Genomic DNA, 128,159 nt, shown 5'->3' on the forward strand with positions numbered 1-128,159 from the left:
GTGGAAATGACAGTTAGAGATGAAAACAGAAAAGAAGTTTAAGGGGTTGACATGATGCACTGGGTGACCCTCTTGTGATAGAAGAACAAGACTGACGTGAACAGAACGTTTTGAAAGAAATAACACTTACCCCCATCAGAGACCGCCTGGGTCTGCAAGAGCAAATAAACAATCAGTCTAGCATGAAATCAATGGAGGCCTGTAGAGTCACAGTCATGAATTAACGCATCACAGGAAAACGTTTTAACAGCTGCATGGTTTTTTTCTGAGCTGTACACTCACACAGGAAATGGGTGTGTTTGACGTTAAAAAATAAAATCATTAGGAGACATGACATGTCATTGTCATGGAAACAATGTGGAGACACAATTACAAAATGCAGATTTTCTCAGCGGCTCATCATGCAGTCGCTTTTCTTCTTAAACACACGATTTGACAAGCCATCTAAATAAAGACACCATAAATATTTTATTACTATTATTAAGATAATTATAATATCTCCAAACTATAACTACATATATATATATATTTATTTATTATTTTTTTTACGTAAGACTTAGTGCACTTCTAGGGAGAGTTTCCCCCAAAAATATAGCTAAATGCACATATATTTACATGGCTATCTAAAGGAGCACAATTTTAAATAAAGCTAATTGCTACACTACAGACTTAAATGACTTTGTCCCTGGAGGATCACTGGTTTAAAGTTAAAAACATTTTGATGGATTTGTTTCTTGCAAACACACAACTTCTCATTTGACAAGATTTTAAATGATGGACGGGAGTTGTGTGGATTAATTGAGGTTTATCATGGTGTTTTTATCAGCTGTTTAGACTCTCATTCTGACGGCACCCATTCGTTGCAGAGGATCCAATAGTGAGCAAGTGATGCTACATTTCTCTAAATCTGTTCCCATGAACAAACTTTTACCTAAAAGAAAACATTGTTGAATATTTAGTTTCATGTTTACTTGTGTGCATTAGGCAGACACTTGTCCTAAACAATTAACATTGCATTCAAGCGATGCATCTTATCAGGTTACGCATTCCCCTGGAACTGAACCAATGACCTAATTCCAATTTATGAATCATCTTTGCCTCTGAAGACATCCCTAGACTAACGCTGCTATATCAGATTCAGCTGAACTTCAGGGGACAACTTTGTCCCCAAATCAAACACACACAGGCCAATTTGCAAATGCAAAGTCTCCTATGACTGTTGTTGGAAAACTGTCCCAAGACCAAACAACCAGAAGAAAACAACTGTGATCAATAAACAGAAACATATTTGAGACTCCTCAAATCAAACCGCTCACTTATGTCTGTAAATATTAATTGATTTAAATTTAATATAAAGCTATACAGAAGATTAAAACACATGACACATAACACATAACACGCACACTTTCACGCACCCATTCAACTGAACCAATCAGTGAAGCTGAATCTCTGATCTGGAGAAAAACCATCAGTAGGCCTGAACCAGACTTACCATCTGACCCGCTGGCACTGCCAGAGTGTTCATTCTCTTGGACATGGCCACATCAGTGTAGGGTCGACTGTGCCCACACCAAAGTCGTCGCTCTAAACTTGTTTCCCTAAAGAGCTACGCTGCTGCACTTTTTACAGCGCTGTCATTTCCTGTTTCAAAGGGAAGTCTTACCATAGCAACACACCACAAGAGGAACTGTGGTTACTCTGACTAAACCTTTTTTTTTTATGTAAGCAACCCTTTGTGTGGTATGAGAACTACGTTAAGGCCCATCCACCCCTGCGCTTATCCACTTAAAGTGGTTTATTGCTATTTCACTTTTTAAATGTTAATTAGTGTGTAATGTTGCTGTTTGAGCATAAATAATATCTGCAAAGTTACGAACCTGAAAGTTCATGGCAGAAAATTATGGCAGTTTAATGCCTACAAAAACAGCTGTTTGGGACTACAACGAGTTACTTCCTGGGTTCGTGACATCACAAACCCAGATAAACCCTGCCCTCGGGAAAAGGCAGCAAAGGGGGCAAGTCCATGCTGTGCTGCTTTAGAGAAGAGGAAGAGAAAACTAGAGGTGCAATTAAAAATCTGTTCACATATCAATCTCGATTCTGTTTTCTAATGATTCTAATGGATTCACAAGTTTCAAAATCAATGTTCTAAAGCAGCAGTTCTTAACCCTCTGGGGACGGATTGGGCGGTACCGCCCAAAATGGCATACTTTTACAAATGTGTAGTTATCTCAAAAACTATTAATGCTAGAGAGATGCGGTTTTTTTTGCCGTCTTCCTCAGATTCCGCTGAAAACAGCGGTGTCCAGTTTGTATATTAAACACTTCCCTTATTGCGCAATACCACTGCGTAAACAGGCCAATGAAAAGATTGTGCTAAGCAGATTTAACAAGCAACAGCCAATGGAAAAATTGCCGCTGGGAGGAGTCTTTTTCTAACCCAATCAGAGGAAGGTTATGTCTTCTAGCGATTCAGAGGACTCTGTAGCTCTGCTGTAGCCTTGTAAAAGCTGGCTGGACGAAAGTAAAAGACATATAATCAATAAGCGTTCAGAGAATCAGCATCAGGGTGGAGAAAGCAGAACGCGATCGGAGTATTAGCGAGCACAAAGAGCTAAATTCGAGCGATCGGAGAATCAGCATCACGTGGAGAAAGCAGAAAGCAATCGGAGTGTTAGCGAGCACAAAGAGATAAATTCGAGAGAGATACAGCATTATTACAGAATTGTTTTATCAAAATGGCAAGCAGTAAAAGATTTACGGCAGAACAAACTCTGGAACAATTACTGGAAAGGCCTGGAGAGGCCTTGCTTTGCTCACTGGCATGCCTAGGACTGTTTTTTAAAAAAGTTAATTATTGAATTGTTCTTTACACATTTGATTAAACAATAACACATTTCTGTCAAGCAAAGAGTTTGAAAAAATATATTTTCTTTGTTCAAAAACTGTTCTATATTGTGTGTTTTTCAGTAATAAATGAAAAAAATCTAATTTTCGTTTTTGAAATTCTCTAGTTTATTGTAAAATTTTTCACTCATACTTCCTTTGTATAAACATATTGCATGCATGCATATGGTAGCTTAGGGTCTTCTGAATCCATAGATACCAAACACAGGGTGTGTCATCTCCTTTACATATGATTTATAAGCCCAAATATAAAAATAGAGAAAACAGACCAAAAAGGGCTTAGTCCCCCAAAAAAAAAAAAAAAACGCCTAGGACTGTTTGTAAATAAAGTTAATTATTTAATTGTTCTTTACACATTTGATTGAACATTAACCCATTTCTGTCAAGCAAAGAGTTTGAAAAATATATTTTTGGGTCAAAAACTTTTAACTATTGTTGTGTGAGGTAGGATTTTCAGTAATAAATGACAAAAATCTAATTTTCGTCTTTGAAATTCTCTAGTTTATTGTACAATTTTTCACTCATACTTCCTTTATAGACATATTGCATGCATGCTTATGGTAGCTTACGGTCTTCTGAATCCATTGATACCAAATACATGGTGGTCCATCCTCATTACATATGGTTTATAAGCCGAAATGTAAAAATAGAGAAAACGGACCAAAAAGGGCTTAGTCCCCTAAGGGTTAATATGTGATCCTGATCTGCATCTCTCTCTCAATCAGCTCAGCTCCAGCAAAGAACTGTTACAATTATGCAATTATTTTTAAATAGCTAGGAGAAGCATTAAACATGGACGCCCGTGCAGTTGCCGTTCTGTATTAAAGCTTTAATCAGGATAAAACTGTATATTACTATTATAAGTATCTATTTCTGGGGGAGGGGCTTCATAAAAGAAGGAAATGATCAGCCTGTTTCTTTCTCGGAGAACGGACAGAGCAGTATGGAATCAAGCAATTTTTTTTTTTTTTTTTACGAAGCATTAACAAAATGTTGCACTCCATAAACACAATCAAGCCTAGAAGAAGAAAAAAAAAATCACTGAACAGTAAAACCACCAGTTTCTTGGTTCCTACACAGTATAACAACAGGCCTGAAAACTTGCACAATGAAAACTCTAGGTCCTTTCATTTGGACATAAATCAAAAATATTTCATACTGTGATGTCACGTGCAGTTAATCAGAGCAGAAAGATCTCTCTGGCCAGCCGAGAGAAGCTTTGGCTTAAACCTCTAATCGCCACCATTATACCTGCAGTCGAGAACACAAGAGACGGCGTGCGTTTGATGCGCCTCAACTTTACGCATTTTAGGCCGCGAGAGTGAGCTTCGCGTCAGCGTCAGACTCGCGAGAGTATTCAATTACAGTGAAAGCGCTTGCACAGCGACTCCAAAGACACATAATTCTTTACAAAGACAACTATAAATATGTTTTTAGAAGTTGGACAGTTATAAGCCTGTTTTGAAGTTTTGAAGTCTTCCGAGTTTGTTAACTCGGTAAGTGGCATATAAATGGTAAACAATAACAACAAAAAACAATCATTCATCCTTTCAGTCATTGGAACATGCTCTTTTTAAATATATAGCCTTTATTAGGCCACACCACACTTTCATCAAAACTGAATAATTAAACACAAGTTTAATTGGGTAAATCTTCTACACATTTTTTATGTTTCATATTATGTTAAAACGCTTTAGGTTTTGTGTGTGTGTGTGTGTTTGTTTGTTTGTTTGTTTGTTTTAGTTTTTTGTGAATTCATACTTATTTTGTCTATCAAAAGTGTGCTGTCACTTTAAATGAGCGTGATCGGTGCAGAAATTAAATTAAATTAAAATAGCAAATTCTGGATCAAAATAATGCAGAAAGTGCATACAGTGTCTCCCCCTGCCGGCTGCAGAAGGCTACATGAGGTTATTATTATAATTATTTTAATACAAGATCTTTATATGGGCATATTTTTTACAGTGCTTGCTAAAAACTATTTTTTAAAGCATTTTGTTATTTAGCTGCTTAGATCGTGGTATAAAATTTCTGAAATATGATACTGTGTTTATTTAGCCTACAGTGAAACATGACATTTCCTCTGTGAGGCGCCATTTAATTAACATTAAGGTAATTGTGGTGATTAAAATGTGTTCTTTGGCCTTCTCGGTTGATTTACATGAGCTGTACACAGCAGTGTGCTTTAAACAGAAAAACAAACCAACAAACAGAAATGATTTATTGCAGTTCATAGCATGACAATGATTAATGCCTTTAGTGTGTTTAGGGCATTTGATGGCAGTCTTTCTATCAGGTTTGTTATTTCTTTATACAGTTGTAAAAGTAAAAAACGTTTAAGAGGTTTTATGTATATTACTTTATGCATATTATGTTGATTCTGAGAACAAATGCCTAGCATAACTTTTTTAATTACAATATAATATTTTCTAGATTAGTACACAACTTGTATTCTATGGCGTAAATAGAGGTCTGTAAATTTAATCATATCTTTAATTTTATTACACATGGTTTTGAAACGAACTAAATTTACATGTCAAATGAAACACGGATATCCAGACAGTTTATGTCATATATTCAACAGCTCTAGAGTCCTGCGTGCATCACTTTAAGCAAAATAGTCAGAGGCCTGAGGCAATTTGCATGATTATATGTGTGTATATCTGAGTGTAAATATGTCCATGAACAGAGCTCTTCTGTCAGAGACACTCACTCCTTCACATCTGAAACACACAACCTTAAAACATCAGGTAAAAGACTATATTTTATTAGCATTAGTTATTTTTCTATAAAAGAGAGAATGTGTGTGTCATTTGGGACTCTGTTTTAATGCCATTTGTAATAAAGCTATAAATGAACACATCTTTACTTTTATAGAAGTTCCTATACATTGTAAAAATGATCCTTTGTTGTAAATTTAATTAAATATAAATGTCAATATCTTGTATATAGAGATTGGGTATGTTTTACAAAAAAATACTACTAATATACTGAATACTACTAAATACCAAATACTAATAATACCACAATGCACTTTTAATTCAATGGCACTTGCGGCTTCTTTGTAACTGATTGTGGAATTTATACATTATCATTCTGTGAGAAAAATGTTAAATTGTTAAAGTAAATCATACACTATTTATATGTTCTTAGTTTCTTAAAAATGGGGAAATATGATAGAATTAAGTAAGAGCAGATGTCAAATGACATAAAACTCCCATCATATTTCTGTCTTGATTTTGAATTTTTGTATCATCCTTGTCTCATGTCAGGACAATCGATCATGAGAGGGTTTAGCAGAACTCTGCTCATCTCCGTCTGTCTTCATCTCTGTGAGTATTTCAATATGCTCTGCTCTCAAGCTAAGACACTTCAGCTTTATTAATTATAGTTTTATACTGTACAGTACTTTACACAATGACAAGATGAAAGAATTGTTTCATGTCGGAAAAAATGAAACCTAACCTGAAGTCTGCTATCGCTCAGTCAGTGAGAGGCATTTATTGTCTGTTTTCATTTTCATTTTAGTGAAAGTTTTAGTCATTTTGTAGTTGCTGTCTTTTTTTGTCATTTTATTCGTTCATATATATATATATATATATATATATATATATATATATATATATATATATATATATATATATTTTTTTTTTTTTTTTTTTTTTTTTTTTTAATTTTTTTTTTTTTTAATTTTTTTTTTTTACAAAATGTCAATATATTTTTATTCATTTTTTTAAACTATAAACTTAGTATTTTAGAGAAGTGCCTTGTTTTATTTTTCCAGGTTTTTTTACATTTTATTTTTAGTTGAGATTTATTTCATTTCAAGTAATGAATATGCTTTTAGTGGTTTTAGTTTCAGTTATAATTAATAATAATGACAATGGTGAGGGATTAAAAGTTATCTTACACGAGGATGGAACATTTAACCATGTTTTGAACCATGAACAGTGTCGGGAAGGTTACTTTGGAAATGTAATAGGTTACAGATTACAAGTTACCTTATTTAAAATGTAATAGTAGTGTAACTTTTTCAATTACTTTATTGAAGTAATGTATTACTTTTGGTTACTTTTTGATTACTTTTCAAAATGTCTAATGAATGTATATTTTCAACTGTTTAACCTTACAGTAGCGCTCAAAACTGTTAGACTTTCACCATCCTTCATCACTTGAATTAAGATGAGCAAATTTGAACACATCCACCACAAAATCAGACTTTAGTACTGCCTTTTACTGTGAGATTGATCTGAAGTTCAATGCAGATTTCAAATCATAACTTTTTTTTTTACTGGTACTGTTATCGAAACCAAAATTTTGCATAACATGAAACACTGCATCTAACAATAATTGGGGGAAAATATTTAATTAAAAAATAATAATAAATACAAGCATATACATCAACTCAGATACGGTTATCTAATAAGCATAAATCCTTTCTGTGTACTAAACTCCTGAAATAATGGTGTTTTTTTTTTAAACATATTGTCTCTTTGTATATGATATGATGATAGTTTCTCAGAATAAGTCAAATGCTCATGAAGTGTTTGTGTGTTCATGTACATTTAAACACTGCTAGCATCAGTAGGCCTATGTAAATCAAACCACATTTCTGTGCCATTAATTTCCATGAGAGGTGGACTACCTGGGAAAAATATTTTGGGCTGGGAAAGCTCATACAAACAAATTCTGAAACATGGACAAATTTTGTTTGAATGGACGTGACATTAAAAAAAAAAGGTTTAAATCTTTAAGTTGGGGACATCCAAAATAATTAAAAGTTCTTTCCTGAACTACACCTTCACTTCCATTTTTCTTTTCAGTCTATTTATTTTGCCCTGATATCTACAGTATTTCACTCATGACTTTAATGCTCAAGATTTAACAAAACTATACTTTCTAAATTGCACACGTCAAAGTAAGTACATATCTAACAATATCTTTATAGAAAAATCCTAATACATGAGTAATGTTTATCCCTTACAATAATTGCCCACGCTTTTATTATAGTAAAAAGTACAGTAACCAGGTTTTTTTTTTTTTTTTTTTGCAAATGGATTACCATTTGTATTTGTATTTATTTACCATTTGTACCCGTAGATCTATGATAATTTTCAAGTGCAAATTCTTAGGCTTACAAAGATTTTGGGAAACTCAGCCCAGACTGTGTTTCCGCATCGCAGAAATGTATTAATTATAGGGCTGTACTTCTCAGAGTAGTCAGTGCAATTTGGGAAAGAAATCAATTAAATCTGTATGTGGATGTGTGTAAATATTCATATGTAATCCCCTTTGTAATCGTTAACATTTTCATAAGTAACTGCAATTTAATTACACATTTTTTCTTAGTAACTGTAACTGATTAAAGTTGTATTTATTTTGTAATTAAATTAACTTAAAGTAACTAGTTACTCCCCAACACGGACCATGAATTATATGAAATAACTACAAAAGGAACTGACTAACTGTATACACATCAATCACAGACATCACCAACACATGCTTGTGCCATTGTTTTCCCACCAAAATAATGTCACTTCCTGGAAGATAATATCAGAAATAAAAGTGTCTCAGGATATTGTCAGTAAGAACCTGTCATTTTTTATTTTACGATAAAAGACAAGTAAGAAGAGGTAATCAAGAAAGATTGAAATTAAATGATCAGTTCTTCAGGTTATGGAAGTTCACCCCATGATAAAAGAATAAATACATGATCTTCATTTGAAAATTTTGTGAGGTCAAAACTTTGTCCAGTATATTTTATCGTCTTTTTCTCTCTCAGTAGGTGAAGGCATTGGACAACCTAAAGCATGTGATCAGTCTACGTGTTTGTGTGATGATGAACCTATAGGTAGAAATATGTCAAATGTATTCTGCATTTCACAATTATCACTTTTCCTCAAAGTTCTGAGATGTAAACACAGAATAAAAAATTTAAAAAAAAAACAAGAATTGCAAGATATAAACTAAAAATTGCATGAGAAAAAAAGTTAGAATTGCGAGATATAAATTCTGAATTCATACTCTTTTCCTTAAATTCTTAATTTCCTTAGAATCTCACACATTTCAGTTTTTTGTTTCTACCAAAGGATAAAAATAAAAAAGGTATTTCTCTTTTTTAAATTAAAATGTTCACAATTTCAAATTTATTTCAAAGTTTGTCACGCAATAAAAAAAACAAACAAAAAAACAACAACAACACATAATTCAGACATTTTTCTTATAACTGACTTTATATCTCACAAGTCTGCATTGTGAGGTAAAAAGTAGCAATAACCTTTTTAATATTTCTATCCTATAACAGAAACAAGCTTCCATACTAATCAGGAATTTCAGAAAATATAAAAATACAAAATAAATCATCAGAGAAAAATATTCAGCTTATGAGAATGCATTAAATCTTTTCCAATTCTCCTTTCCCCAGAAGTTCTGCAGAACTGCACGATAAAAGGTACACCTGCTGTGCATTAATGCCTGAAACACTGATCAAATCAGTGCTGTCAGAGATTAAGGAAATGACTTCATATGTCAAACATCATTTGTAAAACGATGAACTGTATAATGACCTTTGATCCTTTGCTCTCCTTCCCAGATTTTAATGTGACCATCTGCCCCTTCTACACCTCAGTTGAAAAGGATTCGGACTTGACTTTGACCTGCATTCATAATGTTCCCAACGCCTCCATCAGCTGGCTAGAGGACGATGTGTTACAGCAAGTAGAAGATAATACAAAAACATTTCATATCAAGCGCATTAAGAAAACCTCAGTCATCAGCTGCAACGTTAGTAGCATGTGTGGGAGCTTCAACTCTACGATAACAATTTATGTAAAAGGTGATTGTACTGCTCAGTATTTCTGACTGACTCTTTCTGTGAACCATTTGGTATAACATAGTAATATAGTAAATGTAGTAAAATAAAAAAAAATAGGATGGGTGGACAATCTTTCTATCGTCACACTTGTTTTTATTCTGCTGTCAGATGGTGATTTTATGCTGGTTTTACTGATCTGTGTTGGAGCAGCAGCTGCTCTCCTCATGCTGTTTGCACTAGTCATGAAGATCAAGCTCAAGAAAGGACAAGGTACATTTATCTCCTTCTGCAAATAAACAGACGCACGTTGTCTTACTGTGTTTCATAACATCACTCTCTCCTCTCTCAGCTCGGAGTCAGGCCAGGAAGAGACAAAGACAGCAGAACCTGCAGAACTTCGACAGCACCGTGAACACCGTCAGCAGCTACTACTGAAAGAGAGAGCGTTTCTGCCGCTGAAGCTCCTGAATCAGAGCCCTTTCAGTTCTACTCTCAAAAACCATTAGACCCACATTCATGTTTCTGACTTGCATACATTTCCATCCATTTGGATTTCAGTTTAACATAAACTAATCATTTAATTTTCAACATGAACTCTATGGAGTTTTTTAAACTTGCTTTAGTTATGTCTGTTTGATAAATGATTTGGTGTGAAGTTGACTCGTTGGCCAGAGGGCTTTGGAATGAAATGGCTTGTTTTTTTACAGGATCTCATCGGATCTCTTAACAGTAATTTACCAGTAAAGACTGTCTGTGTGAAAGGTGCCTTTGTGTTATGGCACCTTTTTTAGTCAGTTCTTTGACATATGGGTGATTCTTGGCTGATTTTTGTAAATTAGTTTTAGTATTTTCAGAGAGATGTGAGAGAATATATTTATTTATTTGTTTATTTTGAGAGAAATCACAAATGAGAACATCTTTATTGTTCCTTTTCATTGCAATGAAATTAAATAGAGAGCGAATTGTGACTCTTGTTTACAGTATTGCTTTTGCTGGTGTTATCCTAAAAGAAAGACTCCAGTATCTCACATCTTTACAATAATTTCAAGATTTGAGAAGATACAAAAACTTGCATTAAAAAATAAGAAATCTCAACATCACCTCAATCAACTTTTTCCATCAAACTTTCCCAATATCAAATAATCTAATCTGTACATATTAAATTTTTCTTGCATGTCACAATTTTGACACGTTTGTTTGTTCATGGGAACAGGTTTGGAGAAATGTGGCATTACATCACTTGTTCATCAATGGATCCTCTGCAGTAAATGGGTGCCGTCAGAATGAGAGTCCAAACGGCTGATAAAAACATCACAATGCAAGTGATTTACACAATCCAGTCCATCAGTTAACATATTCTAAAATAAACGGCTGTAAGTGTGTTTGTAATAACTTCCAGCATTATGATGTTTTTTTTTTTTTTACTTTAAACTGTCGCTTCTAGCTAAAATGAGTCCATAATCCAAATGAACACTTCCTTCAGTGGAAAAGTTCATCTCCTGTTGTCTCTCACATCAAAATCCCCCAACATACGGCTGTTTGTGAACTGTTTGACCTGTTTTAGCATGTAATTGGTCCTTGAACTGTGCATATTTCTCTCCTGATTCAGATATACTGTATATTGATTAATATTTTAGCTTGATGTAACAGTTTGAAGTTAAAATCATCATAATTATGGATTTATTTCTTACAAACGCAACTTTTCAAGATGTCAATTGATGGACTGGAGTCATGTGGATTACTTGTGGATTATTGTGTTGTTTTTATCAGCTGTTTGGACTCACAGTCTGACGGCACCCATTCACTGCAGAGGATCCATTGCTGAGCAACTGATATGATGCTACATTTCTCATCATTTAGCAAAACTCTCTACATATTGGATGACTTGAGTCAATTTTCAGCAAATTTCCATTTTTGTCTGAACTATACCTTTAACCTAGTAACAGTACTAAGTTAGCAGGGTTAGTAAGTCACTGTGATTCCCTTCAGCATCTACAGCTGGAGATAATTCGGGTAAAGTCTCAGTGGGGGTGGCGAGGTGAGAGACACTAATTCTTTCTTTTCTAATCCTCCATTCTGCAAGTCTTCTACACTCACTGACAGAGTCCAACACAAGCTAACAATTTTAGCTCTCTTTCACACTAACAACAACTGAAGATGAGAGAGGAATTGTCCGCAGTGGTTATCGTGATTTAATTATATGTTCATAAACCTGCATTGACAACAGAAGAATGTAAGAGAACCGGGCCGGGACAGAAGTCGAGATGGGGGAAGCTCCAAAGGTATGTTTGTGTCTTTCTCTGTAGTAGTAGTATGACCACAGTACATTTGAGCTGTGAGTAAATGAGTAATCTCTGCTATAATTTACACCAGATTACATAAGGAGGTTTTGGAAGAAGAATGCATTAACTTAATGGATATGCAAATGTAATTTCATTTGGATTCAGCATCTGCCAAATAAACATAAACATAGCATCTTCAATAATCTGGATAAATTCTGTCACTTTAGGTTTGAGTTCTTCTTGTCTATGTTCTGGGATGATTAGCATTGTCTTATAAAAAGAAAGGGGCCTAAGCAATCAGCGCTGGGTCACGTGACCCAGATAAATCTCATTACTGTAAGCCTTAACCACATGAATGAGACCTGGCAGACCAGGGTTACCCTGAGAAGCTCTGTCTGATTACAGTGCAAGAGTCACCAATTTGACTGCTATACTTTAAACTGCAGCTTTTTCTTAAATGCATAGTGCTAGAGTAATATTAATCTGTTTACCCCAGAATGAGGCTTAATCAGTGCTTGAGAAAATACCCCTGCATGCTTGTCTCCTTACTGCTTCGATGTAGAAAATGATGACCATTTTTATGAGGCAATGTTGCATTTTATATAATTTTTTTATTGGGCAAGAATCATTATTACTCATAAGGGTAAGGATTTAAATTAAAACAGTCTTGCTTTGTCATAACTGAAACATGTATAGTTTATATTAAATTTTAGAATTTTTCTTTTTTTCATCTTTTATTTCATGTTTTAGTAAAACATAACTCCTGTTTGTTGTTTGTTGTATTCTGTTCATTTTTACACACACACACACACACACACACACATATATATATATATATATATATATATATATATATAGGTCTATATATGAACCTATATATATATATATATATATATATATATATATATATATATATATATATATATATATATATATATATATATATATGAACTCGGTATGCTTGAATAATGCAGGTCTTTGTGCGTTTTAGGGTTTGCTCTCTGTGATGCAGAAGCTGAAGGGATCCACAGAGCTGGAGCTCAGGATAGTTCTGTTGGGTCTGGACAATGCTGGTAAAACCACATTGCTCAAGTGTCTCGCCTCGGAGGATGTGAACACCATCACACCAACACAGGTGAGTCTAAATACACACCAAACCAGCCCTGCTGAAAACCACATAACCTACATAACCCAGCAGGTTTAGGCTTGTGGAGATCTTCTGGTTGAGTTTGCAGCTTATCCTGGCCAAGAAATTCACTTAGACAAGAAGAAACTGTCTGACTGACATAAAGTTTCGAACAGAACCTCATAAAAATGAATGATCCGGATCACTTCTTAAAAACAAAGGTTCAAAAAGGTTTTTGATTTGCAAAGTATACAAGTTATATTGGGTGACGCTGACCAGTAACATGTCTTCAGGGCTTTAACATCAAAAGCGTGGCCTCTCACGGGATGAAACTGAACGTGTGGGACATCGGAGGACAGAGAAAGATCCGTCCTTTCTGGAAGAAATACCTGGAAAACACAGATTTATTGGTGAGAAGTGACTGCATTCAGAAAGAATGCACAATAATACGAAACAAATGCCAATGTTTGCTAACTAACAAGTTTGTTGGTTCATCTGTAGGTTTATGTCATAGACAGCGCTGACAAGAAGCGCTTTGAGGAAACAGGATTGGTAAGGCAGGAAATCATATGCAAATACAATTCCTAAAATGTTCCCACAGGTCATATGCTGTTTGTTACTTGTATGTTAGCGGTACAGGGTACATCATATTGGGGTCCAAAAGTCTGATACTTTACTCAAAATCTGTTCAAACCTGCACATAAGCATACAATTTAAGGATTTTGTACATTTAATTAATTAAAAGTTGAATCTATCTTTCTATCTAACTATATGTCTATCTGTGTAATTGCCCACTCAGTGTTCCTGTCACGAAACTATGTAAATAAAACAGCCTAGCAACAACATCTCACCCACTGTCACCCACATTTGCTTCAGGAAATTTAATATACTCAAATTAGAAGACAGAATAGCAGCATTTGACTACAGACTTTTGGAGGCCACTGGATATAGTGTGACTTATATTTGAATGACCGTGTTACATGTGTGTCTGTAGGAGCTGTCAGAGCTGACGGATGAGGAAAACCTCGCAGGCGTTCCCATCCTCATCTTTGCGAACAAGCAGGATCTGGGTACTGCGTCTCCGGCCAGCGAGATCGCCGAGGGGTTGAACCTGCACACGTACAGAGACCGAGTCTGGCAGATCCAGGCCTGTTCGGCGGTCACAGGAGAGGGTGTACAGGTGAGGGGCAGCAGGGGGCGCTAATGGGTCAGATGATATAACCAACTAACTACCAGAAAACAAGTAGCACTGTACTTATTATATTATAGCAGTCTGCAGGCACCGTCTAAACCTCCCTACATCTTCTCTGTGTATTTTCAGGATGGTATGAATTGGATTTGTAACAACCTCGTCAAAAAGAAATGAACCTTTCTGCACAAGTGTATGACATCTCCTGCGCGATAACCACATGATTTACATGTAATCAGTACAATAAGCTCAAAAGGCTCCAACGGTGTTCGCATTTTCCTTTAAATCCACTGTTTCTATGTTTTATTGTAAAAGAGTAATTGATTAAATTTTTTGAACATTTGCCTTTAGTGTCATTAGTTTTAGTATGCCATACATTTCAGATTTCACGATTAGCCTACTGAGGGTAGGCTACGAACTTCAAAATGACTAGAAAACAATTAGAAATGGGATGCATTCTACAGACAGACGTCTCTCACAAACAGTAACCGCAATCTGTTTTGTTTGGGTTTGAAGATAAATCTTGGCTAATGTATTACACTGTACTTTTGAACTGCCTGTTGATAATTAGAGGATATCATCACAGATTTGTTGTCTGTTTTGTTTTATTAGATTAGCAAATTAATAAAAAAAAAAAAAAATACACATCAAAGTAACTTATTACATTTATATTGTCTTCGAAACAGAACAATTAATAAAGTGTTTATATTTGTCACATATTTGACCCATCATATTCTATGGATATAGTTCTCTATAGTTCATATAGTTTTGTCATTATGGATAAAAAATAGTCGGTGACAGAAAAATTGAGTTAAAGAAATAATTAAATTAAAGCACTAAGTGAAAATAGAGATGGATTCTATTTTGTTTAGAATATTCTATTTATTTATGTTAAAATAGCAGGATTTTCTGCTATTTATAGCAATTATCTGCACCACAGTATTGTTGTACATCATAAAACAGTATGCAATAAAAACCTATTGTGTGTAATTTTTTTTATTTCAATTCAAATTATTAAATGGATGCCAGCTTATTGGGACAATACACCCTAACCCTACCTTTTACTTTATTTTCAACTTTTTGATTATTTCCTTCATGTTTACTGAAAATAAATGCTTTTCAGATGTGATTTGCAATTTGAAAAGGGAGGAAAAAAGTTAACAAAAAGTTGGATTCAAACCCTGGTAAATCGTGTCAAAAAGATCACTTCTGCCATGTTGACTAGCCCAATCAAACGTTGGTGGGCGGAGTTAGTGTAGATAACCTCTGCCAACAAGAAAGGCTATTTGCACTTAGTGTAAATAAATAAAGGAAAGGAAATGCAGTATATTTGTCATCATTTCACGTCACCCTCATGTTGTTGCAGACCTGTATGACTATTTTTCTTCAGTGGATTACAAAGGAATTTATCCAAGATTAAGTATCTCAAGCAAATGTGTACTTCTTCTTTTTATTTATTTATTTATTTTGACTCAGTATGTTACAGGTTTCTTTCTTTCCATCCAGCAGATGGCAGCAGAAAAATCGGTAATGAACACAGAAATCAGCAGGTGTCTTTCAATCAGCAGACAAAGTGCTATAATTATGCACTTTGCATGACAACAAAGCTCTCCAGCCGTTGACAGACACTGACACATGTGCCGTATTTAACCCATCTGCCTTTTCAGATGACACCAAAACACAGATGATGAAGAAAAAATACAAATTATAATCGGTCATGATCTATCTATCTATCTATCTATCTATCTATCTATCTATCTATCTATCTATCTATCTATCTATCTATCTATCTATCTATCTATCTATCTATCTATCTATCTATCTATCTATCTGTCTGTCTGTCTGTCTGTCTGTCTGTCTGTCTGTCTGTCTGTCTGTCTGTCTGTCTGTCCATCCGTCCATCCTTCTGTCTATCCATCTATCCCATAAACCCATAAACACTCACTCCTGCATCTCATCTCAACATAATTGAATGGACATGCTCCATGAGCTCTAATAACAATAACAGACTCATTCTTATGTTAATTTCTAATCTATCTGTACCCATCTCTGTTGAGATGGCATGTCGCTGATGTCACGTTAAAGCTCTCCTCCACTCAGTGAACGTCTCTATGGCAACATCGCCTGCCTCTCCTCCCTCCTCTCTCTCCATCCTTTCTTAATTTCTTTGTTTCTTCCGTCCTGTTGCATGGAAGCGTTCAGTGAGCACCTTCTGTAAGGCAAACACAAGTGGACTGATCTCCATAGAGGTCAGACAGGAACACTTTTCTACAGATAAGAGCGGACAGCAGTCTCATTCGACTGGGTGAGTCTCTTTAATTCTGCCTCCTGTCAAACTTTTAGTTATGAGAGAGCCTCTGGAGACCAGGAAACAAGATTATGCATCATTTCTTAGAAATAGGCTACAATACATGCAGATTTTTGACTGAGCCATTCATTTGGGTGCCAGTAGTCCAACCTTGAATCAAAATTGACATTTTCCAACCAATTGACTAAATGTCATGTGCTGGGAAGTATGGTATAGATTATATTAAAGAACATATTCTATGTAGAAATAAATAGATAATTTGAACTTCCTGTTTATCAAGAAGAACTGGAAAATCGATGTTTTCAATAATAAGAAATATTCCTTGAGCATCAAATCAGAATATTAGAAAGTTTTCTGAAGGATCATGTGACACTGAAGACTGGAGTAAAGATACTGAAAATTCAGCTTTGCATCACAGGAATAAATTACATTTTACATTATATTCAAATAGAAAACAGTTGTTTACATTGTTATAATATTCACAATATTGCATTTTTAACTGTATTTTGTATCAAGTAAATGCAGCTTTGGTGAGTAGAAGATAAAAACATAAAAAAACCGGTCTTCATCTCTACAGCAGGTAACTGATAATAACTTACCCATAATTCCCCTCGCCATCATGAGTGTGGCACACTTCAGCTCGGAGGCGTCGGTCTACAGCAGTGAGAATGTGACGTCTGCGGTGACCCCGACATTCAGCCCTGGGTCTCCATCTGAAGACACATACACACACGTTCACACTATCCTCATAGTCATCATCTTCTGCATCGTCTGCTTCCTGCTCTTGGTGGCGTTCTTCTACGCCTTCTGCCTCCACTGCACGCTGCAGACGCCACCCAAAGACGGGCGGCAGACCTCCGGCTGCAGTCTGGACAGAGAGGACACCACCTTCAGGTGCAGTTCCTCCAGCCCCCCACTGGGAAACACCATCTGAGAAAGACTCCAGATCCTGCTGGAGAAGACATCCTGCTCAATCACTAGTGTTTTTTTGTTTATTTGTTTTAGGAATATGAGCATTTATTAACTCATTTAGTATTTTAAAATAATAATAATAATAATAATAATAATAATAATAATAATAATAATAATAATAATAATACATATAAAAAAGAAAAGAAAACACTATCGCGGTTCTTAAGTTGGTTATATATACAGTATATATATATATATATATATATGTGTGTGTGTGTGTGTGTGTGTGTGTGTGTGTGTGTGTGTGTGTGTGTGTGTGTGTGTGTGTGTGTGTGTGTGTGTGTGTGTGTGTGTGTGCATTTTAAATAAATGCTGTTCATTTCAACTTTATATTCATTAACAAATCCTGTAATAAAATGTATCACAGCTTCTACAAAATATTAATCAGCACAACTATTTTCAACACTGATAATAATCAGTAATGTCAGCATATCAGAATGATTTCTGAAGGATTTTGTGACGTCTCCTGTGCTGCGCAAATCACTCCGCCCATGTAGCCACTCCGCCCAAGTACCATTAGCTGTGCTCCTACGCCTAGTGAGAATATAGTTCCCAGTATTTATACGATTAAAAATGGCCTCTGTCTCATATAGCCTTGTTATTTGTACACGCTGTGACTATACAGATCACAACATGTAAATAGGAAAATGTTTGCATTATTTTGTCACTTATTGGGATTACTATGCTAACAGTATCCATTTACATCCAGTCTTTGTGCTAAGCTAGGCTAGCGGTGGGTGCGTCAAATAACACTTACAGAACGCACAGAAATGAAAAAGGTATGTATGGACTTATCTAACTCTGGGGGATACTGTGAATAAGCTAAAGTCCCAAAAAGTCGGAGTGTTCCTTTAAATGACGTCATGACGCAGTTCCATCTTCTTATTCTACTACTGTTTTATGGCAGTTTTGGCAAATCAGCGTAAAGCTGCGTTACCACTACCTGCTGATCTGGAGTGTGGAGTGAGCATAGATTTGGAAGACAGACACAAATGTAGTTCCGTCGGATAACGATGGCACTTTAACCACGAAGCCAAAGCATTATTTCTAGAGTCTTCATCCACACTGAAATGTCCAAGACATTACATTCGCCTGAACACGCATGTTTAAACCTCACTGAAATGATACAGACATGAGTTTCATGATAGGTAAAAAATAAAAATAAAAATCGATAGCCCAAATGCACTGTAGGTCGCTTTGGATAAAAGTGTCTGCTAAATGAATAAATTTAATTTTCAATTTTAATTTCATTTACATTTACATTACATTTATTCATTTAGCTGACGCTTTTATCCAAAGCGACTTACAATTGCTATATATGTCAGAGGTCGCACGCCTCTGGAGCAACTAGGGGTTAAGTGTCTTGCTCAGGGACACATTGGTGTCTCACAGTGGATTCGAAACCGGGTCTCCCACACCACAGACGTGTGCCTAATCCATAATGCAAATGTTGATTATGTATCTAGTCAGAAAGAATCATGAGCAGAAACATTTTTATCTTGGGTGTGTAATTTCTGTCTCCATGCCAAAAATGGGAGGTGACTGATAAGGGGTTAAATAAACCAAAAACGTATAAAAGTTACAAACCCCAAACTTATACACTTTTAACATCATTCAGACAGGTTGATAATAAAGCTTTATCACTTTATATGCAACCTCTATTCTACTGGGTCTCATAAGACAAACTGAGATGATTATTTTCAGCATAAATAATATAATGCAGCATAAGTGTTGTGTGAAATTATTGAACCTACTTGTGATCTACTGAAATATAATGAACAACGGTGATTAAATGAGTCACGCTGTCTCTCCTGCTTTATTTCACATCACTTTGAGGACCAAGTTAGGCAGTACAGAAAGCAAAAAACACAGACACAGAGAAACACACATCGAAAATTTCAGACCGGCCAAAAAGAGATCTGATGAGTCTTGTGTCTAAACGGTATAATGCAGTAAGCAAGATCTCAGTGTTGGTGAATGCAATTTGCAAGTTTTAAAAGATCACTAACTGTGGTATATAAATTTATGCTATTTTTCTGCTTTTCTATCCGTGACCATTTAAAGCTGATAGTAACTCTCATATAATGCACATACAGTATGAAAGCAGTCAGGAATGTATAGCACCACCTACATACAACATGCTATGGGTGATATTCCCCTTACAGGAATTACATCATGCAACTGTAGAGCCCCATTGCTAAAAGGAACCATTTAGACAACTTTACAGCTCAATTCTCTGTACAGAAGAATTACTATACAATAAGTGCTTTAACAAGACCATTATACATGCATTATATCTGTTATATAACATATATGTATTTGTTTTTACAAGCTGAGAGGAAAGTTCATATGATTTCCTGTGTCACGGGTGATTTTGGCAGCTGAAGTGGAGAAACCTGAACATTTCATTCTTAATGAATTCAATGACTCTAACAGCAAATTTGCCGTCAGGAGCACAAACTAAATACTGAATGAGTCTTATGAACTTAAACATGTTCAGGTCATATTTTACCCCAATTAAAAAAAAAAAAAAGCAAAACCATTTAAAAGTTTGAGGTCAGTAAGATTTATTTATTGATTTATTTATATTGTTTTCTTAAAAAAAAGAAAAGAAAAGAAAAAAAAACATTAAAGGGACACATTAAATTGATTAAAACTGACATTTGTAACCTTTCTATTCAGTCTTAGCACAAAGGCTTTTAAAAAAAATTATAATTTAAAGCATTTTCTAATATTAAAAATGTATTTTAAATTGTTACAACAGTTCACAATATTACTGATGTTTTTTTGGGTTAAATGCAGCTTTGGTTAGCAAAATAGACATTCAAAAACATTTACATTGCTATTTTTATACATCATGGTAGTATTTGTTGCACTGCTGAATTTATGCTGATTTTACTTTTTTTAAATCATTGTTTCCATAAAGAATGATTTGAATTACTGAATTAGAATCTGGTGGAATGTGCATAACTGCCAAACAAATAATGCAATGAATTAATGAATCAATGAAAGAATAATAATAATAATAATAATAATAATGATAATGATAATGATAATGATAATAATAATAATAATAATAATAATAATAATAATAATAATAATAATAATAATAATAATAATAATAATAAAAAGAATAAATAGGTATTATTTTCTCCATGCAAAACATTATTTTATTTTTCCTTTTGATTTTGGGATGAAATATGACCCTGTCATTCATTAAAAAAGAATAAATAAAGTTATCCATCAATATAAATATATCCATCAAACCAGCAAAAGGGATCAAAGATTTCTAAAGCTTTAGCCTGAATAAAGCTGAATACAGATGAGAAGCCAACACAATAAGCACATTTTAGTTTAATAATACATCTAATCTATTTACAAGACAATCCAGTGAATCCAATTTACAGAATTCATTGGGAAACATATTCGGATCAATAGCCATATGATGGAGTATAATACCCATAAAAGGCTGAAACAGTTGTAAATGCTTTTAAAAAGAAATCAATTTTGTTCATTGATTAATTCATTGATTCTCCATGGCAGAAGCCTTGTGGGACCGTATCACCATGAAGACCGTAGTGAGGCATCCTGTGACCTACGACCCCAGCGACCACCATCCCAGAGTGAATTCCTAAGAGAAACATGACAGTGATCAAATGTTAGTCATAATAAAATATCAGTACAAAGACCTTGTCAAACGGCCATTTTCCAAAACCTAATGAGCGATTTGAAAGAAAACAAGACTTGTATTTAGCAAAGGACACATGAAATTGATTGAAAGTGACAGTGCAGACATTAATATTGCTACAAAATTCATCACAGTCATCCGTCTTTTTCATCTCATAGTCCAACATTTTCATGCTTTTCTCTACTTTACTGGATTTATTTTGCTGCTGCAGGGGAGAAAGAGAAAAACAAAGATAAAGAGAGGTAATAAGAGAAGGACAGGTCCTTAATATTTGTTGTTAAGGATGCTTGTATAGTGGAACACTAAAGAAACCAAATTAAATAGAAATCAGGTCTTCAAAGCTTTCACACTGAGTTTATTTTCCCAAGTGTAAGTTTTCTTCATCTTTTGGATGTTGTTATACTTCAGGGTCCATTTCGAAGTGGTTTGAAGTGAAATAAAATATAAAACAATATAAAAATATTTTATTTCAGCCAGTTGCCAAGTCGATTTTAGTTTGATATATTCTAAAATCACTAAAATGTAATTAAAAACAGAAATAAAAGTTAATAAAAACTGTATCCACCTTTTTCTTCAATGCGGAAGTAAGCCTATGGGTGAGAATTCCGGGTCATTAGCTGCTATCGGTAATTAACGAGGAGAATAACAATGTGCAGTAAACGGTAGAACTTGTTTGCATGACAAACCAATGTGTTCATAATTAAGATAATACATTCAAATAATATGATAAGCCGCAACAACTTTCAATAACAAGCAGCAAAACAAACTGTTTTGTTCAGCTTAAAATAGCTCGACGGAGTGAACACAGATGAGACCAGAAGCCAGACCCATACAATTCATTTTTATGTCAAGAAAAAGGTGGATCGACACACCTATCTACTACATGCAAATGTGCAATGATGACTGCTATTTGAGTTACATACAAGTCCAAATTCTTTCTCAGACCCCCACAATGCAAGAGTGATTCAAATGAAGCAAACTGAGCCAATGAGACTGATCTGGATTTCTGTTAAACCCCTTACTAGAAACCCCCCTTTTTTGGCATGGAGACCGAAATTACATACCCAAAATAAAAAGGTTTCTGCTCATGATTCGTTCTGACTAGATACATAATCAACCTTTGTTCCCAAAGCTGACACTTTAAAGTTTACTGTTCAGGAATCAGAATCACTCAGACTGTTATGATAATAGACATATATAAGCTCAAACATAAAAACAAAAATGAAAATATTAAAAACATATGTTTTAAATGTATTTTAAAAATTGTTGATGTAGGAAATGAGTTTGAAAACACAGTGTAGCTAAGGCCACAAGTCTTCCAAAACTTCGTAAAAAAAATCATAATCGAATCTGTAAAACTGTGAATTTTATTAAATATTTTCTAAGGCCATGTCATGTGTGTTTTTAGAGAAGGCTAATCAGATTGATTTATGGCCCTTGTCATCCCTGTAAGATCTCACATGTAAACTCTTCTGTGTATTTTGTATGCATGTTGGCTTTGCAAAACTCCCCGATTCATGATTGTAAACGAGTCTTTCACACCTCCGCCAGGTATGACACATTATCCGCATTATTCTTTTGTTTTTATTCCACCTTTATTAGCATTGATTGTGGTTTTTCAGGCTTTACAAAGACACAAAGCAGCGATCTCACTTCAGTCTCTCTTTGCATTTAGCCCTTATTTATCAAAAGTCTTACTATAAAGATACAACAAAACATTTTCTTACGACCTTACGTGAATTATTGAGACAAAAATGCATTATGAAGAAGAAAAGCACCTGCTATTAGTAGCACTGGAGCTAACGTTAGCATCAAGCTACATCAGACAATTTATGAAATTATTGGTACACCTTTACTCAAAACTCACTTTAAACCCCGATCGAGTGTTTATAATAACTTTCTTTAGCGATCAGGGGTGGAATTTGGTCGTTTACTGTTGTAAAAATATATTATTTGTAGCCTTTTTCATCGCTGCACAAGTTAGCATTTCCCATGTACATTTTCAATTTTTTTTTTATAAAAAAGCCCCAGATCTCAAGAAAATATCATACCAAGCTTTACTATCGTAATCGCGGGTTTATTATTCGGATGTTTCGTGTGTACAGAGGTGTTTCAGTGTTGTTTTGGCCAGATAACTACCAGGAAGTGTGCAGGAAGCATGTGACACGATGTGGCGGTGTCCGGTTATGACACTCTAAGATTGACATTGGGAAGGCCCAATCAGAGTCTGAGTGACACACAGCACAAGCTGACACCACTGCACGCACACACAGATCACTGGGAGAAGCTGTTTATCATCAGATCGCGTAAAAACATGGAAAATGAATAGAAATTACGATTCTGTCTGAAGAAATATGAAGTAAACATCAGTAAATATATCCATATCTCCGCAGATATGCATCTTTGGTCTATAAATCCTTATTGACGCTGTTCTATGTGTCTATGTGAACACAAATAAACCGCTGCTGACGTGACTGAATATGAGTGAGTGGTGAATTTCTATTCAAAATGTGGCATAATACGGATTTATTATTGTGCACTTCTGACATAAATGACTAAATATCTGTCACTGCAACAATTTTTTTTTCAAAATATTGGTCAAATATCGAAACTAAAGTCTTTAAACTTTCAATTGATGCACAGTTTGTCCAGATCAAGTAAGACAGTGATGTTTAACGTGCTGTGAAAGTGAAACAATAATAAACTGGGGCCGTCGGCGATGTTTGCACGTAAAGGGGTTTTAATAAGGCCTCTTGAAAGTCAAACTCATTCTACTGCTGCTCTCTTTTTGTGTCAAATGGAATAAAGAAAGTCATACGGTCTGAAACAACATTAATGTTAGTAAATGACAACAGAATTCGAATTTTTGGGAACTATTCCTTTAAATCACCTTTTTTCTTTTTTTCCTACACAACTATCTGTTACCTGAAGGTGTGTAATGATGATTGTTATTTGATTTACATATAAGTCAAAAGTGAGAAGTGAAAACTGACTGATCTTTATAATCATCCATATAATTGACTGAAAGGCCATCAGCTCCACATCCACGTCTGCTGAGCGACTGGCATTCTTATAATCATCTCAGAATCATCTCATGAAACCACATTAGATCCAGCTGTAGATCGGAGATCTTCAGTGAATGCAGGAACTCTGCACTCTGTTGTGAAGGTTCCTCTCTCGTTTCACCGGCTCCTCAGTTATGATCTCAAACAGGTTGTTGGGATGAGAGATGATCGGTCACAGAATCCACTGATTCATTTATTGACTGATTTTCTTCAATATAAATATTTAAATGTGATACAGCACTCTTTTAGGGATTGCTTTAGAGATTGGCATGGCTACTGATTGGTTTATTATATGATTTATTAAATTATGTGCATAAGCAAAGCCTAACTGGCACGTCTTCTTCAACAATTAAAAAAAAATACATATATATATAAAACTATGAATTAAAATTATATTTATTATCTATATATACACACACACATACATACATAAAATAATATAATTAAATATTTATTTAAATATTAATTGTAATTTAAATATGAATATATAAAATATTATACAGTTAATATATATATATATATATATATATATATATATATATATATATATATATATATATACATATATACATACACATATACACATATATACATATATATATATATATATATGTATATATATATATATATATATATATATATATATATATATATATATATGTATATATATATATATATATATATATATATATATATATATATATGTATATATATATATATGTATATATATATATATATATATATACATATGTATATATATATATACATATATATATATATATATATATATATGTATATATATATATATATATATATATATATATATATATATATATATATATATATAGTCCCAACAAGGCACTGTCTGAGGGTGAGGAAGATTCAGTCTCCTTGCGCCCTTCAGAAATTTAATGACAAAGTCGTTCCTGCCTATTGAGTGGCCGGCGATGACCTGGATTAAAGTTTTTTACACAATTTTACAATTGTATATTGTACAATTGTAAAAGTGACATAATGTGTGACAATGTCAATGTAATCATGTTAAACAGCTTATAGTTAAGTGTTGGACACTTGTTCTTTACAAAAAATAGGAATCTAGGGTAAAAGGGTAAAACTTACCATGATTCTGAATGATTAACATACATTGAATATCATTTAAACGTTTAGGGTCAGTAGATTTATTTTATTTTATTTTTATTTATTAATATTTATTTTTAAAGAAATGAATACTTTTACTTAGCAAAGACGCTTTCAATTTATCAAAATCAAGGTACAGTTAACACATTTATGATCAGTGCTGGCTAGTAACTGATTACTTAATCAGATTCCAAAAATTAAGATGTAATTAGAGTTTTTTTATGGACTGAATATTATTCATACACTGGCCATTGTGTCAAAATTGTTCATAATTTATTGATTCTGTAAGTCTGGAAGAAAATATTTCAAACCTGGAAGAATTTAAGTGTGTAATGTCATTGTGTTCATGTTTATTATGGGTTGTTCATAGAATGCATGGATTCCCAAATGTTGCTAGCAGCCAAACCCCTTAAAATAAAATACTACTGAAATATCTCTGAGGACATATTATAAGGAAGTATTAATATTTCTAATAATTTAACAACACGTTCATATTATGGTCACATTAACATGCAGGTAAACAAATATGTATATTCAAGTGTTTAAATGGTTTTATCAGCTCACTATTCACTCTCTACCAACTAGTAATTTTTAATGCAATTTATGATGCTGATATAAAAATATTTATACATTTCTTTCCCTTTGTTTTTTTATAATAATGTGATATGTTTAATGTTTAATCGAAATACATCCCCTAAAATGAGTAATCTAGATTACATTAACTAGTTTTCATCATACTGTAATCAGTAAAAGACTATTTGTAGTCTTTTAAGTAATTTACTCAGCTCTGATTATAATGTACAACAGATTTTTTTTTTTTTTCATTTGCAGTTCTTTTGAAAATTCATGTTTAACATCATAGAAATAAACTACATTTAAGAGATCATAATCATAAATAATAAATACGGTTTGTGGCAATGAAAAAAAAGCACCTTTTCATATCCACTTGCTTCACATGTTTCTGGTGTTGATTCAAAATGAGAAGAGGAACTGACAGCATTATGTAGTTTCCTGCCAAATGAGAAGAAAGTTTTGGTCAGGTTCACATACACACACAGAAACACACACACAACATCCGTACACCCCCGCGCCTCTCGATTACATCTGCTTCTTCTGACAGTTGTGACGAATGGCCAGTGGTAAAAAAATAAATAAAAAAAAAACACAGATTAGTCATTGTAAATACTGAGTTTTCCAATCTTCAGAAAGAAGTGGTTTTCCAGCGTCCTCAGGGATTCTTATATAAGGTGATTGTGTACCTGTCGACAGTATGACGGACATCAATCCAAGCAGCTTTAGAGAAGGAACAGAAGAAACTTTGCAGCTTCACCATGAAGGCATCTGTGTGTTTTGCGTTTGCAGTGGTTTGTTGGTTCGCAGCGCAGGCAGAGGAGTCACCGAAGTACCTCATCCTCAAAAAAGTTATGAATGAACTCAACAGGATCAACAATGGATTGGAAACGGTAAGTTGACTTCTGAAGATCTACGGATGGCACATTATTTTTACACATTTTAAGTGAAACATACCACTGCTTTTTCTTTTGTTTTTGTTTTTAAATTAAGGTCAAAAGCACAACTTTGAACTCACCCACCATCAATGATTTAGAGGTAAGGAAAATTGTTCTTCTCTTCATCTTTATTACATTCAGTATCCTATCTGGATGCCCTCGGTGGTCTAATATGACCACATACATATAGGCATGTTTCTGTATAACTCAGTGAAACAGATTTTGCAAACACGCTGGTGCATATTAATGTTTGCAGTTTATAGAGCATCAAAGGTTTCTATTTACAATGTGTTTTTGCTGTGCTGAGCAATGTAGCCAATCACAGACATATCTGTTGATTTCTTAAACACATTGGGTAATCATAGCGGTTTAAGATATTCAGAATCCATTCACGCTCCATTTTGCTCAGTGCCGAGTACAAGCTTGCTAATCATCTCATTTTAACAAAGTGTAGACACAAGATAAATAAGAGATTTATTGTGCAGTGTAGACAACTTTATTGATTAGTAAAGAAGTTAGTGAGATTGTAATGAACCAAGATGATTGACCGCTTTTTAATGATTATAAATGGAGTTTGCAAATAAGATACTGATTTTGAACAATAGTTCAATAAACAAGAAGTTAAAGGGGTCATATGATGTTGCTAAAAAGAAATGTTATTATGCGGTTTAAGGTAAAAAAAAAAATGTAATTATTTTCCACATAACTTATATAAAGAATATCTCTTTGGATTTGAGACTTTAGTCTTTGCAACTTAACAGATCTTCTTTAGGCACCAAGAGCTTGTAACACTCCAAAAAATAAAAAATAAATAAAACTTGAAATCGCATCATATGACCCCTTTAATATTAACTGATTTACAATTAAGGAGCACTTACTGTTTGATTTTGACTGACTCTATTTTGTTCTCTTTAGTGTGAGCTGGTCCTCACATCTGTGCCAGTGATGGTATTAGTGGAGCTGAACACTGCTGATTGGCTGATTGACTGGGAAAAAGAGGGAGTGGTTCCCACTATTGCTTCTAGTCTCCAGCCCTTTGCCAGCCACTCGTCCTTCTCCAGAGCCCCCACCATACCTCCTCACTTGGACTTTTACAGTGCAAGAATGCACTTTTCCAGGGGTGGGGTGTACTGCAACAAGTATGCTCTGATTTGGTTTCATTTTCATTGTTTTCAGTTCCTATTTTGTCTTCCTTCTGCCAGTATACACTGTACAGTTTTGGGTTGTACCAGATGAAAAACGATCAACATGAACCAATCACTGTGGCTCCTAAACGGTGGTCTTGCTATGTCATACTATGAGAGAGGTTCACAGACGGCCATTGTTACAGTCTTGTGACCAAAGATAATTTTCTGGCAGTGTCAGAAATTTAGGATGATCATTTATGACTTAACGCCTACTGACTATCCAATAAAAATGCGACATGAAATAATGTATTGATCAATGCGACATAGTGCTAAAGCAAATGCCATGGAGGCAGAAAGAGCTAAAAGGAATGTGGGATTCCAATAAGTAACGTATTGTCCTCCACCTCTGTTTTCAGAAAACATAAACCCCAGAAAGTATGATTCCCGTTGCTCTATTAGTTTACCACTAGCACATGCTGATGCTGTTTATTATTCTATAGCCTACATTGCTGTTATGATGCTTTTGTTATTTTTCAGTCAATATTAAATTACTGAAAAAAAAAAAACTATGAGTTTCACTTTGTGGTGTATTTTTTAGGTAAATTTATAAAAAATTAAAGTAAATGCATTTTTTTAATCAAAAATGTAATCAAATTGCAATTGAAAATTTGTTGATACTTATTTAATTTACTGAAAGTTTTTAGTTAAGAAATGTTTTCAATTTGACAAAGGATGACATTTAATAGGTTATTAAACAATGTGTTTACAATGTTATTACAAAGATAAAAAAATAAAATAAAAATACTTCTGCAAATTAGTCAAAAGTTAGTCATTTAGTCAAATATCACCTTATAAGGGTAATGTTAATGTTACAATTTTAATATAAAGCATTTGAACAAAAGATATCAAAAGATAATGTAAAGGAAATTAAATGTATAGTGTGCAATCAAATGTCACAAATCTCAATGCCAACTCATATAGTTTCTGAGATCCTTCAAACTCTACTGAGACTAAATGATCTGAGCCTTTTGGGATGCATTTAAGACAGATGAATCTTATAGATGGATCCTAACCAGGACTGAGCGACGATCTCCAATGACAACAAACACAAATAAATGCAACATACAGAATGGTCCACATTCAAAACTGGCATGGGGTTTTTGTTATAGGGGTCAGCGAGGGTGTGTCAGGGACTAAATGCTTTGCCACATTTAGCTCCTGTCGTTTGGCTAAATTAGCAGCGATGATGTCATCGGGCAGGGGCTGAGATGAGTCTTTAGAAACCAGCTTCACGCTGCTGTGCTCTCACACAGATCAGCCAACACACCGAACATCATCTCCTCCAGCACACTCAGGTAAGCCAGAAACTTATTTGTCAGGCTATGTGTGTGTGTGTGTGTCTGGTCATTTAATCTGCACAGCAGCTGTGTAAATGCAGAGGGTGTCCAATCAGTGTCAAATAACAGCAGAATAATTTAATTGCTCCAAAAAAAAAAAAAAAAAAAAAAAAAAAAAACAGTAACTCCAGTCAAAAGATTTTGTCATGATGCATTCATTATTTCAGTCATTTCACACCTAGTCACATATTATGACAAATTAACTCATTATTACAGTTTTGTCCTGCATGTCATTTTTTATTGTATTATTTTATATATTATATTATATTATTGACTGTTAGCTATTAAATTAAATCAACACGTCATACTTTATGCAATACTATATTTTAAGTGGTATTAATTTAAATAAAATTGTATATATATTTCTTATTATAATATAATTATGTTTTATTATTTTATCAAAATAATATTATACAAATATATACTGAATGTTTCATTCCAAAACATTACTCGTACAAAACTGAAGCAGATATAATATATATAATTATTAATATTGGTAGTAGTTTTAATAATAACAATTATTATTATTATTATTACTACGCAGCATTGCTTAAATATATAATACAACTATTACTTTTATGATTTTTATCATAAGCAGAATTTAAATCGTGTGATGTAACGTGATGTGATGTGTGTGCAGACCAAGAGGATGCAGACAGCACATCAGAGTCTCACCAAACAGAGAAAGCAGCAGACCATGATCCTGAGCAGAGAAGCACAGGGAGGTAACACACACACACACACACACACAAACCAGTTTCCATGTTTTCTGGAAAAATAATAATAAAATTATATATATATATATATATTTAAAATTAAAATTAAATTAAATTTATGCATTTAGCAGACGCTTTTATCCAAAGCGACTTACAGTGCATTCAGGCTATCAATTATATATATATATTAATAACTTACTGGTATTACTATTATTGTGGGGATATTTGGTAGGAAATTCCAGATGAACACACACACACTACAAAGATACTTAGATGAAGCCCTACAGAGACACACACATTCCTACACAATGACATAACATCATAAAAAGTAATCAGAGCTATCATATGGTGATTGTGGATGGACTTAGATATGAGAGGCGGTGCAGTTGATTGACAGGAGCAGAACAGATCAAAGCAGATTCCTCCTCAGTCACTTGAGTGATTTAAACAGAGGGAAATCTCCACATCCAACATTCCTGAAACTATCCCAACACTTAAGAGGAAACATTTGCCTCCGTGTGTTTGTTTGTGATTTTCCGTTGACGTAAGCCATGGTGAGTCTGATCTGGCATCACGGCAACTCCAGCTCAGCTGAATCCGACTCTGGAGATGGGATTTTATAAGAATAAGCCACGGGCCGCTGCTAGCATGAGCCCTGGCAGGAATGCCCTTTCTGAAAATGACACTTTAGGGCGAGTCCATTTCTCCAAGGGTTCCACATTACTGCAGTCTAATAATAATCATCACTGTTGCCCGTATAACACAACAGAACCCAGGAGCAACAACACTGCAAGAGATCAGATCAGTCAAAAGAGTGACCCAAAAAAAAGTATTCGGACGGACAGTAAAAACCCACTCAGAAATGTCTCTAATAAAATATCAATCCAGATCTTTATCCATAAGAGGCCACCACCTAATTCATACTAACCCTAAAGTTGAATGATGTGCATTCAAGGACTAAAGCAACCGTATGTGTGTGAGAAGGTCTGAACCTTGGGAAGAAGATCAGCATACCGAGAGATGTGATGATGGAGGAGCTGAACCTGAACACCAACAGAGGATCCATCATGTTCCAGGAGCGCCAGAGGAGAGTGGAGAGATACACGCTGGAGAACTCAGCAGAGGCTCCCACCATCACATACGTAAGACGCCCTGTTTAAAAAACAAAAACACATTTAAAGCACATCTCTTCTCAACAACACACAGGATTTGATGAATCATTCATGTCCGGAGCATAAAGAGTCATGCACCACAGTCTAATACCAGTGTTATTATCATTAACTAATACAAAAACATGAAAAAAATAATGATAAAATTTAAAAATGTAACATTTCATTTCAGCTGTAGTTTTTATTTACGTGTCATTTAAGCTGAAGTACTAAAATAACTCATAGCTTACATTTAATTTCCATTTCAAAATATTAATAACAACTATAATATAATCAATTAAGCGAAATAAAATCACATGTGAAAATTCAACCCTGATCTCACGGCAATTCGTACATTTTTCACAAGGTGGCTTATTTCTTAGGAATTCGTATGACCACTCTCGTACAAATTCATAAGATTGTTGCCAAATCGTACGTATTTTACGAGTTGCACAATTCGTATGAATTTGTACGAATGACCTACACCTAACCCCGTCCCAAAACCTAACCGTCACTGGGGTTTAGACAAATCGTATTAAATCGTACGAGTGAGGTCGTACAAATTCGCACGAATAAGCCACCTCGTAAAATACGTACGAATTGGCAGTGAGATAGCGTTGAAAAATTTTATTTAAAAATATAAGCTTTCAACTAGTGGATAAGAGCAACTTTTCTCATTTTATAGTTTAAAAAAGTAATAAAATGACAAAAACTTCTCTCTCTCTCTCTCTCGCTCTCTAAAATAGTACTAATAAAAATACATAAAAATTAAATCTGATTCATAAATTAATAAAAAACAGGTATCATTGATATACTATTAAGCTGATGATACACGGGGCAACTTTTTGGGCAATGTTGCTGTCAACAGGCAACTAGTTGAGACACAGGGTCCACGACCGATCTCAAGTATCCAGATATAATTGGTGCCCATTCTCAATGGGAAAGTGCCCAAGCGACATTGCTCAAAAAGTTGCCCCGTGTATCATCAGCCTAATAGTATTTCAATGATACTAAAGTAACACTGTTTAATACTTTGGTCAATCATGACTATGAACTACAGAATAAAAAAAGAAACTCACAGGCTAATATAGAACAAATATAAGAAGATCGATGAGAGACAGCGAGGCCACGAGGCGGTTTGGGTTACATAAATCCCCAGAATATAGACTGGATTTACTGCAGGAACCCATTTGACGAGGTAATGAAACCCGTCTCACATTCTCCTGCTGGGCATCCTTTATGTGAAGGGCTTTCACCAGTGAAATACTCTCCAGTGCAATGTTACAGATCAGAAAAGACAGATGTGACTTCAGGTTAAAGGCCATGCATTCATGCATTCAAAACTGCTCCATCTTAAACGTCTTCCATCAGAACAACATGGATCAGAATCAAATCCTGAACCAGAACCACATGATGACAGACCTGCAGGGAGGGAAAGAAAACCTGCTGTATCCAGTGGCCGGTAAACACAGCCTCGTCACCTCCCTGAAGAACACAGTGGCCAAGAAAGGAAGCCCAAATGTGCTGGCACCAGGTACAGACACTTTGACCAATGCTTAATTATTAATTGCCCAAAACATCATATTTATTGAAATTTCTCACATATGTGGTTCATTGATTCTCATTATATCATACAGATTTAATGCAAACCTGAAATCCAAAGTAGCCTCTTAAATTGGACTAGGAACAATAAGCTACCACCTAGCAACCACATGGAATGAACCAAAAACGTTCATCTCGTTAATATCACTAATATATATTTTTTAAACTTTAAAACAAGGTAAATGTATTTGAGAACAGTACTGTTAATGCGAACTTCAACTATTGACAACATGAGATTACTATACATGCATAAAGGAAAATCTAAGAATTAAAACATTCTTAATCTTAAATACTGTATTGTATATATATAATACTAAAATACATAATGAAGATTGTATTTAATAAAATATAAAAATAACAAAAGAATATGCAAAATACTTTAATATGCATTTAACATGCAATTAAAATTCACAATATAATTTACAAACATGAAACAAATTAAAAATGTATCTTGCTTCAATAACTGTTTAGATATTATAACGAAACTGATCGTTAAGCAAATGATTTTCGCAGTGCATAGAAACACGAGTGTATTTCTGAACACAAGGAACATGCTTGTATGTATTTCTGCTATCTTTTAGAGCAGCACTCTTCTTCACTCATCTGATGATCTGTTATCATTAGCTCGTCGTTACGCTTAATTAACTCAATCTAATGTTCTTTCTCCATCTGTGGAGCCCTTAATAAACATCCATCTCCTGTTTCCATTTCCTTATCTGCCCGTGGCCCCTGAAGGGACTGGTCTGAATGTTCGCTAATGCGAATGCGTGCTGTTCCTGAGCAAACTCTATGAGCTAAACGCCGTAGCATGCTAGAATGCGCTTCAGGACAGCAAAGCTCCCTCTATAATTGGCCTGTGAATCACCAAGCACCATCATATCCTTTTAGGCTACTCTGGACCGCTGAGAGAGATCCCTCGAGAGAAATTCAACGCCACGGTGATCCCGAAGTCTTATTGTTCACCGTGGCAGGAAGCCCTGGGAGAAAACGAAGAGCTGCGGTCTTCACTCAACACTCAGATAGCAGAACCAGAGAAACTCCCGCCGGCGAACTACAGGTGCTTTAACAGGTAAGACCTTTCCAGGAATGTCTGTCCACTCAGCGCCGGCGGCCATATTTGCCTTTAATGTGGAAATTCTGAAACCTCAGAAAAAAAAAACATTTAAATTCCATATTTCAACTCAGAAACCAAATCTGACATTAAGCTTTTCTTTATTCTCTCAACCGTTCTGACACCAGCTGCAATGACGCAATGACTTTACCAATTAACCATTGGCTCTTTTATTTAGAAGGTGGGACTAACTCCGCCATATTGCTCAATGCACTTTCTCCCATTCATATGTAACACGAGCTGGCATCTTTACATCAATCTTCAGTGTCACATGAAACATTTCTCATGATTATCAATGTTTTCTTTAAAAGATCACTGTGACCTTTAAAGCATGGCAAATACAAATGACTTGTAAATGACGAGTTCTTCTTTAAAAGCGTTATAGCTGGTGCCTTGGTTTTTAAGTGAACTTGTGCAAAAGACTGCTCCAGCTGAATGTGAATGAATTTTTTCCCCACTCAGTTCCTGTTAATTTTGTACATAATACACACGAGATGGTCAATGAATAGATTACCTACCCCTAAAATTAAATGGAAATTAGAGATTAATTTTGTTTTTCATAGCTCTAACACTAAACATAACCTTAAAATCTAATAAGATCATAAGAATGTTGTTAATGACCAATAAAGATGTTCCAGCAACCTTCGGATTAAAAACCTTCATTCTGATTGCTAAACGAAAACGAAAGTTGCATCAAACGGTTCATAGATGCATCACAATAACGTGACACAATATACCGCAGCCCATGTAGGGTTAGGCCATCTGAGAAGGTTTGGGATTCCCCTGTAACGGTTTCTTTATTTGGGAGGGATTAAGTCTTTATTCTCTGTGGTACCAGAAAACTGAGGCAAAACATGATATGAGCCTTGAGGGTCACCAAGAGGTTTTGGCACATTAGCTCCATGCGTGCTGATGGTGTGCCTTAAATAGACCCGTCAAGACTAATCCACACTATCAAATTATGAAGTCCACTTAAGAGAGCTGCAATGTTTCCACTGCGTCTTCCCATTTGAAACCGGATCCACAGAGGAGCGAATGACTGAGGAACTATTTAAACACACCGCCGACTTCTCCTGTCATGAACCTCAGAGCCTCAAGACACACTGCGTATACAGAAGATCAGATTACTGAGATACAAAATAAAATTGCGTCACCATGTGAAGTCAAATCCAGAAGCAAATATTTTGAGTTTGCAGGACTGGGTCCACTAAGTGACTTATAGTTTTGAAACTAAACAAAATTACTTGCAGTTTCTTCGGTGTTTGCTTCATGCAGCTTTATTCTAGGCAAGTTACTGGTATTGAACACCCACTTTACACCAAGTTCTTACAGAATCAAGGTTATTATTGTAAACCAAAATGATTAAAAACACTCTTTATTGATTGTAATAAAGTAAAATAAATATTATTTGAAAAATCTAAATGAATTTTGAAATGTTACATTGGAAACGAAATGAAATAAGATAAGGATCAAAATTCATAATTGTAATAAAATACTAATTGTAAACAAAACCTGAAATTTAACTAAAACTGAAATTAAACCTAAATAGAAATATATTAGTAATAAAAAAAGAACACAAAAACAAAAAAATTAAAAATTACAAAAAAGGGGGAAATAGTGAAAATATTAAAACTAATTTAAAATATCAATTAAAACTATAATAACAAATTATAATAAATATTTATATTACAACAACACTGCATTAAATACTCATAAATATTCCACATTATGGAGGGGAATGGTTTGTGAATGCCATTTCATGTAGATTTTCTGAGAGAGCACTTGTAGATTTAGTTCCACTCTTCGTGTGTTTTTTTGTTTTTTAGAGCCGCGGTGCCATTTGGAGGTCCTGTGCGCAGTCAGAGGGTGATTCCTGTTATTGGGTTTGAAGCTCTGGAGACTCCAAGTCTTTCTAGCATGACCTTGGCCACCATGTCCAAACGACGCAACTTCAACAGAGCCCCGCGGGGATGGGGTGTGGGATACTCGCCCGAGTCAAATGACCTGTGAGCTCGGCGCTGATCCACACCTGTAACATTAGAGGAAAAGACTGTGGCAACGTAAAGACCTGTGCTTTGCACTTTCAGGCCATCCCATTATGTTCCCTGCAGTTGAAAGGCCAGAGGAGAGCAGCTGTAAGTTTAGATTTACAATCGAAAACCAAAATTAAACATCAGGATAAAGATGATGTTAGCTTAGTGCTGGATGAAAGGAGTCTCAGTTGCTCTCCTAAATCATATAGTTCAACCAAAAATGACAATGACAAAGAGAATGGGTGCCGTCAGAATCCAAACAGCTGATAAAAACATCTCAATAATCCACAAGCAATCTATACTTGACTCCAGTCCATCAATTAACTAACCTCTTGTGAAGTGAAAAGCTGTGTGTTTGTGAGAAACAAATGACTCTCGTTCTGATGGCACCCATTCACTGCTCAGGATCCATTGGTGAGCATGTGGTGTAATGCTACATTTCTCCAAATATGATCTTGGATGGCCCTGAGGGTGAGTATTTTTTCAGCAAATTTTTGGATGAACTATTCCTTTAACACAGCTAAACAATCAGAAATCAGTCTACATCTTATAATTTTTCATAATAAACCCTGGCATTTCATAATTGTAGACATTTTATATGCAAATGAAAGTTTTTCGCGGTCGTGTTTCAAAGTGTGTGCAGGGGCCCCTAAAATGTATTTAGACACTTTAAGCATATGGAAAATGTGCGTTTGATATTGCACAGATGACTAAATATCAAATATCTACTGTTTTCACCGAACTCTTTCTGTCAAATGTTCTTCTTGTAAAATGTGTTGTGTATCTTTCTTAAAATAAATGGCACCTGCTTTGATATTTTCTATCAAATGCAAAAGTGTCCAAATACTTTTTGGGCCGCGGTGTTTCTTAAAACTAGAGAAGACGGTTCATTTAATGATGGCTAGTTTAATGCCCACAAAAGAAAATGGTAACAGTAGCCTCTTTCAATAAAGAAGTACTTGTTATTTTTGAATTCTTTTTTTCATGTTACAACAGAAAAGCACTGAACTGACAGTTCATTTTATAACTACTTCAGAATGAAAAACACAGAAATATCAGAAAATATGAAAATCAAATCAAATCAATAAATAAAATAAATTACTTTCAAGAGAAGACAGTGGCTATGCATGTATTTCATAAAAATAAAACATTTTTGAACGTGGTTGCATCCTTTTAATAGACACTACATTTAAGTATGTTAAATCACTAGATGTAAGTGAATGGTGTGGGTTGGTGAATCTCACAAAAACTGTACAAAAACATTTCAAATTAAGCAACTGAATAAAATGAACCCTATTTTAGCACCATAAAGATATGCACAAATTAAGCATTCATTATCATATTGTCAGCAATCTACTGTAATACAACAACTAACTCATTATGCTTATTTTAAAGAGAAAAAAAATTACTTTTTGCATAACTGTAATTACAATTTGGGGGAGAATGGGTTACATTTTTCATCTCAAACTGCAAAAAGTCCTAAACGGTGCTTTTTTTTCAATGTAAACTCAAGTTAGTGTGAGATTCATTGTCTCAACAAAAAGCCCACATATTCAGCACAATGATGTTTTAAACAAGTCGGCTTATGATAATGAGGAGGCAGAGTGTGTGTCTGGCGTAAAATAGGTCTACTTTATAACAAGGGCCTATTTTTTGGTAAGCTGTGTCTGTATCTAAGATGTGACTAAAGAGTGGTGATGTGGCACTGCACTTACAATAGAAACCCCAATCACATGACCATGCCGTAGTGTACCCGTCAATCACTCTGTACCATGACATCACCTTCATAGATCAATAACCCCCAGCAATGAGAGAATCTTTACTAGTCCACATGAGGGTCAGTCAATTGCTGTGGCGAATGGCAGCATGCGCACCCATGCGCTGGGGATCCTGGGAAGGATAATGGATGTGGCCTGGAGGTCTCAAAGCCATCGGGGGAGGTGGAGGAGGGCCCATGGGGTGGAACATGGGAGCTCCAAAACCTGAAACCACAAGCAGACAGTATTTATGTATAGTATAAGAGTTTGAATGAGCTTCTAATTATTATTTTTTTATTTCTAATTTTATTTGAGGTTTTAGTTATTTGTCATTTAGTTATTATGTTTAGTTCTTTTGTCATTTGTATTAGTTCTTCTTTAGCTTGCTTTTATTTTAGTGTTTAATAACCGAAATGTAATTTTTTTTTTTTTCAGTTAAATTTTAGTTTTAATAATTTTGTTATGTGCTGTTGACATTTTTATTCATTTTTTATATTTTTATTTGACCTTAGTTCTTTTAATATATGTAATATGAATACATATAATAACATTTAAAATTAATATTATAAATGTATTTTTATTTTTTTAGATTAAGATTTAGTAATTATGTGCTTTTGTCATACTTATTTTAACTCTATTTAGCTTTTAATAACTGAATAAATGGAAAAGTATTTATATTTTAGTTTTAAATGGTAAATGGTAAAATATGGTAATTTTATCATATTTTATCAAATATGGTAATTTTATCATATTTTGCCATTTTTATTAATATTTTGTAACATTTCTATTTAGCTGTAATTAATTTTTATTTCAGCTTTAGTCAAACCACCAGCTGAAACACTAGAGACATGCATGGCTGAGTGGAGACCAGGTGCACCTGGTGGCGGTGGGTTTGGGAGACCAGGTGGAGGTGGCAGACTGATGTTCATGAGCGCAGGAGAGCTGATGGGGTCCAGGTTAAAGTAGTTAGCAGGTGCTTCCTCCTCCAGAGCAGGGGGTGGCGGTAGAGCTGCAATATACACATAATATAATCAGGTAATAGTTTCTATGAAGCCAATATTTATATACATTATAAGGGTATTCTTAAGGCATTATAATGAATGTGTAATGTACAACAAAAAAATAATAATAATGTTGTATCATCTCATGATCAGAATCGGAAAGAGTTTTATTGCTAAGTATGCTTGCGCATACAAGGAATTTGTTTTTGTGACATAAGCTTCCAGTACACAGAGACAACACACTGATAAAAAAAAAAAAAAAATGCAGTCTGGTGCAGTCTTAACAACCTGGAGCTGAACACTCTCAAAACAGTGGAGATGATCGTGGACTTTAGGAGAAACCCCCCTGCACTTTCCCCACTCACCATCATGAACAGCACTGTGACTGCAGTGGAGTCATTCAGATTCCTGGGAGCCACCATCTCTCAGGACCTAAGGTGGGACAATCACTGACTCCATTGTGAAAAAGGCCCAACAAAGGTTGTACTTCCTTCGCCAGCTGAGGAAGTTTTTTTTTTTTTACATATCTTCAACAGATCTCTGGAGTTGTGTGAAGTGCCTTACTGCTTCAAACGTGTCACATCACCCCCGTTCCAAAGAAACCCAAGATAACAGGACTTAACGACTATAGACCTGTGGCTCTAACGTATGTCATCATGAAGTTGTTTGAAAAACTGGTTCTGGCTTATCTGAAGGACATCGCTGGACCCTTACTGGACCCCCTGCAGTTTTCTTACCAAGCAAACAGGTCCGTGGATGATGCAATCAACATGGGATTGCACTTCATCCTGCAACATCGGGACAAAACAGGGACTTATGTGAGGATCCTGTTTGTGGACTTTAGTTTGGCTTTCAACACCATCATCCCTCCAGACCAAACTGACTCAGCTCTCTGTTCCTAGCTCTACCTGTCAGTGGATCACCAGCTTTTTTACAACAGTTTGTAAGTCTGGGGAAATTAGTGTCAAACAGCTGCTCATCTGCAAACTTCAGGAGCTTGACAGAGGGGTCTTTAGAGGTGCAGTCGTTGGTGTACAGGGAGAAGAGCAGAGGGGAGAGAACACATCCCTGAGGGGCACCAGTGTTGGTGTAGCAGCTGTTTGACACTAATTTCCCCAGACTCACAAACTGTTGTAAAAAAGCTGGTGATCCACTGACAGGTAGAGCTAGGAACAGAGAGCTGAGTCAGTTTGGTCTGGAGGGATGATGGTGTTGAAAGCCAAACTAAAGTCCACAAACAGAATCCTCACATAAGTCCCTGTTTTGTCCCGATGTTGCAGGATGAAGTGCAATCCCATGTTGATTGCATCATCCACGGACCTGTTTGCTTGGTAAGAAAACTGCAGGGGGTCCAGTAAGGGTCCAGCGATGTCCTTCAGATAAGCCAGAACCAGTTTTTCAAACAACTTCATGATGACATACGTTAGAGCCACAGGTCTATAGTCGTTAAGTCCTGTTATCTTGGGTTTCTTTGGAACGGGGGTGATGTGACACGTTTGAAGCAGTAAGGCACTTTACACAACTCCAGAGATCTGTTGAAGATATGTGAAAAAAAAAAAATGGGGGCCAGCTAGTCACCATAGGTTTTCAGACAGGCTGGTGTAACGCCATCTGGGCCTAGAGAAGATGCGCAAATCCACTTCATTTTCAGCGCTTTTTGGTGCATCTTCTCAGTTAACAACGGCTCAGTGTAGTAACAGCTGCTCTATGTGAAATCACGCACCTGATGGAATTAACCGCTGATTAGAGAACTGGCTTTACTGATGAGATGTGCATTAACGATCGGCCGATCGTGATCGGAGACATCTTCACAGATTTGAAGAGCAGGGGGTTTGGAGAGGGGGATTGCAGGAGGAGTTAACGGTTGTGTAGGGAGATGGTCAGAATGGGTGTTGGAGGTTTGAAATCTACAATAAAACTCATTCAGGTCATTAGCAAGTCGTTGATTAGTGTAGGGGGGTGGTGTCTTGTAGTTAGTGATTGCTCTCAGTCCTCTCCACACTGAAGTCGAGTGGTTGGAAGTAAACTGGTCTTCCAACTTTTTAGCGTAGATCTTTTTGTTCAGTGTGTTCCTGACCTGATTGTACAAGACTCTGTCCCCATTTCTGTAGGCATGATCAATCATATAAATTTTCTGATAAATCATAACAACAGTTTTAATGCATTATAATATTTACTTACTATTTATTTACTAATTTGTGGCTAGAGCTTATGACAATTTATAAAACAGTAGACAATGAACACATTGCATCCACTTAACTAACAATGGATTTCCATTAGTTGTAATGTATTATATCTCATATTTTGCCATCGTTAACTTGTTACTTCATTATAATGCCTTAAGAATACACTTATAATGCGTTTTAAATACGGGCTTCATAGAAAGTGTTACCTATAATCACATAGGCTTGACTTTCAAAACCTTTTTGCATAGTTTTTACCATAATTAAATGGTTAGATCACACAAAAATGAAATTAGCCCATAAACTACTCATCCAAGAGGCATCCTGTATTTGACTTTCTTCTTTGCTAAAGCAAGGAAACTTTGCTTTCTTTGCTGCTGTTAACAAACATTGGTTTTCATGAGACTCACCGGCGAACTGTTGGCGCAAGCTAGATTAAAGTAATTATTACCTTTTGGAGATCAAAGACAAGTTTTAATAGAACCCCAACTGGATTCGTCTAAAGCAAGGGTGGGGAACGTTGATCCTGGAGGGCCACTGTCCTGCAGCGTTTAGCTCCAACCCTGAAAAAAACCTACCTGTATCCTGAAGACCTTGATTAGCTTGTTCAGGTGTGTTTGATTAGGGTTGGAGCTAAACTCTGCAGGGACACAGGCCCTCAAGCGGTCACGGTGCCAGACTCCTTCGCCCTGCTTGACGGCACCGCGGATTCACCCCAGCAGCGAGGGATCTTCAGCAGCGCGTCCCTCCTTCCTCCCGGGCTTCGGCACCAGTGTAACACATGAAAAACTTCATATTCACGGGAAGGAGGCGGGAAGGAGGCGGGAACCGGCAAACAATCAAACAAAGTTTCAATAACCAAATAAACACAAAACACCGCAACATTCCCTCGAGGACGACTGTCGTGCTCAAACAGTCGTCCTCGGGGACGAGGAGATGTTTTTGCTCTATTTTGCCAACAAAAATCATTCCAAACACATTTCATTTCTGAATTTATCAACCGTTTAACTCAGGGGTTTTCAAACTGTGGGCCACGACCCACTTGTAGGTCACAGAATGGAACAAGGTGGGTCACACAAAGTCACTTGGCTGCAGCTAAATTTGCGTTTCAATGACACACACACTCACACAGTTCAGACTAGGGCTGCACGATATAGCCTACCAACATTAATTACGAACTGCAATATCCTTAGTGTGATTTTCAAATTGCAATCAAGTCTGTGTGCATTGCGTGTTTTGAAGCACGGACGCGCACAAGTCATAACAGTGAAGGTCTCAGAGCAATGTCATTAAAAGGTCCCCATTATTAAAGAGAAAAAACTTTTTCACTTCAATACACTATATTCTGCATAAGACTGCATACACCAGAAAATTCAAATGTTACGAAAACGGTTTCAGGTAGGCCATGTTCATTCATTTCTATCGTCCGTTTGAACTCTGCACTTTTTTTGTTTGGGGAATGGTTTGTAAAAAGCATTTCACATGTACAGGGTGAGCAGGGCACAAACGCAGGGTTAATTGTAACACTACAATATTTAAACATTTCCACATAAAAAAAATTTACAAACATTCGCAATATTTTCTTGACATATAATCTCTGTTTAGAGAAACATTTGGCAAAGTTCAGAAATCCTTTGAAAATATTGCTGAACATTTAACCATTGCAAAAATTAATGAACTTAATGTCATCCAGTTTTTTGTTTGTTTGTTTATTTAAAACAAGACACATCTGTTTATTATTATTTTTTACCTATTTCACACTTATTTTAATCTCCAAACTGTTTTAGATAGTTCTGCATTGCTTCTTACGCTTTTCTAAATAAGTGTTGGATTGTGCTCCATTCTCGCCGACACACACGGAAGGATCATGAATGCATTTTCTGCAACAAAACACAGCAGCGCAGATTAAAGTTCACTGGAATGAGCCTGTTTCACGTCATTATGGACGCTACATATTTTAACATTTGTAAACAAAAATTAAAACTTAAAGGGGGGATGAAATGCTATTTCATGCATACTGAGTTTTTTACACTGTTAAAGAGTTGGATTCCCATGCTAAACATGGACAAAGTTTCAAAAATTAAGTTGTACGTTTGAAGGAGTATTTTTGTTCCAAAAAAACCTCTTCCGGTTTGTCACAAGTTTCGGAAAGTTTTTTTCTAGTATGGCTCTGTGTGACGCTAGATGGAGCGGAATTTCCTTATATGGGTCCTAAGTGCGCGCTCTTCTGCCGGAAGAGCGCGCGCTCCAGTATAGCAGAGCACTGAGAGCCTGAGAGGCTGTGCACAGCCTGATCAGAGCGAGAGCGCCGCGAAAAGTCACAAAAGAAGTGTGTTTTTGGTTGCCAGGGCAAGACAACCCTGCACAGATTACCAAAAGAGAAACAGCATTAAGGGACCAGTGGATGGATTTATTTTCACAGAGCATCAACGGAGTTGTGCAAGTGTTTTTGTTTGTTCCCTGCATTTCGGATTGCACATCGTTTATTTCTTAAGGATAATGCAGTCCCAACGAAAAAGGTCACGATCGTGTGTTGGAACCACAGGCGGTGAGTAAAACTGCTTCAAATATCTCTGTGTTGTTAACTTAGCTATCAGCGCGTAAGCACATCAAGTAAACAACATGCGATGTTGTCATCAAACTGCACTTTCCACATGTACAGCTTAAAAAAAAAAAAAAAGACGACATAAAGTGGAACTTAGTCATTTTCCAAAACCGCTAAGCAAATACATACAGTTTCAGTACATACCACATAGCATACCGCCTTTGCTGATGCTGCTCTTGTTAAATTTCAGCCTCTGGATCTGTGTCACTGCTTCCACATGCTCTCAACTCAAAAGCCTACTGGCGCTCCTGATTCTTTAGCCCCGCCCACACGTCACGCCTCCAGCCGGTCGTGTTTTTCCGGGGAAAATCGGTACAGACTATCTTTCTCTTATAAATATAATAAAACTAAAGACTTTTTGGAGTTATGAAGGATGCAGTACTACTCTATATGTACTCAAGATTAACAGGAGATTGAGTGAAAACGAGCATTTCACCCCCCCTTTAAATATTAGTAGTGAAATTTTTCAGTTGTTCATTTTTCTTAAATACTTAATCTCCGTCATCAAACTTTTAAGTAAGATTAGGCTTAAAGTAATGTCAACCATTGTTTTTTTCCTCAAATACTTTGGTGGGTCGTGAAATAGATTACACTTGTCTAGGTGGGTCGTGGGATGGAAAAGTTTGGGAACCCCTGACCTAGGATGACTTAAGGGTGAGTAATTTATGGGCTAATTTTCATTTTGGGATGGGCTAACCATGTAAGGGGTGGTGTTAGTCACAATGCAAAAAAACAGCAATATGACAAAAGACAGCTATGTTGAAAAATACATCTAATTATATTCTCAAAAAATTACTTTTTTTGCAAGGTAATATAGTTAATAATAATAAAAGTAATGTCTGGTTCATAAAATAAAATCAATCTAATTATTTTTTTTGGCATGCAATACAACCCAGACATTTTTTCATTTATTAAAATAACTAAACTAAACCAAACTGAACAAAATAAATAAATAGAGACAAATTTAATACAGTAATGCCAGTTATCCACACACAACATACTTGTAGGGAGACCAGGTACTGGTTCTTGTCCGATGCCGATCTCATCGATCCCATCCTTGACATCCATCTCTTTAGAGGCATGTGATCTGCCCCACTTCACCGCCAACCTGCAGCCATTAATGATGAGCTTATTGAAGGTCTTCTCTGCTGCGAGCTCTGCTCCCTGTCGTGTGGCGAACTGAATGAATGCACACTGCTGCCTTTGAACCAACGTGATTGTACGGATCTCACCGTACTGGTAGAAATTATTTCTGCGAGAGATGATGAAGAAAAGACAGGAGGAGTTTTAAATGGATACTAATCAAATACAAGTTTGGAACAGAATAATAGTGCACCAATGAGTTCACTTGACCTCATTACACTGCAGTTTATATCAGTGAGTAGCGTCCATTATTTTGGCTACCCTCTGTTTAAGGATTATTATACTTAAGTAAAACTAAATCCATAAAATAATCTTTCGATACTTGAATGTTAATTGAAATAAAATAAAATATTAAAAAACTTAAATGTATTTATTTCACTGGCTTTAAGTCTCATATATATTTAATTCCCATGTATATACACAATGTTTATATGAAGAGTTTGGTTCCAAAATTCAATAAACACCTTTTCTTTTTTAAATTGAGTTTCCGTATTGTGTCTGGTCGGTATTGAAAGTAAATTTTACATTTTACACAAAATGGGATAGGTCGTGTTTTCTCCCTTCTTCTCCAAACCACAACAAATGTCAGTCTCCTCTTTTGCAGAATGCGATATATCCTCTCAACCAATCACAGCGCACCCTTCCACACTCTGTAGACAGTAACGGCGGCGCTTTGAATACATCGACATCCTAGTTTTCCTCTTCTACTTTGTACTTTGTGATCAACAAACATGGGCTACAGGATAGATCGCATGTGATTGTAATGCACATCTCGTCAGTAAAGCCGGTTCTGTTATTAATAGTACCGGTAAATCTCCATCACCTGCTTTCAGATGGAAATTAATTAAATGACTCGCATTTGATTTTAAACGTGATATTGCGTAGCTTGTCAGTAAATGTGATATTGCGTAGTTTGTCAGTGTTAGTGTTTTTATTAATGACAATGTGGATCAACTTACTATGCTGTGTATTTTCTTCAGTTTCAATATGAAAAATAACCTTCATATTGATTCAATGTATTTATTGCATTTTGGGAAAAAAATATATAATACAATTTTATAATAAATCTTCAAAATGTTAATAAGATGTAAATATGTACATTTATGTTACTAAAATAACACTGTTATACATTGGGACAATATTATTGCCATTTTAAAACTTAGAGTACTGAAAACACATTTTAATATTTACAATGGCAATAATATTGTTCCTGAATCTCTGCTTACCTGAGCTCAGAGTCAGTGACGTTTTCTCCCAGTCCCCCAATGTATAACGTTGTGATGGACTTGTCCTCAGGTGGGTCCAGTCGAGGCATGCTGGACACTCTCTTCAGAAGTTTATCTGCCACTGGATCATTGATGCCATAATAACGATCTTTAATGTTCTGATCGGCCAGAGGATCATCAGGGTCTGTGGGTTTCTCATGCCTGATGGGACAGAAATGATTTTAGTGTCTTTGAACAGTAACACTGCTACTGCCACTGTGTGGACAGTCATCTGAAGTACAGCAGAGTCCCAGCATGATTGGGAACATATATTATAAAGTAACACTAGGGCTGTCAAAATAATGCATTAACTTTTGTTATTTATATTTTCTCTGTTTAATATTCATTCGTAAAAAATAAAATAAAAAAAAAAGTAATTAGAAAAATAGAAAACCTGAGTAAGCTTAAAGACGGTTGACTGAACAAAAATTTGCAGATTTTTGTATTGAATGCATAATGGATTGTAATGGGTTTATGTGAAGGCTGTTTTAAGCTCACTTAAATTGAAAGTTATAATATTTTTAAATATTCTATAACAGCTTAGGCCTATTAAAAACAATGGCCCAAATTTTACAGCAATATTTAATAATTGCATGCCCATAAATTGACAAATATCAGTATTAATATTGCTATCTGTGATACTTGCTTTCTTACATAGTACTTAGAAAATGGTTTTTACTTACATCATAAGTGAACGATTGAACCCATTAAAACTACTCAAACTGAAAAGTCAAATTGACCTGTAGGGACACTCCTCTCCTCTCTTACACTCTCCCTTCACCCAGAAGGAGCAGATATGGGGTCTGTTGCGTTTGTAGTACGGTGTGGCTCGTGCCAGCTTCAGCAGCATGTCACTGGGGTTCTGTGCTTTACCCAGCATCCCTATCGGTCTGGTACCATCTGAGTTTTGGATCTGACACAGACAGCAAACCAAAAGTTTACAAAGCACATGCTACAATTTATTTTACATATTTATTTTTTTCAGGCATTGGACATTTTAGATGTAATATTTTTAATAAATCTCACCTCTCTCTCCATATTCTGAGTGTAATATTCCTTGTTCACGTCAGACCTCGGTATGTCATCTTTGATGGACATGCCTGTGTCTCTGACCTGGATTGGAAGACCTGTAAAAACAAATATTATTTAAGGCCGTTTTCCCCAAACTTCAGTCAAACCACTTTTATGTGAAAGATTTTAAGATAATATAATAATGATATAATAACAACAACACATTTGCATGTCACCTTTATTTATATAGTGCTTTAAACAAAATACATTGCGCCAAAGCACTGAACAACATTCATTTGGAAAACAGTGTCTCAATAATGCAAAATGATAGTTAAAGGCAGTTCATCATTGAATTCATTGATGTCATCTCTGTTCAGTTGAAATAGTGTCTGTTTTAATTTGCAATCAAGTCAACGATATCGCTGTAGATGAAGTGACCCCAACTAAGCAAGCCAGAGGCGACAGCGGCAAGGAACCGAAACTCCATCGGTGACAGAATGGAGAAAAAAACCTTGGGAGAAACCAGGCTCAGTTGGGGGGCCAGTTCTCCTCTGACCAGACGAAACCAGTAGTTCAATTCCAGGCTGCAGCAAAGTCAGATTGTGCAGAAGAATCATCTGTTTCCTGTGGTCTTGTCCTGGTGCTCCTCTGAGACAAGGTCTTTACAGGGGATCTGTATCTGGGGCTCTAGTTGTCCTGGTCTCCGCTGTCTTTCAGGGCAGTAGAGGTCCTTTCTAGGTGCTGATCCACCATCTGGTCTGGATACGTACTGGATCCGGGTGACTGCAGTGACCCTCTGATCTGGACACAGACTGGATCTGGTGGCCACGGTGACCTCGGAACAAGAGAGAAACAGACAAATATTAGCGTAGATGCCATTCTTCTAATGATGTAGCAAGTACATAGGGTGTTATGTGAAGTGTTCCGGTTCCAGTTTACCTAATTAATGCAGCCTAAAAATCCTTTAACGGATTTGGATATTAAAAGCATATTAGTATGTTATGTGTATGCCAGGTTAAAGAGATGGGTCTTTAATCTAGATTTAAACTGCAAGAGTGTGTCTGCCTCCCGAACAATGTTAGGTAGGTTATTCCAGAGTTTAGGCCCCAAATAGGAAAAGGATCTGCCGCCCGCAGTTGATTTTGATATTCTAGGTATTATCAAATTGCCTGAGTTTTGAGAACGTAGCGGACGTAGAGGAGTATAATGTAAAAGGAGCTCATTCAAATACTGAGGTGCTAAACCATTCAGGGCTTTATAAGTAATAAGCAATATTTTAAAATCTATACGATGTTTGATAGGGAGCCAGTGCAGTGTGGACAGGACCGGGCTAATATGGTCATACTTCCTGGTTCTAGTAAGAACTCTTGCTGCTGCATTTTGGACTAGCTGTAGTTTGTTTACCAAGCGTGCAGAACAACCACCCAATAAAGCATTACAGTAGTCTAACCTTGAAGTCATAAATGCATGGATTAACATTTCTGCATTTGACATTGAGAGCATAGGCCGTAATTTAGATATATTTTTGAGATGGAAAAATGCAGTTTTACAAATGCTAGAAACGTGGCTTTCTAAGGAAAGATTGCGATCAAGTAGCACACCTAGGTTCCTAACTGATGACGAAGAATTGACAGAGCAACCATCAAGTCTTAGACAGTGTTCTAGGTTATTACAAGTAGAGTTTTTAGGCCCTATGATTAACACCTCTGTTTTTTCTGAATTTAGCAGTAAGAAATTACTCGTCATCCAATTTTTTATATCGACTATGCATTCCATTAGTTTTTCAAATTGGTGTGTTTCACCGGGCTGCGAGGAAATATAGAGCTGCGTATCATCAGCATAACAGTGAAAGCTAACACCATGTTTCCTGATGATATCTCCCAAGGGTAACATATAAAGCGTGAAGAGTAGCGGCCCTAGAACTGAGCCTTGAGGTACTCCATACTGCACTTGTGATCGATATGATACATCTTCATTCACTGCTACGAACTGATGGCGGTCATATAAGTACGATTTAAACCATGCTAATGCACTTCCACTGATGCCAACAAAGTGTTCAAGTCTATGCAAAAGAATGTTGTGGTCAATTGTGTCAAACGCAGCACTAAGATCCAATAAAACTAATAGAGAGATACACCCACGATCAGATGATAAGAGCAGATCATTTGTAACTCTAAGGAGAGCAGTTTCAGTACTATGATACGGTCTAAATCCTGACTGGAAATCCTCACATATACCATTTTTCTCTAAGAAGGAATATAATTGTGAGGATACCACCTTTTCTAGTATCTTGGACAGAAAAGGGAGATTCGAGATTGGTCTATAATTAACTAGTTCTCTGGGGTCAAGTTGTGGCTTTTTTATGAGAGGCTTAATAATGTGCAGGTAAACAATAAAAAATGCCATTTCTTAATAATCTTTTTTAAATTACTTATCGTAATGTCTGTTTTTTTTAATAATTTAATAAATTACACAAAGATTTGCAAATAAGGTCTAATATAATATTTTGAGTTAAACTCATATCAATAAAAACAAAACTGAATATATATATATATATATATATATATATATATATATATATATATATATGACATTAAATAACTAACGAAAAATGACACAGAAAAAAAATGTAAAATGAAAATATAAAAATGATTAAAAATAAATCAATATAAAACAATTGCTAAATTATTGAGTTCAAATATATACATTTTAAATCACAACAGTTTTTTTTTTTTCACAAACACAAATGCATATATAATTCAAATGCATTTACAGTTTTAGTTTAAATTACACAAAAAAATAAGTATTTAAATGTATAATTTAATATACAATTTGCATATTAAGTGGAACAATAAGTTTAAAAACACTGTAATGAATCACTGTTTGGATGTTATAAAACACCCACATATAGCAGAAAACATCTGGCTTTTTGTTTTTTTACCGGCCATAATTCTTATCTTGAAATCAGGATAAGGCATATATTAAAGTGCCTCTATTATGCTATTTGAAAGGTTCATCATTTGGTTAAGGGAGTCCCCAGCAACAGGTTTACATGAAAGCAAGGTAAAAAAAACAAAAAAAAAAAAACCTTTGCCTTTTATTAAATTATTCATTTAAATGTACCTTATTTCTCAAGAATCTCAAATGATTAGTTTTAAGATTCCTCTTTCCAAACCCCTCCTTTGTGTGGGGCTACTCTGCTCTGATTGGTCCGATGACCAGTAGACCCATTATGATTGGTCTACTGCGTACAGCGCATGTCGGAAACGGAACGTAGTGAAAAACCCAGACAACAATGGTATATGCGTTAGCTGAACACAGACATGGAGTAATGATACATCCCTGCAGTTTGGCAACCAATGTATTGCTCCGTCCTTTATCAAGACATTCTATATACTACTTCTATATTAATCGACACATTTCTACACAAAAGCAGGCCCACAGCTAATTAGCAGAACTATAATGTGAGTTAGCCGACTTACAGCGGCATTGAGTGTATACACAACACACAAAACTACATATTTTACCCACTTGATAGAATATTAAAGCAACAATAATTAACCATACCATACAAACTGTGTGCACGGACTCATCTTTTAAAAACAACAGGTTTACGAATCCCGCATTAAACTCGCATTGATTGGAGAAGCAGATGTGAACAAATTGACAGGAACACAGCAAAACACTCAGAAATTTAATTGACTTGTTTATGTAATTCAAAGTCAACTCTCTTCTGAGAGACGATAGCTTTATTTATAATGCACTTTTAGCTTTACAACTTTGTGTTTACATTCACACAGCTATGTTACACACTGCATGGAACGTTATTTAAAAAAAATCAATAATAGGGGCACTTTAAAGTCATACATGTGAAAATAGGCTGAGAATTGAAAAAAAAAAAAAAGTTGTAGCCTGGTAGAGAGGAAGAGATTTTCGGGTTTTGGTTCTGGTGTGTAACTCATACCGTACTCCAGGTCCAGCAAACATGTCTGACAGACGTTCTTCATCTTACTGCAGGTCTGACACACCTCAGTCTTCTTAAAGCGCATCCGTACACCAGGACACCAGCGGAAAACAGTGAAGGGACGTGCACATATCTGAAAATGATTTAATAACACACCTAGCTACAATTCTTTAGATACGTGCCTATAACCAAACATTATATCATGTGCTCACCTTACATTCCTTGCCATACTTTTCCTTGGTCTGCAAAAACAGAACGCTTAACGTTTAAATAGTTTAAATAACCCAAATTTATCAATTAAAATATTTTTAATTACCCAAAAACAGCAACAAAAAAAAAGCTTTCACTCTTTGCAGGTAATTTCAAAAACTGAAATCCCTTACCATGCGAATGTATGGATTTTCCCCAAGACATGTTTGACAGAGAATAGGGAAGTCCTGGAGTGAAAAAAAATAACAACTTGAAAATCAGGACAACAAATAAAATAAAATAAAATCTGTTAGAAGCTAGACAGAATAATAAATATATTGCTAGATATAATCCAGAGGATCTTTACATCAATGTTATATTTGGCCATTTAGTCCAGCTGTAAAACTTTATGTTAAAGCATTATCTATTATAGAGATAACAGTATGAATTTCTATAAACCTGCTTTGAAACAATTGAAACTGTGAAAAGTCCTATACAGACAAAATTTGGCAAAGGCTGTTTTGTATAAACATATGACAACCAAGCAACCCATAAAACGTTTTCATGACACGTGTTCAGGCTTTCAACTGTCCAGTGGTATAACCTCAAGAAAACCAGATGATATTGGTTACTGAAAGTCAAAATAATTGTAAAAAAAAATACCTTTCATCATGGTCAATACTTTTGAAAACTTTTTTGAAAATAATTAATAAGATGTGTGAATTCATGCGCATTCAATGTGAACGCAAAACTCACTTTCTCTTCATTTCTTCATCACTAAATCACATCAAAATGTTGAAACTGATATACAAATCCTTCAAAACTGTATAAAATCAGCATAGATACAAATACTACATTTATAAGAACTTGCCACATGCATTTAAAAATAGTTTTAATATCAGATGAGCCTTTTCTGTCAAATGCTGACCCATATCAGGCAATATGTGCTTTGCTGTATCTTCACACTTTCTTTAAGATGCTTTGTAAATTCCCGTTCTCTCTAAACTGCTCCCTCAACAAGTTCTACCATGTCATTCACCTCATTAGAGGAGCTAAAGATAGTTTTAGCAATCACAGCAGCACTGATATCTGCTGAAGGAGAGAGAGAGAGCTGGCATTCTGGATGCTCAATGACTTTATCGCTCAGAAAGGGACAGACTTTCTGATCACTGCTAAAACCGAGTAGGGATAACTGTGGATTGTGTGGATGTTTAAACAGAACAGCATGTGTTTAGATATGGTACATCTAGATTCAGCTGTATGTAAATAATGTCAAAAAAGACACTGATGTAAACAAAGGAACAGCTGGATAAAAATAAATAACAGAGACGAATGGGATATATAAAGCCTTCTTATAGACATCCCAAACATGAAATGCACAGAAACATGAAATGCACATTGGTTTTAATAGCAATTCAATTAGCAGTTTGTTGAATCACAACATTTGTGTTGTTTTTGTTTATTTTGGACGCATTTTTATTTGTCTCATCTAAACTGAAATTATATATATATATATATATATATATATATATATATATATATATATATATATATATATAGCATTACTAAGTGGTTACGTGAGAATAAAATGATAAGTAAACAAACTTTTATCCTGATAACGCCAAAAAGCATCATAACACTCATTAATAATATTTGACAAAAATATCTGAAACTGATATTACACGGCAGACAGCAATACAGCAGAGTGCGCGAATTATTTATCACTTTCCATAACTGGCAGATGAAAATGTGCAGGGAAAATCTGTTTAGTAAGCGAAGACACAGACACATTTTTGAAGCAGTCTGCATTGTGTTATGAGTTTGATAATCACTCAAACATACCGAATCTTCCCAGTTCTGTCTGTTGTAGGTGTTTGAGCCCAGGGACGTCGCCATAATCCACGCGCGCAACCACGTCACGACGTCACGCAGCCTCTTTACAAAGCTGTTCTTGGGGCTAAAACTAAAACCAATTAAGTACAATAAAAGTGGTAAAATAAATAAATAATCTGTTGTTTTATATCAATGGTTTATAAAAAATAATAATAAAAATAAATAAATAAACATAATTTAGTATAGTGTGGAATCTGTTTCATGTATTCGTGTGTTTCTATCAACTGTATCAAGTTTGTAAATACTTGAATGAACTGTATAATTATTTTAAAATAACTATATGTTTTACTCACAGGCGTGCTGGTCTATACATTAACCCAATTGCGCATTTAAGTGCAATAATAATACTAATAACTATTTAAAAAAAGCGAGTAGCCTACATGTATTTTGTACGATAATACACTGCATGTCTTTTCTCGATTTTAATATATAGAAATACATTTGATAACAATAAAATATAACAAAATCGCTAAAATATATGTAACTAGTATAATATATACCTAAAACTGACATTTTTAAAAAGCGGCTAATATGAGCACATAATACATTTCCACCTAATGCACATGATAAAAGTATATCTTATAACTTTTATTTAATGTAAGAATACTTTGAAATCTACAACTTATAAACTCAACATCCCTTGTAGACTCCAGTTTTTGCTGGTCCAACAATCCAATAAATCAACAAATCAATTAAATATATTCACTAAATAATTGATTCTTTCCCATGCAGTTGTAACAGAAATTTTAAATTGGAAATAAATGGTTTTTGTCACATGACTATTCAAATGAAACAAACCTACAATTACATTTTCATAGCCCTGGAAAAAAAAGAAGAAAAATGCTTTAACCAACTCTTCATCATCCATAAATCATATTTAATTTTATCATGTACATCTCTTACATGGAATTTACATGTATCATTACTGTCATGATAATGTATTTGAGTACAAGCGAGTCATTTTAAGAGTGCACTTTTGTCTGTCACACACACGACAGATGATTTGGCTTACATGTCATTTCACACACAAGATAAATCTTGGCTAAAATAAACAACAAAAACAACCTGTGCATTATAAACACACAATTACAATGAACATGAAGCAGCAACCATCAATGAAACACGAGGACACATGTGGAAAGCTCCTGTATTCTGCTATGCTGTTACAGCATAATGATACGAGACACATCACATCCATAACATTACAGCTTAAAACACCTGCCATTCAAAGCCTTCACATAAATAAGCAACACAATCAGTTGTTGTTTGTGCTAAGAATGGAAGCTGTCTTAAAGTTAACATTTAAGATGAAGAAAGCATCATATAAACAGCATATGGCTTATATAGGTACATGCTGTAATCACGCAGGCTGTGTTTAAACTCAACAGACCTTATTCATGAAACACAAGCAAAACTAATATGAGTAAATTCATAAAAACAGATTTATGAACCATTTGCACAGAGCCTGTTGCAAGTAGCAGCTTTTATACAATTTAAATAGCAATGGTTTTATATCTTGTAAAGCTGCTTTAGAATAAGTTTTATACAAGTATACAGAATTATACTGAAAACTGAACCGAACAAATCCGCTTTGCTTGTGTTTCTCGAATCAAGGACCAATAACAGTAATTTTCCTAAAATACCAAACTTTCCTTCTTTTTTTTATGTTCTGTTAATAAATAGTCCAGGAAAAGCTTCAGAATATTAAAATATCTGGAAGACAAAACATTGAAATATTTCCCATTCTAAATCTAGTGTGGAGTGTGTGCTTCACCCTTCGCGTTGATTGTGAGGTACAGTAAAAAATGACTGTAAAATGTATAATTTTTTGTACGTTTTCCTCTTTCATGAGCAACACTCAAATGCAGCTGAGGCACATTTTTCCCTGAGACTGTACATACAGTAATATTTCCCAAACACACACTTACACGAAATCATTGCAAGATACTGAAGTCACCAGCGCTGAAGCAGTAGTTACATTTATATATTTTATATAAAGGCCACAAACGTTGCTACATAAAAGGAATAGTTTGCTAAAAAAATGTACTCACACTCAGGTCATCCAAGCAGAGTTTATTTCTTCATGGCAACAGATTTGGAGAAATTTAGCATTAAATCACTTGCTCACCAATGAATTTTCTGCAGTGAATGGGTGCCGTCAGAATGAGAGTCCAAACAGATGCTAAAAAAAGTATAATAATTCACACGACGTCTATCCACAAACATATGAGTCTCACAAACACGCAGCCGTTCACTTTTGTTAACTAATGGACTGGAGTGGTGTGGATTATTGTGATGTTTTTATCAGCTGTTTGGACTCTCATTCTGATGGCACCCATTCACTGTGGAGGATCCATTGGTGAGCAAGTGATTTAATGCTAAATTTCCTCAAATCTGATGAACAAACAAACTCTTCTACATCTTGGAGGGAGGATGAGTACATTTTCAGCAAATTTAAGCAGAACAGCATACTTGGTTATAATAATTACACTTAAATTAAAGAGGAACATTATTTTGTCTTCAATAACTGTTTTTTTTTTTTTTTTTTTTGTTCTTGGATTTCTCTTCCCTTTCCCTTAAAATAGTTAAAGGCAAAAATAATGGTTTTAAAATGTAAGGACGAATTCCTGGGGTGCAATCTTTAAAGCTGAAGCAGAGTGATGAAGCTTTGAGAGTATATCATCATATTCTGAAAGGCACATAAAACCGATGATATGTCTGTTGACAACAAGCAATGTTGGACAAGCTCTATTCAGTCATGGGACCCATATCAGCTCTGTTACTCTGTGATATCTGAGGCACTTTCTCTGGTTTACATTCTGATGTTGGAGTAAAGCTCATCGATCTGCTTCCTGAAGTGGCTCCTGAGATCAGTGCGTTTGGCTTTCAGGGTGGGCGTCAGGAGGCCGTTCTGGATCGAGAACATCTCCGTGTGAAGAACAATGTCCTTCACCTGAGAAGTGAAGATGATGAACAAGCAGTCATCGTTTAATAACTCACTTCTTTATGAATTTCAATGCACTCGCAAATATTTAGTCCTAAATTTGGGGTTTATGTATTTGAACTGCATTTGCAATTTCCATCCATTTGCATTACACATAAACTGATAAACTTAATGTGATACTGAAAATATGTCTTAAATAAATATATGCAATGAAAATAATGCAATGTCTTTTAAAAAATGCATTATAAAAAAATGATTATTTTTATAAAATCAGATGCAAATAATTAATAATAAACTATACCGCAATTGTTTGGAGTGCAGAAATCTTACTTGTTTCTTAACAGTTTAATTTATGTATCATTGACAAATATGCAGCACATATTAAGTGTATTAGTTTAGTTGAAACTGTATAATACAAATAAATGGAAATGTTATATGCAATTCAAAAACATACAGTAAATCTTACATTTAGACCTTCATATTTTTTTAATATTTTATCAGGCGAACCGAACCTGTTCAAAAGACTTCAGGCCACTTTCTTTACCCAATTTGACGAGATCCTCCAGAATGGCTTTCTTCACATCCTGAAAACACATTATTCAAATGAAACTTGGTGGTTTGTTAGATACTTAAATCTTAGACCCAAATACACCAATGCATGCAACCCTCTGAAAAGTGTGGAGGTGACCAAAATGCGCCCGTGAGATCTGTCTTTACCTTATTTTTGCACAGCTCTTCATATGAGCCCTCTATGCCTCTCTTCTTGGCCCAGGTGGGAAGAAAGTCTGGATCAGGCACAATGATGGCTACCAGACAGGCCTGTGGAGAAAATGAGAGAAGAAGAAATAATGAAGACTCGTCCTGTAACGCCTCCATCCGTGTGTTGTTTTCTCTGTCCTCACCTGCAGACTGTCTCCATGAACGAAAGCCTGCGCCACAGCTTCGCTCCTGATGTAAATGTTCTCGATCTTCTCTGGAGCGATGTATTCACCCTGAGCCAGCTTAAAAATGTGCTTCTTACGGTCCACAATCGTCAGAGTGCCATTCTGCAAAACAGAAATGGTGTGGTGGTTGAGTGTATATGTGCAGGTTTATGTGCATCATCGCTCTTCTTACAATGTATATAAGGAAGGATTCAATGTGATTCTTTCACTAACTGAAAACTATCTACATTTTTACATACAGTCCATTTAAATAATGGCATATTTTACATGAATTTAACCTGCTAAAAGGACCAGTAACTTTTTTTTTTTTTTTTTTTTTTTTTAATATAGCATTCATTCATTCAGAAATGAATGCTATTGTTCAGCAAGGACTTTTAGAATCCAAATTTAATCCAAAGTGACAGTAAATACTTGTATAATATTACAAAAATATTTCCATTTCAAATAAATGCTGTTTTTTGAACTTCCTGTTCATCAAACAATCCTGAAAAAAAATACTTGCATTCATAATAATACATGATAATGATAAACAAATTCCTGAGCAGTAAATCGGTATAAGGATCATGTGACACTGAAGACTGGAGGAATGATGCTGAAAATTCAGCTTCGCATCACAGGAAAAAAATTCCATTTTAGATTTATATATATATTCAAATATGCAACCGTTATTTTAAATTGCCTGTGAACACACACAGAACGAGGGTTACCTATTAAACCGTTCTTACCGGCATCCACTTGCCAATGTCTCCTGTGTGAACCCAACCATCTTCATCAAGAGCTTCCTTCGTCTTCTCAGGGTCTTTCAGATACCCCTTAAAAACATTGGGACCCCTCACACACACCTGCCAGAAGCAACACAGGAACTTGTGAAATTTGTGAAAGACCACATGGAAACACACAACTAATAACACACACACATCAAGGTTATAAGTGTTAACTAAAACACACAAAAAAAAACATATATATACGTATAATTTGAAACAAAATAAACCTAATAAAACTATTTTTTTAGATTACATTTTTTTTTTTTACAATTACACTAAAAAAATGTTTATTTCATTTTGAGTACTAAAATAACCAAAACTAAACAAACTAAAACTAATAAATAAAAAAATAAAAAATACTTAGTTTAAAAAATATAAAAAATCACAAACACTTTCAAATTAAATTGAAAACAGAATATATTGACAAAATATTCTCAAAAAATTAACAAAAACTATAAAATGTCTCTCTTTTTATATATATATAATTTGTAAACTTTTCCAAAGCATTAACAAGAAACTTCATACAACTGCAACATTTTGAATTTATTTCTCACATTACCTCTTTTCCGCCACAATATATTAAAACAGTTAAAAACACTTCTTATTAAGACTACTTAATATACAAATTAAGCATACAGTATATTTAAGTCATAGTATGATGTATACATTTTCAAATACATGTCCATATAAAAAATTGAAGGAATAACATATTCATGGTCTGTACATATAATAATATGACTACAAAAATTAATTACAATAGTATCTAATTTATATTAAAACAACACGGACGCACACACCTCTCCCTCGCCTTTAGCAGCATAATAGTTCATCTCTGCCACATCCACTAGTTTGATGTCATTACAGGGCAGAGGAGCTCCGACATGACCTGCAACGACCCCATTAAACAGTCACAATTAACATACAAGTGTGTTTATATTGTTTACATGCATCTGTGTGTGTGTGTGTGTGTGTGTTACCAGCAGTCCAGTCTCCTGGTAGTGTAGTTGTGCTGCCGGCAGTGCATTCGGTCTGACCATATCCTTCGTAAAACTGCAAGGAAAAGATATTCATTTCGCAACCAGAAGGAAAATGTAATAAAGTATGGTGTAGTATGTCTAAATGTATGCGTTCAAGTAATCAAACTGTACCTGGCAGCCCAATGCAGCTCTCAGGAAGGTGAGAACAGGTGCTGAAATGGGTGCCGCTCCAGTCAACATCATTCGAACGTGACCTCCAACACTGGCCTGCAGGGGGCAGCACAGACCCATTGCTACTCCAAACATAACGGCTTTTCACACTACAACCGTTTCTATTTTTGTCAGCACAATCTCACCTGCACTTTCTTGAATATGATCTTGTCCCACACACTGTCCCTCCTCATGATCCCGCTCTTCATCTCGTTCTCTTTCCTCCTGAACGCAAACTCCAGGATGCGTCTCTTCAGGGGACTGTTGGCCTGTCCGTAGATCTGCGAGAGGGTTTCACTACATTACTACTAGAGCATCTCACACATAAAAACACTACGAGAGGAAAGACATGAACGGGGTGAAAGATCAGTAATACAGTTATTATTAATGATCACATTTCATGTTGTAAGGACAAAAAGGAATAGGACTTTTTTTCCTCATTCAATATAGCCCCTTTCACACTGCCATTCCGGCAAATACAGGGGTAAAGTGTTCCGGCAATTATTCCCTTGTCGCGAGATTTTGCACTTTCACACTGCCAGTGATGACCCGGGATATGTGCGTGCTTTCACACACAACCCTTGAAGATCCCATAACGACACGTGACATCAGGGCGTGACGTGTAATGTACGAGTCGAAAACGTTAGGCACGTTATACTTTCACTGAAGCAAGCGAACGATCTCGGCGTCAGCGCGGAAAGTGAGGAACTAACTGATCTCTGCTTCATTATAGTTTACACACATTTTTTTGTCGCGAACGTTGATCTTCCTTCAAAACAGCCGGTAAAAGAGTCGCGCGTCATCAGTTCGACACGGCATTAGATCTGGCTTTTGTTCACACAGCGCTCGTCCCAGGTTGAATCTGGCAATGTTACTAGGTCCCCGACCCGGGTTCAATGCGGGAATCAATCCCGGGACGTGGTTGCTTTCACACATAAGGCGACCCGGTAATGTTCCGGCATTATGCCGGGTCCGACGTGCAGTGTGAAAGGGGCTTATGAATAATACCAGGCAATACTACTACTAATTGCCTTAAATGGTAATCATAATAACAACAATAATAAATTATTACAATTCAATTTTTAAATATTTAATTGTATTATTATTTTAATTATACTAATTAAATCAATCAATAAATATATTACAACTGAATTAAAACTGCAGGACTATAAAATGGGGCTATTTATTATTATTATTATTATTATAAATAATAATAATATTAATAATAATAATGACAAAATTATTATTCATATTTGAATATTACAATTAAATAATACTACTAGTACTACTAAATAAAATGAGTATTTTATAATAATAATATTACAAATAATAAATTGAATTTTACTAAAATAATTACCATATTAACTTTGAAGGCATTCTTAATTTCTTTGTGTTAAACTATAGAGCTATTATTTTGGCGGGAAACCGCTAGGAGCGATTAAAGCTTCTTTTAAGTTATATATTATATATATATACATAACCAATTTTCATTACAAATTTGGGAAGATAATTGGTGCGTGCTGCATTTTCAAATGCACAATATAAGCAACCCAAACTCACAGCACATGCAGAGTTGGCGTTTGTGTGGAGCAGCATTTACTGAAACGCATGTATTTTAAATGTAAATGATTTCAATCTGATTTACACATTCCCGTTTGCTGCAGGTTTAATCTAGTTTCTGTGATCACTCGCAGGTTTACAGGCTCTGATATATCGATGTCTGCTCACCTTGTCAAACATGCGGTTCAGCAGACGAGGAACCACAGGAAATACGGTGGGCTTCAGGGTCGTGAGGTCATCCATCAGAACTCGAATGTCACCCTGGAAGTATCCGATACGTGCGCCGTGCACCAGAATCAGACCCTGAGAGTGAGGAAACAGCGTCAGTGGACATCAACAGTCATGAGGTGAACGATTTTAAAACCCTAAATAATGTGCTTATTGAAAAGGACGCTCAAATAACTTAAGAGCACCCTGCACAGACCTGTACGACTCTCTCAAACATGTGTGCCAGGGGCAGGTAGGAGATGTGCACGTCCTGAGGACCAATGGGGCAAGACGGCTGCAAGACAAGAGGTGAAACCAAATGTGAATCTTCCTAATTAGTCATTTAGCTGATGATTTATCCTCAATATTATGAGAACAGTAACATATTACAGGTCTAGTCTCTCTGGTGCATCACTTTGTTCAAATGTAAATCAATGATTGATTCTAAAATATTGTTTTAATGTAACAATAATATAAATTACTACATTTAATTCTAAAATAAATGATTAAATTATAATTTATACAAATAAAATGCATCTAAAAATACACTTATTTCAGCATTTCACACAATGTAAATTAGTATTCTTTTCTCATTACAGTATTAATAATCGGTGATGAAATGTGCAGTCATGAAAATATAATGCAAAAAAAAAAGTGTTCTCAAAGCTTTTTTTTTCAGCCAAAGAGTGATTAAAAATTGTACAAACAAATTGTACTGTAAAAAAAAATAAAATATTAATATTATTCAGATTAAAAAGATTTTATTTTTATTATTAATTAAAAATTAAATTATTAAAGAAATATATTACTATTGCAATAATAAACCAGTTATGCACAACAGGATCTTTCTAATTAGTCACTTAAATTGAATTATAAAAATCGATTATTAAATTCGAAATTATAAAATTAAAATGCAAATAATAATAATAAATTAAGCAAATATTACACAATATAAATAATATGGCACTTCTTTAGAAGCAGGGATGAAATGTGCTTAACTGTCATGAAAATATAACGCAACTAAAAGATTTTCCTAAACAGTGAAAATGATAAATGCATTTGAAGTTGTGTGATTATAGGACTATTATTTGAGACTTTACTGACCTTTGTTACATAGATGAAGGCTGAAGTATTAGACACTATGTTTCTGTGGGTGAGCATCGCTCCTTTAGGGTTTCCTGTGAGAAAACAAATGAGCAACGTTGTGTCTATCATAACACTCAATTCACGTCATCTGAATTCCTCTTTCAAATTCATATTACAAACAAGAATTAAAGTAAAGGACTGTTACAAGAGACATCTGGCAGACAACTTTATTCAAAGGACATTACATCGCACTGAAGCTAAATGTACACACTGACATCGATTCATGCATTCTCTCCTGATCTTAGCGTTACTAGCGCCTAGAGCGAAGTAAAAACATCATACCTGTGGTTCCACTTGTAAAACAAATAATAGCCAAGTCATCAGGCTGAGGGGGCTGCAAATATAGTGGATACATATGAAGAATTAATAATAATGATAATAAATTCAGAGAAAAGTAGCATGCAAAGACTTCTTACAGAAACAATCCTTTTATAGTTATGAAATATTACTGGCAAACTGAAAAAGGAACAATTGTACTAACCACAGGATGCTGTCGATGAGCCTTGCCAATATTCTGTAAAGGAAGGAAAACTTATTTCAATAAACGATGGAGACAGAGGAAGCTCAGTGAAAGAGGAAGAAACTGAGGCGTGAATGAGGTTTGTATTTGCAATAAAGACTGAATTGCAGAATGAAAGCAATCAAACACAAGTACAGCCAATAAAACACATCAAACTCAGAAAGATGATAGTGTAGTAAAGTAGGAGGTTCACAATAAAAATGTAAAATAATTCATATAAATACTTCAATCAATAATAATAATAATAACAATATTTTTAAATAAACTGAAGCAATTTAAATCATGAAAATGTAGTATTAAAATAATAATACTACAGAGAATACAAAAGATAATATTAAACAATATATATATATATATATGTAAACATAAAAATGTGAAAACAATTCAAATACATACATAATATAAAGCTGAAAATTTACAAAAAAAATGTAATCAGAAAAACATAATATGAAAATAAATAATACAAACAAATAAAAAAACACTTAATAAGAAACTGAATTAAATCATAAAAATGTTGTATTATAATAAACACATAATATAAAAAAAATACTTACAATTTAAAATGTTAAAATAATAAATAAAACACAAAAGAATACAAATGAAAAGAAATACAAGGCATAAAATATATTTACAAAAATTATTGAATCATAAAATGTCAAATGTAATATTAAATTAAATATCTAAATAAAAACACTTAAGCAATTGTAATCACAATAATTTATATTAAAATATATAAATAATATTAAAATAAACATACAAAAAAACAACAACCTTATTAAATCCTAAATATGGTATATTGGTATAAATAAAATTAAAACAAATCAAAATTAATACTACATTTTTTAATTATTTTTACAAATATTGTATCTGTTTACCTGCATGTTATGTGACCAGTAACCATCATCAAAGAACAGAACAGAACATGCAAATATGTTGTTAAATTATTAATAATTCAACAATATTAATTAATAATTTATCAATATTCATATTAACTTATTAAAAAAATAAAATTAAATAAATATATATATATATATATATATATATATATATATATATATATATATATATATATTCTGTATATTTATTTGTTTGTTAATTTATTTATTTGAAAAGCTCCTGAGAATTTACGTCAAAAGGGTTCAGCTGACCAAAAACATTTGGGGAACCCTGGTGTAAAGCGAAGAAAACTTGTTTTCCATGCAAAACTATTAAAAGTAAGTAAAACAACTGTACAGCAACAAAGATCTAAACAATGTCAAATGTTTTGCCATGTAATCATAAGTAATTTATCAATTATGATGTTTACATAAAACCACTCCTGGAATGCTAACCTTAACTTCCAAAAGTATTTTTCTTTTTTTTTCTTTTTTTAGATATGTTACTCTATGGTATTCTTTGAAGTAAATACTATGTTACACAAATGTGATATTCACACAAATTCCATAACTGTAACATAATACTTGTAGAAAAAATTAAGTTAGTAGGTTTGAAGGACTATCTATAAATAGCAGCTGAAGTGTCAGTGTGCCCTGAGGGCAAGCGTTCAGTGTTGCAGGTCACCCAGTTAGCACAGCTGATCCATGATCGGGTCACAGCAAGACAAACAAACCCCACCAGACACAAACACACGCATCGACCGCGTTCCCTGGGGTCATGCAAGGATTTGAGCACACAATCTGCGGTGTATTCACCTCTGTGTCTCTCAGACTGACGATGTCGATGCCGCACTGCTGTGCTCTGCTAACTAAATCAGCCTCAAAGTTTTCGATGAGGATCAGGGTTTTGACTGTGTGCGGTTTGCCCGAAACACAGTCCAACAGCAGCTGAGCCTTCTCGGGTACATCACATACGACAGTAGAGATGCAGGCTGCAACACACACAAAACATGATACAATAAAGTTAGGCATCCCTAAATCTAATAGTGACCTAGCAAACACCACTGAGAATACAACAGGGACATCCTGTAAGACACATATCTGCATGCATACTAAATCAGTGACTAATAAACAAGCAAACTTCATGTAAATAAACTCTCTCAAGATAAAGCAGACATACCTTTTTCCAGGATGTAGCCTATTGCTTCTGTGCCCAAGGTGTCATACAGAGGAACTGATATCAGAGAGTAAGTGTAGCAGGCCAGCTCTGAAATCGTCCACTGAAGAAAGATTTCTGACATTAGTGACGAAATATTTGCAATATCGAAATACAGAAGATGACCTGCACAATCCACATTAAGGAAACACACGCTTTAGTACATCGTAAGCTGTGTGTCACGTATTTAGAGTCCCACATAGAAACTCAAGACAGGAGACATTTCAATCGAAATTTAAATGTATTAATTTAGGTAATTTTTATCTTTTAAAAAGTGAAGTGTCATATCTGCACCATCACCAAACGGAATTGAAAATAACACTTTAAAAACATAATTTTTTTTTGGTCATAGAAAAGATTGTGTTACTAGATGAGAAAAATAATTGTAATACATATATATTAATGTAGAAATGTAGAAATTACATCACTTGCTCACCAGTGGATCCTCTGCAGTGAATGGGTGCCGTCAGACAAAAAACAAATCCATCATTAATCCCTTTTTAGCTTTAAACTGTTGCTTCCATAATCCATAATGATGCTTCATTGAGTAAAAAAAGTCCATCACCTGTTGTATCAAAATCCACTGCCATGTTGCTTTAGAACTGTTTTGGCTTGTTTTCATTTATAAACGGTTTCTGATCTGTGCATATTTCGGTAACACTTTACTATAAGGTTCATTAGTTGACATTAGTCAACTACTTTAGTTAACATGAACTAAGAATGAACAATACTTCTACAGCATTTATTAATCTTAGTTAATGTTAACATTTACTAATCCAAAGTTGTGCATGTCAACATAAGTTAATGCACAGGAATTAACATGAACTAACAGTGAACAACTGTATTTTTTTTTTTATTAACTTTAACAAATATTATTAAATGCTGTAATAAGGGAACTGTTAATTGTTACCGATACCGATATATAAAGTCTTACCGATATTTCTCTCCTGATTCAGACAGGACTTTCTTTACTGGAGAAAGCAATATTATGTAAAGAAGTTAAAAACACATTAATAATGCATTTGTTTACTAACTTTTCACTTCACAAGATGTTAACTGATGGACTGGAGTGATGTGGATTATTTGTGGATTGTTTTTATCAGCTGTTTGGACTCCATTCTGACGGCACCCATTCATTGCTGAGGATCTATTGATGAGCAACTGATGTAAAGCTAAATTTCTTCAAATATGTTCAGATGATGAAGCAAACTCATCTACATCTCGGATGTCCCGAGGGTGAGAATATTTTGGGTAAACTATTCTTTTAAGACAAATTACACTATTGATCTAAAGCTGGTCAAAATTTAAGGAAGTGTAAAGATGCATTTGGATAATAAATCACATATTTAGTAGCTCTGACCTCTGGTCTGTTCTGAGAGAAGATGCCGATGTAGGGGTCTTTGTTCTTCGAGTGTCCTATGTGCAAAAATGCTGATCCCAAATATTCTGCTCGCTCAATCACCTGATGAAGAGGAAATGACAAATAACCAAACCAGAAAATAAGTGACTTGTGAAATGCAGTTCAATGTGCACAAGAAGGAAGGAGAAATTAAAGCAAAAGGTCCATATCAACTATAAACGTTTTTCTTTAAATAGTTTAAATTAAATTCAAAAGAACTTATTTTTGCCATTATTAACTTTATATGCTAAAGGTTATCCGTGCATGCGTACAGTATCATGTGCAATCTATGTAGCTTATTAACAAGACACAAAGTGAGGAATGTACAATTGAGACTGCTTCAGCAGTTAAACATGTTCCCACAAGCTTTTTACAGTTTGACCCCTTTACAACCATGTCAACACCCTACCAGAAACCTGCACTTAAGAGGTCTGAAACCCAAAATCCAGCTTCTCTACAGGTGTGCATCAGAAGCACGGATTACATGACACACAGATTAGGCATTTTAAAAGAACATAATGTCTAACTGTATGAATTACTTCACAGGTTTTACAGCATGCTAGATGTTAGTTATGTTAAGTTTGTATGAAATGCACCAGGTAACTTATTAACCTGAGAGCTATGACAACCATAAATGTGAGTTATGATAAACCTCAAAGCTCAAAAATAAAGATGGGCGGATGGTGTGGGACCAGTGTGAGAGACGGGGCAGTTCTGCATTAGGACATTTGTCTTCTCTTGTTTTAAAACACTGTTTTCTGTGATGGATTTAACATAAAGGAAAAGTTATGAAGCATCAGTCTGAATGTGTTGAAAATTATAAACAACAAACTGCACGTCATGATTTTTAGGAAAAGGATTTATGAATTTATAGCTGCTGAGTTTAATTATATATGCATAATTCAAGTATTATTGAATAATATGAATTTAATTAATTATCTGCACTCTAACTTTTAATTATAACCTTAAAATTGTATAAGAAATATAATAAAGTTATTTCTAAATACAAAATATAAATATGTTATGAATAATAATGCAGATGAATAATTACCAAATATTAATGCAAAATATGAATTTAATATATTAAATATAAGGATAACCATAACATTTTATAAGAAATACAAAGGAAAAATTATTTCTAACATAAATACGTCAAAATGTACAAATATCTTAGTTGTGTGGAAAATAACTTAATATACATGTATAAGGAAATAAAGGTATAAATGATAATTAATGTTTTACTTTTTTTTTTTTTACTTTGCATATTTATTTTTATTTTTATTTATTTATTTTTACATTTCTTTGTATATTTATTTATTTATAATTTTATCAAGTTTGGCATTCCATAAGTGGTAAGGTTAGTGAAAATATCAGAAGACTTACATAATTACAGAAGCATGTATCAATTACAAAAATCACAGATATATATATATATATATATATATATATATATATATATATATATATATATATATATATATATATAGGAACATAAATATATATGGAAGCAGAAATCTCATCCTACCTCCGAATATGAAAGCCATTCATATGGTTGCTTTGGTTTTCTGGATCCCAGACAGGGACCGTTTTCTGAAAGGAAATATAAAGATATCACATACAAGGCCAATTAGATTATATATATATATATATAACATGAGATATATTAAAGGGGTCATAGGATGCCCATTTAACACCAGTTGATATGATTCTTAAGGGTCTTAATGAAAAGTCTGTAGCATAGTTTGGTTAAAATTTCTCATTGGTAGTGCAAAAAATAAAAAAAAAATTTTACTCTGTCAAAAACAGCTATTTTCAGAGCACTCAGTTTCTAGCATTTTCCTTTAAATGTTAATGAGCTCTGCTGACCCCGCCCCTCTCTTCTGCGCTCTCTGAGGGAACTATTCATCGAGAAACTAGCTAATTAGCACATTATTAGGATATGCGATTTGCAGACATTCATTAAAAAAACCTTAAACTCACTTCTTCTGTAGGTGAAGCTGGATCACGAATAATTCACGTGAACCTCTACGCATTAATTGTAGATTGGGGACACATTCCCTTTAAAATCAAAGGTAATCTACTGCGTCTTCAGTGGCTCAGATTTCAGGAGTAAGTGACGACTGCTTTGTTCATTATTACATCCAACATAAAAACACCTTGATCACTTAGGAGTCATTCGTGTTAGGGATGCACCGAAATGAAAATTCTTGGCCGAAACCGAAAACCGAAAAAGAGAAAACCAAGGCCGAAAACCAAAACTGAAACACCGAAAGAAATTATGCCAATTATTAGTACCATTGCATTTATTGCTATGACCGTGTACTAACTTTACTAAAATTAAGACATTGCAATTGCATAAATTAATATTAAAGTTTCAAAGATAATTACAATTACATAACTTATTTAAAAAAAAAAAACATAAAAATACACAATTAAAAATGATGCAAATATTTATTAAGCACATTGCAACAATGCACAGTATAAAATAAAATTCTAACTAAAAATGTATCCCACTCATGTGTATATTTAATAATAATGTACAGGCCTACTGGCCTGCAGAAAGGTTTTAAAATGAACATTTCTCTCATAAAAACAAAGTGCATTTAGGTGAAGTGCATTTGAAATTGTTCTCTGTAGGACTAGAAAGTGCATTACTTCTCCAGTTGGCAAGACTGTTATCACTTCTGGGGATGGGGACTTCAGACAGATAACCATCTAGCTGTTGAGCAGTTGAGCTTGTCATCTGCCTGACATTTGAGAAATATTTGAGAGAGTGTATTTACAGACATGGAACTATTCAGTCTATTATTGATTTTTATTTCCACTTCACTTTCATCCAAAGAGAGAGAACTATTTGCACTGTTTTTATCAGTGGGAGAATATTCATACAATACTACAACCTAGAAATAATTTGCAGGTCTCAGCAGCACGAATTATGTGCCCAGCTACATCTGATTCAAATATTATGCTAATTAACAGTGAACGGTGGTTTCAGACATTACAGTGCTTCACTCGCACTGACTCTTATTCTGCCTGAAAGAATAAAAAGACTGAGCTGAAGGCGGAGCGATTCGACCAATCAGATGAAAGCAGTGTTTCAGCTCCACTCACAAGTGCAAATGAAATATTTAAGCCATAAACCAGATGATCAAAACATACACGGAACAACTGTCTTGTCGATGTTTTCTCTTGAATCCTCTTCTTGAGTATTGAGTCTCTTGACCTTCTGCAAGCCCCACCTTGTTCACGCAGTGATTGACGTGGCTCAAGGGGGCGGAGACGTGATCGGCTCGGAATGCATTTTCAATGTGCACTTTGAATTTTGCTACATTCATTGCGGGACACTGAATGAACATGCAATCGTAAGTGTTTTGACTGTGAGTGTTAATGCAATTAAGAAAAATAGCATTTGAATTATCATTTTGCCACAGTTTTTGCTTGAACATGTTAGACATATCTAATCATTTCTGTAATACATTTTAATTTTAATTTTGCAACTTATAAAGCGTTAAAATTAATATTAATTTTACATATTAAAGCTGGTGTAAGATATGGCAAATGAAAATTATGTCATCTAATTTTCATTTTCATTTTGCACCAACCGTTGCACAAATGTATTGGTAAATGTAAATGTAAATACAGAAATGCATTGCCATTTTACATATTGCATTGTCATTTTGCATATTACATCCCGAATTGAATAATGCTACCCATATGCTTCCATAGAGATCAGCTCGATTTGAGAAAGGGATAAAGATTTGAGCAGATTAAAAATACAGTTTGCTTTTACAGCTTGTAAAAGTGCATGTAGCATCATATGACCCCTTTAATATATTTATTGCTTCAATGTTGAAATAAAAGCAAACAGTACATACTTGACTCCCTCAGACCCCTGTGAAAGCTCTCGTATATGGTCTTGGCATCCTCGTAGAAATGGCTCAGGAGTGGGTCTCCGTTTAAAACCGCTCCTCGACGAGCAAATTCTCCACCCTGATCGACAAAGACCAAATGCAAAGTTTTATATCAAATCTCTGATTGCAGTTAGACAGGCTTTGAGTTCATCTTGATGTAGTGTAGTCTTACCGGCAGCTCTACTGACTGCATGCACAGGTCACAGGGCGGTTTGAGGGCTTTGGGTCTGGTGGCGAACCAGTACGCCGTGACGGCGGTGAACGCGCCCATGCCGAGCAGGGTGTTTGTGGAGAGGCTGCGGAAATAGTCCCTCACCTCGGACAGCTCAGGGATTCGCAGCTGCTTCAACAGCTCGTGTGCTTGCATGACTACAGAGAACTCAATCTGTGGAGGACAACAGGGGATATATTACACCCTACTCCGTTTATACCCTAGTGCAGGGGGGGAAATACTTCGATATTACCATATTTATGAATAATGGAATTCCAATGGACTCAAAAAACTACAAATATATATGCAAGGCAGTGTTTGTTGGACCAAAACATGTTTATGGTCCAAATAAAAGCGCAATTTTCTTTATGGGAAATATTTTTTTATTTATTTTGGGATAAAATTTTAAAGAAATATGAAATATAAGCTCAATCAGTGTGAAAAGTACTTTTTGTCTGGCAGACAACTTGCTTATTGACCAATAAAATCTGCTTTTATTGGCACATTACTGTGCTGTAAAATCCTGTCAAGTGGTTGGTAATGTAGTGGAAAACACTATAATGAAATCTTATCAGTCAGTTGGTAATCAAAGTGAACTGTGACACATTAACTTTGCAGGGAAACAGTCAGTGATGAAGAGTCATAGTTTGACTGATTAAACTATCAGAGGATAAATATTTTATATATATATATATATATATATATATATATCCTGTAATTCAGCTTACATCATGCTTTGCTTTTACCTGACAACAAATTTTCATCCTAGAAACTAGAAACCAAGGATTTGAATATTCAACAGGTCCAACTAAACATTATAATCATACTGTATGAGCTACAAGTTTCCTTTGCAATGAGCTAGCATTAGGGCTGTGAGTCACCGTCAGCTATGTGATTCATGTTAAACCTTGCAAGGACGCGTTACCCCTTTAACCTCTCACCCACTTCTATTCTTACTGCCCCGGGGCAGATCATTCTGAGAAACTGCTTTCACTTAGTGAATAAAAACAGACATGGCATGTAACCCTTAAAAACTCATGCATGACTTCATATAAAAACACCACAAAGAGTTAAATCCTGTAAAGACTTGCAGCTAAAATACTACAAACCAATCAATATCCTCATTAATTCAGAACTGAACAGTCTTGCTTGTAAACCATCTCAACACAAAACACACACACTTCACCTTAGAGTAGAAGGATGAGGTACGTCCAAACGTGGGCACTGATGTGCTTCCCGCACTCACAGAATCAGGCTGAACAGGAAGGTGATATGACCAGGTGAAGGTAAAAACAGTTCAGTCTGAACAACTATGGGTTGGGTTTATGTGCAACTGTGGGTCAGACCACTGCCGACCCCTTCCTGCTCCTTATTGGACACACACACACACCTGCTGTGTCAGCCAATCACAGAGCAGGAAGTCAAACAAGCAATCGACCAATAGTTAAAGTCCTAAAATAAAACTCAACTAGATATGATTGTTACTGTGTCAATACTATACAAGAACTCTATGCTGATTACATCACGCTGGTGTTCTGTGATAAAAAATACTATTATTAGCTGATCGACATGGGTCTTTTATAAGTCAATGCAAATGCTTCGAAATACTGCTAGGAGTTAGAACTTTATTATTTTTATTCAGCATTCATACTTTTATTCAGCAAGGATCCATTATGTTGATCAAAAGTGATATTAAAGACATTTAAAATGTTACAAAAGATTTCTATTTTCTACTTTCTATTCATAATAAAATGTATTATGGCTTTCACAAAAATATGAAGAGATTTCTGAAAGATCATGTGATCATGTGACATGTGACTGGAGTAATGATGCTGGAAATACAGCTTTTGCATCACATAAATAAATTACATTTTAAAATATATTAAAACAGGAAACAGTTTTTTTTTTAGGACTCATTATCTCACTGGGTTTGGTGTCGACCCGTCAAGAGGAGCTGATAAACATAAACACTTCGTCTCATTCCACCGGTGGACAAACTTTCCAGGGCAAAGGTAACGTGACCACAGCCATGTCCTTTAAACTCTTCCTGTGATGAAGGGGGGGTGAGTGAGACCAATGACAGACCTCAGGCCGGTCACCAGATGGGCGCAGACACAACCCCCTCCCAAAGCAGAGCTGCTATTTAAAAACAGCAGCACAACAAATGAAAAACAGTGGCATGAGTGGAACAGATCCAGATACATGAAAGACACGCGATTTATGACTAAAGACCAGCGGACATATGACATCCGCATGAGACTCGAAAACAAGACAGCTTCCCACTGATTTAACGTGTAAACTTTAGTGCAATGTGAATTTAGTCACTTCAGAAAAAATACAAATAAAATAGCAAATCATTTTGCTGAAATATTTATTTGTTTTTCATGTGATTTCCAACAGAGTTAACACTAATGTAAATTCAACCTCTTTTGGGTCCCATTGTTTTTTTTACTGGTGATTCATTATAAATTAGATATTAAGTTTTAATAAACATACATTTTATCAGCATAAATCCTACCCTTAAGGCCCGTTCACACCAAGCACGATAACTATAAAGATAACGATAAAGATATCATTCTAAAAATCGTTCTCAATATTAAAGAATAGCACACCACATCCACAACTATAACGATAAAGGGACAGAGAAACGATATAGTTGAAATCACTTTCAGAATGATTTTTTTTTCTGATGAACGATAAAAACATTGGCAACCAATCAGAATCAATCTTGCTGTAATGAGCACGAGAATTTAAAGCAGCAGACGCACGTCCGCTTCGCATACACAGACAATATCGTTCGCTGCTGTGGACGCTAATATCATTATCTTTATAGTTATCTATATAGTTATCATTCAGTGTGAACGGGCCTTTATATACTCTTATGTTGTTGTTGTTTTTTTAAACATTAAAAAATACAGTAAAAACTGTAATATTATAAAATATTGTTACAAATGAAAACAACTGTTTTCTATGTGAATATATTGTAAAATGTAATTTACTCCTGAGATGCAAAGCTGAATTTTCAGCATCATTACTACAGTCTTCAGTTTCACATGATCCTTCAGAAATCCTTCTAATATGCTGATTTGCTGCTCAAGAAAAATGTGATATCACATTAATATTAATGTTAAAAACAGTTGTGCTGCTTAATCATTTTATTTTAGGAATCTTTGATGAACATAAAGTTCAAAAGAACAGCACTTATTTGAAATATAATTTTTTTGTTACATTATAAATGTCTTAATGATCATTTTAATGTATCTTTGCTAAATAAAAGTATTAATTTCATCTTTTTTTTTTTACACTGACCCCACACTTTTGAGATTTTAAAGATTAAATAATGTGCTTATTTGTTATGAAAATAAGGGTAAAGTGCAAAACAAAAAGGCTTAAAATAAACTTATATTTTAATGCAAAGAACAATTTCTTAGGCTATATGGTGAAATATGACTCTTCAATGACAAATTCTTGAGATTCCCTCTTGATCTTGTTTCGTTCAGTCATGGTCACGGATAAGGGATGTTTACATAGTTTCGCAACCCACACGACAGACAAGATTGCATCACGCGACCTGACAAACACTCAATGACAAGTCCCAAAGTGACTGAACAAACAGAAATGAACCAGGAAGCGCTGCTCTTACCACAGCAATGACCATCAATAAATATTGACCAATCAATCAGCACACGTTTCGTTCTATCCATGATAAAGAACACAACTAAAAACCATTCAAACTGAGAAGAGGGAAGTTTAAGTATCTAAAACATCACTGAGTGCTGCAGCTATTGCATAATTATAACATCCGACCATCATGTTGCATCATGGGTCTCCAGAACTCATTTACAGCTTGAGACCATAATAAATGTAATAAACCAGATTAAACCAGACAGGCAGTATCAGTCTGACCTTGTGATATCTATCCCGTCTCTGACCGGGGCAAAAGGTTGAGTTTTACTCTACTTTTGAGTGTTGACAAAATATACACTACCATCTCGCTTATCAATTCTTGACAGCTATGTGACCTTCATATAAAATGCATGAATGAACACAACAATCAACAGCATTCATTATTAAAGATGAACAGGTGTGTGCTACAGGCATCTATTCACATGCTCAGACGGCAGACGCCCATGACCTTTTGTCCTGCTTACCAGGCGTCTGTTTCCAAACCCTTAGTTTCCATCGTACCTGCAACACAATGACCAACTCAAACAAGCTCTGCAAGAACACCAAAGTACAAATGAATCACAATGTCTTAAATCAAAATACAACCAAGCATCTACACAACTGCAGTGAGGGCTAGAGATGATCTACAACCATACTGTTACTGTACACTACGGCTTCACAGTAGTGGCAAATCTGAAAATTGCATGAAATTGCATGCATTGTTTTCTCCCTATAAAAACCTATTGATTAATACTAAACCTTTCATTTATGCACAGAGGTGATTTACCCTGGTAGAAGGATGCTGGGAATGAAAACAAGAAACAGAAACATGTCTGTTGCCATACAACAAGGTCAAAAGGGACAACATTCAGTAACAACCACAAGTACTTTAAGACAGATTGATGCTCAATTCCTGACTTCTATAACATTAGTTTTGCTAAGCCACATGATGAATGCATTTAGAGGTCAGCAAGTTAAATTGAGAACTTATATCTCAATATGTAACGTTAGTCATGCACATTATGACAAATGACTTTCTGTACCCACTTCACACAACAAGAGCAGCTTTAATTATTAAACACAGAGGCTATTTACAAAACACATAGCTAACGTTATTTAAAATAAAGGTTGACACTTCACACAATGTTCATTTATTAAATTATGAAAATACATATCCAAAAGGCAACAGCTAAAGACGGAAATGAAACAAAGCGGAGTTCATATACGTTAGTGTCATATTTCCGTTTCATACACATATGCTCTTATGCTGTCATCCATTCGCATCACTGACACGTCGCGATGATATATGCAAATTAATAAAACAGTCGCTATTATGCTACTATACAATGCATTTCACAACTCAATGAAGGATAAAATACATCAAGCCCTTTAAATTGGCTTTACTACTGACCTGTGTGACACCGAGCTCTTCTGACGGAGAGCGTATACTTGTTCTTTTTCCGTTGTGTCTGGTCACCAAAACCTCCACCAATCAGACGCGCCATACCAAATGGGAAGGGCTGTTAGGAGGCCTGTGATTGGTGGTTCGTCTGACCCGTAGTAACCCGTATTTCGGACTCGTTTACCTTTATACAGACTTTCATAAGCGGGAGATATCATATTGATATCATAAAAGAGATCGATAAATACACCTAATGTGTGTAATAACTGACCTTTTTTTAAGATGATATGTTCAATATTTCGTATTCATAAAAATGGCCTCGGATAAAAAATAGTACCCTACGTAAACTTACTGAGTTTAATACAGTAGATGAAATAAATAATATCAACTGAGTCGAAATAAATGCACAAACCTGTTTTGAAAGTACTGGAAATGTAACCAAGCAAGAAGCCCCAAATATAATAACATTAACAAGCAATATTATAATAATATTTTTAGCTTTAATTTGTGTGTGTGCTTAAACAGAAGTAATTAATGAAAACTAACAGTTTAAACCATAAATCCAATATGTCCTTGATACTTAGTAGAGAAGAGGAGGGAAATTTTCACAACTGAACGTGTACATTTTATTTATTTTTATATATATATATATATATATATATATATATATATATATATATATATATATATATATATATATATATATATATATATATATAGGATTTTTTTTTGTTTGTTAACAGTAAATTGAGAAAATACATAATTGGTAAGAAATCATACACAATTTTAAGAATGAAATAATTTACCTGTTGAGAGTATGCTGACAGACTTGTGTAGAGCTCCAAAATCTAAAATCATTTGACAGTTACAGAACCCTGAACTATAACACAAAAATGTCATGGGGTAAATTAAACATTAATTCTCAAGGTCTAAGAAACATTGTAATGGTAAATGAATATTGTTATAAATATAGATATGGGGGAAAGTATTATAATAATAAAGCTTGTTCAAAATCAGTCCCCAATACACAGTATTTTGGCAAATTGTTAATGTACATAATGACTTCACCCTATACTGCAAAAGATTTACATTTATAGTTGTACACCTTGAATAAACTCTAAACTTAAACAACAACAACAACAACAAATATCTTAATTTTTTTAAGAATTACTATATGGTCAGGAGTCAAGCCAGTACAGTAGACATCTAATAAAATGAAGCAGTTAAGAATCAGAAGCCTCCTCTGAGAGGCCCATTTCTCTGTAAGAAACGCTCAACAAGCCTAGTAAATGTACAGACACTTTTATTTGTCCTCGTGCAGTCTAAATTAAGGAACATCAGGTCTCCACTAGAGGGCAATCAGTTCACTGGAAATTACAATAGTCTCAAGAGAACTTGAGTCTTTCAAAAACGTTTATTTATGCAAAACACTGTGAGTTTTTGTTAACAGAATAGATAGAATCGGGTAGCAAACAAACATAAACATTCACATACATGCTGAAAACAACATAACAGACTCGTTTTAATCTCCTAGCAGGTATTTTATATAAATACAAGGTGCAAACACTGAACACCAGATCAGAGAGGATACAAAATTTATTCACAGATTCCTTCAACATTCATTGCACAGGGGTTCGAGGTCAGAAAACCGCAGGGCTCAAAATCTGCTCAAAGAAATGATGTGGATGCTTCAGTGAATGTGATCATGGGACTTTGTTTCAAATTAGTGTCTCCATACTAGGCAAATTCACAATTGAAAATCCCTAAAATGATAACGTGTTACTGTCAGCAGCATCTGTAATAGTCAGTTCTTGCAGGACGTGTTTGTTCAAATCTTGTTTGACATCATTCTAATGTTAAGTCTTCTAAAAAATGACTTCATCTTACAGAACTTGGGCTTTCGCTTCTTGACTTTACTCTTTCTAAGATAAAACGCCTCCCAGTTTTCTTCACCTCCTTCCCAAGGACCCCAAGCCCCTCCGTTGCGTCTTGGATCGGCTCTAGGATCCTCCGAAGGGTAGCGCACCGGAACGGCGGTCCGGTTGTAGAACGCTAACCGGGCCAGCAGCTGCTTGACCACGTCTGGCCGGCGCTCTGCAAGATCGTAACGCTCGTACGGATCGTCTGCCACATTATAGAGCCACAAGGATTTCCTCTCTTCAGTGTGGCGTTCCAAATTCCACCAAGATTCTGGAAAGTTTCCCAGTATCTGAGGCGGAATCCAGTCTCCATGTCCGGGATTACCGGTCAGGAGCTTCCAGTCTCCGACTCGAACTGCTGCCTGTACGGCCGTATTCCAGATCCCGTATCCGTTTTTTAAAGATCCGTGCCGGGCAGCGTTGTAGAGAGGATCAATATTATGAAGGATCTCCAAACGGGGAGACTCTTTCCCATTACTAATGGTTTCCCACATGTCATATCCATCAAGGCCATCCATCCAGGAAACATTCCCTCCTGCGAGTCCCACTAGCGTTGGGTACCAGTCAGTGATGTGAACCAGAGCTTTGCTAACTCTCTTCCTGCGTCTCAACAACGGACTATGGACGAATCCAATGCCACGGACGCCTCCTTCCCAATATGTTCCCTTTTTTCCCCGTAGAGGCCAATTGCTCCCACCAAAGAGCGGCTGTCCGCCGTTATCCGTAGAAAAGATAATGACACTGTTCTTATAGTAGCCATACTTTCGGAGTGCATACGTCACGTTCCTTACTGCCTCATCTACAGCTGAAACCATCCCGGCATATTTCCGGCGAAACACATTTCCCATTCGTCGATACGGATAGATGTATCCCCTTGGTGACTGCAATGGCATGTGCACGGCTTGGAAAGAGAGGAAAATGAAAAGAGGCTGGGATGAAGGATCGTGAGCAGCAAGTATTTTTCGGACTCTTTGCGTGTACAAATGTGTGGAATAACGCCCTCCCTGACCCCATGCCACACGCTCGCCCTCGTGGAGGTCATACCCGCAAATTCCTGGCCCGTCGCACGACTTGTAGGTGTAATAATCCACGCTGCCCGTCAGAGAGCCGAAGTATGTGTGGAACCCGCGGCGGGTCGGCAGGCAATCACGCTTGTAGAAGCCCAGATGCCATTTGCCCACCATGTGCGTGGCATATCCCGCCTCCTGCAGCCGCTGCGGCAACGTCCGGAGGTCAAAGGGCAAACAGCTGGGCTGCCGAGAGCGGATTATCGAGTGCTGGAGACCGGTATGGATCTGATATCTAGAGCGGAAAGGTAAAGTAAAAAAAAAAAGAGATCAATGATCAGAACTAACAAATATCTTGTCACAACCACAGACATGGATTGATACATTTCACACACTGTATTGCCATAGACATCAGGACTCCCCAAAACTGAATTTTATGAAATGTGCTATTAATTAAACTTTGCCCTATCTTGACCTCCCTAACATGAACATTAGTTTAATATCACACTTTTCTTTAAATCTGCTTTAAACAGTGTGTATTGTGAAAAGTGGTGTACTGTACATATACATTATATTTGGTGTAGCCTATATATAAACTTAATTAAATATGTTCTTCAAATTATGTTCTACCATAAAATATTTATATTTTGTAGAGCAGAACTTGCTCACAAATAAGACTTATGTTAGAATTAATCATTCAAGTCAGTTGTTTTAAAAAATCACCCAAACTCATACAAAAAATTGGTCTGAATGAGTTTTATTAGTATATACTGTATGTTTGACCAAATATTTTGACGTAAATTACCCTATTTTAAATGATGAATTAGTTATATTTAATCAGTGGGTCTTCTTTCACTCCAAGACCCCATATTGTTCACAACAGCCTTCAGAGGCCCCATGACTTTTCCAGTTGTTCCTGATTTACTCGATAAGACTTAAAAAATAAAAAAAAATAAAAAAATTCACAAAGTTTCAGATCAAATATTTTAGAGCTTGGCATAACTTGGCATAAAAAAGTGCATTCATAAAATGTATAAAAATGCACACGTTTATAACATTAGATGAATTTGCATGAATTTTCCAGGTCTATACAAATCATATCATTTTAAGTAATCTTGATGCCCCTAAGTGGGGCCCCGCCACCTGGAACCACTGCTTTAAATGATTCTTACATAGTAAATCGCTTTATTATAACAAGCAGTAGCCTAACATAAAGTGGTATAATGATGGTAATACAGTGCTTTGATAACATTTACCACTTATTACCATATTTATGTGACAAAAACCCGTCCACAATCAGGGTTCAAACAGCTGACTGAAGTGAGTGAGTTACCTGCCAGTGATGAACTGACTGCGGGAAGGAGTGCAGATGGGCTGGATGTAGTAGTTCTCCAGCTTCACTCCTTCCGCTGCCAGTTTGTCCAGTGTCGGGGTGTGGATGTCTCTGTTGTGGTAGCCGATGTCGTTGAAGCCCTGATCATCTGTCATGATGAAGATGATGTGCGGACGTGGATGGCTCGGCTGCTCGTGCTCGACCTGGTTCAGACCCGTCCAGTCCTGGGACAGATAGCCCAGACTGAGCAAACTCATCACGGAGAGCGCTGTTAGAGACGGTGCTGTCATGGCAAAGCTTTCACGTCACTGTGAGTGAGGGAATAATTCGCGAATGATCTTCTGAATTACAGAGACGAGCGTAAAGTTTATGTGTGGAGACTGCGCGATGTATGCGCGCGCGGTGAGGGCTCTGGCTGTGTCTCAATACAGTGAACTAACAGAGCGGCCGAGAATGCTGCACACGCCTACAGTGGACGAAAATGACCTGGTGAGCATAATATAGAACATCTATATAGATCAGTGCCTAAAACACACACAAAAAAAAAATCATAATTCAAAACAAAACACCTGTGAAAAAAAGTTTTTTAGGCTTTTCTTCTTACACCATAAAGTACAGGAATTAAACGTTGAACAATTACCATAGCAATATTTTTCCCAGTATTTCATTACATTTATTATTCATAGTCTCTAATGCCCAAAAATCTTTTTATTTGTGTTTAGTGACATTCCTAAGTAAGCAGCTGTTTTGATACATGGTTCAGTTTTATCTGCTTTATAGGATTGAGTCCTCACCAGCCCTTAACTGCAACAAAGAGACATATTCAAGATGTCTTCTCTCTCAGTGTGTGATGTCTCGCCATTGTTTACTTTAAACAAATGCATTATCCCAGTGTCTTTCATCTGTGGTTTGGAGCCATTGCACATGACTCATGATTTGTATCATAGTTTTATCATCGTCGTGGAAATATTATGACCTGGCTACAGTTGCATAGGAAGTACAGTCATTTGCTGTTATTCATTTGGTTCATGTTTTTATTTATTTATTTAATTAATCTCCAAACACAAGCTGAGGCCCCAAAGGTTTTCTGTTATTAAAATATGCCGTAGAAGAATTTAGGGGGACCAGGGGTACAAACCGTGCTTGAACAGAAACAGCATTTGTGTTCACATGAGTTCTTTTATTGGGACTTTGAGTATTGTTATATGAGCTGGCACTCACTGTGTACACCTGAAGCCACACTCTGATAAGATCTGAAAGAGAAACATACATTTCTTCTCACATCTGTGTCCGTTTAGCACTGGTGTCAACATATTGTGCAATGAAGTCAACATTCTTTATAAAATAAATGCTAAAAAGCTGTTGTATGAATTGCAGAATGCTCCAGCAATTTTTTTCTCAATAAAAACAGTCAAATTACAGTTTACTGAAAATGTATCCATCCTCAGTCCATTAAAAATGTAGAAGAGTTTGTTTCTTGGGAACAGTTTTGGAGAAATTTAGCATTACATCACTTTCACACCAATGCATGGAGAGGGAGTTATTATTATGGACTTGTATTATTGCCAGAAGCATTTAAAAATGTCTCAATAATTTATCTTAAAAACATGCAGCTTCTCACGTTTCACTATAAGATGTTAACTGAAGGAGTTTTGTGAATTACTTGTGGCTTATTGTGATGATTTTATCAGCTGTTTAGACTTTTATTCTGACAGCATCCATTCGCAATAAATTGAACTTATTAAATTAAAATTAAATTGAATGCAACTGATTAAAAGTTGAAAGTTGAAAAAACAAACAAACAAAAACAATTACAGTGTGGTGTCAAGAAATACACATTATGAGAACGAGTACCAACGCCGCCAGACTACCAAACCCCTGCCTAGTGTGTATCCAAAGAGCACAGCTTAGGACAGGAGGACGGAAGTGCCTGGGGTGACTTGCATGTCTAGGCCATAGAATTTAACAAACGTAGAGGGCTTGGACCACCCCGCAGCATTGCAGATGTCCAGCATGGATACACCTGCTAAGAAGGCCTTGGAGGCCGCCATACCCCGAGTAGAGTGAGCCTTGGCTCCCGACAGCGGGGGACGACCAGAGGACTCATAGGAAGCGTTGATAGCCTCGACTATCCAATGACTAATAGTCTGCTTAGAAGCAGGAGAACCCCTCTTGGGGGGACCGTAGCATACAAGCAATTGATCGGTCTTTCTCCACAGGGCAGCTCTGTGGACATATGAGTCCAGCGCTCGAACTGGACACATACAATTTAGCTTCACCTGGTCAGGCTCCCGAAAGGGAGGAGGAGAGAAGGCCTGCAGCACTACAGGTTGTGGTGTAACAGAGGGAGCCTTAGGAACATATCCTGCTTGAGGGTATATGAACGCTTTAGTCATGCCTGGTGCAAACTCAAGATAAGTAGGGGCCACAGAGAGGGCCTGAAGGTCTCCTACTCTCCGCAGAGAGGTGATAGCCAACAGAAAGGAGGTTTTAAGTGTGAGATGTCTGTCTGAGAGATCTTGAATAGGTTCAAATGGGGGTTTGCACATTGCCTCTAACACCACAACCAAGTCCCACGGGGGAATACGGGACCGTACTGGAGGTTTCAGCCTCAGCGCACCGCGGAGGAAACGTGTAACTAGGGGGTGTCTTCCCAAAGACTGGCCATCGAGAAGGGCATGGTAGGCCGCAATAGCTGCCATGTAGACCTTCAACGTGGAGTGGGTCAACCCTGCAGAGAGCCTAGCCTGTAGAAACTCCAGAACTGTACCAACCAGGCAGTTTGCTGGGTCTAACTGGCGGTCTCTGCACCATGAGGTGAAGAGTTTCCACCTCAGTGCGTACAGTTTCTTCGTTGAGGAAGCTCTGGATTGGAGAAGGGTCTCAACAACCTCGGTTGAGAGACCGGCTGCTAACAGCTTCCACAACTCCGGGCGAGGGTGAATTATTGTACCCTGCGCCTCCGAGAGTAGGTCTGTCCTGCTCGGTATTTCCCACGGAGAGCCGTCGAGGAGCGAGACTAGATCTGAGAACCATACTCGGCCCGGCCAGAACGGGGCTACTAACAACAGACGGACCCCGTCCCAGCGCACTCTCGCCAGAACTCTCGGGAGCAGAGCAATAGGGGGAAATGCGTACATACAAAGCCTCGGCCAGGTCTGTACCATAGCGTCCAGTCCCAGAGGAGCTGGATGAACTAGAGAGAACCAGAGGGGGCATTGTGACGTCTCTTGAGATGCAAATAGGTCTACTTGAGCCCTGCCAAATACTCTGCTTCACTACTTCTGGGTGAAGTCTCGCAGCTGCCATCAGACCCAACAATCTCTGAAATTGTTTGACAGTGAGTGACTGGCCTTCTTTGACTCTCTCGACTGAGATGCAGATCGACTCTATACGAGCAGGGGACAATCGTGCCTGCATCGCGGTCGAATCCCATACTACGCCTAGATAGGTGGTTCTCTGAACCGGAGAAAGCACACTCTTCTTGGCGTTCAGTCTCAAACCCAGCTCCCCCATATGTGCGAGGATGACATCTCGATGCTGAACCGCAACCTGCTCTGACTGAGCTAAGATCAACCAATCATCGATGTAGTTGAGAATGCGGATGCCCTGCATGCGCAGGGGTACCAGAGCCGCGTCTACACATTTTGTGAACGTGCGGGGTGAGAGTGCAAGGCCAAAGGGAAGTACTCGATATTGGTAAGCTTCGCCCCCGAAAGCGAACCTCAGAAACTTCCTGTGTTGTGGAAGGATGAATATGTGTCCAAACCAGTCCTCGGACCTGATCTGAGCTACAACATGCTTGATTGTGAGCATTCTTTATTTTAGTCTCATAACTGAACGATTTAAGACCCTCAAGTCTATAATCGGACGTAACCCCCCATCCTTCTTTGGAACTATGAAATACCAGCTGTAAAATCCGGACTCCCTGTCCTGAGGAGGGACCACCTCGATGGCCTCCTTCTCTAATAGGTTTTTCACTTCCTGTTCCATAACCAGACCCTGCCTGAGGCCGACTATCGTCTGAACGACCCCGTTGAATACTGGTTGCACGGAGCCGAAATGAATACGGTAGCCTTTTTCTACTGTGTGCAGGACCCATCAAGATACATTTGGCAGTAGTTTCCACGCTGCTAAATAATCTACTAAGGGAATCAGTCTCTCGAGACTGATCTCTGGTGTAAGAGGCCCCCGCAGGGGCGGCGAGCGTCTCAGCCCCGCTACGCGCACGGGCGGAAGATACTGAGAGTGATGCTCGCTTGGACCTGCTGCGCCCTGGAACACTGGCAGGGTTGGCAGACCGGCCCCCAGAGGGCGCTGAGGTGAGACGGGCACCGTGTACTGCGGTGAGTACCGCTCTACCCCAGCAGAGGCTGCCCTCTGAAACCCTTGGCTCTTGGCATCAGGGTTTCTTGGCCGAGTACTTCTTAGCTTAGATTACTGCCCTAAGATCTTGTTTGGGCTGGGAAGTCCTTGGCCGAGAGTGTCGTCGAGACTCTCCTTCCCGACGCGGAGGAGCACGAGAGGCAACGCTCTGTTTTTGGGCCTCGCAGTACGAGGAGCTAGGGTGCGGCTGGGGCATCCCCCGCCCAGATGCCGCGAGGAAGCGATGAGGGAGGAACTTATGGAACGCCACCGCTTGTTTGCGGGCCTCCTGAAACCTGTCGACGACAGAATTGACTGCGTCGCCGAACAGGCCAGTCGGCTGAATCGGGGCGTCCATGAGGCAGACCCTGTCACGCACTTTCATGTCAGACAGGGTCAGCCATAAGTGCCTCTCCGTGGCCACCATAGATGCCATGGACCGCCCAATCGCTCGAGCAGTCTCCTTGGTGGCGCGGAGGGAGAGATCAGCGGTCCTTCTTAGCTCTGATATATTGTGGGACTTGATCTCCTCTACCCTCGTCTAGCTCCTTAAGCTGGTCGGCTTGGTAAGCCTGTAACACCGCCATGGTGTGCAGACACGCACCAGCCTGACCTGCAGCCGCATACCCTTTGCCCACCAAAGCCGATGTTGTTCTGAGTGGCTTTGAGGGCAATGCCGGGGCCTTTAGAGACGATGCCGTGCATTCGTTCTGTGAACGAAGCAGCCACACCGACATACGCTCACAGTGCGGGCAGTCGGCCCCCTCGAGAGCCGACTCAGCATGCTTCGAACCCAGGCAAACCACGCAAAGGCTGTGTGTATCCCCACCCGTTATATATCTCAGGCAGGGAGGAACACACAACCTATAGCACGATTTGGAATCGCCATCAGTGTGTTTGACTTTCGCCTTGCTCTTTGGCATGTCTAGGAGCTCTAAACTGGACAGACAACAGTAAATAAGACTCACAAGACAAACAGTTTGACATTCACACACAGAGCGCTTGCTGAAAGATGCGAAGCTGACGCCAGCTGCGTGGCACGTGCTTTTATAGCTTCCTGGTCGCTTACGTCACTCCGCCGGTGACATCACGCTCTTCCATTGGTCTGATTTCACACGATATTCAGAGTCGCGCACACTGGGCGCGTTCCCCAAAGCACATTGACGCAGCTCGAGTTCCTGAAGAGGAACTATTAATATATATTAACTTATAAATTAATATATATATACATATATTTTGAAGTGGTGAATAATCACACGACAAGGGGAATTCAATAAGCGTTGTCCTGGTCCTGTGGGACAATGGGGAGACTTGGGACTGTGTAGGATTGGTGGGGCCTCAATAGGATATCCATCATTCGTTGGAAAGTGGTTTGGGCCCTGTGGAGGCTGAAGGAGACTGCCAGTGCCAGTGGCCACTGGGGGATGAGAACGCAGTTTTTGGCTTGGCTTCCTCTGTCAGTGGTACTTGCCAGTACACCTTAGTGAGGTCTAGGGTGGAGATAAACCAGGCTCTCCCCAGGTGATCTAGCAGTTCATCCACCCATGGCATCAGATACCCGTCAAACTCTGAGACTTCGTTGAGAGGGTGAAAGGCATTGCAAAAGCAGAGGGTACCATCAGGTTTGGGGACCATGATGATGGGGCTGGGCCATGGGCTACGTGATGGTTCTATCACCCCTAACTTCAGCATCTCCTTTACCTCTTCCTCGATGGGTGTCGCTGAGCCTCCAGAACATGGTAGGGACACTGCCTGACAATCGTTCCCTGTGGTGTGTGGACAACATGTTGGAGCACGTGGGTCCGTCCAGGGAGGGGAGAGAACACATTGGAGAATAGACCGACCAGGTGTTGCAACTCATTTTTCTGGGCAGCCTATAGGAGGGGGTTGACATCAACCACCACGGGTGCAGAGAGCGGCTGCCAGACTCTGTATGTGATGGGCCCAACTCATTTCTTCCACATAAACAGCCCTTGCCAAGTAGCTAGAAATATACAGGTGGCTGTATGATCCATTCAAACAAGAGCTCAAAGTGTGTGAAACTGGTAGAGGCCTGGGGGACTTCTCTGATGGCAAAAATAAGTATGACAGCATTTGGTCCCAGTCCCGTTTGTCGTCAACTCTGTGCTTCCAAGTGCTGGGTGTCTGTGCTGTGCTCATGCGCTGGGGCTGGCCGGTCACACACCGCTTTCTGGAAGAGAGGTAGAGGTACAATTATCCTGGAGTCTTCTGGAGACATGTCTCACCAGTGTGTGTGACGCGGCGGCTTTTGTAGTAGTCCTCTGATGAGCTTCAGCTGTGGAAAATGGAATGGAAGTTCAGGTTAGAAAGTTCTGTGGTCCTTCTCCAGGTATTATAGTCTCTAGACCTTCTTGGTCAGAATATGCCATGACTGTTGAACGTGTGTCAAGAGAGAAACATTTTATGCACACATAATTGTGTAGTTACAGCATCTACCAGCAGATAATAACTGCAGAGGAACCAGCCAAACCCTGACCCCTGGCACATCCATTTACAAACTCTTTTATCCCCCAGACACTTGAGTTCTGTGAATGCTAGTTACCCCAATCCTCCTGCCAGCTGACCTTAACTGCTTACAATCACCAAGACCAATTTCTCCTTCATTAATCATGCAAACAAGGCAAATGTTGGTTAATTATCGGTTTCATATGAAAAGTTTGAAACTGCTGCTATGTTTTGGGGTTTATCTAAGTTTGACCTTCCACACTGAATCCTCTTTACCCTTACGAAAGGAAAATATATTTACCAATATATTTCTTAAAATATATTGTGATATATTGTAATATATTATTTTCCCTTTTTATTTTCTAATATTTTATATATTTGAATACATTTAATAATATATTGATGATACATATATTATATAATATATTGCAAAATATACAAATGATTGCCGCTTTCAATATATTGCAAAATATTGGAAAACATAAATATATATAAGAATATATGTCTAATATATTACATGATATTTTCCAATATACTGCAATATATTTTTGTTTCATAAGGGTAGACAAACATGTAAACACGAGTGGGCTGCATTTCCCTAAAATAAACACATTCACTTACTCCACAGCTCAAACCCTAATCCAAACACACCTGGTCACACTCATTTCACCACACTGGCGAGTTTGTGTATCTGGATTTGATTGGTCAAAGCCAGGTGTCGGAGCAGCGGTTGTTTGTGGTTTTACACTTACACAGAGAGGTTTTCCCTGATGTGACATGCTGACTATATACACTATATCTGTGTTGGTTGTGATGTCTCTCAGAACTATCAAAGCATGTAATAGGCTACTTCTTGGTTTCTTAATGTATTGAATAATAGAAAATTGCATAAAGTTAAATTTGCATGCTGAGTTTTGGCCTAGTGTATCATTACTCTCCAAAAAAATGTCAAGAAGTATTTAAATATAAATACGCAGGCTCACACTGCATTATGATATCTGATACGTTTCATATTATATATATATATATATATATATATATATATATATATATATATATATATATATATATACTATAATACTATGATTGAAATAAAATATTTATGAACCAGTATCCAGTTGTGCTAATAAGTTTACATACCCCTTGCAGAATATGCAAAATGTTCATAATTTTAACAAGAGGGATCATGAAAAGTGTGTTATTTTTTATTTAGTACTGTCTTGAAGCTATTTCACAAAATATTAATTTTCTCAACATGAAAAAATAATAACTGAATTGGTAAAAATGAAAACCCCATTCAAAGGTTTTCATACCCTAGAATGTTAATACTGTGTGTCTTTTCCTGCATGATCCATGACTTTTTTTATGTTTTGTGTTAGATGTTCATGAGTCTCTTGTTTGTCCTGAACAGTTCAATTGCCCACTGTCCTTCAGAAAACTCCTCCAGCTCCTACACATTCTTTGGTTTTCCAGCATCTTCTACATATTTGATCGCTTTCCAGCAGTGACTGTATGATTTGAGATCCATCTTTTCACTCTGAGGACAATTGAGGGACTCAAACATAACAATTACCAAAGGTCAAAACATTTACAGATGCTCAAGAATGCAGCAAGATCCAAGAGCCGGTGGTGTAAACTTTTTGATTTGCATGATCAGGGTAAATTGTCCTTATACTGTCTCCCTGTTGGAAAAATGTTTGTATTTATGTAGCTTCTGAAATGCAGTTCTTAATAATAATAAAAAAAAAAATATTTTATCAAAATAAGAAAAATGTACCCATCACACTACAAATTTACAAAGTAAAAAAAAAAAATATATATATATAAATATATATATATATATATATATATATATATATATATATATATATATATATATATATATATATATATAATATATATATATATATATATATATATATATATATATGTGTATATATACCTAAGATAGCTGGAGACCAAGGAAAGCATCTGCTCAAGCGGATAAAACACGGGAGCCAGGAGCTGACCTCATGTCCAAATCTACATTACTACATTTGCCACGATGCAGCACGAGCAGTGGAGAGTTCAGAGGTCAAAGAGAAGGAACGTGCATGTGAGTGAGCTAAATCAGAGTGCTGCTTGCTATTTCATCAGATTTACTTATTACGAAGGAAGTGCTATCACAGGTACGGAACGGCCCACATTGCAGCAACGCGTACCCTACTCATGGAACCAAGGTTACATACGTAACCGAGATGTCCCCTTTCATAGGTCACTTCGATGCTGCGATGACGTCATCACCTTGGGAACGCTATACCATAACGCCTGACGTACCTAAGATAGCTGGAGACCAAGACCATGACTACAGACGTGTCCCTCACGGCTTGGGGGGCAGTGCTTCAAGGTCGTCCAGTCAGTGGGCTGTCTCTCAGCTAAGGAAAGCATCTGCTCAAGCAGATAAAACACGGGAGCCAGGAGCTGACCTCATGTCCAAATTGTAGAAGTTGATGAAGGTGCTAGGAGAGGACCAACCCACCACAGCACAAACATCCTCCAATGACGACCCTTTGAAGAAGGCCTATGAAGAAGCCACTGCCCTAGTAGAATGAACACGCACCCCTAGAGGCAAAACCAAACCACGCACCTCATAGGCCAAAGATATAGCCTCCACTATCCAGTGTGACATACGTTGTTTTGATGACTGCAGAACCTCTGCTTTTACCACCAAAACAAACAAATAACTGATCGGACTTACGCCACTGAGCTGTGCGGTTGACATAGATCCTAAGAGCCCTTACGGGGCAGAGACACAGGCTACTCGAACCTGCATTAGCAGGGGAGAAGGCCTCTAATAACACCTGCTGGAAACAAAATGGGTTCGAAGCCACTTTCGGAACGTAATCAGGCCTAGGTCGCAAAAAGACTTTAACCAATCCAGGGGCAAAGTCCATACATGAAGGACTGACCAATAGAGCCTTGAGAGTCAAAATTTACTCTGAAACAGACTCCAAAGGTTCAAAGGGATGGGCCGCCAATTCCTCCAAAACAATCAATAAGTCCCAAGAAGGAACACGCGCTGGGCGGAAAGGTCTAAGCCGTCTTGAACCCTGCATAAAACGGGAGACTAAAGGGTGGCGACCGACTGAAACACCTCCCACGAGAGCATGTTTTGCAGATATAGCCGCAACAAAGCATACAAGCGTCTCGTGGAGGGAGCCCTAGAATAAATAATAGTGTTGGTAACCTCAGCTGAGAGACAGCCCACTGACTGGACGACCTTGAAGCACTGCCCCCCAAGCCGTGAGGGACACGTCTGTAGTCATGGTCTTGTGACGACTTGATGTCCCCAGCTAGACTCCTTTTTGAAGGAACTGGGGTCTCATCCACGGGCTTAGAGCACGAAAGGCCTTGTGTGTCACCCTAATTCTGCGAAGCGAATGACAATGAGGAGATATGTTCTGACTCTTTGCCCACCACTTAAATGGACGCATATGGAGCAGGCCCAACTGAACCACAGGGGACGCTGCTGCCATCAGACCCAACAGTTTGAGACATGAGCTGACATGCACTAGGTGCCCTGTCTTGAACTGACTCAGACAAATCTGCATTGACTTCACAGTGCGGGAGACAGACGTGCCCACATCGTGCACAAATTCAAGTTCACCCCCAAAAAGGTAATTTGCTGACACGGCACCAGGACACTCTTTTGTAGGTTCGTCCGCAACCCAAGGTTCTTCAGATGATCGAGCACTAAATCCCGATGTGACAGTGCCTGATCCTGAGATAATTCAAAATTCTGATGCCTTGGACCTGCAGCGGGGCCAAGGCTGCGTCCATACATTTTGTGAACGTTCGATGAGCCAGGGCTAGACCAAATGGAAGAACACAAAATTGGCAAGCTTTTCCCTCGAAAGCAAACCTGAGGAACTTCCTGTGTCTCTTGACGATCCGGATGTGAAAGTATGCGTCCTTTAGATCGATAGTTAAGAACCAATCCTCGGATTGGATCTGAGACAGTATGGACTTCATCGTTAGCATCTTGAACTTGCTCACTCTGAGCACAAGATTTAAATGACGCAGGTCCAAGATCGAACGTAAGCCACCATCTTTTTTGGGCACAACAAAGTATCGGCTGTAAAAGCCTGACTCCATCTGAGTGGGGAGTACCTCCTCTATAGCCCCTTTCTCTAGGAGTAACATTTAAAATCGAGGCCTCCCCAGGACGTACAGTGGTTGGAAGAACCTCGGTGAAAGGAGGTGTCCTTTTCCAAAATTGGATGGTGTAACCGTGTCGAACGGTTCGTAACATCCACAGTGAGATGTTGGGAAAGAGTCTCCACACGAGCAAAACGCAGGTGGCTGATGCTCTACTTCGCTAGTTCTGTGTGAAATAAGCTGGCGAAACATGGCAGACTGTTGTTTAGCAGCTCTAAACTTTTCCACAACAGTAGTGACTGAACTCCAAACAAGCCATTGTGTGAAATGGGGGCATCCAAAAGAAAAGTTTTGTCTTTAATGTCAGTGAGTGTGAGCCATAGGTGGCGCTCAACTGACACTACACCTGCCATGGATCTGCCTATTGCCTGAGCAGTGTGCTTGGTGGCCCTAAGCACCAAGTCAGTAGCTCGTCTAAGCTCTTTCTAAGCTTGTCTAAGATCAGATGTGCTAAAACACTAGTCACATTTAAATCTAGACTTAAAACTCATCTGTTCAGCTGTGCATTTATTGAATGAGCACTGTGCAATGTCCAAACTGACACTGACACTATATTTTCACAGTTTTTTTTATTTTATTTTATGTAAAATCATTTTCTAACTTTTTTAAATTCATTTTAAATAAGTAATAATTTTAAAAGTTTTAAAATTGCTTGTTTTGTTCTTGTTTTTATTTTTCTTCATAATTATGTTACTTTCTTTTATGTAAAGCACTTTGAATTACCATTGTGCACGAAATGTGCTATATAAATAAACTTGCCTTGCCTTTAACAGCCTCCAGAGTCAGGCCTTCTCACTCATCCAACTCTTTCAGAACATCCGCTTGATAAGCCTGAAGTACACCCATAGAATGGAGTGCAGCCGCGGCCATATAAGATTTTCCAACCAAAGCAGATGTAATTCTGCATGGTTTGGATGGCAATTGGGGGCATGACTTCCAAGACAGAGCTGAGTTAGGTGCGAGATGTGCCGCGAGAGTTTCTTCTATGGCTGGCATCGCTGCATATCCATGTTCCGCCATTTTGGAAACCGTGCCAAAATCAGCGGAGGCGGGATTGGTAATTGAAACCTTGTGGTGGAGGTCTTGGAAAAAAGGAAAAGGCCTAGGAGGTTGAGATGGAGTGCGGCTATACAGAAATCGGGCTCTCTGGAGTGCTCTTCGAGCGCTTGCACGTGTCCTGGGGAGAGTGAGACAGAAGGAGAAAACTCCGTTGTCCCACTCACCATGGGCACCAGCTCGCATGCATCGCCCCAAGCAACTGTCTCATGCGGCACCTCGGCAACCGCAGAAACAGGGTAGCAGGGGTTAGCGGGGCCTGCTCTTTTAGAGAAGGCCGCGAGCCTCGAGTGCAATACATTTAGCCATAGAATATCGCAGTGTTGATAGTCAGAAAGGCCGCTAAGTGCTGCCTGAGCATGGTGTAGACCCAAACATAGCACACACCTGTCCTGAGTGCCCCCCCCCCCCCGATGAACCTGTCACACGACTCAACGCATCTTCTGAAGCTCATCGTGTCCACTGAAGAGGGGTAAACTGCACTTAGAAGTAATAACGATAGCTGAGAACACGATGAAAAACGCTTTCCTACGGGCGACAGATGATTCACTTTCTGAAGGAATGAAAATCTGATGAAATAGTGTGCAGCACTCTGATTTAGGTCACTCACGTACGTGTTGGGGCGATGCTAAGCGATATTCGGCCAATAAATTGGCGTGATGGTATAAGGGCTTCAGACATTCGTCACACCAAAGGTGTTCCCAAGGCGATGACGTCATCGCAGCATCGAAGTGACCTATGAAAGGGAAAGAAACATGCAGCAAAGTATTTCCCAAGTTTTACACATTTTTAATTCATCCCCATCCCCATAAAGACGCCTCGCAGGACGAGCTGATCGTTTTAACATATCACCATTTAAAGGACAATCACCATTTCATTCATTCAATTAAAGTAAAGCAGTTTAAACACATTCATTAGAGCGATTGAATCTAATCTGATGCATTTACCAACAGTAAATTATTTAGTGTTTATCAGTTTACTCCAAACGGAAATCACTGCCTATTGGTGACAGTAGTACACGATGTCCATAAAGTTGTATTTACCCCTGTAGTTAGCACTTACTATATATAGACGTTAAACATGACTTGAGTGGTAAAAATGAACTGTTTAAACTCGTGCATGTAGTACAAAAGAACTTGGACCTAAATTTACTGATATTTATGCACATATAACGTTATAGGCTACTGTAAGCACCAAATAATATTTACACACACTAGTCAGTGAAACAAGTCAGGTTTTTTTCTCTCTAGAGTTGATGTCAGATTAGCTCAGTACTGTGATGCATTACATCACAATATATGAATTGTCTGAATGCACATAACATTTGTATTAAATGTGGTTGTCAATTGCAGGTTAAAACTGAAGAAGTGAAAGCATCCTTAAGTGAGATCTTTAAGAAGTGGGCAAGGTAACTTGTGTGTCTCGTGTTCTTCATTGAAATTGTTTCAAACTAATTTATTATGTTTCTTCCTTTTTACAATGTAATGTATTCAGCTTGGATGATGGATATTTTCAGTGGAGGTTTTACTAAGTTAATTTATCAGAGGATTCACAGGACACATCTGAGTACCGTGCATGAATCATTGTGATGGAAATAAAACTGACAATTCAAAACTTGTATGGAGCAATCACTAATATTAGTAGAAAAATCATCAGAAACTCTTTGAATCCACAGCTGTTCAGACTCCTGAGCTTCAGAGTCCTGCAGGCTCTTCAACTGGAACCAAGTCTAAGGTCACAGCCCCCTCTGCTGGTAAATGAGTTGTCCATTTTATTATGTGTGTTTGAGTTTTTGTCTGACATTCATCTTGGAGATGCCACGGATCACAATCTTACTTCAAGTTTGCTGAAAATCTATTCATATTCAGGCCGTCAAAGATGCAGATGAACCTGGTGAAGTGGAAGCGACAAGTAAGAAGCTCAAAAGGTCATGTCAGATGATGATCTCCTTCACTCCGACTCTACAAACCAAATTTCGATGAAAAGAAAAAACAAAGCTGCTGATGAAGTGGAGATCCAGAATGATGTTCTTTCAGAAACACCCTCAAAATATAGTAAATCTCTTTACTATAGGCTTTATTTTACTGCATCTTTCAATTTTTGTTTGCTTGTGTTCCCTTCCACACCGAAATGATGCACAAAGAAGAAGAAAGAGAAGGAGAGAGAAGAAACGGAAAAGATGATCCCGAGGTGGTAGTGCACAAAACTGTAAAATTAGTGGATGGATTGCATGGATTCAGACCATCCACACTTTAGTTCTCAATCTCAAAATCTCGGCTGAAAGAATGATTTAACCTGAATGTGTGCTCTGTCCCTACTGTTCATATGTATGCAAGTCATTGTTTTATGTTTTGTATTTTTACTGAGAGCTACATTTCAAGAAATATTTAATATTCTTTTTGTTGTTGTTGTCTTGTTTTTCTTTTCTTTTCTTTTTTTTTTATAGAACTGGACTTCATGTGATTAAAAAGGATTTCATGCCTTTTGTATTTTTCTAACAAACTCATTTTTTTAATAATGAGATTCAAGGGGGGGATTTTCATTTTGATCATATGATGTTTTATTTATTTTTTTCATTAAAAAAGTGCAATTGCTATAAATCAAGCTCTAAATTCTATAAATGTTCTTTTGAGCTCAAATTTGTGCCCATTAAGAAAACAAATGTCACTTTGCATTTCTTTTGTGTGTGATTCAAAATACACATCATATGGTTTTACTTACATTTGTCTCACCTCCTTCTTCACACAAAAATCCACTGCAGATGTTAGTACATTTATTGCATCTTTCCCATTAAAAAACGGGACGTTTGGGTGGGAAATAATTACATACACCCAGATTTGTAATTTTATTCCTATCTATAATCTGAAAATTTTTACAGAGGGGTTTGTTCATAAATCACTGACTTTATGTAAAAAAAAAAAAAAAAAAAAAATCATTCTAAAAATGTAAAACTCCATAAAAACTAAAACAATGCAATGGTCACTTTTTTCCCTTTTCATTTCTGTCAGTTGCTTCCCACTGTCGCCTTTGAATTCCTTTCAGTTGTCTTGTATTTTTGGCAAACTATTTTCCTATTTGGCACTGTAAAGCTGCTTCGGCACAACCAGTAATCACTAATAAAACACTATAGGCCTATAAATAAAGTTGACATTATGACTTTATCCTAACATAACACAAATAATGCATGTAATCATTATTGGCTGCACAAAACTGTAACTAATGCCACATACACTTGCAGAAGAATTTAATTATTGTACAGAAAATAAAGTTTTGCAAGCGAAATGATTTTGCAACACAGTTTCCATGGCCATAGCGACTAATTTATTTGCAAAGCTGCTTTTCAGTGACGTGTGAGCTCGCGATACCGTTTTTTCACCGCGTGATCTCCAGTAGGTGGCGCCGTTTCCTTTCAGTGACGTGATTCCTGACAGATGATGCCTGCTGTTAAAGGCTTCTTTTTTTTGGCTGATTCTTTCTTTTCTAGTTCTCGACACTGAAAGCCCATGTTTCCTATTTACCTACTGACTTTAGACGAGATCCTTGTTTAAATGCAAGTATAGTTCACGACGTGTCTTATAGACTAAATGTTTAATTACTACTCATATGATAAAAGCAAATGCGCCAGAACTAACCGGGACTACACAGATTAGTCAAATGATGACATCACTCCATAGGATCACTGGGTGACGCGGTGCGCACCTGAAAAGTAAAAACAATAATATCTCTCATCGGTCATCGGTCAGACTTCTTCATCGCTGTCTAATGGACTGAAACTAAATAGCACGGGAACAATAGTGTATTTTATGGATATGTGAAAAGTTATTAACCATTTAATAATTAAACAAGCCGCCTGGGTTCTTTAAGGAGTTCGTGAATAGCCTATGTGTAAAGTAAAAAATATAAGTGATTTGCTTACAAACTATCACTTTATACTATTATTCACAAATATGTTGAATGTTTATATGTATATTGGTCAGATATTTGTTTTGTTTGTGTGTTGTCTTTTTTCGCTTACAAACACCTTGTAATTTAGCACATTCATGCAAAGTCGAAGGCGTTTAAAAGGAAAACATCTAAATAGTTAAATAAAAAGTTACATTTAGGTGATGATACCTTTCAAAATGTGAAAGAAGCTTTTGTATATATATATATATATATATATATATATATATATGTATACACTATTGTCTATGTTGGAGTTCCAGGAAAACATTCCCTCCCTTTAATCCATTTATATGGTAAATTGTTTTCATTGTGTATACTGTTTTCACAATCACATTGTGTTCATGTGATTAAACATTAAATGTAAATGTTGAAGACGGTTACTATTGATAAAAAAATCTGGTTTTCAAGAAAGAAAGAAAAATACTGTAGAAATTTGCACAAATAGTGCACACAGCAAACCTTTCCTTTCCTTTCCATCCTTTCTTTCTTACTCATACTCAAACACTCATACTCGTTACTCATGAGCATCATGAATTATCTCTCTGTTCTGCTTTCTTTCTGGCTCCTCCTTGAAATCTTTTCCTGTGCAGTTAAATATGTCCTGACAGCATCTCAGCATCACATTCAGTCAGCATTATCTCGTGCTCCAGTGATGAAGGTTGTGCTTTTTCTCCTCTCATTCACATTGTGTCTGAAGTCTTCCTGTGTCCTGGCGAAGACTTTGGAGTTCTTCATCGCAGCAGTGGAAACTAAGTGGGAATATGTGTTTACAGACACAGCAGATCCTACTGCAAACCAGAGGTGGGCATTTTTATTATTATGCACATGCTTTCAAATTATTGCTACGAACAAAGATTTATTATACAACTTTATGTCATTTATTATACATAGTCTATGAAATGTTGTAATAGTGTTCTCAAAACACCACAGTGTTCGAACAATGGTGTTTTATCACCAGGAGATCCTGCAGTTAGATACGGTCAGTGTCATTCATAGCTTGATTGATTGTTTTAGTGATCAGAAGCCTGACTATTATTTATATTTCATATATTCTCGTAGTGATTTTCAGTCCATGAATTACAGGCGGTCAGAACAAACACGCTTTGATTTGGTGCTTTCAGAACTGAATGTGATAACAGTTCAAGCTCATTAGTGTGAAACCGCAGCAGATCATTTGCTGAATATGCATATCTGTTGCAACCATGTATACTATTTCATAAGACAAAACATTCTGTAAGTACTACAAGTACTATTTAAAAAAAAATGCAATGCCTGGTTTAATTATTAGAGGAAAAGTTCAGCTAAAAATGAAAATTTGCTGAAAATGTAGCCTACTCACCCTCAGTTTGTTTCTTTACGGGGACAGACTTGGGGAAATGTAGGGAAATGTAGCATTCATGTAGCCGTGAGAGTCCAAACAGCTGATAAAAACATCACAGTAAACCACCAGTAATCCACATAACTCCAGTTAACATCTTGTTAAGTGAAAAGCTGTGTGTTTGTAAGAAACAAATCTATCATTACTCACCCGCAAGTCTTCCTAGGTGTATTTGACTTCATTCTTTAAGACGAATCCAGTTGGAGTTATATTAAAAATGGTCTTTGCTCTTTCAAGGTGTTTCATGGCACTCAGCAGGTGTTGCATGCATCAGTCCAAAAGAAGTTAAAGGGGGGGTGAAATGCTCGTTTTCACTCAATATCCTGTTAATCTTGAGTACCTATAGAGTAGTACTGCATCCTTCATAACTCCAAAAAGTCTTTATTTTTATTATATTTAAAAGAGAAAGATAGTCTGTACCGATTTTTCCCGGAAAAACACGAGCGCCTAGAGGCGTGACGTGTGGGCGGAGCTAAAGAATCACGAGCGCCAGTAGGCTTTTGAGTTGAGAGCATGTGGAAGCTGTGACACAGATCCAGAGGCTGAAATTTAACAAGAGCAGCATCAGCAAAGGCGGTATGCTATGTGGTATATACTGAAACTGTATATATTTGCTTAGCGGTTTTGGAAAATGACTAAGTTCCACTTTATGTCGTATTTTTTTTTTTTTTTTAAGCTGTACATGTGGAAAGTGCAGTTTGATGACAACATCGCATGTTGTTTACTTGATGTGCTTACGGGCTGATAGCTAAGTTAACAACACAGAGATATTTGAAGCAGTTTTACTCACCGCATGCGCCCTTGTCAAAAAATCCTAAAGGATTCCAGTAAGAAAACTGTACAGGATTCTAATTGGATTTTCTATCATATTTTGGAACCGTTCCTACAGGATTCTGACAGGATTAGTCTTGTAGGACAAGACATAAATATCCTGTAGGATCATTCCTATAGGATTTTAATGGGATCCAGTTGGGTGAAAATGGTTCGTTTGGGATGCAGCTCAGATAAGTATCATTATTTCTTCCTTTTACGTGTCTTTCAATAAACTTTTAACAAGTAAAACAACGTTAATCACTCAATTTCTCAGCTTCCTTGCCTGACCGTTACCGTTCAAATTATGCACGCTACAGTGTCACGCGCATTCAGATTTCTTAAAGGGGAAGCTTCACGCAAAAACCATTATAGATGTTTGTGTTTCTATGAATTCTTAGTCAAATGTAATACATTTGAACTTATTCAGATATTATATCATTTAAAATATTTGCCTTACTGTATTATGATTTTTTTTTACATATATATTTGTGTATATGTAGGCTGCATTTTTATGGGTTACAAGTACACACACACACACACACACACAGTGCTAATCTAAAAAAGTAAAGTTACTCTTAAAAAGTAATTAACAGAATCAAATAAGATCCTACAGGACAAAGTGAATTTCCATTAAAAAATCACAATGTCCAATACAAATCAATAGAAGATCACATGAAAAAATTAAATCCCATTCAATTAAACACAATGTCCAATAAGATTCTAAACATCAAATAAAATCCTACAGGACAAACTGAAATTCCATTAAAATCAATCAGAATGTCCAATAGGATTCTAAGAGTCCAGTAAGATCCAATAGGACAAAGTGAAATTCCATTAAAATCAATCAGAATGTCCAATAGCATTCTAAGAGTCCAGTAAGATCCAATAGGACAAAGTGAAATTCCATTAATATCAATCAGAATGTCCAATAGGATTCTAAGAATCAAGTAGGATCCAATAGGACAAAGTGAAATTCCAATAGGATTTTTTGACAAGGGCGGTTCCAACACACGATCGTGACCCTTTTCCGTTGGGACTGCATTATCCTTAAGAAATAAACGATGTGCAATCCGAAATGCAGGGAACAAACAAAAACACTTGCACAACTCCGTTGATGCTCTGTAAAAATAAACTCCATCCACTGGTCCCTTAATGCTGTTTCTCTTTTGGTAATCTGTGCAGGGTTGTCTTGCCCTGGCAACCAAAAACACACTTCTTTTGTGACTTTTCGCGACGCTCTCGCTCTGATCAGGCTGTGCTCAGCCTCTCTCAGTGCTCTGCTATACTGGAGCGCACACTCTTCCGGCAGAAGAGCGCGCCCTCAGGACCCATATAAGGAAATTCCGCTCCATCTAACGTCACACAGAGCCATACTCGAAAAAAACTTTCTGAAACTTGTGACAAACCGGAAGAGGTTTTTTGGAACAAAAATACTCCTTTAAACGTACAACTTAATTTTTGAAACTTTGTCCATGTTTAGCATGGGAATCCAACTCTTTAACAGTGTAAAAAACTCAGTATGCATGAAATAGCATTTCACCCCCCCTTTAAATAAAATGTGCCCATCCTTAAAAAAAAGTGTCTCACACAGCCAGTTGTACACAGAAGCGGCTCTGGGCTGATGACATATGGGGTCAGCGTTGCACATGCGCCAGTAAGACTCTTGAAAACCAACGTTTATTAACATGAGCAAAGGAAGCAAAGTTTCCTTACTTTAGGAAAGCCAGTCTCCTCTTGTCTTATATCGAAATCCTCCGACATTCCTCTTTACAAATCCTTGTTTTCTAGTGACTGTTATTTTGTTTTGATCTGTCCACTGTGCTTCCACGTGCATCACTTCTGAGCGGTGCATGCACATAGCCGTCCTCCAAACGTCATCCGCACAGAACTGCTTCTGTTTACAACTGTGAGCGCAAGCTAGATTAAAGTGATTATTATGTTTTAAATATAGATATTAAACACACACACACACACACACACACATCGATTTGCTACAGAAGGCCTTTGTTCACCTTTTTTAAATTTCTTTTGGGCTGATGCATGCAGCACCCGGTGAGTGGCATTAAACAGCTTAAAAGATCAAAGACTTGTGGATTACTTGTGGATCACTGTGATGTTTTTATCAGCTGTTTGGACTCTAATTCTGATGGCACCCATGCATTCACTACAGAGGATCCATTGAGCAAGTGATTTAATGCTACATTTCTCCAAATCTATTCCCATGAAGAAACAAATGTATCTACATCTTGGATGACCTGAGGATGAGTAGTTTTTTAGCAGCCATTCATTTTTGAGTGAACTATTCCTTTAAACATTTAGCAATGAATTGCTAACTATAATGAATTAAGAAAGTTGCACTGTATTATTTTGCATTGGTTTGTATTGTAAAAATGTTTAGTAACTGCATAATAATTCCTTACAGGAAATTTGCATCTGGTGTCCAGAAATATATCAAGGCTGTATATACAGAATACACTGATTCCACTTTTACAACACCAAAGTCCAAACCTCCATGGGCTGGTCAGTATAAACGTATACATTTCTGTTTCTTAGAAGAAAAAAAAAAAAAACTAAATGAACAGAATGTTTAATGATCTGTTTCAGGTATTCAAGGCCCGACTATCAGAACAGTGGTGAACGACAGGGTTGTGGTGCACTTCAAAAACTTTGCATCACAATTTTTCAGTATTTCTCCCATCGGCATTCCATACTGGAAACAATCGGAAGGTAAATCTGCCAGAATGGAATTTGCATTCATCTCTTTGAAATTCTATTTACTCTTAAAAATAAACTTTATTGCATTCGTGGTTCCATGAAGAACCTTTAACATCCATGTGATCTCTCCATTCCACAGAAGGTTCTTTATAGTGAAATAAGATTCTTTATATTATTAAAATGTTTTTTTTTTTTTTTTTTACAATTGCTAATTTAAATGTTTTATTGCTGCAATAAAAACCCCGATTGGAATGTAGATAATTTAATTCTAGATTGTCTGACTTTTACCGCATTAAACAAGTTGTTTATAAAATGAACATCATTATATGAATTGTTTTGAATTCTGATTTGAAACACTGGAGATACTGATAAATTCCAGACTGTGTAAAATACATGTGATTTCCCGTATAAACTCAACATATAGTAAGTTCGGGCTTGCCCAGCAAAACAAAAGCAATAACCTGTGACATGCAGCAATATTCTGCTGGGTTTGAAGATTGTGTAAAGATAAACCTCAACATCCTTCTGTTTTTTTTGTTTACTGCAGGCGCAGGGTACGAGGACTCTAGTTCTCCTCAGGAGCGAGCGGATGATGCAGTGCCTCCTGGTGGTTACTACAAGTACGTGTGGGACATTTCCCCCAGTTCCGGGCCAACCACATCAGATCCAGACTGTCTCACCTACATCTACTCATCACAGGTGGACATCGTCCGAGATTTCAACAGCGGGCTCGTCGGGGCTCTCCTGATCTGTAAGACAGGTGTGACTCTGTTGCTTCTCGTTGGGATTTGTCAAATATATTAAGTCAAATATCACTGACACTTTGTACTAAATGAGAATGCGGGTAAATATGTCCTTTAAAATGTTCCTCTCTCAGAGGCTCTGACCGAGGAGAGACAGCGGAAGGCTCCGGAGTTCATTCTGCTTCTTGCTGTCTTTGATGAGAGTAAAAGTTGGTACCAGCAAGTGGGCCGAGCAGATAAACTGAAGAAAACATCCAGTCCAACCCAGTACCACACCATCAATGGATATATCAACTCAACATTACCAGGTGCAATCAGCCTCACCACACCTGAGCAGCGCCTGAGAAATGCATGAGATTTTTCTCTTTACAGTTATAATACATTTAATGCAAAAAGTATATTAAAGTAAAAAATAAATTAATTTTTTTCTATGAAAAATATAAATATATATTACCAAAAGTTTGGCTTATAATTAAGATTTTAGGAAGTCTCTTCTGCTCACTAAGGCTACGTCTATTGAATAAAAAATACAGTAAAAAACAGTAATATTATGAAATATTATTCTAATTTAAAATATATATTTTTATTTGAATATGTTTGAAAATTTAAGTTTTTTTTTTGTTGATAAATTGCAGCCTTGGTGAGACTTCTGTTAAAAAAAAAAACATTTAAAACTATTTCAAACTCTTTTTTTTTGCACTTGGGTAGACATGTTCAATATAGGTCTATAAGATTTAACCCTGTACTATGTTGTATTGTACATGCTGTAATTCTCAAACCTTCATATTCTGTAATTATTATTTCATTAGGACTCACGGTGTGCCAGAAGAGCCCAGTGGTGTCCTGGCATCTTATTGGTCTTGGGTCAACCCCAGAGATCCACAGCATCCAGTTTGAAGGACACACCCTAAAGGTGTTCGACCATAAGCGGGTAACTGTAGACATGACGCCCATGACCTTCACTACAGCCCTGATGAAGCCGTCCGCTCCTGGAAAGTTTCTGATCTCTTGCAAGATCCACTCTCATCAGACAGGCAAGACTCTGCTCATACAATGTTAAAGGTTTCATATTTGTACTATCATAATAATAACCCTCCATCAGTACTTTGTAAGTAAGATTTATGAATACTTTTAATCAGTAAGGATGCATTAAATTGATCAGAAGTGTCAGTTAAGATATTTATAATGTTATAAAAAGAGTTCTGTTTTAAATAAATGCTCTTCTATTCATCAAAGAATCACAAATCAAAAGCAGCACAACTTTTTTCAACATTGATAATAATATGCAAACCATTATATTAGAATGACTTCTGCATGACTTGATTAATGCTAAAAATTGTGGCTTTATGTTGCATCTTTTTATGCATGTTATATCTTTTTTAAATTGGATGTTTTAAGTAAAAGTGAAGCAAAATTTGCAATGACACAGTTTGATTAGCTTGCGATCGTGCAGGCTTTTTCTTGCACAATAAATTGTTTGTTTAATAAGGGGAAAGATTTAGGCCAAGATGACCTGAGAAATATGTACTTTGCACTTTGATGGTCTCGATGAATTTGCAAGGAGTTTGCTTTAGAACTGTGTGTAAATCATTGATGTTTCTCTAATGTTCGATTTATCTCTCTTCCCCAGCTGGGATGAATGCGTTCTTCACTGTGGATAACTGCCCTGATCCTGTGCTGGCCCCGATCCCAGACAAACGAAATGTCATACATACTGGGAACGAGGAGGAGGAGGAGGAAGACAACATGTTTTCCATTGTGTTCAAGCAAGGAGGCCCTGTGTCAGTGCTTCGATCGAGTGCCAAGGGAAGACCTAAAGTGTGGGTTCACTACATCGCTGCAGAGGAGAAGGACTGGGACTATTCGTCTCAAAGCACCGACCGGTACGTCCTGATGTCCTGAGAAGAATGGTGTGAAACCGACTGAAACTAACGTTGATTTTCACGCTTCAGGCCTTCATCATCATCAGCAGTAGCAGAATCTGAGTGGTTCAGAAAAGGTCCTCAGCACTTAGGTGGCGTTTATAAGAAAGTGGCTTTCGTTGAGTATACTGACAAGACCTTTGCTGTGAAGAAAACCACTGGCAAAATGCTGATGGGCCCAGAGCTCAGAGGGGAAGTGGGAGACAAATTTCAGGTAGGGAATAGAGATTTAAACAGAAAAACAAAACAAAAAAAACATTTATTTATCCTTATGTTTACCTGTATAAATGTATTTCTTAATGTATTAATGTAATGCTATATTCCTAAGTCATCTGATAGCTTTCTAAGAGAATTGTCTGTTGTTATTCACGAATTATCTTCCAATCAGATGAGTTCTTTAACAAGATAATTCTGGACAAGATAATTCACACTTCCTTTAGATTTTTATTTACGCAATGAAATGAGAGCAGTGACATCTCAGTGAGATTATCAAAAAAAAAAAAAAAATGTAGTTCGCACTAAAGGTGCATGGATGAATTGTTCACAATAAGATCAATCAGACACATTTAAAAAATATATACTATTTTTCACTTTAAAGTGTTAAACTGAGACGATTAAATTTGCTGTGAATTTTTTTTTTCTCAAATTCACTCTTTTGTATATCTTCATCAGATTTTTTTTAAAAACATGGCCAGTCGACCATTCAACATATATCCAAATGGCCTGACCAGCGTTCTGCCTTTGAAGAACACAAACAAGGGTACGAAGCATTGCTTTTCATGTTTTTTTTTCTTTCACATTCACGTGTAAGGGAAAAGTTTATTTTATATATTTATTTTATATTATACACACACACACAGTAGAAGCACAGCTACAGTATGCAGGAAATCTTTGAATAAAAGCATGTGCTAAATGTATAATTGTCAAACTATTTGCCTGAGACAACAGTCAATTATGCAGTTTAGTGTCATTATACACAATATAAGTGACAATACAATAAGTTCCCACAAGTTAACATTAGTTAGCGTAACAAAGACACAACACGATGAATGTAGCACTTATTAGAAATGTTATCATATTTGTTAGTATACTGTTTAGACATTTTACTTCCATTTGAGTTATTTTAGTACTTCAAGGTAAATGAAACAAAAATGGGAATGTTGTCTTCACAAATAGCTCAAATAAAAGAAGTTTGTTGTTATTTTACTAACAAAAATGTTTTTTTTTAATGATTTTAGTTTTAGTTAATGCTATTAATGCTAATGTCAGATGTCAAGTTATTCTAGTAAACTGGATGAAAAAGCACTTTTAATGGGTTGAACTTACTTTTCTTTCTTTCTGGGTTGAAGACAAACAGGTGGACCTCCGTTCTTTGGCCGTTCCCCCAGGTGAGATAATGACGTACCTCTGGAAACTGACAGCAGACGATGGACCCATGGAAGCCGACCCACGATGCCTTACGCGCTTATACCAGAGTACGGTGGATCCCGTTCGGGACGTGGCGTCTGGGCTGGTCGGACCCCTAATCATCTGCAAATCCCAATCTCTGGACAAAAGAGGCAAAGTGGTGAGAAGAGACTGACGTAGATCTGTTTATCTCAACTTAGACTGACTGGGAAAAAAAAATGCATGTAGCAAAAATGACGTTACGTTGCTTCTCGCACCTTTCGTGGCACATTCAAAGTGAAATGTCTAGTAAATAGTGCTAAAAGTTTCATCCAAAACAGATGAACATGATGTTTTATTACACTGGTTGTTGTACATATCATAACAGTTCTAGTTTTAAAATAACATACCACCTACTCTAAACCTCTCCAGTTACATAATCGACAGTGTTAATAAAAGCAAAAGTGAGATTAAAACACATTTGCTAAATAGTGTCACTTTAGCTTGCTTCTTTATTTCTTTGAGCTCTTTTTTCTTGATTTAACGGGAGTTGTACTTGAGCGCTTCTCATCACAAATGCAGTGCTGTACCGGCTGCGCTAACAAGCCAGTTTACTACAGTAGACAGTAGAGCTCTTTATGTGATGCACACATGAAATTGTAGTAGTTTATGGTGAATTGTTTGAGATCATAACATACTATTGTACAAGGAACCATGTGAAAATAAGCCTTTGTTAGCACTTAATCTGCCATATAATCATAATTTGCATGAAAAAGAATAAAACTTGTTTGTGTTTTCCTGCCACTAAAGTTCATTTCCGCTTGAAACTGCAGTTTCTTTTATTTTATTTTTTATTTTTTTTATTTTTTTATTTTCCATTGAGCCTATGTTTGTTTATCTGATGGATGTATGGATGGATGAATGGATGAATTCATTATTTTTAATAATAATATGTTTTCACAGTTAACTTCAGATAATGAGAAGAAGCTCCTGTTCACTGTGTTTGATGAAAACAGAAGCTGGTACTTTGAGGAGAACGTGAAAAAAAACAGTGAAGATCCAACTAAGATTGACCGCAACGATCCAGATTTCTACAATTCAAATGTCATGCACAGTGGGTGTGAACTTTTAACCTCTAGATATAAATTAATGGATAATCTGGGGTTGCTTTGGGTGTTTGTATTATTATATGAAAACTGGAGTTAAATCCCTTTTTTTTTGTCCGTCTGTTTCAGCTGTTAACGGGTTCATGTTCAACCACCTACAATTCAGGATGTGTGTTGGTGATGTCATACTCTGGCACGTGGCGAATATTGGCATACAAAACAACTTCCTGTCAGTCTACTTCACGGGAAATATGTTTGAGAGGGATAAAACATATGGCACTGTCCTCACGCTCTTCCCGATGACTGGAGACACAGTGACCACTGAAGTGGAGATGCTAGGTAAATGTTAAATGTAAAACCATTAAGTGCCCCTATTATGCCATCCTTTTTACAGTTCCTAATATTGTTTTGGGAGTCTCCAACAATAGGTTTACATGCATGCAAGGTCAAGAAACACTTTCATTTTCTCAAATTATGCATTTAATATCACCTCATTTTCCAGCGATTCTCAGATGATTCATTTTATAGCAATTCAAAGATCCAGTCTCTCTAAACCCCTCCTTTCTGTGAGCCTGCTCTGCTCTGATTGGTCAAATGGCCCAGTCTGTTATGATTGATTAGGCTGTTCAGAGTCGACTCTTAATTTTGGGAGATGATAACTTTATTTATTGTGCACTTTCAGCTTTACAACTTTGCAGATCATTTACATTCACATACAGCTACATTACACACTGCATGAAAGGCAATAATGGGGCAACTTAAAAACATGAAATAAGCATGACCTGAAATAAAACAAAATATAATAGAATTATTTAAGTTATTTTCTATAAATATTATTATATTATTTGTTATAGTACTTATTTAGTTTGAGCTGAACTACTAAAATAACTAAAACTCAAATAAAAATGAAGAAAAAATACCTAAATATACACTGCCGGGTCAAAAGTTAATATAATACTTAAAACATTTTTTATAAAATTTCACAATATGAATGTTTAACTGTATTTATGATCAAATAAACACAGCTGTAGTGAGAATAAAAGACTTTAAAAAGATCTTCAAAAACTTTATAAAATATGAATTGTTCCAAACGTTGGACCAGTAGTGTATTTAAAATAATAATAATAAAACTTAAAATAAATAAAATTATAAAATACCAATTATAATGTTATTTAAAAAACAGCTTATAGCTGAACTGAATTTGTTTCATAATTGATTCACAAAGTGAACTATACTGAACTGAAATTGACACTACTATCTTCTCTAGAGCTGCTTCACAGCAAAAAAATAAAAGTTTTCATACAGTAATTGATGAATTCTGCAACTTTATTTTCCTGTTTATTAATGTGGAGACGCATTGAAACTATACAGTATATCTACAGTATATTGTATATTTTGAAACAGAATTTTGTTTGGGGTGGAGCAAGTTATTAGTGAAATATTATGAAGACAAATACAAGAATCATTCGGTACTATATCGGGAACGTGTTTTAATATTATGTTCACATGTTTGCTGTTTGAACTTTGTAGGTGAATGGGAGGTCAGCGCATTTGATCCGTCTCTGAAACAGCGAGGCATGAGTGTTCGTTACACAGTTGTTAACTGTGAAAGAGTCCTTCCCCTGGTGGACAGCGAAGACTACGATGAAGAATTCGATTTCACTGAACAGGACTTCCCGATTCCACGAGGCACAATGGATAAGCACCGCACTATCGCCATTCGTGTGTGCCGAAACAGAACTGTGACGGACTCTGCGATTGGGCGAGTAAACACAAGCTCAGACAATGAGACACAAAACAGAAACCGTGTGTGTGAGATAAGATATATTCCCGTAAAGCAGGAAAATGATCTGGATGCCTTATCACAGGGCGGTATTCCACAGGATATTTTGGATCAACTGGATGGGGAGACAGGCGGAAATTCAGTGGAACGTCAGAAAAGGTCTCATTATGAATCTGAGTCTTTCAGATCAGTGGCAAATGAGATTGACCCTACAGTCCTATTAAATGCGACAGAAAACAAGGAATTAACAGGAGAACATCAAAAATTAAACATTAAAAGCATACAATTGAATGAAGTTGAACACAATAAAACACATCGAACAAATGACCTATTACGAAAATTCCTTTTTAAAGATAAAAACCTGTCAACTAAGCAACATCTAAATGGCTCTACGGAGGACAGGTCTGACAAATCGAGAAATCGAAGGGAGCTTTGCAGCGTCAGCAAAGACAAAGTAAATAAAGTGGATGCAAAAGTTCTGAGCAACAACGAGGTTCTGGAAGAATCTGGAAGTTCTGGTCCAAAGCAGGACAAGATGGAGGAAAGTCTGAATCTTCATAGCTATAACTACAAAGATCCAAAGAGGTTCCAACCAAATCTGGAACTGGTTTTGGAGCCAGTGTCAAATTCATCAGAAAACCAGACCCACGGCAGGAAATCACTGGCAAGTGACTATGACGATTATGGCGATGATGGGAGTGTTTTCGGTTTGGATCATCACGTTGAAGATAATGTCGGTATTAGGTCCACAGAATCAAGGTTCAGAAGCTACTACATCGCAGCAGAGGAAATCATGTGGGATTATGGGATCAATAAACCAGCTCAGCTCGTCAAACCAAGGTTAAAATAAGCTTTCTGATGTGCCACAACCACATTTTAGGCAATTTTAGTGAAATAAGCATGACCTGAAATAAAACACAATATAATACAATTATTTAAGTTATTTTCTATAAATATTATTATATTATTTGTTATAGTACTTATTTAGTTTGAGTTGAACTACTAAAATAACTAAACCTCAAATAAAAATGAATAAAAAATACCTAAAATTACACTGCCGGGTCAAAAGTTAATATAATACTTAAAACATTTTTATAAAATTTCACAATATGAATGTTTTACTGTATTTATGATCAAATAAATACAGCTGTAGTGAGAATAAAAGACTTCAAAAAGATCTTCAAAAACTTTATAAAATATGAATTGTTCCAAACGTTGGACCAGTAGTGTATTTAAAATAATAATAATAAAACTTAAAATAAGTAAAAATCTAAAAACCAATTATAATGTTATTTAAAAAACAGCTCATAGTTTAACTGAATTTGTTTCATAATTGATGCACACAGTGAACTATACTGAACTGAAATTGACACTACTATCTTCTCTAGAGCTGCTTCACAGCAAAAAAATATAATTTTTCATAATTGATGAATTCTGCAACTTTATTTTCCTGTTTATTACTGTGAAGCTGCATTTAAACTATACAGTATATATATATATATATATATATATATATATATATATATATATATATATATATATATATATATATATATATATATATATATATATATATTGTATATTTTAGGCAATTTTAGTGGACGATTCCAAAATAATATAAGATATTGTATAAAATCAAATTTTTGTTGTTGTCAAATTGAATCAGATCCATTTAGTTGGTTGTATATAGTTAGTTGTAGAGCAAAAATTTCTTATAATCCTCATCATAAAAATAATGTCACAACCACATTTTTGGTCATTTTAGCAAACAATTCTCAAGAATTTATATTTTGGGAGAATCACACAAACATAACATGAAATAATATATATATATATATATATATATATATATATATATATATATATATATATATAAATGTTACAAATCTAGTTTTTTGGCGCTGTGATTGAATAATATCTATTTAGAGGAGCACAAAAACAATCCTTATTTGTCATATAAATAATGTCACAATGCAATGCTGTTTTAGATATTGATTTTATTGCTTTTCAAATTAAGCCTAAAACCAGCCTTAACAGTTTGGCCAATTGAACTTGCACTAAATTTTCATGTGTCCACAGGGAGATGCGGAGGGGAATGAGAAAATATTTCCCAGCCTACAAAAAAGTAGTATTCAGAGCCTATCAGGACAGAGATTTCAAACATCCAGTCAAACGAGGAGAACTGGACGAGCACCTCGGCATTATGGGTCCTGTGTTGAAGGCCGAAAGTAATGATGTTCTTACTGTAAGTTTCTTCATTTATAGGTTCTCTTAATTTCATTTTCACATTTACATCATCACATTTACTGTTATTCGGGCACATTTTTATCTGCAAAACCCAGTCATTTCAACAGAATTTCAATTGAGGGTGAAAGATTACACTGATTTTACAAAAGGTTCAAATTGGTCATGTGAAATTTCTGTGCTGACCATCACAACGCTGCTTGGTATGAAAGTGAACTTGTATGAAAAGCTGTACTTCATATATTGGTACATTATTGACAACAGAAAATTGCCCATTAAACTTTGAGGAAATTTCACTAGTGTGACCTCCAATCATCCCTACAACAATTGACTCCTAAAAGTGTATGTTAGTTATCGTCACTGAAAGAGCACTGCCATGCTGTTCCTTTAAAACAAGGCACGAAGTCACTTTCCAGACCCTTCACTCTCACTGCTCCTCTCTGTTCAGATGAGCAGCCAAACTCCATTTGAACCACAGAAACCATGACAACTTCCTTGAAGTAACACCTTTTCACCCAACACCTAACCACTGCACAACCTTAAACCAATGCACTGCAAAAAACTAAACACAAAACCTCTTCTCTCACTCTCTTTGCCATTCTCTGCTTCTCTAGTTTATTTCTTAAAATGGTTGCACCTTTGTCATTGCACACACTAATTTCTTGCATTTCTTTTCCCACAAGGTGGTTTTCAAGAACCTGGCATCCAGACCGTACTCTTTCCACTTGCATGGGGTGTACGATAAGATGCAGGGGAGTTTTATCCCTGGAACGGGCCCAGAAGGCGCCAAGGCCGAGGAAGTACCAGGTGATCCAGTTCCTCCAGGGGAGGAGAGGGTTTACAACTGGAGAGTCTCCAGACGACAAGGTCCCTCAGCTTCAGAGTTTGACTGCAAGGCTGGGGCTTACTACTCCAACGTCAACATGGTAATTCAGTGTGCAACATGCAAATCACAATTACATTTTCATGTTGTTTGTAACTCTATAAAGTCTCCTGTATCATATTTGATACACACATTTCTAAGGCCTCTAAACTTTCAAACTTTGATCAAAACTTTGCTGAAAAACGAGGCACTCAATCTACAATACAAATGATAAATAGTTTATACTTTTTAGTAATATAATTGTAAAAACAAAAAATGTTTTTGTTTTTTTTTATAAAGTAAACTTAAGTATAACTTTTATATTGTTAGAAATGTTTTGAAGATATACTGGATTATCCATGCATCACATTTTTTTTTTTTTTAGAAAAATCAATATGAGCGTATGAGCTCCATATTCTCACTACATATGAGACAGATGAGCCATAAAAGCCTGATCAAATATGACACAAAAAAAAAAAAAACCAAATAATGGATGAAATGATCAAATGTTTAGCTGAAATGCAATCCAAGTCGCTTTGGATAAAAGCGTCTGCCAAACACACAAATGTAAACTTCAATAATAACTTCTATATTCCTCTTGCGTCCACCAGGAGAAGGACATAAACTCTGGTCTAATCGGCCCGGTGCTGATATGTCGTCCTGGTACCCTTCGTCCACGTGTCTTACTTCAGCCTGACGTGACAGATTTCTTCCTTCTCTTCACCACCTTTGATGAAAAAAAGAGCTGGTACCTGGACTACAACATCAGGAAGTTTTGCACCCCTCCTTGCCAGGCCACAGTAGACGACCCGTGGTTTGAGATGAGCAACAAGTTTGCAGGTACATTTTCATAATTTATGATTAACTCTGCATTCGTGTTGGAGATCTCTTATGAAACAACCAGTCAGGGGTGCATTTCCCAAAAGCATAGTTGCTAACCTGTTAGCAACTTAGTTGGTTGGCAATGGGAAATTGTATTGCAACCAACAAAGTTGCTGTTAGCAACTATGCTTTTGGGAAACGCACCCCCTGATCTGTTTCTGTTCTCTGTCTCAGTATGATTTGTTTCTTTGACAATGCTAAAAACACAGAATGGACATGTGTGTTTATGCTTGTTATGGAATTTTAGTGGTTAAATCACACACACAAACACTTACAAGAAACAAGACATATAATGTAACATGCTGAATGGATTTAACACACTGCCAATGTTCCAGACAAACAGTTTTTCTAAATATAAACATTTGGAAATTCACTGACTCAGGTTGATGCGTATTTATGCCTTTGGTAGATGATTTTATACAAAGCAACTTACAGTGAACCCAAGGTATACATTTTCTTAGTTCACACATTCCGTGGGAATTGAACCTATAACCTCGGCTTATTAGGAGAAATATTAAGAAATGTAATAATAGCTGTAATTATTGTGTTGTGTTTTATTGGTACTTGTAGCTATCAATGGCTACGTGTCAGAGACGCTTCCTGGCCTGATAGTTGAACAGTACCGGACGGCCCGCTGGCACCTCTTCAATGTTGGAAGTCAAGGAGAGTTTCACTCCGTACACTTCCACGGACTGCCATTCGGAGTCAGAAAATCTCAGGAACACCGCATGGGAGTTTTCAATCTCTATCCTGGTAAACCAAATCCATCACCAGGCACCTTACATGTCGTTTAGTATGTTAGATTTACAAATCACAGTTCATTAAATGGAGCTCAGGCAGTCTGTCTGCAATCTTACAGCATATTCCTACAGTACAGTTCATAAGTTGTTTAAATATTTTTGGAAGATTTTTCTTCTGCTCACCGAGGCTCTATTTATTTGATCAAATAATACTGAAAAATATTACATTTTAAAATAACAATTTTCTATTTGAATATTGTTAAATGTAATTAATTCCTGTGATCAAAGCTGGATTTTCAGCATCATGTCCCCTCAGTAGTGTCACATGATCCTTCAGATATCATATCATAGTTTTTATTGTAATATATTTTGGAATTACTGGATTTTTGGATGAACAGAAACTTTACAAGAACAGGATTTATTTAAAACAGAAATGATCTGTAAAATTATCCACCTTTTTCCTATTGCTTTGCACAAATTCTGGGAGTTGTTTGAATTTGGGGAGAAAAACAAGAGATTCTTCATGCTTTCCAGTGCATTATTCATGGAATATATTCTAACTTAAAGCTGCAGTAGGTAACTTTTGTAAAAATATATTTTGTACATATTTATTAAACCTGTCATTATGTCTTGACAGTAGAATATGAGACAGATAATCTGTGAAAAAATCAAGCTCCTCTGGCTCCTCCCAGTGGTCCTATTGCCATTTGCAGAAATTCATCCGCTCCCGGTAAGAAACAACCAATCAGAGCTGCGGTCCGTAACTTTGTTTGTGTTCAAAATGTAGAAAAATGAACATAATAAGCGAGTACACCATGAATCCATTTTCCAAACCGTGTTTTTAGCTTGTCCTGAATCACTAGGGTACACCTATAATAAGTGTTTATATTCGGACTATTTTAGATTGCTTCGGGGATACCGCGGCGGAGTAACCCAGTACCTTTGTGATTCTTCATAGACATAAACAGAGAGAAGTAGATCCGGCTACGATGTTCTTCCGCAAGATGCAAGCAGTTCTGTTTATTAACTGCTAGAGCGTCAAAAGTTACCTACCACAGCTTTAAAACGGGACAGCAGAGCACAAATTTGCAGTATTCACTGTCTTTATTCAAACAGTTACAGTTAAATACTCAGGAAGAAAATAATCCAGCATACTGCAACAGAGCTCTTGCCAAAGATATAGTTATTACACCATGTCCCATTAAAACACCAAACATTATGTTATTCTCCTGACTTCTGAAATTAGAACACGAAGAGAAATGGATAAGGATGGATAAGGATTATTTGAGTGCAACCTTATGATCTGAATTTTTTTGTTTGAGTCTTTTTGAGTGGATCTTCCTCAAACAGGAAGTGCCTCCCATAATTTAAAAGGTGGATAGATGTCTTTCACTTTTGATCAATTTAATGCATCTTTGCTGAATAAAAGTTTGTTTTTGTTTTTAAATCTTACTTAACCCAAACTGCCTAAATGGCTGTGTACCCGTTTCTTGAGCAGCAAATCAGCATATTAGACTGATTTCTGAAGGATCATGTGACACTGAAGACTGGAGTAAGGAAGCTGAAAATACAGCTTTAACATTCAGAGGAATAAATGACATTTGAAAACACATTACAATAGAAAACAGTTCTTTGAAATCATACTTTTGGCCAGCAGTGTATATCAATAATTCTGTCTCATTTGGCAGGAGTTTTTGGGACGGTGGAGATGAGGCCAGCCATTGTAGGCACCTGGTTAATAGAGTGCACTATCGGAGAACATCAGATGGCAGGAATGAGGGCCAAGCTAATGGTCTACAGCCCACGTAAGAGTTTCAGCTCATCAGTTTCTGCCGTCATTAATAGTGAGTGGACACCTGATTGATTTTGTTTAACAGGGTGCATTCAGCCTTTAGGAATGCAGTCGGGATGGATTGACAACAAACAAATAACAGCCTCTGACCACTATGGTAAGAAACAGGGTTATTTAAGTATCATTGATTTACTATTTTGTTGAATTATATTTTATTTGTATATTCTTTTTTTAATTTTAGTTTTAGCACCATTACTCAGGCTTCAGTCAGAAATCATTATAATATGCTGATTTGCAATTGCAAAACATTTAGATTTTATTTCTAGATTCTGTTTTTACTCTTTTACCTATTGGTAATTTAGTTTTTTTTTATTATTATTATTTGATTTCATATAATTATCTATAATATTTTATAATGACCCTGGTAAGAGCAACAAAAAACATTAAAAAAAAAAAAAAACAAGATAATAGTACAATAAATGTATTCAAAAGTCATAATTCAAAAATGTGTACAGAGGATTTGTAATCTGTCCCACTATATTTGTCTTGAAAGATGTGATATTAATAGGATTTAAGATTTTTTGACTAGGGCCACAAAATAAAGTGTTTTTAATAAAATATTTCTACATTTATTGAATTGTTGAAATCTGATTTCTCTTACAGGTAACTGGAAGCCAGGTTTAGCCAGACTTGAGTTATCTGGCTCTATTAATGCCTGGATGGGCATCGGCACAAACTCCTGGCTCCAGGTAAAAGAAATCTTCTGTTTGCAGTTGTAACGTGCTGTTCTTTTTTCTTTCTTTCTTTTTTGACTGTGCTACCCAGTCATGGACTGTGATGACTCATGTTTATAGTTAAAAATAACACATTATGATTTATCTTAGGCTCATATTTCACAACGTGCCACAGACAATGGTGACTCTTTGCACCACAGTAAGCAATTATACTTTCACTGTCAGCAAGACAAAGTGGGAAATACTTTTAAAAACTATAAATAGGTTTGTGCAATATATTTGATTTAACCTTTGCTTCAGTAATGCCTGGAAGCTAGAGAGAGAGAACAAGTGCAGGATATACAACAACTTGAGCAGGGTTCATATGATAGGGGATTTCTGGCATGGCCTGGAAAAGTTAATCTTAGCACTGAAAAGTAATTGAAAATTCTGATGCGAATGTTATTTTTAGCAAAGCACAACTCGCTATTCCATTGCTATGAATTGCTGTAGTAAATAAGCACAAATTCATTGGTAAAAACAGAACCTGATAATTTTCCATATCTATTCTCTGTTGCTGTATGTGGTTTCAGGTGGATCTGTTAAGGCCCATGCTTCTTCATGGCATTCAGACTCAGGGTGCAAAGACCTCGATGGGTTTGAGCGAGTATTTCACCATCCTGTACACCATTAGTTACAGCATCGACCAGGAGAACTGGACTACCTACCAGGGAAACAGTACCAAGTCATCTTATGTCAGTTACCAATATCTGAATTTCTCCAAACATAACTGATTTAAAGGGGCCATGCTGTGTGCTTTTTGTAGCCTTTTACTTTTTCCACCGTGAAGTTCTAATATAATAGTATAATATAAGTAAATATTTATTTCTCAGTTATTTAGTTTTACCATAATGACCTCACTCTTTACTTCTGTGTCTTTAGGGTGAAATTATAATTCACTCCACAAAAAAAAATATCAAGCCTAAAGGTAAAAAATAAAATGATTATGAACGGCAAAAAATAATTAGAATGGAATGGAAATATAATGAAAACTTACAATGCACAAAATCTTAATAGACTAATAGACTTCATATTCTTCATGCAAAATAAAATCGATTTTTTTTCCCCCCATTTATTATTTAATCATTGCATTGGATTTGAGGGTGAAACGTGACCTGGAGATTGTTTTTGTGACATGTCCTTATATATGTAACATAATTTAAGATTGCCTAATGTATTTGCATATTAAATGAGAAACATCATATAGGCCTACATAAATATAGATATACAAAAATCTGTTAACAGCATCTTGTTCAATCTTCTAGAAATTTTTAAATAAAAATTACAGCCAGCCGTAAATCATCTGCCCATTAAACAGCGCAAACTTTAGAAACACACGATGTAACTAACTCCTACAAATTATTGTCCCATTGAAACGGATTTGCTTTGATTTCAAAAGAAGTGTTATCCTAATTACGAATGTGATTATTTTTGTATCTTTCGTAGTTTCAGTATTATTCACATCGGTTTTCTTGTTTAATTGTTTTCAGACCTTCAGTGGAAACATGGACGGTTCCAGAGTAAAGGAGAACTTGTTTTCTCCACCCATTGTGGGTCGCTACATCCGAATTCACCCACTGACTTTTCAGAAGCAGCCCACTCTGAGGATTGAGCTGCTGGGATGTGACCTTAATAGTGAGTAGACATGCACTGATTGATTACAGCACTTTCTAACAAATAAAACTGGAGGAAAAGACACTATTTAAATGACAAGACTCTGGAGGTCTTTGCAAAGCATATTTCTCTTGTTTGCCTTTTAATGCCATTTTCATCAGCATGTGGTGATTTAAAAACGGAAAGATGAAACCTTTCGATGTTTTTGTCAGTTCATGAGCATTTGTCATCATGCTTGTAGAATCAGAAAGATCCAGTTCAAGGCTTTCTAACGGTTCCTTGTTTACTCGCTCTTGCTTTACAACACCTTTTCTCCTTTCATGCATCAATGGCAATGTCCAAAGTTTCATTATCAGAGAAAAGTTAGAGTCAAAACGTTTCTTTGAATTGAGAGAGCCGAATAATGCATGTTTCTGCACATTCAGAAACACTTCTCCAAAACAAGGACCTAATATGTTCTTCAAATCAAAGTTATAATAGTTAAAAAACTGAAACCATAAGAAAAACCTTATTTGAAATAAATGATAAACGAAAAGTAAACGTGTTATATCTAATTAATATACATATTTTATTTAGCTTATTTTATATACTTATTTTATCTATCTTAATATTTGGCATGCAGTATTTCTCAATTTCATTTATTTCAACTTGGTGTACAAAAATAAACAAATCTGAACTACATAAACATTTTTCCTTTAAGAATTATGTGTAAAAAAATAAAACTAAATAAATAAATAGCATCTTTGCACTTGAAAGCCATTACTAGATCTTTGGCTTTGATATAGGTACATAAATGTGGATATACATGAATAAGTTGACATAGTATATTAGACCGAAGTCACAATATAAATACAAAAATGTGTATCTCAGTGGTAGTAAAATCACACTACTTCAAATGGATATGAGGATGTTTGAGTGTGTGTTTGTCAGGCTGTTCTGTGCCGTTGGGAATGGAGCGCATGATGATTCCCAGCAGCAGCATCAGCGCCTCCTCCTTCTTAAACAAGTGGTTGCTGTCCTGGAGTCCCGACCTCGCTAGACTTCACTTGAAGGGGCGAGCAAATGCATGGAGACCCAAGGTATCTGTCCACCCATCTGTCTGTCTGATCTGTTGTTCTTAGAGAGAGTGAATGGGAATTTTCTCTCTAGACCGTGTGTTTTATAAGCCCATTGTGAGAGTGTTTCCTCCATCCTGTCTGTCTGTGTGAAAAGTTTTTCCTGCAACATTATCAAATTATTTTACAGACATTTCCCTCACACAACACAATGCAATGCTAAATCCAATTTCTGGAAAAAAATTAAGCCCGAACTTAATGCCTTTTCATAAAGTGCAAGCCATTTTTTGGTAGATTTATGCACATTCATTCTGCACATGGGTGTTTGTTTCACATTCTAAATGTTCATCACTGTAAAGAGGTTATCAGACTGATCACATTATATTTTGTCTCTTTCTGTCTTCCCTCCTCTTCTCTGGTTCTGCAGACTAATAACCCTCATGAGTGGTTACAGGTGGACTTTCTCTCTATGAAGAGAGTGACTGGCGTGGTCACACAGGGAGCCCGAACCGGCCTAAAAAAAATGACAGTCACAGAATTTACCGTCTCTATTAGCAGTGACGGCCACAGATGGACCAGTGTGAAGGAGCAGGGCACAGACAGTGAAAAGGTACCGCTTTATTTGTGTGTATTGAATGTCACAGAACAGATTTTGCCTCACGAAAAAAGTCCAAGTTGCATTTCACTCCAAAATAAAAAATATTGATGCATTTTGGAACTTTTTGTTTTATAGTGTGCCATTATTTTCTTGATAATTAAGCACTTTTCCCCACAAAATGTAAATGTGTATTTTTTGTATTTCTAAAATAAGAAAATTACTGTAATGCAGAGATTGAAGCACCTATATTAGAGTATTAATTCAAGAGTAACAGTAAGATCATTTATTGTCACTGCATACAATGGCATGAAAACAATGTATAAAGAAATACAGTGAATTGAACTGAAATACTGTGCTTTGTACCGTCTTGGTCTGATTCTGGATCAGTGTGAGTAGCATATTGTAGCAGAAAAATGTTCTTGATGGGTTTCTCCTCATTAATGTGGATGCCGTTTTGTTTCTTTTTCATCCTGATGCAGATCTTTGAGGGTAACAGCGAGCATGATGAAGAGGCGCTGAACATGTTTGATCCTCCCCTGTTCACTCGCTTTATACGGATTCACCCGAAAGGCTGGGTCAACGATATTGCCCTGCGGCTGGAGTTTTTAGGCTGTGACACTCAACAAACACTTTGAGAAAAATCAAAATCTATCCATTGTGGTTGAAAGAGATCGTTTTCCACTACATTTTCTAAAAGAATTTTACAAAAACACACGGCTCTGTTCCAAACCATACGTTGGCATCATAACTGAACTGTAAGCACGTATAGTATGTGACTGATCTGAAAAGTTATTCAACTATCCAGGCCGGTCGGATGGATTTACAGCTGGGAGACTGCTTATGATGCCTAAAAACTCTGTTTAGTTAGGCAGCTCACTTTGGTTTTGAACAGAGCCCACATAAGCACTACATAGGTTTATCGCTAGAACAGGTTTTCCTCGTGTGATATGATGATTCATGTGTTTTGTGTCTGGTTGTCTGTAAGTTATAAGTGTTCTGATCAGTACGCTGCTCATTTTACTGTCTACTTTTTTGACATTATTATTCGTATTATTGGGAATAAATTACCAATATCTATTTTTCTAGTAAATGTACCCTTGCATAATAAAAAAAGATGGTTTGTTTGGTTATTAGATGTTTGTATATTCTGGTCTGGAATAACTACTGAATCCGTCATATGCTGTACTTTTATATTTTGCACTGTGAAACAGGAGTGAGATTATTTTTGTTTCTTCAGGTATTTAATGGTTAATTATGAAAATAAAAAGGCGATGAAAATTCCTTGATTTCCCCATCGTCTGTGTGCTTTGTGTTTCTTTGACAAATATTATTCTTTCACACTGTTTTCTTCCCTTCTGGTGTTTTGCCAGTAAAAGTAAGTAAATCTGTATTCAATACCTGGCATACAGCATTCTTATTATTATTTATGACTATAATATCTGCTTCTTCATCAAAACGAGCACATTTATTCACACACACACAAAGTCTCCATAAAATGTGTGAAATGCAGATGAATGAAATGCGGTTTATTATTCGCGGTCAAGTCACAGTTCTGCATGCTGAGAGACTATGAACAAGAGAAACAGACAGACTTGCAGGCAAAGGGTGGGATGAAGAGGCCCACAGGAATACGATAACATTACCATGTTCTTGCCGAGATAAAAATGGAGCGTACTATCAGTTCCTGTTTGACAGGAAGTGCTCTGGGGATGTGTTTAGCTTGGAGGGAAAATGAAGGCCTGAGTCTGAAAGAAGTCAGTGACCTATTGTATCACCTGTTATCTCATCAAAGACAAACTGCTGCTGAGGAACAAACACACGACTGGAAGCAACATCGCTAACTTTCATTATGAAACATTACTGAATTGTAATAGAATGCTTAATCAATCATTAATGTACATGCTATAGTCACCAATTTGTACTGTTCAAGTAGAAAATATGAATTGGGAAAACACTGGTAGGTATGGGAAGCAGTGGTAATGTATATATACATTTCAGAAACATGTTTAAAGGGTTAGTTCACCCAAAAATGAAAATTATGTCATTAATGACTCATCCTCATGTCATTCCAAACCTGTAAGACCTCCATTTATCTTCAGAACACAGTTTAAGATATTTTAGATTTAGTCCGAGAGCTCTCAGTCCCTCCACTGAAGCTGTGTGTACGGATTACTGTCCATGTCCAGAAAGGTAAGAAAAACACCATAAAAGTAGTCCATGTGACATCAGAGGGTCAGTTAGAATTTTCTGAAGCATCGAAAATAAATTTTGGTCCAAAAATAACAAAAACTACGACTTTATTCAGCATTGCCTTCTCTTCCGTGTCTGTTGTGAGAGAGAGCGTAAAAAACACAACAGTTTAATGATATCCGGCTTGCGAACGAATCATTCGATGTAACCGGATCTTCTTGAACCAGTTCACCAAATCGAACTGAATCATTTGAAACTGTTCGCATCTCCAATACGCACTAATCCACAAATAACTTGAGCTGTTAACTTTTTGAATGTGGCTGAAACTCCCTCTGAGTTCAAACAAACCAATATCCCGGAGTAATTCATTTACTCAAACAGTAGACTGACTGAACTGCTGTGAAAAGAGAACTGAAGATGAACACCGAGCCGAGCCAGATTGACTCGTTCTTGAGTCAAGAACCTGTTGCATCGGTTTTCGGATCACCAGTGGTGATGGGAAGTTCGGTTCATTTCCGCGAACCAGTTCTTTCAGACAGTTCAATTCAATAAACCAGTTGAAGAAAACGGTTCACTGGTTCTTTTGCGCTCAACGTAATGACGTCATTTGCGATGATTGCCCTTGATTCAAGCCTTCGGTTTGCCCGCACTCATAACATTAGCACAGAATCAGTTCAGAATCAATCACCAAAAGAATCAGTTCAGTTCAGATGCCCTGTGTGTCGGTCTGCTTCACGCTGAATCACGCATGCGCAGTATCCTCAGCTCCTCTGTTCTCGAATGGGACGCGTCTGACGGAAACGGTTCTCGGTTCAGTGAACTGGTGATCCGAAAACCGATGCAACTGGTTTCTTGACTCGAGAACGAGTCAGTCTTTCATTCGTTATCTGGCTCGGCTCAGTGTTCATCTTCAGTTCTCTCTTCACAGCAGTTCAGTCAGTGTACTGTTTGAGTAAATGAATTACTCCAGGATATATTGGTTTATTTTAACTCAGCCACGTTAAAAAAAAAAAGTTAACAGCTTAAGTCATTTGTGGATTAATGCTTATTGGAGATGCAAACTGTTTCAAACGATTCAGTTTGATTTGGTGAACTGGTTCAAAAAGATCCGGTTACATCGAATGATTCGTTCACGAACCGGACATCACTACACTTCAGTGTTGTGAATGCGCTCACGACAGACCGGAAGAGAAGACAATGCTGAATAAAGTCGTAATTTTTGGTATTTTTGGACCAAAATGTATTTTAGATGCTTCAACTAATTCTAAATGACAATCTGATGACACATGGACTACTTTGATGATGTTTTTCTTATCTTTCTTATCCAGAGTGAGTAAAAGGGCTGGCAAAATCAATCTGGACCCCTCACATCCAGCACACTCCCTCTTTGAACTGTTGCCATCTGGTCGACGCTACAGAGCACTGAGCACTAGAACGACCAGACACAGGAACAGTTTCTTCCCTCAGGCAATCCATCTAATGAACAATTGAAAAAAAAAAAAAAAACTGTGAAACACACTACACTATTTATATTTATATATACATACACTTATTTATCTAACACACATACTTAGCGTACACTTAAATTTTTTGCACATAATATACCTGTACATACATAATGCTCATTGTAAAATACCTGCCATACATTGTCAATTTGTATATTTTCGTTCCTTATCTACCTATTTGTATTTTTAATTTTTTTTTATTCCATTTTGTGTTTTTTGTTCTGTCACTGTCATTATGTTGCACTGTGGAGCTTCTGTCACGAAAACAAATTCCTCGTATGTGTGAACATACCTGGCAATAAAGCTCATTCTGATTCTGATTCTTTCTGGACAAGGACAGTATACCGTACACACAGCTTAATGGAGGGACTGAGAGCTCTCGGGCTAAATCTAAAATATCTTACTGTTATAACTGTTTTGGGTGAACTAACCCTTTAATATTAATATCACCATTGTTGAAAAAAAAAAAATTGCAATATGTATTGATATTGGATTATTGTGCAACCCTAATTCAATTTCACCTCATCTTCCAATGAGTCTCTCTAAACCAGGGTTGCCAGGTTTTCACAACAAAACCCACCCAATTGCTACTCAAATCTAGCACATTCACGTATCGAGTGTAAAATATGTGTAAAATGAAAAAAAAATTACATTTTCAAGTTCGCTAATCAGGTGCGGAATATTATGTTATTGGGGTCAACCAGCAGAAATGTAAACAACCAGAAGCAACAGGGTTAAAGTAGCCCAGATCTCCAAGAAAACCATGGACTTGGCAAATGTGTTACCATTTGACATATAGCTGTCACAGAAATGAGATTTGAATTACTGACAACTCGTTTCAGCTGTTCAGCGATTCTTTCTTTTGAGAGACAGCTTTATTTATTGTGCACTTGTATATACATATACATTTGTATATATCTAATTATTTTAGAGTATATAAGATGTTTGTCTATATCTTTAGACTTTTCATTATTCAATTAAATTAAATACAAGTTCAGTTGTATAGCGCTTTTTACAATACAGATCATTACAAAACAACTTTCCAGAAAATTACGTTTCTACAATATTTAGTCATCATTAGACTTATGCATTTAAATATTCCTTTTAAAATGTACATTAAAATGCACTTATACATTAAGGGTACCTTTACTTCACTCTTCATTGATCCTGTGGGGCAGCACATGTTGAGCTCACTCTGACAGCGTGACTCAGCATGTCTTTCTTCATGCCTCACCAGAATCACTGGAACAAAAGAAACATGACTATTATTTTACTGAGTAAAACTGCCCTCAGTAATGGATTAAATACAGCTCTTACTACTTTTCCCTTCTGACCCACACCAACATAGGCACAGAAAAGTGAGATTTGGTGCTGTTTCAACAGTGACTACATCGGTTGAATCCAGGAGCACAGTCGCTCTGAGTAACACATTTAAAATGCAGACGGTGATTTTATGTCTCACACACCTCACCTCTTTCCTGTTTCAATCCTGTCATCCGCTACCTGTTTTCCAGACTATCCACTTTTATCCTAGCGAGCCAACTGCGTTTTAAATTATGGAAGGCTTTTCTGGTTTAAGGGACGTTCCATTTAAAGGATTAGTTCACTTCCAAAAGAAAAATCTCCTGATAATTTACTTACCTCCATGTCATCCAAGTTGTTCATAACTTTCGTCAGTCACAAGGAAATTAAGGTTTTTGAGGAAAGCATAGGATGTTTCTCCAAATAATGCACTTCAATGATTTTGCCAAGTAAGATATGTTCCTGGATCAACATTTTTTGATGATCCTGGATCAACATTATTATCCAAAAATATGGATTTAACCCAATCCTTGCCCCTAAACGTAACCCTACCCATAATTTATTCCTAAAATCAGTGGGAAATAATAGCTGATTAACAAGGGTGTAGAAGCATCTAACCCTGATAGTAAGCCTACAACAGATACGTATTTCCTGGAAACTTATATCTCAATTCTGATTAGTTGAATGGAATGTTGTCCAGGATCAACAAGGATGTTTGTTGTTTAATATTTGTCCCCCACATGTCTACGTCACTATGCAGGACAGTCACCTGCAGGACAATCGGCAGATTACACCTTTAACTTGATTGAAGTGCAATGTGATTATATTATAAGGATTTGATTGTGCTTTATTGTACACTTTATGACTCGTTTTCTTTCTTTATTTTTATTTGTTTTATAATTTAGAAATGAAATCATTAAAAATGGCAGAAAAAAAGAAATACAAATTTAAATGAAAAAAAAAAAAAAGAGAAGTAATGTAGGAAATGCTTCAAAGACTGGGGGAAAAAATTATGTCAATGACTTGCTGAAGTACACGAAAACCAGCTGTATTGGAGCCGGAAATAACAACTCTCTCTCTCTCTCTCTCTCTCTCTCTCTCTCTCTCTCTCTCTCTCTCTCTCTCTATAATGTATATAAATAAATACATTAAAATAAATTAATGCATTTAGCAGACACTTTTATCCAAAGTGACTTACAGTGCATTCAGGCAACTGGCAACATTTTCTACCTAACATAATATATAAATATATAAAGTATATTATATATTATTGTGTAAAGTATAATATTATACACTGTAATATAATATAATATCGTGTTGTATTATAGTTATTATATCCAAGTTTTCTGTTTGGAACGCAGCATTAGGTTAACGTCAATAAATGATAGTGTACTACAATTACGAGCCATTCTAAAGTGACATTTTAAGCACTTGAAAAACGGATAGCGATAATCATAAGTAGCACTTAAGCTATATGCGATTGCTTTACATGCATTGTTGGGAAACGCACGTGAAACAATAACGAACAAACGTAAAATTACTCGTAGAAAACTCTCTTAAGCACTAAGATCAATCATTATCGGGAAACCCGGCCCTGTGCTGGTCACTGAGGAAATACATCACTCAAGGCCTCCAGCCTCTGCTCACTCAAGTGTGATGATGTTTCGTTGAGAAAGCGAAACTGCTTTATTTGGTCTTCCAAAAGAGGATACGACTAGAAATCATGTTTATGTTGGGTTTTATGTTCATCACAATATGTTAAGGGGCATAACATTTCCATCACACAAGGTATTCGGCCTAATCACAACGCCCTGGATAGCTGGCCAATCACAGCACACCTCGTTTTACAGACTGATGAGCTTTGTAACAAATCAACACGTTTCAGAAGACGGGGCATAGGGGAAAAACAATAATGTACATTATGTGGAAAATAATGTTGTTGTTTTTTTAACCTTAAACACATTTCATTACACCAAACAATGCTCTTTTTAGCAGCATCATATGACCCCTTTAATTTCTTTACGACTGAATACAGAAAGACACAAACGTCTTGGATGGCATGTGGGATTTTTATTCTGGAAGTAAACTAATCCTTTAAAACAAAAACAAAAACAAAAAATAAGGTAAATGCAGGCCACATTGCAGTGCCCACATGATCAGGTTGCTTTATATTTACAAAGAATTTACGAGCCTCAAAAAAGAAGCTCTGGGAATAATAGTTTAAGGTTTCCTGTGGCTAACCATACTGGCATGCAAACTGATCTCTTATTCTTCGTAATGAATTTAGGCTACACTATGCATGTTTGTCTTTATAGTCATTATTGTAACATATTATATTTCGGAATCAGTCTTTCCATGGTGAGATATACATGGACATTTATTTTGAAACAGTACATTTTCTTGACAGAGTCCCGTTTTCTTACTTAAAAATATATGAAAATATCACAATAAAAAGAAGAAGAAAATCACTGAGAAAAAGAGAATGACACAGAGGGCTGTAATAGTAAACATCATTCAGATACATTTTGCTCTATAAGTGGAAATCCATATAAGTGGCATATATGCATCATAAAACTGACTTAATGTGTTTGGAATGAATTAATTACTTCATTTTAACAGACAACACATAAACAGCGAAATCCAAGCAGGGGGAGTTTCCATTGCATGCGTGACTACTGGATGGGTTTAGTCTTTCTGGAATATATAACAACTACAATACAATCGAATTTAAATGTAATTATTATTAGTATACTTTGTTATTAAATAGTCTATATGGTAAAACTTTTATTATAAAAAAATGAATAAAATTCGTCGTGTAAATTCATTACCAAAAAGAAGTCACTGGAGAGTGATTTCGAGTTTGACGGTCAGTGAGCTCCCTCTGGAGGTTCAGCGGTGTCATTACACTACTGTCAATACTACTGTCACTGAGTAACTTCATTTAAGCTGATTTCATTTTAATCTTAGCAAGAGTCACTTTAAGCTTATTTGTTTTGTTTTTTCAAGATATGCCTGTCGGTTATGCCTGCATGTCTTTGTCAGTTATGTCAATAAGCACCTCTGTTTCTAGGTCATTTTGCTCCATGTTTTGCAGAAACAGGTCAAATGGGAGCCAGGCTGTCACAATCTGACCAGTCACTGCTATATTTCTGAATGTCCATCCCTGAGCAATTTGCATGTTCATTCAGTCAGTCTGACATAACACCTATTAATTTATTATGCTGAAATGTGATGTTTATCATTTTAACACTTACATTAATGTATTATTTCAATGGTACCGTTTCATACAGTAGGCTATAGAATGTTATAGTGTTGTTATTCCAAAAATTCCACATTCACCTCTTTTTCACCGGTTTGGTGTTTAAAGATATGGTTAATATACAAAGCACATATTTAGGTGAAATATGTACAGTTAAAATAGAAGATCTGCAATATTATGTAATTAAATTATAGGGAAAAAAAGGGGGAAAAGCTGTTCAAGAATACAACTAGATGAATAATACAAAAGTCTTTCCACAAGTACTGTAAGTAAATGGAAAATTTCCATTTCTTTTCACTAAGTTTAGCTGAAGCTGTTGCTGTAAGAACAAATGCATGCCCTTCAACACACTTTAAACACTTATGTTGCACAAGTTATTTTACTCACCAGCTCTCAGAGCAGAAAAGACTGTACAGAATAAACAGATGCATAATGACAGATCATAATTCAGTTCTCTTGACATTTAGGACATAAACAGTGGACTTTATCATACATTGTGTTTGCTCTGAGGGGCTTGGTTTCTAACCAAATTCAATTTAGCATATTAACAATCATCAGTCCTCGTCAGACTGAGAGCAGATATTGACAAAAAGACCATTTGGAACAACGTGGGTGTGTAATATGTTTATTGTTGGTTGAATAGAAAAAACATACATTACAGGATCAAAAAATACTTTTCACAATCACAAAGAATTATACATTTTCTAGCAGCTCACCTTCAATAATCCTTTTAAATCGCTAATCTTTCATGATGATGAGGATGATGAAGATTGAGGTTCAGAAAACAAGCGCTACATTTGTGTAAAGTGAGAACAGTGAGGAAAAATAGAGAGAAATAGAAAGAGAGATGCTTTCATGACTAGTTTTCCTGACCTGTTATGGTAGTTTAGAATGAGATATGATGTTAATTGAAGCCCTATCGCCTGTATCAGGCTTTACAGCATGTGTTGCTATAGTACACGTAAGCACCAGAAGGGACGGACAATCTCCAGACACAAGAGGTCATAGCGTTTGACCCTTCCACCGTCTGACCCCTAGAGGTCAACTCTGTGTCTATGCATATATATGAAAAATGCACTTAAACATAAGTACAGTTTTTGTTGTGTTGACAACTGTAAACTATATAATTGAGAAGCCTGGTGGAAATGTAGTTTAGAGTGTTTTATGTGCAGGCACAAGGTACATCAGAAAGGGCAGAGAGCGGTCTAAAGTATTGATCCGAAAGCTAAAGAGACCTTTACTGTGTTTACGCACCAGTTCAACATTCACAGCAAAACAAAGTTTATTGCGTCCCCTAGATTAAATTCATTCGGCAATATGCAGGAACACAAACCGATATATAAAAGTAATATTATCTGGCCTTTAAAGTGACGTCGGACAAAGGAAAATGGCCATTGTGAAATAATTTTTTACTTATGAAGTGAGGTTAGTCATTGAAACACATCAGAAAGAAGCTGAGTTGTTGAGCGAGGTTAAAAAAAAAATAAAAGTGAGTTCTCGCTAAAGCCAAAAGAGTAACGTGCAAAGTCAAGTTACATATTCAGAGTCTAAATAGGGGGACTTTTGCACTGACGTTTAATCATTAAAAATAAAAGCAGAATAAAAGACGAGAGAGACCACACGCCACAGTCCCTACATACAAGTTTGGCTGAAACTGGGCAAAATGATTAATGGAAGACATAATCGGCATGAGTTAAAGCATGATAGGAGTCCGTATCTGTGAAAACAAGAACTTCTGAAATAGCAGGAATGTTGCATTATGACATTTTCATAAATTAAGGATTTTCCTGTACTATTCATTTTACTGTAATGCAAAAAAAAAAAATTGCAGTAATAATAATAGTTCATAAATGTGATGTGAAAGACATGATAGTCGTTATACAGCCTTTATGCAGATTTTAGTTGATATTAATGTTCTTGACTATATCAAAATGCATATATACATATATATACATAATATTTTTTTCTAGAGATTTACCAAATTCACCCATTCAGATTTCAAATGTGACCCTGGACCACAAAACCAGTAGAAATTGAGTTTTATACATCATATGAAAGCTGAATAAATAAGCTTTCCATTGATGTGGTGATGATGCTTTATTAGGATCAGACAATA

At 36.3% G+C, this 128,159-nt stretch overlaps 7 protein-coding genes across 8 annotated transcripts in view; 3 read left to right on the top strand and 4 right to left on the bottom strand.

The window, feature by feature from the left end:
• The window catches only part of LOC113091913 (regulator of G-protein signaling 14-like), a 3,108-nt gene extending 1,465 nt beyond the window's left edge, over window positions 1–1,643 (bottom strand). Inside the window, exons 1-2 of the mRNA XM_026257596.1 lie at window positions 1,493–1,643; window positions 131–152 (exon numbers count right to left, since the gene is read on the bottom strand). Of these exons, the coding sequence (XP_026113381.1) occupies window positions 131–152; window positions 1,493–1,537 (67 nt within the window). The 5' untranslated portion in view covers window positions 1,538–1,643. The remainder of the gene's footprint in view (window positions 1–130; window positions 153–1,492) is intronic.
• Window positions 1,644–11,730: 10,087 nt separating this feature from the next.
• On the top strand, window positions 11,731–14,948 carry arl3l2 (ADP ribosylation factor like GTPase 3, like 2). Its single transcript, XM_026257586.1, has 6 exons — window positions 11,731–12,003; window positions 12,995–13,138; window positions 13,423–13,539; window positions 13,631–13,681; window positions 14,124–14,309; window positions 14,451–14,948. The coding sequence occupies exons 1-6, from the start codon at window positions 11,986–11,988 to the stop codon at window positions 14,493–14,495; spliced, it is 561 nt and encodes a 186-aa protein (XP_026113371.1). The 5' UTR covers window positions 11,731–11,985; the 3' UTR covers window positions 14,496–14,948.
• A 14,406-nt stretch (window positions 14,949–29,354) lies between these two features.
• myoz3a (myozenin 3a) lies at window positions 29,355–37,095 on the top strand. Its single transcript, XM_026257575.1, has 6 exons — window positions 29,355–29,478; window positions 30,161–30,245; window positions 31,221–31,378; window positions 32,756–32,918; window positions 33,875–34,055; window positions 35,924–37,095. The coding sequence occupies exons 2-6, from the start codon at window positions 30,170–30,172 to the stop codon at window positions 36,105–36,107; spliced, it is 762 nt and encodes a 253-aa protein (XP_026113360.1). The 5' UTR covers window positions 29,355–29,478; window positions 30,161–30,169; the 3' UTR covers window positions 36,108–37,095.
• A 133-nt stretch (window positions 37,096–37,228) lies between these two features.
• Window positions 37,229–53,163, bottom strand: LOC113091899 (pre-mRNA-splicing factor RBM22-like). Its single transcript, XM_026257574.1, has 10 exons — window positions 53,091–53,163; window positions 51,443–51,496; window positions 51,272–51,301; window positions 51,060–51,192; window positions 47,111–47,211; window positions 46,825–46,997; window positions 46,046–46,246; window positions 44,678–44,928; window positions 38,765–38,896; window positions 37,229–38,112 (listed from the first exon to the last, which is right to left on the bottom strand). The coding sequence occupies exons 1-10, from the start codon at window positions 53,142–53,144 to the stop codon at window positions 37,973–37,975; spliced, it is 1,269 nt and encodes a 422-aa protein (XP_026113359.1). The 5' UTR covers window positions 53,145–53,163; the 3' UTR covers window positions 37,229–37,972.
• Window positions 53,164–54,001: 838 nt separating this feature from the next.
• LOC113091924 (long-chain-fatty-acid--CoA ligase 1-like) lies at window positions 54,002–75,192 on the bottom strand. 2 transcript variants are annotated; one of them, XM_026257605.1, is made up of 21 exons: window positions 75,103–75,192; window positions 69,987–70,199; window positions 69,779–69,893; window positions 67,429–67,493; window positions 65,865–65,966; window positions 64,469–64,568; window positions 64,105–64,280; window positions 62,375–62,407; window positions 62,176–62,227; window positions 61,852–61,925; window positions 60,965–61,042; window positions 60,709–60,843; window positions 59,127–59,261; window positions 58,942–59,037; window positions 58,771–58,843; window positions 58,591–58,679; window positions 57,755–57,871; window positions 56,988–57,131; window positions 56,803–56,904; window positions 56,598–56,669; window positions 54,002–56,094 (listed from the first exon to the last, which is right to left on the bottom strand). In XM_026257605.1, exons 2-21 carry the CDS (start codon window positions 70,179–70,181, stop codon window positions 55,954–55,956), a joined length of 2,094 nt encoding a protein of 697 aa, XP_026113390.1. In that variant the 5' UTR covers window positions 70,182–70,199; window positions 75,103–75,192; the 3' UTR covers window positions 54,002–55,953. The 2 variants fall into 2 exon arrangements, with proteins under 2 accessions (XP_026113390.1, XP_026113389.1); XM_026257604.1 differs by lacking the exon at window positions 75,103–75,192 and adding an exon at window positions 71,212–71,366.
• Window positions 75,193–76,440: 1,248 nt separating this feature from the next.
• Window positions 76,441–79,796, bottom strand: LOC113091923 (arylsulfatase I-like). The gene is made up of 2 exons (XM_026257603.1): window positions 79,353–79,796; window positions 76,441–78,314 (listed from the first exon to the last, which is right to left on the bottom strand). The coding sequence occupies exons 1-2, from the start codon at window positions 79,640–79,642 to the stop codon at window positions 76,922–76,924; spliced, it is 1,683 nt and encodes a 560-aa protein (XP_026113388.1). The 5' UTR covers window positions 79,643–79,796; the 3' UTR covers window positions 76,441–76,921.
• A 16,182-nt stretch (window positions 79,797–95,978) lies between these two features.
• On the top strand, window positions 95,979–119,068 carry LOC113091914 (coagulation factor VIII-like). Its single transcript, XM_026257597.1, has 25 exons — window positions 95,979–96,182; window positions 99,995–100,092; window positions 100,177–100,299; window positions 100,835–101,047; window positions 101,165–101,338; window positions 101,840–102,064; window positions 102,661–102,913; window positions 102,983–103,166; window positions 103,625–103,712; window positions 104,302–104,519; window positions 105,302–105,452; window positions 105,574–105,783; window positions 106,975–108,067; window positions 109,307–109,472; window positions 110,155–110,397; window positions 110,945–111,173; window positions 111,786–111,968; window positions 113,644–113,760; window positions 113,833–113,904; window positions 114,411–114,496; window positions 115,054–115,215; window positions 116,011–116,155; window positions 117,065–117,213; window positions 117,617–117,799; window positions 118,267–119,068. Exons 1-25 carry the CDS (start codon window positions 96,034–96,036, stop codon window positions 118,420–118,422), a joined length of 5,070 nt encoding a protein of 1,689 aa, XP_026113382.1. The 5' UTR covers window positions 95,979–96,033; the 3' UTR covers window positions 118,423–119,068.
• Window positions 119,069–128,159: the final 9,091 nt, after the last annotated feature.

Source organism: Carassius auratus, unplaced genomic scaffold (assembly GCF_003368295.1).
Source record: "Carassius auratus strain Wakin unplaced genomic scaffold, ASM336829v1 scaf_tig00214358, whole genome shotgun sequence".
In the NCBI taxonomy this organism is placed as follows: Eukaryota; Metazoa; Chordata; class Actinopteri; order Cypriniformes; family Cyprinidae; genus Carassius; species Carassius auratus.

Excerpts from the sequence above, each read along its gene's own strand:
- LOC113091914 (XM_026257597.1), top strand. The coding sequence starts at position 96,034 with ATGAAGGTTGTGCTTTTTCTCCTCTCATTCACATTGTGTCTGAAGTCT. Across the intron at positions 102,065-102,660 it reads GATCCACTCTCATCAGACAG|CTGGGATGAATGCGTTCTTC; the intron begins GCAAGACTCTGC and ends TCTCTTCCCCAG. Across the intron at positions 111,969-113,643 it reads AGTTTTCAATCTCTATCCTG|GAGTTTTTGGGACGGTGGAG; the intron begins GTAAACCAAATC and ends CTCATTTGGCAG.
- LOC113091899 (XM_026257574.1), bottom strand. The coding sequence starts at position 53,144 with ATGGCGACGTCCCTGGGCTCAAACACCTACAACAGACAGAACTGGGAA. Across the intron at positions 51,497-53,090 it reads GACAGAACTGGGAAGATTCG|GACTTCCCTATTCTCTGTCA; the intron begins GTATGTTTGAGT and ends TTTTCACTCCAG. Across the intron at positions 46,247-46,824 it reads GGAGAGGAGTGTCCCTACAG|GCATGAGAAACCCACAGACC; the intron begins GTCAATTTGACT and ends CTGTCCCATCAG.
- arl3l2 (XM_026257586.1), top strand. Across the intron at positions 13,139-13,422 it reads ACACCATCACACCAACACAG|GGCTTTAACATCAAAAGCGT; the intron begins GTGAGTCTAAAT and ends ACATGTCTTCAG. Across the intron at positions 13,540-13,630 it reads TGGAAAACACAGATTTATTG|GTTTATGTCATAGACAGCGC; the intron begins GTGAGAAGTGAC and ends GTTCATCTGTAG.
- LOC113091923 (XM_026257603.1), bottom strand. The coding sequence starts at position 79,642 with ATGACAGCACCGTCTCTAACAGCGCTCTCCGTGATGAGTTTGCTCAGT. Across the intron at positions 78,315-79,352 it reads AGTCAGTTCATCACTGGCAG|ATATCAGATCCATACCGGTC; the intron begins GTAACTCACTCA and ends TTTCCGCTCTAG.
- LOC113091924 (XM_026257605.1), bottom strand. The coding sequence starts at position 70,181 with ATGCAAGCACACGAGCTGTTGAAGCAGCTGCGAATCCCTGAGCTGTCC. Across the intron at positions 64,569-65,864 it reads TCTCTCAGAACAGACCAGAG|TGGACGATTTCAGAGCTGGC; the intron begins GTCAGAGCTACT and ends ATCTTTCTTCAG. Across the intron at positions 61,926-62,175 it reads TTTTACAAGTGGAACCACAG|GAAACCCTAAAGGAGCGATG; the intron begins GTATGATGTTTT and ends GTTTTCTCACAG.
- myoz3a (XM_026257575.1), top strand. The coding sequence starts at position 30,170 with ATGCAGACAGCACATCAGAGTCTCACCAAACAGAGAAAGCAGCAGACC. Across the intron at positions 30,246-31,220 it reads GAGCAGAGAAGCACAGGGAG|GTCTGAACCTTGGGAAGAAG; the intron begins GTAACACACACA and ends GTGTGTGAGAAG. Across the intron at positions 31,379-32,755 it reads AGGCTCCCACCATCACATAC|AACAACATGGATCAGAATCA; the intron begins GTAAGACGCCCT and ends GTCTTCCATCAG.